This window comes from Rousettus aegyptiacus, unplaced genomic scaffold, assembly GCF_014176215.1.
Source record: "Rousettus aegyptiacus isolate mRouAeg1 unplaced genomic scaffold, mRouAeg1.p scaffold_m13_p_5, whole genome shotgun sequence".
Classification (NCBI taxonomy): domain Eukaryota; kingdom Metazoa; phylum Chordata; class Mammalia; order Chiroptera; family Pteropodidae; genus Rousettus; species Rousettus aegyptiacus.
The window spans coordinates 61,330,101-61,474,279 of record NW_023416308.1 but is presented as its reverse complement, the minus strand read 5'-3'; the positions used below and the strand labels follow the sequence as shown (position 1 = coordinate 61,474,279).

At 38.0% G+C, this 144,179-nt stretch overlaps 3 protein-coding genes, 10 non-coding genes and 1 pseudogene across 27 annotated transcripts; 4 read left to right on the top strand and 10 right to left on the bottom strand.

Moving 5' to 3' along the window:
* The first annotated feature begins 62,454 nt into the window (after positions 1–62,454).
* On the top strand, positions 62,455–112,731 carry CEP295 (centrosomal protein 295). Of its 6 annotated transcripts, XM_016158674.2 has the most exons (30): positions 62,455–62,592; positions 75,004–75,134; positions 75,890–76,090; positions 77,317–77,441; positions 78,165–78,258; positions 80,194–80,289; positions 82,322–82,462; positions 85,045–85,228; positions 85,434–85,598; positions 87,841–88,062; positions 90,349–90,438; positions 90,593–90,696; positions 92,443–92,580; positions 92,999–93,096; positions 93,363–96,750; positions 97,823–97,973; positions 98,111–98,254; positions 101,819–101,971; positions 105,269–105,372; positions 105,881–105,980; positions 106,350–106,595; positions 107,333–107,472; positions 108,185–108,365; positions 109,015–109,670; positions 110,412–110,549; positions 111,776–111,872; positions 112,041–112,208; positions 112,281–112,374; positions 112,450–112,528; positions 112,611–112,731. In XM_016158674.2, the coding sequence occupies exons 1-30, from the start codon at positions 62,457–62,459 to the stop codon at positions 112,647–112,649; spliced, it is 7,803 nt and encodes a 2,600-aa protein (XP_016014160.2). In that variant the 5' UTR covers positions 62,455–62,456; the 3' UTR covers positions 112,650–112,731. The 6 variants fall into 6 exon arrangements, with proteins under 6 accessions (XP_016014160.2, XP_016014159.2, XP_036077369.1 ...); XM_016158673.2 differs by having other exon boundaries at positions 112,450–112,731; XM_016158675.2 differs by lacking the exon at positions 62,455–62,592 and adding an exon at positions 67,615–72,043 and having other exon boundaries at positions 112,450–112,731.
* LOC118603313 lies at positions 105,496–105,575 on the top strand. The gene has a single exon (XR_004951187.1). It is a non-coding gene; the product is annotated as a small nucleolar RNA U2-19 (small nucleolar RNA).
* Positions 105,724–105,792, top strand: LOC118603312. The gene has a single exon (XR_004951186.1). It is a non-coding gene; the product is annotated as a small nucleolar RNA U2-30 (small nucleolar RNA).
* TAF1D (TATA-box binding protein associated factor, RNA polymerase I subunit D) lies at positions 112,644–122,430 on the bottom strand. Of its 7 annotated transcripts, XM_036221479.1 has the most exons (14): positions 121,381–122,318; positions 120,530–120,651; positions 119,397–119,772; positions 118,393–118,568; positions 118,054–118,114; positions 117,519–117,691; positions 116,609–116,644; positions 115,721–115,771; positions 115,494–115,528; positions 114,533–114,583; positions 114,100–114,142; positions 113,458–113,525; positions 112,988–113,030; positions 112,644–112,772 (listed from the first exon to the last, which is right to left on the bottom strand). In XM_036221479.1, exons 2-6 carry the CDS (start codon positions 120,586–120,588, stop codon positions 117,530–117,532), a joined length of 834 nt encoding a protein of 277 aa, XP_036077372.1. In that variant the 5' UTR covers positions 120,589–120,651; positions 121,381–122,318; the 3' UTR covers positions 112,644–112,772; positions 112,988–113,030; positions 113,458–113,525; positions 114,100–114,142; positions 114,533–114,583; positions 115,494–115,528; positions 115,721–115,771; positions 116,609–116,644; positions 117,519–117,529. The 7 variants fall into 7 exon arrangements, with proteins under 7 accessions (XP_036077372.1, XP_036077375.1, XP_016014174.2 ...); XM_036221482.1 differs by lacking the exon at positions 115,494–115,528; XM_016158688.2 differs by adding an exon at positions 122,359–122,430 and having other exon boundaries at positions 112,647–112,772; positions 115,721–117,691; positions 121,381–121,435.
* Positions 112,836–112,962, bottom strand: LOC118603302. Its single transcript, XR_004951177.1, has one exon. It is a non-coding gene; the product is annotated as a small nucleolar RNA SNORA25 (small nucleolar RNA).
* On the bottom strand, positions 113,289–113,410 carry LOC118603308. The gene has a single exon (XR_004951183.1). It is a non-coding gene; the product is annotated as a small nucleolar RNA SNORA32 (small nucleolar RNA).
* LOC118603300 lies at positions 113,859–113,931 on the bottom strand. The gene has a single exon (XR_004951175.1). It is a non-coding gene; the product is annotated as a small nucleolar RNA Z40 (small nucleolar RNA).
* On the bottom strand, positions 114,256–114,397 carry LOC118603303. The gene has a single exon (XR_004951178.1). It is a non-coding gene; the product is annotated as a small nucleolar RNA SNORA1 (small nucleolar RNA).
* Positions 114,660–114,797, bottom strand: LOC118603301. The gene has a single exon (XR_004951176.1). It is a non-coding gene; the product is annotated as a small nucleolar RNA SNORA8 (small nucleolar RNA).
* Positions 115,605–115,676, bottom strand: LOC118603322. The gene has a single exon (XR_004951194.1). It is a non-coding gene; the product is annotated as a small nucleolar RNA SNORD5 (small nucleolar RNA).
* Positions 115,817–115,947, bottom strand: LOC118603309. The gene has a single exon (XR_004951184.1). It is a non-coding gene; the product is annotated as a small nucleolar RNA SNORA18 (small nucleolar RNA).
* On the bottom strand, positions 116,813–116,940 carry LOC118603315. The gene has a single exon (XR_004951189.1). It is a non-coding gene; the product is annotated as a small nucleolar RNA SNORA40 (small nucleolar RNA).
* Positions 122,431–122,489: 59 nt separating the features above from the next.
* CUNH11orf54 (chromosome unknown C11orf54 homolog) lies at positions 122,490–137,809 on the top strand. 4 transcript variants are annotated; one of them, XM_016158683.2, is made up of 9 exons: positions 122,490–122,590; positions 127,052–127,130; positions 128,839–128,937; positions 131,545–131,618; positions 131,794–131,895; positions 132,815–132,991; positions 133,988–134,137; positions 135,680–135,796; positions 136,732–137,809. In XM_016158683.2, the coding sequence occupies exons 2-9, from the start codon at positions 127,076–127,078 to the stop codon at positions 136,903–136,905; spliced, it is 948 nt and encodes a 315-aa protein (XP_016014169.1). In that variant the 5' UTR covers positions 122,490–122,590; positions 127,052–127,075; the 3' UTR covers positions 136,906–137,809. The 4 variants fall into 4 exon arrangements, with proteins under 4 accessions (XP_016014169.1, XP_016014171.1, XP_016014172.1 ...); XM_016158685.2 differs by having other exon boundaries at positions 122,546–122,590; positions 127,038–127,130; XM_016158686.2 differs by lacking the exon at positions 122,490–122,590 and adding an exon at positions 125,803–125,821.
* Positions 127,231–127,349, bottom strand: LOC118603608 (annotated as a pseudogene).
* Positions 137,810–144,179: the final 6,370 nt, after the last annotated feature.

Genomic DNA, 144,179 nt, shown 5'->3' with positions numbered 1-144,179 from the left:
ACCCAAATGGAACAAGTTTCTTCTAATCTCCAGCTGGCTAAGAAACCAGTCATCCAAGCCAGTTAAAATTGTGTCTAAAATAACAGGAAATCGATTCTGAGTGAAGAGGCCTGAAGCTCAGTTATAAGAAAAGTGCACGAGTTTAAGTTTGCCGATTTGAGGACATCTGTTTTCCTTGCTCAGTGTTTGATTTTTCTTCAGAGTTTTTTGTTGTTTTTGCCTTGAAAAACAAAGTATTTTATTTTTTATTTTTTGCTTTATTCTAAGTCATCTACTTCATTTCAGCTAGTTGAGTCTGCTCCCTAAGTGACCCCAATTGCTCTTATATCCCAAGGGCAAGTCTCAAGCCTCTTTGTGTATTTCGTGGGAGCATGTGTTGGTATTTCAAGAAGTAGGTGATTCGAAGATTAGATTACAAGAATTTCTGGACAAGGATTTAGAAATCCCAGCTTCTAACACAAAATCACCTAATTCAGTGTCTGCAACATGGTAGATATTAAAATTATATCAATTCATTTTCCTTGAAATGATGCCCATCTTTAAAACTTATATGACACTGTGGCCTATAATTTGGTATTTATTTCTCTCCTTCCTTGGTTAAAAATTAAATGGCTTAAAACACGCACACACACACACACACACACACACACACGTAATTCTCTTAATTTGAATTCATGAAACAGGGACGTGACTGAAATTTATTTCTGAAAGTTTACTTATTAAGGTAAACAAAGTTGCAATAAGAATATTGAAGATCGAAAACTAAAAAAATGTGCTTAAAGAAAGCATTTTCTAAGCATCAACTTACTGCACATACAGTCGCTATGCTAATTACACATTATTGTCAGCCCTAGGCACAAAACTGGCCCTCCCAGAAACCCACCTGGCAAAATTCCTATCTGGTCTGAGTTACTATTTGTATTTAGGAGTATTAAAATTGCATTTCTTTGAAAATATTCTATAAAACAGACATTTGTCTCTCCCCAGTTAGTTTCAATAAGCAAGGTTTGTCAGAGGGACCCAGGGAAAGGAATGGAATCAGAGCAATGCCCGAATATGCACTTTATTCATTTTTCCCTTTCATTTTACAAAAGGAGAGAGATTCTTATCTTTTGATTTGCCTGATAAGTTTTGACAGCATGGACTCCTAGCTGCTCTTACAAAGATGCCAAGTCCCAGGATAGTCCTTCGTTGGAACCATTAGTCATTTGCTTTTACTCCTTCTGAGCATAGATAGCATCCTCCACAGATAATTATCCTTATAGAGATAAGACAGGCTATAGTTTAAGAATTTCTTATGTAGTTCAATCGACATAATGGGTATACTGCAGGGGAGATACATTTTAAAGTATTATTACCGGGAGAGTATTTCCCAAATCCCTATGTCCTAAGGATAGAGACAGCAATTTAGAAAGAGTAGAGCAGAAAGTCTCTATACGCGCATTTCATAAAATGGATTGTACTTCATGAATTTCAATGTGGCAGGATATTCACTCTGCTGTCCTGCCATTACCAAACAAGGTGCTTGTTATAAAAAAGAAATATGTGTGACTGCTGAGGACGTTGCTTTATTAATGACTATGTTCTGCACTCGGTAATGGAATGTTGTCGCCTGCGTGAAAGATATGCACAAACTTTCTTACTTAAATTATCTTGCTGAAGACATTCAGAATGTGCTAACTCCACAAATCTTCAAATAAAAAGCCAGTTTCACAAGCCCCCATGTTCTTAAATTTAATGTAGGAATAAGATACCAGAACCCTGACATCTATGGATGATACTTCTCCAGTGAGTTGCAAGGTATTTCTTTTTATGACTGCTCCATGCAGTTAGTTCTAATAAGTAAAAGATATGTAAAAAGCCAAGTGACTTATATTTTTAGTCTGTAAATATATGATTGGCTTCTGAGGTATTGTTAGTAGTAAAAATGGATGGAGTTAATCAGTCCAAGGATAATGTACAGGACCTCTACAGAAGAGGCAAGGATTTCCTCTTCTGGGGGCAGGAGAAGGGGTTGTATTCATGAAAAGAATACATATATCTTCTTTCTAACACTAACTGCTCCTCCTCCTGAGCTCTTGATTCCCCCCCCCCCCCCATCTAGGCTCTCTCAAGACTTTGTTCTTTTTAATATTTTTATCCTCTTCTTCTTCTATTGACTCCTCCTTCTTGGTGAATAATTATGCCCAGATCTGCCTCCTCTTGAAAACCTTTCACTTATTCTTAATGCTGGTCAAACTGCTCCACTGGCCTACCTTTTTAAACCTGCCACTCATTTCTTAAAGCCCAGAGATTTGCTTTCGCTTCTACCTCTTATTGGAAATTACACTATGCCAAAACACAATGACCTTCTAATCCTGAATTCCAGTGTGTCCTTGATCTCTTGGCCTCTCTGAAGCACTGACACTGCAGAGATTTCCTCCTTGAGACTCTATTTCCTCATCTAGCTTTGGCGACACTCCGTGATCGTGGTTCTCTGATCTCTATCTCTGAATTATCTTTCTGTCCCTTCCCTCCCCAAATCCCCCTAAATGTGGACGTAAACCAGGATTAAATCTTCTCTTTGATAGGCTCTCAGAATCCACCTATTCTCACACCCTCCACAAATACTTCTACTTGCACAACCATCAAATCTTTCTCCCTGAGCTTCTACCCAAGAGTCAGTTTAGTGTCTCTAGTGCTTATTAGAAAGTTCCATTTGCATATCCTTCCAGGACCACAAATTTAACATGTCTAAAACTGGATTTGTCAGCTTTTCTGCAGCTATTGCTTCTAACTTCTCTCTTTCTCATAAAGATACCTAGCAACCTAGACAAGATACCTTTTATCGCATTCTTCAATTTTGCCCCTTTACCCACCCAATCACCAAGTCCTGTCATTTTCAACCTCCACATCCCAAGTTCTCTGCTCATCCCCACTACTAGCAACTGTGGCAGCTTGTATGGTTCTGATTTAGTAAAGTGGAACTTAATCCATTCCCTATATTCCAGGTAAGACTTGATCAAGAGAAGAACGTGGTGGCCAAGAGAAAAAGACCCTTAGATTTCCAGCTACAGGGAGTGCAGTTGACACTGCACTCTGAAATCCGTCACCATGTTAAGTGCCCAGGCCACACTTTCTATGGGTTACTCTCAGCCAATGACCGAATATGGTAAGGATACTAAGGTAGGCTCATACCTAAGAGATGGGGCATCCCTCTAATCAACATTCCTCTTTGGCTTGAGGATTTCCTGAGGGCCTCGCTGAGCTCTCTTAGAATTGCACTAACCTACCAAACCTTCCTTTCTTCCCTCTCTCTTCCACCCAGAATCAGACCTGCATCCAGGTCTGATGGCTCTTTCAGCCTCCCTCCTACTCTGGTCCTCTCTCCATTGTTTTTTCACACTTGCTTCCCTTAAAAAGTCTCTTGCAAAGTTAATCCCATTTAGGACCTAGAGTAACACAAAGAATTTGTACAAGTTTTGGAAGGTGGAGTGATTTGCAGCCATTAGTCTCTGAAGGTCGTTGTGATTAGGAGTGGTGACAAACAGATGCAGAGGTGTGGGTGGGTTCCTTCTTATCTCAGCAGTCTTTGCTCTCCCCTGTTTGATGCTTAGCTCTCCTTCCCAACTGTTTGTCTTGATGACTAACGGTAGCCCAGGCCCGCTACAAGATGCCTGGCTACGGACCTACAGAAACAGTAACTACACAGAGGTGACAACTTTCCATAAATTTTTCTACCACCTCTCCTTTGTATTTCTACCCTGGAAGCTTCACATATCTTCCAGATTCCCCTAAATCTCCAGCTTTTCCACCCATGCCAGTGCTTCAGGAGGACTAGTTAGTGACTTTTCCTTGACCTTCCAACTCCCCCTTACTTCCATAGCTTCTCTCACAGTAGGATTCTGATTGAACCCTGACTCATTCACCAGCCCCACCAGTGCCTTCACCTTCAACACTTGAATCACTGCAGTAATGGCCTAATACTCTCTTCTATCGATGCATCTCGAGCATTGCTGGGAGACTCATCTTTATCATTATACTCAAAAGATAAAGTGTAGCTCACCATTGTCTACAGAATAAAATCTGAAATATGGTGTTGGGTGAGAGGAATGAGAAACAAAATGGATACGGTCAAGCTCCCTTCCAGCAAGCCCGGCATTTTCCAGGCAGCCTCAGATACAGTGTCCCAGGTGACCTTAGATACAGCATCCTATACAACCTGTAGATTTTGATCGATTATAGTACCTGGCCTTAGCTACTATTATTCACCTTATTATTAGAACAGCCCCACCTGTGCAGGCTGGGGAGCTGGAGCTGGGCCTGCGCCTTGCTGTGTCCTGCTATGCCTGAATAAAGCTATGGCACATATGCCCACAGCTCCTCACATATTCTTCCAGCTGCCAGCACTGCATGATCCAAGCTTTGGTACCTTGAATCTGCAGAACACATGGTCAGGATCCTCCATAAGCTAACTTTCCAGGTTTATGTTCCTCATGCCTTCTACATGAATCTTTCTCTTCTACCAAATTGATCTACTCACTTCCCTTTGATACTCCTTGTTCTATCCACTATGCCTATTCACTGACACTATGTCGCATCTTTCTGTTTTCCCAGATTTGCTTTCGATCCACTCATTCAAATTCAAAACATCCTAGAGAGAAACCAGTTGAAACCCCACCTCCTCCACAAACGCTTTTCTATCTCAGCTAGAAATGATAGCTATTTTTACTGAGAAACTTCCTAAAGTAATTAGGGCTATCTCTTGACATTTCTCTTCTATCCTATGTGTCAGAATGCTAATTCTGAAAACTTTTTCTCCATTTGACAAAAGAGAAAAGTATAATACAGAATTCCATTTTTAATCGACCTCAGTCACTAGTGAAAAGGAAATAAGTATCAGTTACTATTGAAACGCACTTTAAACCAAATAAAATGTATTATTTATATGAAATTTTATAACCCACTATCTTATAAAACGAATTGGACACCCTTTTCCTTTGTTCAGTGCTGAGGATTCAGCTCACACAGACAGTGAGATCAGCCGAACCACTTTAGGTGGGCTGGTGGAGCTGGGGATGAAGCGACAATTTGCCTGGTCAGACAATTGCTTACATATGGAGAAAATAAGTAAATATATTCAGGATTATGGGAGAGGGGAAGACACAGATAAACCCATGGTGATTGGTTGAAATTGGAAGTATCAATGCAAACTTATATATGTATAAATATAGAAATAGATGTCTCTGTGTGTGCGTGTGTGCACATGCACATAGGCATTTCGGATAGGGTTCTCTGGAAGCTAACACTAATATAACATTTGGCTTGTGGCATACTTATTATGGATCCAAACATGCGGAGGAAAACATATTGGGCAGAAGGAGACACTGAACTGCAATGCAGGCCCAAGAAAGTCTTGTCTAGCTCGACCCTGGAGCATATATGACCTGTTAGAGTTGTTCTTCATTGCACCAAAGTGACCAGTCTTTGTATTTTTCTCAGTCATAGATGTGGGTGGGCTGGCTGCCCCAGGAAAGGTGTGAGAGTGGGTAAGGCAGTTTCCTGCAACAGGTCCTTCCTTGAAGGAGGATCTGAGTGGTATATTTTCACAGTCCAGCACAATGTGTGTGTGTGTGTGTGTGTGTGTGTGTGTGTGTACAAGTTTCTGAGAAAGCTGAGAAGCAATGAAACCCTAGTGGACTGAGCACATATACTACCCAGATCTTTGTTGCTAAATACCATTGTCTGCTCAGAGACAGAGAAATACCAAGGCTTCTCAGAAAATGACTAATTCCGGCCAATGCAGGAAAAGTTAAAGATTCATTTGGAACATTTTGTGCCCTAAAGTAAAAAATTCATCCAGGAATGCTGAGACTCTGCCAAAAGAACATAGATACTATCTTAAAGAGGCTTAACCTGGCCAAATCTGCAAAATTTCAGCATCAACATAAATAATGATAGCAACAAGCTATAACCCACTGAATAAAATAGGGATCCATGAGTCTATACTAATGTAAATAATTTGGGGGAAATGGAAGGGTCTACTTTACAGCAGAATGACAATTAATAATTGTAAAGGATTGATGGAACTAAATAATCCCTATTAAGCCATCACATTGTAATAATGATTCAGGCAAGAATCATCAATGAATGCTAAAACTAGCAGGTAAAATTTCAGGAGGAGCTGGATATTTAAGAAGTCTCAAAATACTTCCCCATAAAATGCTTATTTTTATTTATTCCAAAAGATATAGAGTACTTACGATTTATCTTTACAGTGAAGAAAACTGGTTAGACCCTATCTTACCATGTGATAAAAGAATGAGGCCTCTCTTTTATCATCTCTAGTAATGGGACAAATCATCATGCACCTTCCGATGAGAAGAATGCAGCATCACTTCTGTGGCATTCCTGCCAGCAAGTATATAAACTGAATCTAAATATGAGGAAGTATGAGACAACCCAGAATGAAGGATATCCTATAAAGTAACTGGCCTGTACTTAATAAAAATCATATTGTAGCCATGAAATACAAAAAAAGACAGAGGAAGTCAGGGTATACTAGAGCCAGCTGGTATTGGCTCACCCGCTCTAGAAAATCAGTTGTATGCATCTCTTCCTATATCTGAAGTTCACTTGAAATTTGCCAGAATGAGAATATTTACACCATGAAAATTGGTGATTGCTACAAATCAGGGGCTTTTTGCCTCTCAGTGAGCCAGTTTATCAGCACACTACTGGAAATGTTCTCAGTTAAAGGAGACTAAGTGGACATGACAACTAAGTGCAACACGTGGTCCTAGGTTCGATCCTGGCACTATAAAGGGCATTAGAAGGGCTATCAGAGAAATTTGATGTGTTTTGAGAACTATATGATAGTATTTTATCAGTGTTCATTTCCTGATTTTGATGACCGTACTGTGGTTATATACGTCCTTTTTAGGATATATACATTATCCTTTTTTAAGGATCTATACATTGAAGTATTAGGGAGTAGTGAGGCATCATATCTGCAACTTGCTCTTGATAGCTCAAAAACCTTCACGTGTAAATATATATGGGAAGATTTTTAATCAAATGTTTTCAAGTCAGTCTGCGGCTCCCCTCCCCTCCTTTCCCACTAGGTCTGTTGAGAGTTTAGCACCTTTCACATTCAACAGAGTCAGAGAGAAATACTAAAGAAAGAAACAGTGGCTATATAGTAGCCCCTCTTTATCCACAGGGGATATGTTCCAAGACCCCCCAGTGGATGCCTGAAATCACGAATAGTACCCAACTCTATATGTCCTATGTTTTTTCCTATACATAAATACCTTTTCACTTAAAGGAAGCACTTTAAGGCTTCTCTTTGGCATATCTAAAGTGCCAGCATCACTACTCGTATGTTTGGAGGCCATTTTAAGTAAAGTAAGGGTTTCTTGAACACAAGACAGGGAGTGATTACAGCATGGAAACACTGGACAAGGGGACGATTCACATCTCAGACCAGACAGAGCAGGACACGCAAGGTTTTATCATGCTACTTACTCAAAACGGCACTTACTTTTAAACTGATGAAATTTTCCTGAAATTATTTTTTGAAATTTTCTGAAATTTTTCAGTAAATATTTTTGAACAGTGATTAACGGAAATGCAGATAGTGAAATTACAGCTAAGGGATGATTACGATGAGTCTTCATTTGTGATACTGTGTAACTAAATCCAATCCAAATTGGGCTGTTGTCCCTTCTTCCTGGGTCTGTGGAGAAGTAGGAATGCTTCTTTTTCATTTCTCTTTTCAGAAATGCCAAGATCCATGTATACTGCAAGCATGTTACTTCACTGCTATTGCAAGCAGTAAGTATGAGAACTTTTTGAGGAAAATATTTTTGTTCGTTTTGTTATAAGCAAAATAAATATTAAGATAGCGGTAGTGCAATGTTCTGAACCCTCATTACTAGGTATTACATATTGTTTCTCAAAATGCTTAGTCGTTAGTTTTTTTAATTAAGCATTGAATCGCTAGTAAATTATCTTAAGTAATTCAATTTAAAAATAATAAACAGGGATCACATAGAAAGCAATGGGATTTGATTTAAAATTACCCTTTCTCCTCTCCTTCTCTCCCTTCTTTTCTTCCTTTCTTCCGTTTAGTGGTTAATAAGCACTGTGTGTGTGTATAATCTTCCCAAGCAGACTCAGTGCTCCTTGAATTAGAGATTATGGTTTATGCTTTGTCCCCCCATATCTACCAGCAGTACTAGCCTTGTGCATGGGTGACTGGGCTATTCAATGAAACAACAGAGTTTACTGCTAATACTAAAAAGACAGTGAGTCTCCTGCAGACAGTAGTAATGTGAATTATCACTATAGTTGATCTCAGAGTCAGGATGGAACCAAGTCCTGACAAAGAGCGCATATTGCTCCAATGAAAATAAAGGTCTTCTCTACATCTACCATTATCGCAAAGCCATTCACAGTAGAAGGTAAGGATGCGAGGAGCTGGCTGTGAACTAATTTAGCAATATTTTTCTCTTGGGCTTTTCAGATTTGTTGAATGCTATCGACCTGACATTTTAAGGCTCCCTGCTGTGTGTTTTCTTTAGAGAAGATTAATAATGCTAATCATGAGTTTCTATGCCTGTTTATTTATTGTCAGATAAGTTTCATCTCTTCCTTAAGTTCTACAAGAAGCAAAAAGAAAGTTCAGGGCTGGTTACGTGGATTATCAACAGGGTGCTGCACTGTAATTGCAATTGTGAGAAAATGACCAGTCATCTAAGGTGACCTGGGAGGGCCTGCTGGACTTGGATCCATGCTCTCTAATTCTATCAGTACTTTTCCTAGCTATAGGCCTGAATGTGGACAACCATGTGGGCTTGGGCTTGGCCATCAAGGGTAGTATTTCCCATAAAAACAAATAAAATTCACACTAACAAATTGTGTGTGAACTATATTAAACTCATAAATATGTATGTTCAATTAAATATTTTTTCAACCTTTAAAACGAGGTAGAAAAAGAAAATAAATCTTTTCTCTGCATTTTGGTAACTCCTGGGTAATAGCATAACTGAGATAGTTTTGCAAGTAAATGAGCCTTTGTGTAAATGTTACTTAGGGAACAGGAAGAATGATTTGTGCTCTCACTTTTCTCTTTCTTAGACGTTTCCTCCTCCCCCACCAAAATATTGTACTCACATTAAGCAATAATTAATATTTTTAATTGAGGTATAATTTATATATAGTAAAACTAATTTCAAATTTTAATTATTTTAAATAAATACAATAACAAGAGGGATAAATCCAGGCATATTGAAATTTGTCATCTAAAATACCATCTTTTTATAGTCCTAATATTTCTTTTCCCTAAAAATTTATACCCATTAACTGGTAACTTTTTGCAAATACAGTGTACACTAAATTATTGCTTTATGTAAACAAGAAAGCAAAATCTGTGGAGTATAATCCTTTCGGTGCACCCTAGAGATTTAGTTTTAAATGTTTAATCAGATGTTTTACATATATTCTAAATGTGTCTAAATTTTTAAAAATTCCTCTATTAAAATTATTCCTGTCACCTTTTTGTAACCGGTTATGTTTAGTAACCATTTAAAGCAACTTTTAATTACATACTGTCGATCAAAATCTTGGCACCGTGGGCTGTGTTTTAGTCCCAGGAAAGACACCAGCCTTTAATTACCAATGTATTGTTTCATTCCACTTCCAACCTGTAACCTCATCTGGAGTAACAAGATGTTAAAAAAAAATTCTTAACATTTTACATTTTGCACTTGCGGTTTAAGTTGCACAGGACACAATGGTAATCAGACTCTATTGTTTCAATCCTAAACACAACAGTGGTGGGAGATGGGGATCCTAATGGAGAGAATTAATCATGGGCTTTTTTGATATTTTTGAAAGGGGGAGATAATCTTGCTGCAGAGTAACATCCTTTTCAGGAAGCCCAGCTTCTGGCTGTGAAGCCCATTCCCATGTGATTTCTTTCTAACAAACCAGAAAAGCTGCTTTAATCTTTAAACATGAAGCATTGTGCTTACAGTATCAAAGGTAGCCAAGTTCTCCTACTGAGGTTCAAAAGCAGATAATAATGAGAACCTGGTTGTTAATGTCAGGCTGATGTCAGTTCAGAAATCACTTTTCGTTTGATTGAGCCATTTTGTCCTCAGGACCACTTTGTTCTGTTCAGCTGAATTTCCTCCAGCCCCTAATAGTGAGCAGGATACCTAGTGCTTCCGGCGGAGGCGGGGGGGGGGGGGGGGTGTCCATCAGATGGTAGAGCCCCTGCAAAATAGACACGCTATTTCATATCCAAAGTTATATAGCCCAGGGATAGCTAAGGAGTTTCTCTCTCTATGGAGCTCCAGGCTCACTCCTCCAGCCACCCCACAGGCATTGACATTTCTCAGCCCCAAAGGGGGGAGTAAGTCCACTTTCACCAGGCAAAGCCCCCAGCATGCCAGACTTTCTTTTGCCTGAAAGAACCAGCAAGCAGCACTAGGTTTCAAAAAGATTTTTATAATTCAGTTGTGCAATTTGAGGAGCCATTATGTAAAAAGTCTCCTACTAAAAAGAGAATTAAATGAAACAGAGAAAATAACTCTCAAAATGAAATTCCGTTAGATAAAGGGAAAGCTGAGATAAAGGAAGGCCAAATTAAATATATGCCTTCACAGACTGTTATTAGCATCTAACATTTTCACACACACACACACACACACACACACACACACACACACACATCAGTGAGTTTGAGAGATTGCACAGGCGGAAGTGTGGGGTGCAACTTTAAGTTTGGGGAAATCCCAAGGCTTCTACCATCAGTCTCACACTCATCTTAATTGTTTTTTAGCAATTAACATTATTGGACCTGAACAGTCTTAGACTGCCTCTGGAGCCCAGTTCTGGACCGTGGCTGCATTCTCCAGACTTTCCAATGAGGCAGATCCTGGCACAGCTGAGGAGTCTCCTCAGTGTCCCCTTATATCGCTTCTCCTCACTGTGTATACTACTTTCCTGGGGCTGCTGTACAAAAGCACCACAAACTGGTGGCTTAAAACAACAGAAACACACTCTCTCACAGGTCTGGAGGCCAGAAGTCCAAAATCAAGGTGCCGGCAGGACTACGCTCCTTCCAAGACTCTCAGGGAGGATCCATTCCTTGCCTCTTCAGCTTCTGACGGCCGGCTGCTGGCCTCTTTGGCTTGTGGTTGCATCACTGTAATCTCTGGCTATGTGGACATCTTGTCTTCTTCTCTGTGTCAAATCTCCCTCTACCTCCCTTACAAGAGGTATCTAGTCCGCACTCAGATAATCCAGTATAAAATCCTCATCTTAAGATCCTTAATTTAACTCCATCTGCAAAGTTCTTTTTTTTTTGGGGGGGGGGCATATAAGACAATATATTTATGCTATATAAGGTAAAAGACAAAGATATCTTTGTAGGGGTTTGGGTGAGCATTACTCAGCCTACCACACTGCTAAGGTAACTGCACCCAGATTTTGCTTATAGCTTTTTCTTTGATTCAGGCTGTTTTTGCCTGGATGATGGCATTGTGACTCACTTGCTTTTTTTCCATCCTTATCCTTCCACCTTTGTATGCTTACTCTCTTAAGCAATAAGCCTTAAGACATAAGTTTCAGTTAAACTAAGGGTAACTTCTTGCAGTAGGTGGATTTAAGCCTCGGACCCATCAATATGGAACAGCCCCACTGACCACAGGACCAAACGGGATGACGCCATGGCTGATTCCAGAACTGGACATAATGATAAATTACCCCAGCCCCATCCAATCAGTAATGCCCATGACCCCAACTCTCCTAGATTCTATAACTAAGGATTTTTCTCCTATATAATCTATCCCCTCGAGACACCCAGGGAGCCAGGTTTTTAAGAGCAACAGCTTGCCTGTATCTCTGGGACTTATAACTCTCTCAAATAAACCTTTACTTTCTTTGCTGCAAAACCTGTAGGTATCTCATTGATTTAGATGCGCACAGGCAAATGGATCCCTTTGTTCTGGTAACATTACTGATTGCTAAAACATGACTTTTCTGTCACTTGCAGGCACAGCTTGGCTAAGAGAAAAAAGATGAGTAGTTCATTCCAGCTTGAGACCCTTATGGCCATCTCAGGCTGCAAGGACCCTCCCTGATTTAAACTACGAAGAGAGAATATTCAGTTTCCAGTAAGGTTGGGAGCCTCCGGAGAATAAAGTAAATTATACGAGATTTTTCAAACTACCTTAAAATTCCCCTAAGAAGGATTCGTAAAGAGCTATTTAAATTTGGTTTGTGTTTGCTTCAAACACACAAACCATGTAAACTAAAAACGTCATGAGAATTGTCTACCTTAAAGGTTCTCAGGAAACTGTACCATATCGTTTAACCATCTTCCAGATTACCTACTGTTATGAGCAAATAGTTCATTGTATAGGGCTTCGACAGCCTTTCAAGGTTGGTGGTATTTGAATGTTTAGATTTGGCCCATAAGTCTTGAATGGTTTCTAGCATGACCTTAACCTAAAATCCATTCTGAACTAAATCACCAAACTTGCTGGTGTGTGCCAACCAAATATACTGGATAATTACGCAGTATTGGACTTCACTTCATTTGGGTACACACGTTTAGCTTATCTAATCAAGAGCAGAAACGCAGCAATGCTACGTAGAAAAGTAGAAACACCAGACCTGAGCTCCAGCACTGGATCTAATGGACAATACCCAAGTAATGAGAAAAGCAATATGTGAAAAGTAAAAGCAAGGGACCAAGAAAACTTGCCAGTACGCTGGTGAGACACTGAAGGTTTTCCTTATAAACTTCAAAGCCTGCTTGTTTGGCTTGCAACCCAGCCCCACCCTGAACTGTTTAGGAGTAAAGTCAACTCTGTATTAACTCTGAATACATTCATATTGCAAAATGTCCAATAATGATGACATCCCTGAGCTGCTAATTGATAGTGAAATGCTTTAAGTTCTTTGTGACAAAAGGAAGGTACAATTAGTTATTATTAGATCATGCAATTCATTAACTTTAAAGGGCAAACAAAATCTCAACAGCGAGCGTTTCTACATATCTGTCTCCTCTGAGAAAATAGACTTGTCAGGCCACCGTTCTTTGCTATTAGCAATGTCACCTCCTCACCAGAACAGGATTTGCATATTTTGTCACAATATGAAGTTTTCCTATAAATATTGTTGGGAGCAGACATATAAGTATGCTAATTTAGATGGGATACTTTATTTAAAATATAATTTGGGCATCATATCTAATAACCAGCCCTCAAATGGAAATGCTTTTTTAAGCATCTTAAATATCATATAGTTAAAAGCAAAAAGGGAGGTCATGAGTTGGCCACTGTTAAAAACCCATTAAAGGAATGCCACATCTGTATAGAAAAAAAGTTCAAAGCTCTGAGGTTACTTTAAACAGAAATATTTAAATGGCACTTACATAATAATTTTTCTTGTATGAATTAATGATACTATCTCATTTTCTGTTCCCTAAAACATCTTCTCAATGAAAACCATGATATTTTCCTCTGAGAATCACCTACCATTAGCTACGGGCTATCTACTGCTCTAAACGGGCTCACTAAAAATTGGGGAACTGTAAATTGAAAAAGGTCTCCCCCGAAAATCTAGAAATCAAAGTATTTGATCTATGATTAGTTATCCCAATAATTAGATAGAGAGTTCACTGAAAGTGTTTATGTTGCATCTACTAAGGAATTAATTATCTTGGTTCTTTGATTGCCAGTGACAGATGCCAAAGTCCACCATTCTAAGCTAGGACACATATTGGCTTCTATAGTCATGGAAGGAGTGAGAATGGAGTTGGTCTTAGGAATACCTATATATGCCTAGATATAGTCACATATATTTTTTTATCTGTTTATATTTAGGCTATTAATCCACCTGAAATTTATTTTTGTATATGGTTTGAGGCACGGATCTAATTTTATACTTTTTCATATGAATGGCTGGTTGTTTACAACCATTCTTGAAAGAGCCCACCCCTTCTCCATCAATTCATAGTCCACTCTGTTGGTATAACCATTCTTCAGTGTGTGTAGAGGTAATCCTGGGTTCTTTGCTCTGTTCCATTTTGGCACTAATACCACAGTTTTTAATTAATGTAGCTTTAGAATAAGTTTTAATAACTACATAGCAAATTTCTTCTAAATTCTTTGAAATTCCATTGACCTTTCTGGGCCAAGTGTATTTTTAAGAAAAAGATTTTACTGGTTGAATCAAAGCTTACCATTTCAAAGAATAACATATTTGATAGAATAAGTTTAACTAAAAACCCTTTAGTAACTTTTGTCACTGAGCAGAAAGCAAGTTTGGAAAGAGTCTAAATTTTTATAAGAGACCTTCAAATAGGGAAGGGAGGCAGGGGGTCTGACTGCTGTAGTCTAGGCCAGTGAAGAGCCAAGGAGAGCTGGGGTTCTTGGGGGAAGTGGAGGTAGCAAGGCAAGGAAGCAAGCCCCATTCGTCATATTTCACAGCTTGCTGCCAGGAACCCCTGCGTTACAGAGTCTCTAAGTCTCAGTTTCCCCATGTGCATGATAAATATAACAATACTGCCCTTTCAGGGTTTTTTTCTAGAAGATAGCAATAATACACCTAACACCATTCTTAGCACACATTAAGGAGATGCTTAATAAATAGCGGTTAGAGTTTTTATAGTTCTAATTACCATCAGTTTATCTAGGGTTCATTCAGCAATACTGACAATCCCTAATTTCCTGGAATAAGTTTTTAAGCATCAGTTCAGGATGCAGTTTGCTGTTGTGGAAGATGGCTATAAACAATTCCTCCCCACCCTAACTGTGCATATGGATTCTTTCACCGAGAGGTGGAGTCGGTTTCAATCTTCCCTTGAATCTGGGCTGGCTTTGTCACTTGCTTTGGCCAACAGAATGTGACGGAAGTGACACTATGCCAGCTCCAGGCCTATCCTTTAAGAATGTAAGAGATCTGGCACTCTGAGCTCATTCAGTAAGGAAGTCCAGGCTATCCTTCTGGAAGTGCAGAGGCCCTAGAGAATGAGACTCATGTAGAGAAACAAACTACATGGAGGAGAACAGAGGTATGGGTACCTCTGAAATCAGCACCCACACCCCAGCCATGTAAAAGAGACCTTCACGGACCTTCCAGCACAGGCCATCTGCCAGCTGAATGCAGCTGCATGAGTAACCCCAGACAGCACCACATGGAGCTGAAGAGCTGCTGAGTAAACCCACAGAACTGAAGAAAATAATAACTCACTGTTGTTTTAAGACATTAATTTCGGGGGTGCTTTGTTATTTGGCAATAGATCACAGAAACAATCATAGACGTAACAGCTTAAATATGATGTTTGTATTCTCCCAAGACTACTAAGAAACCCTATTTAATCCATAAACATGATATATCTGCAATAAGAAATAATAGCAAATTTGACATACTAGCCAGAATGCCTAGAAAATTCAAGAGGACCTTGGGTATTGGCATGCAAATGAAGACAAGAACTCCTCATCAGAATCAGATAAAAATCAGAAAATTACTCAGTCTCCCTGAATTCCTATTCTTTCCCTGGAGCAATGTGTTCTTTAAAAAGGAAAGAAGAGAGAAAGAATCATTTTTAAAAATTAAAAAGAAAAAAAAGAACCTTTAGTTCCAATCACTTTCAAACTTATAACAGCTTCAGTCAAGTTTGTCAAAAAGTAATTACTTTCATAGGACTCAGAACTTCTCAGAGGCTAGAGGAAAAAAATCCCTTTCTGACAAGGACGAGGATGGAACTAGATTCTTTTCCCAAAGTTCCCTCCCTGGCTACTTTGCTGTGTCAGGGGTACCAAGAACAGGCTTCACTTAATCCAGCAGGTAGCCAGGCATGCAGGAAGCACTGAGATTCCCTCTGTGGCCTACTTTTGATTCTCTGCCATCACTGATCTCTTAGCCCCAGAGTCGTGGACAAAATCCTGGTTTCTTGGGGCTGATATACAAGTAAAAGCCTGAAAAAATCTAGTGTGGCTTCTTGTTTACATGGGGGTCACACGGAGGTAGAACCAACTGGAAAACAATTTTGACTCCAGCTTTACTAAGTAATTTATGGCAATACAGAGATATACTCTTATCGGAAAAGAAAAGCAGGGAGGTAAATTACTCTGGCTTTCTAAGCGACCTGCAGTCGTTTTGCTTATCTTCCCTCTCTATCTATTTATTTTTTTAAGCTGTTCTTTTGCCTCATTATTTCTGTATATAAATGAGGAGATTTTTATTAGTAAATGGCCCTGAAACATGACACCATTTCCAAGCGGTGGCATCCCTGTGTATGGTGTCCCTACCCATACCAGCACACCCCAACCCTTTCCTTTGTGCCCCAAATCCAATTGCAGGCTGTCGTAAAACATTAGTGAATCTTAATTACAGGGTCTAATTACAGCGATAGAAATTATTATGCAGAGAATAATTCAGTGCATGCACCAGCATACTCACGGCTTTCCATTGCATTTCAGTTTGCATTCTTGGACTCTCTTTTATTTCATGTTCTGTGGTGAAAAGCTGACAAGGTGGCGGAATCCCCTTGTAACCTCCGAAATTAAAATATATAAAATACGGCAATTTTGACATAATGAAGAGAGTATAATCTTTCCCAGACTCTAAACTCACTGATTATAGGGAGATTTGCTATGTCCAGAGCTCAATCTTCCCACAAAGAGGAAACTAGAGGAGAGAATACCAGGGTTGAGAGGTCGGGATGGGCCTCCAGGACCACATTTGGTCAGCGCATATTATGCACGGGGCTAGATATTTGAGACATATATCTTTTCACCATAATTCTCACAAGAGCCCTCTGAGGCCTCGAGTTCTGGATGGTTACTTCACCTCCACCCAGAACACTCTCCTCCCTAACCAGCCCTAGCTCCCTTCACCTGGTCTCCTCTTTTTATCCCTTAGGACTCACTCAGTTTTTACCACCTCCTCTAAGAGTGAGACTTCCCACAGCAGCCTGTGTTTAACACTACTACAGCCCCCTGTTATATGCTTTGTGGTAATTACTCACTTACTTTTCAGTCTCTAGTAGACTTCTGGAGGGAGAAATTTTGTCTTATTCATTTTTGTGTCTCTCAGACTTAGCACAATCCCTGGCATATGGTCTGTGCTTAGGAAATGTCTGAGTAAATAGCCCATAGGTATACAGTTAGTGAGGGCCAGAATTTCTGCATCAATCAGGTCCTTTTGATTCCAAAGCCTTATCACAATAGCTTCTATTCCTTGACTTTTAATTTTTTTCATGGCTTTTTATTAAGGAGTCATAGTATGCAGAACATTGTTTCAGAGAGAGAGAGAGAGAGAGAGAGGAAAACTCATTATCCAAGTTTAAATTGATGTTAGATGTCATGGGGAATCTTCTGGCATTCTTGGAGAATTGGCTTTTAGTGATTCGTTACTGGTAAGAACAAGGGTTAGCCCTTCGGCACTGTACGGAATGAGTCAGCTGTTTGTGTAGACACCTCCTTTGCAATTCTGCTTCTTTTCCAACACTTCTGTGCCCCTGGGAAGCACCAGGACTGGAAGATGGCAGTGTTTCCTGCTGCCTCTCTTCAGAGTACAAGTATTTCACAGCAAGGTATTGAAAAATACCCTGCTCAAAAATTTAATCTTGTTCCCTGTTAGAAGCTGACTTGTGTCTCTCTCCAGAATACATGTTGAAGCTTTAACCTCCAGTACCTCAGAATGTGGCCACATTTGCATATAGACTTCAAAGAGATAATTAAGTTAAACTGAGGTCATTAGGTTGGGCCTTAATCCAATTATGACTGGTGTCCTTATAAAAAGAGATCGGGACACAGGTACACACAGAGGGAAAACTATGTAAAGACACAGGGAGAAGATAACTATCTACCAGACAACAAGAAAGTCTTCCCAAGGAACCAACCCTGCTGACACCTGGTTCTCAGACTTCTGTCATCCAAAATTGTGAAAAAAAAATTTCTGTTGTCTAAGACACTCGGCTTGTGGTACTTCGTTTTATAATAGTCCTAGTAAGCTAATGTATTCTCCAAAGTAAAACCTGAACAAACTACTTTAATTTTCAAGCTCTGGCAAGGTGTTTTAAGTAGCTAAGTGGTGGTTTTTAAGCAGTAGATGGCCATAATGGGTCCAGTTTTTTCTACTCCAAGAAAGCATAGGAAAAGGAATTTAGGGAGGCTGATACAACTCTGCATAATGTAATATTCTATCTCCACAGGCAAAAGCATCTCAGTGGGCCATGTTACAATTAGAAATATGTTTCATTTTCTCAATACAAATTTAGATTGTATAGTGTGTTTGTGTATTGTTACCGCGCGAGTGTGTTGAGTGTCCTAGTAGTTATACATAGGATTGTTCGGAAGGCCGGGGAGGCTTATAAACACCTCATCTCAGCTAAGAGGTCTTGAAGGGGGACAGTTAAAGCTCATACTGAACAATTCTGCTGAATTTGAGATTAGACTGTATGACTCAGACTTTGCAAAATGACCTGATGGAATTTTTGTCTTCCTACCTTGTTCCAGGGATGTGGGGACAGATCATAGGGCCAGAAAAACTTCTAAGGGTAAGGAGCAGAATATCCATAAAGAGCGATTTTTTTTCACTTTGGAGCTTTGAAGAAGCATAACTCCAAGAGGATGTGCTGCACCTGAGGATGGAGATCTGGCTAGGAACTGGGGTGTTCTCCTGAGGGGTCTCCTGTGAAGGGCTGGACTTTGCTCTTGTTTTCCGTTGACTTAGAGGACAGTCATTTGGAGATTTTTCTTTAAGACCCTACCCCCACCTTGCCCATACCTCATTTACTATAATTCCCTTTAGTTATACTAGCTATTTGGTAAAGTCTGATATACCCACTCATTGATTTTTGGGTGAAGGTGTTGTGTATAGAAAAAGATTTGGGCAGTAGAGGGGGTGTGTAAACTGTCCACTCATCCCCCTCTGCTGATGCCCATGCAAAGGGGCAGCATCCTATTGGGAGGACTGTGCCCTGGAGGTGGGGGTGGGGGTGGGAAGGAGACAGAGACACAAACAAGAGGTGACTCACATCAGAGCTGGGAAGCAGTGAGAAAGGGTAAGCAACACAGAAATGATTCCATGACTCAGGACCATGGTTAGAGGGAGGCGGCCTTCAGGGCAGTCACAAGGGCTGGATTTGAGGCTCAGTTTATCATTTCTAACCACATGGCTTGACTTTGGGGTTACATACAAGTGTGAGTTGTGAATGTAAATAAAAAGGAATTTCCTTAATAATATGAAAGATGGCTACAACTTCCTCATAAAGTGATCACTAACTTCAATCTCTTTAGTATGATTGTTGCTTTTAATCCTGAATGGAAAGGACTAGATTTAAGGTGAATTGTTTCTCCTGCATGCCTGAAGATTCTCAGGGACAACTCTGTTTGTGTGGCACATGTCTCTCCAGGACTTGTGCAGAGGCCCTTGGGCAGTCATGAGTGGTCAATAGGGTGCACTTAGAGCCCCTCCCTTGACACCTATCTGGACTCACTAACGTAAGACACAGGAGAGCATCTGCTCCACACAACTCGGCAATCTCTGAAGCCCTGGCCCTGGTGGTTAGGGAATTCATGAAGATTTATTCTGGCTAACACTCCTCCCCAATTCTTTCTTTCCCTTTTCTCATGCAGTAAAACCTGAGGAATCTTATCTAATTCTGACCCTCGATAAACCATATCTTCTCCATACTCCACTATCAGGAAAAAAAAAAAAAAACATATCACAGGTAAACAAGATCAAGAATTTATTACTTTAATCATTTTTTTCAGGCCACAAAGGAGGGCAGAAATAATACCTTACTTTACAAAGTCTTTACTTAACAGAGTGCTTTGATATCTATTAGCTTATGGTCTTCACCACAATCCTCCAAGATAGGAAGTTCAGATATTATCTACATGCTATAATTGAGGAAACTGGGTTTCAGAGAAATTGACTCGTTAATACAGGCCATGTGATTAGAAATGATAAACTGAGCCTCAAATCCAGCCCTTGTGGACTGCACATTCCACATTCTTTAAAATCACATTAGTGAGGAAAAAAATGGCGTAGATGAGAGAGGCTCTGTTCATCTCTCTGGTGATCAAATCAAAGTTGTAACGGAAACAAGGAGCAAGGAATAATCGCCTGGGATCTAGAGGAACATGCCTTACGACTAGGAAGAAATCCAAAAAAGCACTCTGCAACGGCAGAAGGTAGGACAGGGTGAGTACGCGAGGTGTCCCAGTCTGAGCAGCTGAGTGTGATGGAGGGTGTGGCAGCAACAGTGGCAGAAGCCTCTTAAAAGGGCCACATCCCTGAGCAGATTTTCCCAGTGACGGCCCTGCTCACTCTGAGCACCAGTGCCGATTCGGCTGCACACAGGGGACACAAGGGACTTACAGGGAGACATTGTTGGAGTGAGGGCCAAGGTAAGACTCACTCTATACAGAAGTGCTGGTGGCATCCATTGTTCTCTGTTGAGCCCTCTCTATTCCCAGTGCACCAGACACAGCACCACCATAGCCGTGACGTCATCAAACTAGATAACAGAAGTCGCTCTGCCCAGAGGATTCCCTGAAACCCCGCCTCCTCCAACTCGCAGCCCTCCCAAGCCACATCCAGGTATATCCTCAGCAAGTCAGATAAGCAAGGATGCTGAGCAGCACCTGGACTCATACTGGAGGCAGCTGGCCTCAGTTTCTGGTGCGGCCTTTTGAGGCAACTATAAGCACAGCATCTGTGGATTGCTGGTTGAATCTTAACAGGTGGCCCCAGAAGGGTAGAAGCTTGGGTTAAGTTTGGCCTGCAGCTGAACCCCTCTCAGGACTGTGCCACTGGGCACCTACTTCACAAATCCACACTAATAAGACCGGGAAACTTAGAAGCTTTGCTCAGTACATAGAAACAGACACAGAAAGGCAGCCAAAATGGGAAGACAAAGAAGCAGAAGCCATATGAAAGAACAGAACAGAGATCCAGATATAATGAAGTCAAGTAATATAACAGATGCAGAGTTCAAAACACTGGTTATAAAGATGCTCAATGAAATTTCGGGAAGTGTAGAGAACTTCAACAAAGAGATTAAAAAAAACATACAAATAGAAATGGAAATTATAAAAGGGAACCAGTCTGAAATGAGGAACACATTATCTGAGATTAGAAGTATATTAAATGAAATAAACAAAGGAACAAAGTGAATAAAGAAGAGAATCAAGAGAACAGGAAAGCCAGACACTCAATTAGAATGGCAAGAGATAAGATGCCAAGACTTTAAAAATAATTTATGTGACACTGTTAAGGATCCAAATATCCATCTGATCGGTATACCTAAAGAAAATCAAGATGTTGAACAGCCGTTTGAAGAAATAATGATGGAAAACTTTCCTAATGTGCTGAAGGAAATAGACATAAAACCCCAGGAAGCTCAGAGAATCTCAAAAACCAGGGATCCAAAGAGGCCCACATCAAGACATATCATAATTAAAATTCCAAAGATTAAATACAAAGAAAGAATACTGGAAGCAGCAAGAGAAAAGCAGATAGTTACCTACAAAGGAACACCCATAAGACTGGCAGCAGATTTCTCAAAAGAAACTATGCAGGACAGAAGGTCTTGGCAAAAAATATTCAACAGGATGAAAAACCAGGATTTACAACCGATTTACTTTAACCAGCTAAGCTATCATTTAGTGTTGAAGGACAGATAAAGAGCTTCCCAGACAAAAATAAGCTAAAGGAATTTATTACCATTAAGCCAAAATTACAGGAAATGTTGGAGGGACTTCTTTAAGAAGAAAAAACCTGTATCAAAAACAGGAATAAAGAATAGTAATAACTACGTTCCTATCAATAAATACCTTAAATGAAAAAGAATTAAGTGCTCCAACCAAAAGATAGAGCGGCTGAAAGGATAAGAAAACAAGACCCCTGCGTATGAAAAGGAAGGGGACAGAAAAAGATATTGCTTTGATGGACCTAGAAGGTATTTAAGTCAGACAGAAAAAGACAAACACTATATGATTTCACTTAGATGTGGAATCTAAGGAATAAAAAGAATAAACTAACCAAAAACAGACTCATAAATATAGTGGACAATTTGGTGACAGACAGAGCAGAGGAATGATTGGGGGGCTGGGAGAATTAGTAGCTGATGGATGGTCAGGGGGATGAAGAGCATGGCATAGGGAATGCAGTTAACATTAATGCGTTGGCTAGGTGGAGAGTCAGAAGAGGGAGAGAGCAATTGGGGGGTCGTTTTGCAAACTATGAAGATGTCTAACCAATGTACCATATACTTGAAACTAACTAAAATAAAATATATATATATGTATATATAGTCTATATGTATATATGTATATATAGTCTATATATATATAGACTATATATATATATATATATATATATATATATATATATATAGTGCCTACTCTGTGCCAGGCTTCACATTGAGGGGTGTGATTTATTATCTCATTCAATTGTCCACACATTTCATTATAAGCAAAACTTCCAATCCACCTCCAAACATCTATATCCAAGGTGAGCAACATTTCAGAGAGTGTGCTAGGGTAGTACCCTATTCAGAAACTTCTCTTCTGAAGGCTTAAGGAAAAGAAAGTTTTACTAGTAGTGACTCCTGGTTTTGTAAATCTGTTCTGGGCATAAAACATTGAAGTTGAGTTTGAGTTGATGGCACACTTTAAGAATCTAGACCAGTGCTGCCCAATAAAATGTCTGATGATGACGGAAATATCCTATATATACACTGACCAGTACAGTAGTCACTAGCACATATGGCTACTGAGCTAGCACTTGAAATGTGGCTAATGTGACTGAAGAATTCAATTTTATCTAATAAGTATTGCTTTAAATTTAAACTTAAATAACCATACATGGTTAGGGCTGCCATACTGGATAGCACAAGATTCTAGATTACTAATTTGGGAGACTTGAATTCAAATTTCAAATCTGCATGACCTAACTTCTCTGAATACCAGTACCCTCAAATTGGCATTATAGGATCTACTGAACAGAGATAATGGATGTAAAGAACCCAAGAGAAGGCCTGGCACATAATAGGTGCTTTATTTATCTACTTATTTACTTAGTCATGATTGTAATCTCGTGGCTAATGTCTCTCTAATCTCTACCAGATTATAAAGTCCACAAAGGCAGGAACTCTATCTCATTTACATGTGTATCAATGGCAATTAGCACAGTATGTGTCATATGTGCTCATGTATCTCTTGAGAGGAATCGAATAAAAGATCTGAAGCTGGGCTGAAGCAAAGCCAACAAAGGGTGATTGATGCCCATCATCCCTCCTCCCCCAAAATGCGTTTTTCCTGAATTACACTTGGAGGTAACACCATCTGCCAGTGTTGAAAGATGTTACAAGAAACAGTACTATAAAATTCGTGTTAGTGTTGCTGTAAACCTGTAGCTGAGGATTTTGTTCACTACGTTAGACAGCAAGATTTTATGGGGATATTCAGAATAAATGTCTGTCTTAGAGTAGAATATAACTACTAGAGTGGTTATAGTATGTTCAATTTCATGACACTCAGCTATAATAATGTTGAGGTTTTCATGTTCAAATTGGCTACCACAGGGTGTCTGCAAAGTCTAGAAATGTGGGATAAACTTATTTTTAAACAGCTTGTTAGTTACTTTTTCAGACCATATGCTGACTAATATGGATCTGTGTCCAAAGTAAATGCACCTCAGAATATCAGATTGTTAATCTGAAAAAATACATAATAAATCCACAATTTTCTCTGTGTTTTGAAACTTTATTTTTTGCCACTCTATTGAATATTGTACTTTTTTTTTCAAATTGACAATTGGACCTACTACTTACAGTTGAAAATGTAATTAACATAATGCACAAAAAATAAGCTTACTCCACATTTCTAGACTTTGAAATCTTAGAGCCCAGCTTTGGTCAGGATTGTTTTTGTTTGTTTGTTTGTTTGTTTCTTTGTTTGTTTGTAAAGAACAGAACCCACCCAAGCTAACTAAACCAAGAAGAGGGTCTTGTTAGGAGCTGCGCCCTTGGTTTCTCAAGCCCTCAGGCTGTGAGAACCAAACCCATGATAAACAAGTCTTTCCGAGAAGCTGGCTGACCACCAAAGGTGCTGATAGTCTCCTGCTCTCCCCCCCACCTCGTACTTCCCCCTGTCCTTACCGCTCCTCACACCACCAGCTGAAGACCAATCATATTGCAACAGGTACCCTTTGCCTGCCCCCCTTTGTTCTTGCCGTATAAATATGTTTGTTATCCAAAAATAAAATTTGAGGCTTGATCAGAACACTGTCTTGCCTCCACTCTTTTCTCTCGTCCGTGTCACCCCTCTTTAGGTTGGGTTCTCCTCGGTTCTCCCACCAAATAACCGGTCCCGCTGGCGGGACAGGTGGCGCCCAACGTGGGGCCCGAGTGCAGAACCCTTACCCAGGCGGACTACGAAATAACAGAGGCTGCAGCTCGTTAAGGAGAAGTTTTTCAGAGAAGAAGTTTTTCAGGGAAGACTGCCTTTCACCGCTCATGGAAGGTCCTCGTCTTCGGCTCACCGGAGATCGCCGTCTTCGGTGAGTGTTCATCCGCCTTAGTTTAGTTTCGGCACGGACTGCTAGGATCATAAGTAACAAATTTTAAACGGAGAAAAGAGTTGAGCATAAACTCCCTCTGTCTTCTCTTGGTCCTCTTGTCTTTTCCTTTTTTTTTCAAAGGATTTGGGACTTTTCTCTCTAGCCCGCTTCTCGGCACAAGCCGTCCACCCCTGAGGTTAGAGGCTGCTTTTTCTGAGTTGGGAGAATACAGTGTGTCAGTCGACTTTAAGGCAGAAGTCGTCCACTCAGAGGGCATCCCGGTCGTAGACCTCTCCCTCCGCCCTGGAGAGAGCGGTAGGTCTGCGATTCGCCTCTTGAGAGCCGTGTTGGCGGATTATACCAACCGACTGCCCACGTCGAGACCTCTGGTATAATCCCTCCTCTGCCGCCTCTGTAAAAGAGCCTTGTCTATGCCCAAAGGCACAGCCGGCGGGACGTCCGTAGGCAACGCACCCCAGGGGGTCCGTGTTAGCGGATTGTACTAACCGGCTGCCCACGCGGGAGAGAAGTTAAGTTCCCTTCTCCTCCTTTTTGCCTTGATACCTATGTTCACTTCCTCAGTTCCTATCCCTCTTTCTTTTTAGATAAATAAAACAAAGAAAAATGGGACAAACCTTGTCCAGAGAAGCACAATTCATAAAAGACTTAAAATGCTCATTCAAGGAGCGAGGAATCCGAGTAAAAAAGAAGGATTTAGTCAAATTTTTTCTCTTCATTGATGAAGTCTGTCCCTGGTTCATAGTTAATGGACCTGAAATCCATCCAAAAAAATGGCAAAAGGTAGGCAGAGACTTAAACGATAAGTTACAAAAGGAAGGCCCTGATGCCGTCCCCGTCGCTGCTTTCTCTTATTGGGGACTAATTCGAGATATTGTAGAAACCGCCTCCGATGACCCCGAAAAACGACAACTCTTGTCAGTAACGGAGTACTGCCTTAAACCGCTGTCTCGCTCAGCATCCGTTGCTCCTCTTCCCACTGAGAAGCCCCCCTCTAGATGTCCCTCAGTCGTTATAGACATGAGCGATCCCTCTCCAACTAAAGGCATATACCCTTCTTTGCCCACAGAACATCCCCCTTCTCCTAAAAGTCCTCTTACCAATCCCTTACTGACTAAAAGACCACTCAATGACCCCTTAGATCCTGGTGATGCCGCCACCTTAGAAGATGAGGCCGTACGATATCGTAACCCAGATTGGCCTTCTACTTGCCCACCCTACAATCCACAGTTCTGTGCGCCTGTTCTGCCATTCCCCGCCTCCAACGGCAACAATCTTTCACAAACCAAAGATAAGCTTGCTGCACAGATGGCCGAGATAGAGAGCAAACTAGCCTCCTTTCAGGCTGCTTTACAAGAGACTGTCCTTACCGCCCAACGCTTGCCCATAAAACCCTCCAAAAACCCCAAACCAAAAACCCTCACCTTCCCTGTCATCACCCGATCCCAACGACCTGAATCTCCTACCTCTAACACCGCTGATCCCCCTGATGCCCCTGAAGGTGGAGAGGACACTGCTGACAATAATGATGAGGAAGAAAGCAGTGACGACGAACTCCCTCCCCCCGCCCCGGAGCGTAAAGAGTTCCATAAATTACAGTTCAAAAACTTAAAAGAACTAAATACAGCTGTCAGGACTTATGGACCTAATGCTCCTTACACCTTATCTGTCCTCGAAACACTGTCTCGAGGGGGACACCTTCTCCCTTGTGAATGGCTCCGCATAGTCCAGGCTGTCCTCACCCGTGGCCAATATCTAACTTGGCGGGCTGATTTCTGTGACCGCTGCCAGACTATAGCCGCTAATAATCTTAAAAATCCCCGCTCTCATTCTTGGACCTTTGAAAAACTTACTGGTCAGGGGACATATGCCACTGAAGAGCGACAACGAAATCTCCCTATTGGACTCCTTTCTCAGACACATAATGCCGCTCTTGGGGCCTGGAGAACTCTTCCTAGTTCTGGCACCCCCACCACACCACTCACCAAGGTTATCCAAGGTCCCCAGGAAGATTACAGTGAATTTGTCAGTCGCCTTCTAGAGGCTGCTGAGCGCGCTCTAGGAAGCGACGCCGCTAATGACAGGTTAGTCAAACAATTGGCTTTTGAAAATGCTAACGCCTCCTGCCGAGCCGTCCTCAGGGGTAAGACCCGGGACAAGACGCTCGATGAAATGCTTCGCTTGTGCCGAGACGTTGATCCATTTACTTCCAAGGTATCTCAGGCCATTCATCTAGCGGTTGGTGCTGTAATCCAGGCCAACCCTGGCCAACAAAAAAAATTGTTTCAAATGCGGTCAGCCAGGGCACTTTGCCCGTCAATGCCACGGTTCCCATGACAAACCCAGGGTTCAGGGCCCTTATAATAAAGGACCTTCTCCTCCCTCGACACCTTGCCCTGTTTGCAAAAAGGGCCGACACTGGGCTAGAGACTGCCGCTCCACCACCGACATACTCGGTAACCCCATCACTCGCCAGCAGGGAAACGGGCAGAGGGGCCAGCCCCGGGCCCCTCAGCCAATCCCTTTTCTCAGGGCCTCGGGGAACAGCCAGATAGAACATACTCAGCCCCTACCCACCCTTCCCCAAAATCAGTCCATTCCCTTTACAGGGCCACCCCAGGAAGCGCAGGACTGGACCTCTGTGCCTCCTCCGACATCATATTAGAGCCCGATAGCGGGACTCAGGTGATCCCCACAGGCGTTTTTGGGCCCCCTCCCCCTAAAACATTTTTTCTTATCCTTGGAAGGGCCTCCTCTACCTTGCAGGGCATCACCATTTTTCCCTCTATTGTTGACAGTGATTATTCCGGGGAGATAAAGATATTAGCCAGTAGCTCCAGAGGCCCACTTTATATACACCAAGGTCAACGCCTTGCTCAGGCTCTACCCCTACCCCTCGACACATCTAATCCTTCCCTAGGGCCTTCCCGAGGGGCGTCTACGCCTGGTTCCTCTGATATTTTCTGGATCCAGCAACTTTCTCGGGAACGCCCATACCACACACTCAAAATCAATGACAAAGAATTCAAGGGCATCCTTGACACGGGCGCTGATTCTACAGTGCTTGCAAAGGCCTCCTGGCCTTCTTCCTGGCCTTGCCAGCCCTCTCTTACTCATCTCCAAGGCATAGGACACTCTCAAAACACCTTACAAAGCTCTCAACTCCTCACCTGGGAAGACCCTGATGGAAACACTGGTCAGGTCCGCCCCTTTATTGTCCCCGGGCTTCCCGTGAATCTGTGGGGTCGCGACATATTGAGCCAGATGGGAGTTTTAATGTTCAGTCCCTCAGCTACCGTTACTCATCAAATGCTAAACCAAGGGTTCATCCCGGGCAAGGGCCTTGGAAAAAATAATCAGGGTATTACCGTTCCCATAGAGGCCGAACACAGGGCCCCACGGACAGGCTTAGGGTACGACATCAAAAATTTTTCGTGAGGGCCGTTGCTCCCCCTGCACTCCAGGCAGATAAAATCACGTGGAAGAGCAACCACCCTGTCTGGATCGATCAATGGCCCTTGCCCCGTCATAAACTTTCAGCGGCCACACAGTTAGTGCAGGAACAGTTAGATGTTGGCCACATTGAACCATCTACCTCCCCTTGGAACACTCCCATCTTTGTTATACAAAAGAAAGGGGGTAAATGGAGACTTCTTCAAGATCTCAGAGAAATCAATAAGACCATGGTTCCCATGGGGGCGCTCCAACCAGGGCTGCCGTCCCCCGTTGCAATACCTGCAGGATATCATAAGATAGTCATAGATCTAAAAGACTGTTTTTTCTGTATCCCTTTACATCCGGAGGACAGAAAACGTTTCGCCTTTAGCCTCCCAGTTGTTAACTGCATAGGACCCTCCCCAAGATTTCAATGGAAGGTTTTGCCTCAGGGTATGGCAAACAGTCCTACCCTTTGTCAAAAATTTGTTGCCCAGGCCATTGATCCGTTTCGCCTTACACATCCCGACCTATACATTGTCCATTATATGGATGATATTCTCCTGGCAGGCTCTGATATTGCCATCTTGCTTGAAACCAGCCATAAATTAGTTGATGCTCTTCAAGATCTAGGACTACAGATTTCCCCAGAAAAGGTCCAATTACAGCCCCCTTTCCTCTTCTTAGGTTTCGAGTTACACCCTTCTAAGGTCCTTTCACAAAAGGTTGAATTAAGGAAAGACTCTTTACAGACCCTCAATGATTTCCAACGCCTGTTAGGTGATATCAACTGGCTTCGCCCATATCTAAAGTTGACCACCGGAGATCTAAAGCCCCTCTTTGACATTCTCCGAGGAGATCCTGATCCCTCTTCTCCACGCACCCTGACGCCTGAGGCAGCCTCGGCCTTAAACTTAGTTGAAAAGGCCATTTTAAATCAAAATATCTCATATTATTCCCCTGCCTGTGCCCTGTGGCTACTAATTCTTCCCACAACCTTCACACCTACGGGTGTCCTGTGGCAAAACAAACCCCTATATTGGCTTCATCTGCCAGCTACTCCTTCTAAGATACTTCCTGTCTACCCTTCCCTTATCGCACAAATACTTAAAATGGGGCGCGAAAGCTCCCTAAAGCTTTTTAACAAAGACCCTGATATCATTGTTGTGCCCTATGAAACAGCTCAGGTCAAATGGCTACTACAAACATCAGATGAATGGGCTGTCAATTGTATTTCATTTCAAGGAAAGATAGATAATCATTACCCTGCTGACAAACTCATACAATTCCTTAAAAACCAGGCTGTAGTTTTCCCTTCCCTGACCAAGAGCCGTCCTATTCCACAAGCCCCTTCTGTTTTCACAGATGGCTCCTCTTCAGGAATTGCTGCCTTTAGTATTAATGGACAGCTTACTAAGATCAGGACCGACTACTTGTCCGCACAGCTTGTAGAACTTTTTGCAGTTGTTCAAGTCTTTAAGACTCTCCCTAATAGTCCTTTTAATTTGTTCACCGATAGTGCTTATATAAGTCAATCAGTTCCCCTTCTGGAGACCGTCCCTTTTATTCGACCCTCCACTAATGCCTCCCCCTTATTCTCAGAACTCCAAAACCTCATCCTCGCCAGATCTCATCCCTTTTTTATAGGGCACATCCGTGCTCACTCAGGTCTCCCTGGCCCCCTAAGTACTGGTAATGATCTTGTTGATAGAGCCTCTCGAGAAGTTTCCAACCTTGTTATGGCTATATCTTCTACTGACCCCATTCAACAAGCTCAACAGGCTCATCAGATACACCACCTAAATGCCCGGACTCTTCGCCTTTTATTCTCCATTACTAGGGAACAGGCACGCCAAATAGTGCGCCAATGTCAGGGGTGTCTTACTCTACTACCTGAACCCCATCTTGGCGTCAATCCTCGCGGCCTTACTCCTGGAGAACTGTGGCAAATGGATGTTACTCATTTCAGCCCTTTTGGTAAACTGAAATATATACATGTTTCTATAGATACCTTCAGTGGCTTTCTCTGTGCAACCCTACAGTCTGGAGAAGCCACCAAACATGTTATCAGTCATATGATTTCATGCCTTGCCTTTCTACCATTACCTAAAACTCTCAAGACTGATAACGGCCCAGGCTACACCAGTACTTCCTTTAAACAATTTTGTGCTCAACTAAATATCAAACATATTACAGGCATTCCGTACAACCCCCAGGGCCAGGGCATTGTTGAAAGAGCACACCAGACTTTGAAGAATATGCTTACAAAACTTCAACACTCCAAAGGTATCCTATACCCCCCACACAACAATAATAAGACCTTGCTAAATCATGCCCTTTTTGTCCTTAATTTCCTGACACTCGATAATGATGGAAAGTCTGCAGCCGACCGATTTTGGCACCCTACTACTGCAAACTCTTATGCACAAGCCCTGTGGAAAGATCCTCTGACATCAAAATGGAATGGTCCCGACCCCGTCCTTATCTGGGGCAAGGGACATGCATGTATCTATGATTCTAAAACACAAAATGCCCGATGGCTGCCTGGGAGGCTAATAAAACTCATCAACCCACCAGGGGAACTGTCCCCTGAGAAAAATGTATAAATGTGTTCTTTTCCAGGTACTTTACAAAAATGTCTCCATTCTCTGCGATATGGCTCGCCATCTTTGGGGCACTCCAAACCGTAAGCGCCTCCTCAAGCTACACACTCTACAACTTCACCTGGATCATCAGAAATCAGGCAGGAGATATTGTCAACACCTCTTCTTCCCTAGCCCCCCAACCGCAGAAAGCCTCCCTTCAAGTAGATCTTTGCCAACTGGCAGCTGGAGGGGACCCTTTATGGGGACTTGCCACAGATTTCCTTCCGCTAGTCAAGGCACCCAATAATTCGGACCATTATCACACCGTTCCAGCCTGCGATTCCCCTTGGGGTCGCACTTCTCTTTGGCTGCAACAAGGGGGATACTATGTCTGTCCCGGCGCTCATAGGCCACGAGGGTTAGATTATAAATGTGGTCTCCAGGCTGATTATTATTGTGCCTCTTGGGGCTGTGAAACCACTGGAGATGTAAGCTGGAAGCCTGCCTCTGACAAGTTCATACAAGTAGAGAGGCTTAATCCTCCCTCTCCTGAAAATGATCTAAACAACATCCCGACATCAGTCTATAAAGCCTGTAGCGACCCAGGGTGGTGCAACCCCCTCCAAATATCTATCATTAAGGCCGACCTGAATGATTGGCAAACCACCCGGAAAAGACATTGGGGCATTCGTGGCTATTTTTCAGGGAAAGATAAAGGAATGCTTTTCTCTATTGAACTTTCTAAAGAAAGTCCCAACAGAAATGCGGCTTACCTGGGACCTAACCCAGTCCTGCGCCAATCCAAAATAGAAGGCACTGCTCCAAAACCTAAACGCTCTGCTCCTAAGCTTACTGCCACACCCCAGCCCAGCCATAAAAAAACCACCCTTTTTCAGCCTACCATCCTGCCTGGGCCTCCTGATTCTTCACAACTTATAGTTGACTTGATCAATGCCTCATTAGAGGCTCTCAGAGACAAAAACAGCACAGCCCATCAAGAATGTTGGATTTGCTTCTCGCCTATCCCTCCTTTTTATGAAGGCATAGCGACCCTTGAACCTCCCCTTTTTACAAATGATAGCGGTGCTTTATTACATACTCAAGACCCCTTTACAGCCCTCACCCTAACATCTATCTCCGGCTTAGGCCTCTGCCTCATAGGACCAGCAATGCGTCCCCCGACCAGCCTAATTCCCATATGTAACCAAACCATGACAATCAATCACACATTCTCATATGTGCTTGCTGCTAGTGGCACTTATTTTGCTTGCTCCTCTGGCTTAACCCCATACGTTTTTACATCCCACTTTTTGACCTCTCGCGATTACTGTGTAGTTGTTGTTTTATTCCCCCGATTTTTTCTCCACGACCCTAATACTTTCCTTCAATTCATAGATCCAGATGCCACGTCTCGTAACAAGCGTGAGCCTCTCACTGCTATCACCCTTTCTGTCTTGTTAGGCGTCAGTGCCATAGGAGCAGGCACTGGCATTGCTTCCTTAGTCACTTCCAACAACCAATACTTACAACTTCAATCTCTTATTGACAAAGACCTTAATAACCTCAGAGAAGGAATACAAGACCTAAAAGACTCTGTAGCGTCCCTCTCAGAGGTAGTTTTGCAAAACAGAAGAGGGCTTGATCTCCTCTTCCTCAAAGAAGGGGGCCTTTGCGTGGCCCTCAGAGAAGAATGCTGTTTTTATTCTGATAAGACAGGCCTTGTGCAAAATAGCCTTGACAAGGTAAAAAAGAGTCTAGAAAATAGAAAAAGAGCTAGGGAACAACAAGAGTCTTGGTACCAAAACTGGTTCTCTGCCTCCCCTTGGCTTACCACAGTGCTCCCTAGTCTGTTAGGACCTTTCATAGGCTTGCTCTTATTGCTCACTTTTGGCCCCTGGGCGTTCAGGAGAATAACAGATTTAATCAAAAGACAGGTTGACTCGGCACTGTCAAAAGGGCCCACGGTATACTACCAACAAATCTCAATGACAGAGCCCTCGGAAGAAGTCGGCGCAGCCCTAAATTTCTCCACCTTGGCCCAAGAGGGACCTCGACCTTGGTACAGCAGGTTTGGTTGGTGGTAAATACCCCTCTCCCTACGGGGACGACATAAGGGACAGAGAAATGTCTACCTTCACCTTTGATAGACCAAGGGAAGGTATGGGCATCGAGATGGGTGCAGATGCAAAGCTACTGCAAGGGAAGACCCACTAGAGGGTCCCCTCTGTCCTTCCCTGAGAACATACCTGGTTTGCATAGAGGTTGGTATCCAAATCACAATCTAAAACCGGCTCTGCCTCTCCTCCCCAAAAGATACCAAGAGCCAACAATAGATGGGCGTATATAGCCCACGGGAGGAACCAGGTCAATGTTCCCCCACTCGGTTAAGGCCCACCTTTCTAAAATAGAAAGGGAGGAGATGTTGGGAGCTGCGCCCTTGGTTTCTCAAGCCCTCAGGCTGTGAGAACCAAACCCATGATAAACAAGTCTTTCCGAGAAGCTGGCTGACCACCAAAGGTGCTGATAGTCTCCTGCTCTCCCCCCCACCTCGTACTTCCCCCTGTCCTTACCGCTCCTCACACCACCAGCTGAAGACCAATCATATTGCAACAGGTACCCTTTGCCTGCCCCCCTTTGTTCTTGCCGTATAAATATGTTTGTTATCCAAAAATAAAATTTGAGGCTTGATCAGAACACTGTCTTGCCTCCACTCTTTTCTCTCGTCCGTGTCACCCCTCTTTAGGTTGGGTTCTCCTCGGTTCTCCCACCAAATAACCGGTCCCGCTGGCGGGACAGGGTCTCTGGAAGGAAATATCATCACACTGACACTGAGAATTGTCTCTCTCCCAGGAGAGAGAATCTGATTTACTCTGTCCAGCCAATACTTTGCCCACCGCTTACCAATTCCTGGTCCAATCACTCATGGCCGAAGAACTGGGCCTACCATAATTGACCACAAAGGAAGAGAAAAGGGAAGAAGTGGCTGAGACTAATTTGACCTTAAGTAATATCTCCTACATTTTTTATATTTTGGGAGCCCCTGTAAGCTATGCAAAATATTTTTAGGAAAAGATGGGAAAGAGAGGTGGCAGGAAGAACAAAGATGAAATTATCATCATTTACTTAACAAACATTTATTCGTGCCTACAATACAAAAGTGTCTAAGAAACAGTTCTAGTAAACCCAGTGAAAATGCAGTCTCAAAGATTGCTGATACCTGCTCCTCAGTTTCTATATTTTCAGGCCAGTATGATAAAAGCCAGTGTTCAGAGCGATGACTCAGGCACCCCAAGAACTTCTATTACACAGAAAGATGAACTTTAATGTTCAAAGAACTGCCTGAGGGCCGGAAAATGAACTTGTTTATTTGGAAATATTTTCAACTAGAGCTGGACAAAAAAAAAAAAATGCTTCAGAGTTAATTTTAAGTTAACCTTTTAATAAACAGAACACTCCATTTCCCATCTAAGTCTTTACTATAAAAGATTCATGTCAATGAGAGTAGATGAGTAAAAAAGAACTTTAAAAAAAAGAACACTATGGAGGAGTAGTACCCTTTGATGGTAGCTGATAGCTATAAACTGATTAATTGCTGCCTGCGTGAGCTGTGGGTACCTACAAAACTACGCAAAAGATATGCCAAAATAGGAAAACACAAAATTAAGCCAAATGTTTTTAGACATTCACCCAGAGAACTTTGGGAGAATCTTAGAGGGGACCACTGCATAGTAATTATGACAGCTAACACGCCAGGTACTACTAGGCATTTAGTATACAATATCATATTTAAATAAGGTACATATACACATGTATATATACATGTAAATATACACACATACATATATGTCTTCATGTCTTGTATCTAACTCTAAGAAATAGGGGTTATTATCACCCCCATTTTACATATTAGGAAACTGAATCTCAAAGAGCGAATAGAATCTTTTTGATTACCCAGCCCAATCTGTTTTTAATAACTTTTTGTGGGCTATTAAGTCAACATCTAAAGAGCAGAATATAAAGTTGAAAGTAATTAGGTAATCACTCAGTAGTTGTCCAGAGATCTAACCCAGATAATTCTGGCCCTGAGATAGATTCTGGAGGGCCTGAATTAGTCATTCATCTAAGTGGTTTTTAATTCTACAATTTAAGTCAGCAAAAACCTCCACCCCAAATCATGCAGAGAGGTGACCACCACTTATGAAAACCTTAAAATGTTTAACTGTTGAGTCTAGTTGTGGAACTCAGCCAAGAATCTTTTTAATGCAAGCACACATGTGGTGGGGTAGCATAATCGCACTGAGACAAGATCAAATCTGACAAAAGGGAAGTCATCTATTAAAAGAAATCACTCGAAGATTACAGCAGCATTGCTTGTTAAGAGAGATCATAAACTGTGGTGCAAATGTTGATGTTTTTAACATTTTTATTATTGTCATTTTAAATGAGTGGCTTAGCAGACTATTTATCTATCTGTGCTGGGGTCCCTCAACTTGCCTCTAATTAGTTGATCTTATAAAACTAGTGAAAACAGGCTATGCTGTAAAAACTAGTGCTGAGCAGCTCTGCACTGGCTTCTGAACAAAACCAACCATTAACAAATGCTGTGTTATCATTCAACGGGTATAGTGTCTTGTGGCATAGCATAAGGAATGAAGTCACCTTTGGCAAGATATAAGATTAGGTAGTTTTGGAACAACAGAAAAGGAAAAAGCACTTAACATTTTCAGTTTTGCAATCACCAATGATGGGGACACTCTGTCCCCTGTGCTCTGTTTTACCTTCTAGTTGAGCTTTTCCTCCTGGGCCTAGAGGCCTTTTCTCCAGGCTCTTAAATAAAAGGACGCATTTCTTTCATTCCTCTGTGCCTTCACTCCCAAGCATATCTACTCTTATCTCTTTCTTCTCCTAATCAAACTGTATTAGCCTAATATAGCATTATCTTGCTTTACTCCGACTGGAGCAGAAAGCAAATGACAGATGATGTGTGAGGGAGAGCAGGAGGGCAGGGCCACTGAGCAGGACGCTGCTGCCCAGGCTCCATCGGCAAGTCTTGTACGCTCCTATCTACTTCATGGTCTCAAGTTGGATACACACACCGCACCCCCCACCCGCCGTCCACCCCCAGTACGGTGCACTGTACTTGTGAGCAGTTGGTAGGGTCATAACCTGACCACCTACGCAAGCCATGAAATTCTCAAAAAAGAAAAAAATGCATAGAAGGGACCATGTAACGTTAGTTTATAATGCAGGCTTAAAAATGAGTGGGAAATTCAGAAAAGGCGTTTCATAGCCTAGAACATTTAGAATGTGAGTAAATATATATAAGGAGCTGTCGTAGTGCTTGCCCCTGGGGAGAGGAACTAGAATCTGGGCTGGGGTGGGAGGAGGACTTACTTTTACCATATTTAAATATTCTTAAACATTTTGGAATTTGTGTTTTTTCTTTAAATTAGGTTTTAAAGAATCTTAGTGTCATCTTGTTGAAGCTGAGATGTAAGTCATGATTTTTTAAAAAATGGAATCCTTGACGACTGTCTGTATGCCTCTCCTCTAGACCTCCCCGAAGTCCTCATGAATGGAGGCCCTCCACTTGCCCCTTCCCCACAGGGTCGTCTCAAGAGTAGGGGGCGTGTAGGGCTGGTGTTCTCACTGCTTTGAAGTCATGCTCATGCCTCCTCAAATAAACACTACTCCAAGGCTCTCGCCCTCCAGGTATCCAGTGCTAATAATATCTACATTTTCGAGGTTTTACTAACTTTATAGCATTCTAACCGCTCTAAATACCTAGTCTAATTTATTCTCATTTATACACATGGAAGCTGAAACAAGAGAAGTGACTACAGGCCACTGTGTGCTAATGCTGGGATTCAAATCCAGTTGTGCCTAAAGCCACACTCCTATTTTCATCACAATACTTCCTCCTCTTCCTTTCTGCATTGTGCTCTTCGATTACCTCCTGTCACTCACATGTTCACTGAAGAATTTTCCATGCAACATGGTATTTGTACCCTCTCCTTACCCTACCTTCATCTCGGAACAAGTGAAGGAACCATGAAAGGGAAAGTAGAGATGTTTAGAGGGCCACTCTGGGTAGAGGGTGGGGAGGCAGAATTAAAACAACTGGGGAAAACATAACCATCAGGAATATCTAAGCAATGTGTCATCCTCGCTCTAGTACCACATCTGCCCGCCCCCCCCCCACCCCCGCCACACACATAAACACAAACACATGTACCAAAGCCCTGATGACTGTGGATTCCACTGTTGAGAATTTTCTCTTCTTCGCGGGCTCTTATGTTTTGGCTTTTTATTTCATGTTTCATCAGGAGTATCATTGAAAGACTCACTGGAGAGGGACCAGAAAAACCTTCGTGGTGAGTGCCTGCTGAATGGCAGGAAAGAATGCTGCCTCATGCGTGAAGGCACAGTCCAGAATGGAACGGCGCATGCAACCGGCAAACAAAGGTGACCAGCAATCGGCTGAAATGAAAAAGAGGAGGAGAGCAGGGAAAGAGGAGTCTCAGGAGGACAGAGGTGGAAGGGACATTTTTTATTGTTTCTTCAAAATTTACAAAGCAATCATAGAAATAAAAAAGTTAATCATCCTTCTTTCTGCCCTCTGGCCAACCAATGGCCTGAAGGTAAATAACCGAATTACTGTCCTCTCAGCCATCCCACTAAGCCATCCCAGTGAGAAAACAAACTACGAGCAGAGCCTGTGTTCTGGAAAAAAATAGAGAATTCATCTTTGGCTTTCAAACTCAGAAGTGGTTGGCATAGCCATACTAAGGGATATACACACACACGCATATGCACACACACACACACGCACACGTGCGCGCTGCGCGCGCGTGCACACACACCCTAAATATGAAAAGTATCAAATAGTTATCCATGTCTCTTTAAGTTTCCTACAGCTTGTATCCTAGGCAGAAAAGATTTTGTTTCAAGTTCTGACAAGTGACTGGCTTAAAAGAGAAACCGGAGGATTTCAACAGCTTACTGAATAAGGCAAAACTCAAACTGTTAAAAAAGATGCATATTATTTTTATTTCTTATTTCTCCATTCTTCTATTTTTCCTCTTGTTTTTCTCCCTTTTCTCCCTTTTTTCTACTCTCCCTCCCTTTTTTCCTTCTTCACAAAAACTATTAAGACACAGAAGCCAATAACATTGCTTTAACTGGATCACAGCATTTGGGGAGTTAGAAAGAATAAATGCCGTACCTCATTAGAAGTCCAGAAAAAAAAAAATCCAAATTAAAGACCTGGGAGCAGAATACCAGGAGCTCATAACCATTGAGATGAGAAGAGCTGTGTCTTTGGGGCTGATTTTACTTAACCAGCTGGGTTGATGGCAACTTTCACTGAGACTGGCACCATAAACACAGGGCCAAGCCTGCAGCAATTCTCGATAAATGTTATTTCTCTTGGATATTTTGGCAGCACATATAAGCAAGATCTCTAACATTATGCCACTGTTTTGCAAGCCAGTGTGACACTTGTGTCAGCGACAAAGGTGGCAAAAAGAACATGGATAATTTTTAGAGATGTCATTTCTATGGGTTTAAACATCTATGTGGAAACCTCAGGAGGATAGTAAAGAACACTGCATTCAGAGTCAGGTAAAGCGAATGACACCTACTATGTGCCAAACCTGTGTGAGCAAACCTGCATTCCCTGCCCTGCAAGCCTCAAAGCTGGCTGAGGAGGTAACATAGGAAAATATATAAAGATAAATGCAACAATAAGGTTAAGGATCTATATGAAAGAATTTACTCTGCTTTAATGAGTACAGACCGCTTCCTAACAACCAATAGCTTACCCTTTCTTCCGTCTACCCAGCTATGTTCCCTTCTCATCTCTCAGCTCCCATCTATGGGCACACACCCATCCACTTCTACCAAGACAGCTGTAAAGATTCCTCTCCTCCAAGAGCTCCTAGTCTGACCCCGACCCCAGCAGCTAGTAGTGCTTTGGCCCTTTGTGGTTGCCTATTTCTGACCAGAACTATCCATTCACTCCTTAACCCTTTCCTAGACTTTCGAGACATTTGACTTTTATCTGTTCCTGTCCACTGATATCCTATTCTCATGGGTCTTTGGCTCACCCCACCCAGTAATCTGGCTAATTCCTAGGCCCCAAATGTCTCCTGCTTTACCATCCCCTTGGCCTGATGGAGTCCTAATCTATGACTTGCTGGGCGGAAGGTCAAGATCAGCATTCTTGCTTCAGTTAAGTGAGTTACATTATAATAATGGAAAAATGGAGAAAAAGTAGATTTCCTCTGACTATGATGCATTATCCCCATCTAAATAAAATTACCCAACCAGTCCTTATAAGATTTGGGCTCCAGGTCTTTGTGGCTTTAGGAGATCAACCGAGGGGTTACCATATCAAAGCGAGCTGCCCCCTTCCTAGTTATAAAACAGACTAACCCCACAGAGGAAGTCCACAAGTACTGTCACTACCTTGAAGAGCACCAAAAGGTACTGCAGCCAAACCATCTAAAAGTTCAGAAGGTACCAACATGCTGTGTCTGATCATTAAGGTCTGATTCCTGGTGTGGCTCAGGTCAGCATGAGGAAGAAGCAATGGAGGGCTAACAAAGAGGACAGCCATGCCAGCTGCCTTTCTTCTTTTTCTTCTGATCTGTACCCCAGATGTGAAAATATTGCTTCAACTCTGCTGGAGGTTGCTGAGGAAATATTGTGAGTCTCCCCCACTGGATTAAAAGCCTTGAGGATAAAGGCAGCAGCTTAGACCAGTACCTGGCACATAGTAACAGCTCGATTAATGTTTGATGAACAAATGATTAGGACTCTTTACGCCACTTTGAATCTTCCAATTAAGTATTCCTTCAATTAATACTTCTTGAATTGAATTCAAATGTCATTAACAGAGGCTAGGGAAACTTTCTGAAATATTAGCTTAGGGAACCCAAAATGTTTAACTAAAGCAATAGTTCTCCCACTTAGGCAGCATATAATCTTTGGCCAAAAACAAATTAATGTGGACCCAATCTAATTTGAACCTAAGGTTTCTTTTCTTAAGGTTGGCATCACTGAGTTGTGACCTTCGGATAATAGTCTGGTATTTAAAGGTTGGAATCGGTTTCAACCAAGGTTGAGAGCAGCCAATTGAATTCAAATGACTAAGAATTTTTCATTTGGACAAATGTGAAACATTGTTGTAAAAATTATATTGTGTTTTCTTCTAACATGGTAGGAATACTAATGGGCAGATTCTCTCTCTCTCTCTCTCTCTCTCTCTCTCTCTCTCTCTCCCCCCTCCCCTGCCCCCCCCCCACCCCAGAGTAATTCTGAAGCACTTAATTGAAATCTTGAATAACAGTAATGACATAGCAATGGCTTTTGGAAGCAGTGGAAGTGCTTAAGAATCACTTTACCTGAGAATGAAATGCATCTACCTCCTCCATGAAACCCAGACTGTGTCATATGTGCACAGGGGACCCACTGAAGATTGGTGGATCCAGGACCCAGTGCAAGGGGGAAAGTCTGCTATATTTTCCTCAAAATACAAATCTTTTCTCCCAGAGACCTTTCCAGGATCCAGGTATTAATTAAGATGTTTTTAAAATCTCCTAATGATCTCCTGGTCACAAGGCAATTCCCTTTACAACCTGGTCTAAATGATCACACCTGCTTGCCAAGACTTGGCAGCTCCCTACTGCTGTTTGACTCCAGGCAAAACTGCAAAGATGGTCTTTGTGATGCGCCCCACCCCCAGCTCAACCTTCTATACCTTCTCCTAACTCCTCTGTGCTGCCTCCCTCTGCCCAGCCTTCCTTGAGATACTCACGCCCTCAGGCACAAATTCTCAGGAAAGGCTTGACATATAAATTTAAATGACTGGGTTTCCTATTCTGAAAAATGTCCCCTCTAGAATGAAAGTCTTTATCCCCTCTAATTTTTAGGTGGAGGAATGAGAGAGATGTGAGTAGGTCGATGTGTGTGTGTGTGTGTACATGTATGTACATATCCACATGCTTAAGAAAGACCTTCCCCAGTACCTTTCAAGTTCAACAAATGTATTCTAAGCACTTTGGAAAGACAGAACGATGTGGGCCAGTGACTCGAGCTTGACTACACATTAGGATGACCTGAGGATTTTGGAACGTACCAGTGTCTTGTCCTTTTTCCAGTCCATCTGATCAGACTAGATTTATCCTCATCAGCCAGGATTTGGAACCACCAGCACAATAGAACACAGTTGAGCTTTGGGACTGGCAGATGCAGGTTTCAATTCAAGCCCTGACACTTACAAGTGGCATGATTTTGAATGAATTACTTAACTTTGGCATACTTTAGTGCTTAAATCTATAAAATGATGTAGTGACCCAATCTCTGAGGTGTAGGTCAGTCAAATGACCAACAGGGCACTTGACCCATAGTAGGGGCTCTGTGACTTTGGTTCCTTTCCCATAGTCTGCCAAGCATTGAACTAGGAGATAGAAATCACACATACGAAGAACCAAGTACCACAGCACTGTCTAGACTTGAGTAGATACCTGTCTTTTGACCAAAAAAAAAATCCCTCTAGCAGTTACCAAAACTTCCAGAGGAGTGATTTCTCACATCTGGATGCACATTAGAATCGCTCTCAGAATTTTTTTAACGCAGATGGAATTGGCTCCATCGCAAAGATTCTGACTTAATTGATGTGAGATAGGACCTGAGCATTTTTTTTTTAAAGCTTCTAATGTGAGTCCAAGATTGAAAAGATACTGTTCTAGAATAAGGACAGATAAATTATTGTAGAAAGAGCAATAAATACATGGTCAAATAATGGTTTTGCCTTCCAGCTTTGCCACTTTCAATATGAACTTGGATACATCACATAAATTCCCCAAAATTGATAATGGAAATAATATTTGTTGGCTTAAAAGATAGTCACAGGATCAAATAAGATAATGTAAGTAATGGTGCTTTTGAAACCATAAAGCACTGCACGATTTTAGCTAATCATTTTGAAGACGACAGTCTTGGGTTGAAAGCAGCATGGTTGGTCTACAACACTTCCCAAGATTGTCCAGTATCTGGGGGTGGGATGGAGAATTTGGACATGGAAATACAGAGAAATATGATGTTGACTATAACAAGATTTTGTCCACTTTCTTCAAATGGAAAAAGTTTTCTCTGGGTCAAAAATCCATAAAACTTCATTCATTGCAGCATTATTCATGGTGGCCAAGACATGGAAACAACCAAAGTATTCTTTGACCGATGATTGGATGAAGGTGATATGGTACATGTATACTATAGAATATTACTCAGCCATAAGAAAAGATGAAATATTGTCATTTGTGACAACATGGATGGATCTTAAGATTATCCTGCTAAGCGAAGTCGGTCAAACAGAAAATGTTAAGAACCATATGATTTCACTCATATGTGGGATATAAAATTGAAATCAACATATGAACAAGGCAGACAAAAACCCAAAGATGCAGACAACAACGGTTGAGTGGTTACCAGAAAAAATTGGGGAGGGAGGTAGAAAAGGGTAAAGAAGGTCAAATATATGGTGATGAAAAGATATACAGATGATGTATTATACAGAGTTATACACTTGAAACCTACATAATTTTATTAACAAATACCACCCCAATAAATTTAATTTAAAAACTCCATCAAACTTCAAGACAAGTCGAAATAGCGAATTTCTCACCATCCCAAACAACAATTTATCTAATATGTAAACAATTGATGAGACTTATTTTTGTAATAAAGTTTCTGCTTTCCAAATTTGGTTTCCTCCTACTCCTACAATACTCCCCCACTGACAGGTCCTTGAGGCAGATTGGAATAGTTCCGCATTCTAATCATGCAGGTCCTGAGTATTGAGTTTAATTTAGCTGCCTGTGTGGTAGGCTGCTGGGACATTCTCAAATCTTTAGCCCCTGGCACTCTAGGTCAGTTTGAATGTTAGCCAGGAAACGTGTTGAAATGTGAGTTACCTTATGTCCACAAATACCACTCATTACTCATATAATGTGAAAATAACAATAAATGTTGCATTTAAACACTACTTTGTGGCAGGTCTTAAATATCAAGAAAGATAAATTGGGGAAGTTTAATAAATGCTGCTCTGATTTCCCATTATTTCAATATTCAGGTACTCTTTCGTAACCACATGCTGTTCCAGAATTTTTTTTAGACAGTGGTTCTCAACCTGGGATCCATCTTCTGGGAGTTTGATAGAAATCAGAATCTCAGGCTTCACCTCAGACCTAGTGATTCAGAATCTGTGTTAGAGCCTGCATTTCCCACAGGTGATTCTTATGCACATCAAAGTCTGAGAAGACCTGTCTGACAGAATCATCTCATCAAATGCTCACAAGCCAATGTGGCAGTTATCATTTCCCCACTTCACAGATGAAGCAACTGAGACTCAGACGGGAGCAATTACATGACTAGGTCAGGACCACATAGCTAGTTATTGACAAACCGAGACCTGTCCCCGATCTGCTGATTTCAAGAGCAGAGCACTTGCCATCTCCTGATGTTGGCCTTGCAGGATTTGATTATTTTAAACTATCATGGAAGACACAGTGTCTATAATTTATTTTGCATCCTCTTCTGCACAAAGCAGTTTCTCAGGGGTTAACTGCAAGTAAAAAAGAGATGTTGTGAGAGATACACTATCCAGAAAATAAAGTCGATAAAAAATAAGATTTCCACTCATAAGGACCTTTATAAGAAAGCCAGAGAAAGTCTTCAATCTATGGATTTCTGGTAACCCTGGAAACCTGCACCTCTATAGGACAGGGATAAAAATCCTCAAAGGACTGGGATGAAGATTAGTAACATAATTAGATAGAAAGCAGATGGAACTCTTTGAGAAAGAAATCAATACCTACACAGATGCAGAATACCAATATAGAAAACATCCCTCCACCCTCACCCTTGCTGCTGAGGTGATCCCCTGCAGCAAAACACTGGCCACATCCTGGTGGGGGGCAAACATGGGGGACTTTGACTGATGATGTCACCATGCCATCTTGCACTTTTGCCCTGCCTGATCCAGACTCCAAGCGTGTGCAGGCCAGGCAGTGCCAGGAGCTGAAGGAGCAGTGCTCTATAAAGGAAAAGTCCTGGAATGGGTATGGGAATACAAACCGGCTGTGCGACCTTAGATAAGTCACAGAATGTCTCTGAATCTCAGTTTCGGCATCCATAAAATGGGAGATAACAAACCTGCCCTGCCTCTACCACAGATTTTTTTGAGCATTAACTATTTAATCCATGTGAAAGTGCTCCGGAGTTGATCATTTTGTCATCATGAAGCCTGATGACATGTATGGTGTTATAATACGAGTTTTTCCTTGGCCATGCCAGCATAGACACTGAAAATTCACACTATCTTGTTGAAAATGGTCCAGTGCTATGGAGAAGCCATCAACTTCTGGACTGTCTGAGTTGTGTGCCATGCTGGGTGCTAACAAACTGTGGAAGATGTAATAATACAGGTTGTTTGAAAGGGACCAGAAATAATCCAGAAAAGGCCCCCTACCTAAGAAGCTCCCCGAGTGGCAAGCCACATTGTCTCATATTCCACTATTACAGCAGTATTTGCTTAGTGAAAGCAATGTCCTTGGGAAGCTTCAGAATGCAAATATGCCCAGGAAAGTTTAATTTATTGACTGGTTACCAGTGTCTTTATTCTGAATTAGTCTACCCGCAGATTCCTTTAGTGCCACTCTTAAACAAACTCTCCAAACAAGGGCCCCGACTAAGGGAACTGAAAGGTAATTTTGATTGTGGATGAAAGAGAGAATGTTGGAGGCTGAGATGCTGCCTCGAGAAGCAAACCTGGGCAGAGTGCTTCAGTGGGATGCAAGAGGGCACTAGGTGCCTCCTAGGAGGGAACAGTCCAAACTAGTGAGATGAACACTGAATAAAGGAATGGTACAAGGTCCTGAACCAAACTCACTTTATACTTTTTCTCAAGGTCTAAAAGGGGAAGAATTGGATCCTGTGTTCTTTTGCCTGGTCTGACTCTCTTCTTTGGGCCAATTATTTGCCTTTTTCTCTTTGTAGCAGAGTTTAGCTTGACATTGCTCCAGGTAATGGAAAAACAAACAAAGCTAATTTAACAATCTTGACTATTGCTCATTGTAAATCATTATTTATCCCAGACAAGTAATTATCTGCAAGACTTTCCTAAATGTATCATCTTTTAATCAAAAGTCCTTTAAAGTGAGTTGGAAGGCTTTTGTTCAATATAAGTTACCAATTTTAAGAAAAACACATTCAAAGTTTTTAAAAACACCCTCTAAGTCTGTAGACATGGGAAGTGTTCTAGAACCCTTCATTGGTGTAACATACTGTCTCAGTTTCCCTATGGTGACCAGTGTCTAGAGAGCTAAAGACAGGACAATGAAGGACAACACTGATCCAAGCAAACACACAATAGATAGCTCACACTTACCTGATGAACCCTAATGAGTTCTGTCCCCCAAGTCCACACATTTGTGAACTCTTAAACAAATCAGCTCGTTCATCTTCCAGCCAGTCACTGCTCATTGGCAATCACCCTTGACCCCATCTAGATTCAAACCCCGTTGTTTCTCCAATTTTGGTGGATTCTAGCCTCACTAGTCTTCTCTTTCAGTTCTGGTTTACTCTCATCCATTGCACTTGACCTCCAAGTTTAGCTCCCAAATTTGGTCCTCAGGACCCTTTACTCATTGTTATAGATTGATTTTACTCATCACCAAATATTCTGATTCTTCTCCCTGTGAGAGAATGATAAAAACCTGCCCTGTTGAACTCTGGAGTGGTTGTGGGCTCAGCTGGGCAGAAGCGACACTAAGAACATGGTTTGAATAAGAAGAGATGAAATACTGCCATTTGCGACAACATGGATGGACCTTGAGATAATTATGCTAAGCATAAGCCAGACAGAAAAAGTTGAAAATCACATGATATCACTTATATGTGGGATATAAACCTAAAAGTAACAAATGAACAGGACAAACAAAACAGAGACGAGACTCATGGACATGGACAATGGACTAGTGGTTACTAGAGGTAAGGTGTGGGGAAAAAAGGGAGAGGTGGACAGGATAAAGGGGGTCAAATATAGGAGGGTAAGGGGAGAGCGAAATGGGTAAAGGGGATCAAATATATGGTAGCCGAAGGAAATTGGACTTTGGGTGGTACACAATAGAATATATAGATGTCAAATTATAATGTACACTTGAAAATTATATAATTGTATTAACCAATGTTAGCCCAATAAACTTAATTTAAAAAAAAAAGAAAAGAAAAGAACATAGTTTGACTACATTTTTTCCCCTCTGTCTCAATGACAGAAAAGATTCCAGGAAGCAGCAACTCCACCAGCCTGGTCCCAGCATGGAGATATGGAATGGAGTGGAAACTAACACATGTTGGACATAGGAGTGAAGAATAAATTTTTGTTGTCATACATATTGATATTTAGGAGCCTTATTTTTTTTACTGTAGCATAAGTGATTCCCACATCCTTGGATTCCTAACCCTTATAGAAACTTTAGACAGATACACAAACCGCCACACTTGATTCCAGCCCCAACACATCAGAGAGAAAACATAGATCCATCAGCCAGGGAAAAACAACATACTCATGTATTCTATAACTATTTAGCACCTGGGGAAGTGGTTTATAATGTTCTGAGCCTCTTGATTTTATCCGTCACTCTGGGTTTAAGGTCTTTTTAAAAAATCTCATCCTAGAATCCAGCATGTTATGTGAAAACAGGGTCCCCTTAGGGTAAACTAAGCATTATCATCTTAGAAGGCCATCCTGAAATCTCATGGCATGGCTCTCCTGCAGGCCTGATAAGGGGAAAATAAGCCATCTGTCTTCGTTCAGTCCATCTACTTGTCTAGAAATTACCAAACTATCCAATACTGCAGAATCGAATTTCTAAAAACCCAGCAGTAATCATTAGAGGTGTTACTTTTTATGTCAAATTTTCTTCAAGTATGGATTTTCCTTTCTTCTCTTTAGTCACTTTCTCAACCATGAAAATATGGTGTCACGTTCAAAAGACTGCCGCTCTAGGGTCTGACAAACATAGCTGAATAGGCCACGTTCCCCCACTGTGACCTTAGGAACATTTCTACCCTCCAAGGGCTTCTTGCTCTCCTTGCCTGTGAGTCTGGGATAATTACTTAGAGCCTACTGCTTGCTGTGAAGTGTGTCTGACACTGAGCACAAAGGCTTCCCCAAAACAGGGACTGCTCACTGTCGTCATATTTTTCAAGCCCCGGATTTCCTCCTTATTAATAACAGAAAAATTCCAGAGAGATATATTTTGGTGAGGCATTTCCTTAAGTTAATGCATTAAAACTGAGTATTTCGGTGTTTTTCCTCCTACCTTCTCCCTACACCTCCAGGAGACCCTGTTATCTTGAAGATAAAGGCCATGATATACTCAAGCAGCAACCAAATGGCTCAGAGTGTAATAAATGTTTAATACAGGCTGTTAAAGAAAACAATGAATGAATGGACTCAAAATGGTGAGTCTTACAAAATAATTTACTACTATTTATTGTTTCCCCTGCTCGCCCCTTAGTTCTCTCAAAGAAGGGAAAGTGAATGTGTGTGTATCACACTCTGAGGTCTTTCGGTGTGTTGCCTCTATCTATCTATCTATCTATCTATCTATCTATCTATCTATCTACCTACCTACCTATCTATCTGTCTATCATCTATCAATCTATCTATCTATTATCTATCATCATCGCCTATCTATCTATATTCAAAAATGTATTCTGTGTTAAAATTGAAGAGGAGAGCTTCCTCACCTTTGTGGCTAGTTACCATTCATAGTTCTTTAACTCAGCTATGTTCCAATGATTCTGCTGTGCCGGCTGATTTTTACTATGTTCAAGGTATACACAATTTATTAGCAGGAGTTATAGCCATCCAGTAATTTAAATTATACATGAAATCATAATAAAATTTTTAAAAGGTAGCCAACATTCCAGCCTGTGTTCAATTTTGTAGGCTGTGAAAAATAGCAAGCTTTTGGTTTGTTCTTAAATAGATTCCAATCTTTCCCCAATCTTTTCCTGTCCTCAGCGTCTGCCTGGTACTCAATTAAACCTTTGCGTCGGTACACCTGTTCAGCTATAGAAGGACTCCTTTACACTCTCTTCCAAAAATTGGGGTGGGTTCCACAGGTTTCCAGGGGCTCTGGTTCCATCTAAGGTTGGAAAAATCTTTATTACTATCAGCCATAACCTCACTTTGAAGTGCTCTGGAAACACAGGGTAGTTCTCATAAAAGTACATTCAGAAAGTATAACAAAATGCAGTGCTTGCAGATTGTGTTCTGTGACCATGACCACCCGCCTCAAAATCCCTGGGATGGGTATGTTAAAATTGTGATTTCTAAGCCCTGTCCCAGATTGGTTGATGCAGAATTTCAGGGAAGAAAGCACAGGAATCAATATTTTTAATTAGCTCCCTAGGAAAATCCGTATGCACTATCGTGAGAATTACTAGTATATCTGTTAAGAGCAAGGGTTCTAGAGCCAGATGGGACTTTGTTTGAATTCTTATTAGATACGTAACCTTAGGCAATTTACTTAACTTCCCTAGACCTTAATACCCACGTATTGTGTTAGCAAGATAAAATAAAATGAGCTTTTTCAAGCAGATCAGTGTTTCTCAAACTCCAAGTGCATACGAATCACCTGGAAGTCTTATTAAAATGCAAATTCTGATTCAGTGGGTGTGAGTTGGAGCCTGAGATTCTGGCTTTTTCTAGCAAGCTCCTTGGTAAAGCCAATGTTGCTGGTCCGCAATCCACACTGAGTAAATTGCCAGATACATAGTAAATTCTGAGTAAATGTTAGCTATTCCATTATAGGGATTGGCTAGGCAAGAACAGAAAAATAAAAAGAGTGGTCATTTTCAAAAAATCTTTATCATCCATTATAATCACCTGTAGTGCTTTGAAAAATGCAGATGGCTTGGCTCCCATCTCCAAAAATTCTGATTCAATATCTTTATGGTAGAGCCCAGGAATCTATGTTTTTTAAGTGCAGCAAGTGAGCCAGAATTGAGAACCACTGGATCTAAAGTAATAAGTGTCTTGCATGAAATTTATTTTGCAGCCACTGAGAGATTTCAAAATGTCCCCCTGGTACAAAATGTTTATTCATCAGTGCTCTAGACTAAATATTTGTCTTCCCTAAAATCCATACATTGAAATCCTAATCCCCAAGGTGAGGGTATTTGAAAGTGAGGCCTTGGGAGGCGATTGGGTCATAAAGGTGGAGTCCTCATGAATGGGATTAGGCCCCAGAGAGCCCCAGAGGGCCCCAGAGAGCCCCCTGTGAAAATACAGCCAGAAGGTGCCAGCTGTGAACCAAGATACCAAATCTGTCGGTGCCTTTATCTGGACTTCCCAGCCTCCAGACCATGAGAAATAAGTTTCTGTTGTTTATAAACCACCCAGCTTATGAAGTTTTGTTATGGCAGCCCAGACAGACTGGCACTATGACGCCAGATGTTGGAAGTGTACTCCCTGAGTAATGGCCATCAATAAAAGAAAGAGAAAACTTTGGTTTTAAAGTTTGATCTTTAAAAAGCCCCCTAAACTGCTCTAGTAATTCTTTATAGAGCTAGTCTCAGTTGCTTTTCTGTCCTTTACTGTAAGAAGGAAAAAGAGTTATTAGAGGCAAACACCATAAGAGGTCTAATTACATCACTTAATAGCTATAGAATCTTGGACATGGTACATTAACTCCATTCTCCTCAAATGCCTCATCTGTAAAATGAGGATAATATCTAACCCACCTACTTCATAAGGTTGTTGTGAGAGTCAAATGAATACTCTATAGTCTTGCTCCTCAAGGTGTGGTCCACAGGCCAGCAATATCAGCATCACCTGAGAGCTTGCTGAAACTCCAGACTCTCAGAGCTACTGAACAATAATCTGCATTTAACAAAATACACCAACCCACTCAGTGATTCCTATGCAAAATTTGAAAAACACTGTTTTATAGTACTAAAAAATTATAGAGGAAACGTTATATGATGAAATAGCTCTTTTCCTTCAAGTCCCTGCAGTCTCATTGGAAAGAAGCAAGTCTTATATATTATATATGAACAATCGGAAATGGTACAATGCCAACAAAATCAAGTGCTAAGGTACGTTCATACTTTTCCAGAACCGTGAGAAAACAACAGCAGCAACATTATTTGACGTTCTTCCTAGCTCTGATTAGACGAGTCGGTGCTCTCCAAACATTTTCATGATCAAGGAACAAATAAAGAATGATAATATTTATGCATCGCAGCAGGATAAAAGGATGGAGCTGCTTAGGACCACAGTTGATTGTCTCAGGCACAGCTTCTAAAGCCTCATTGTGCATCTTGTGAAGATGCAGATTCTGAGATGAGGCTTGAATTTCTGCTCTTCCAACAAGCTTCCAGAAGATGCCCGTGCTACTAGTCCATGGACGGTATTTCGAGGAGTAAGGATTGAGGATTCAGGCCACCCAGGGCCAGTACCAGCAGTTCTGAGGGCCAGAAAGGAATCAACATCTCAGCCACCTTCACACATCTGTGGCACGATGGATGGGAAGTGCTATCCTCACTCATATTAATTTGAGCTAACTCATAATTTATATTGGAATCATAAAGTATTGTTCCTACACCTGAGGACATCTTTAGTGCCTGATGCACATAGGGTGAGGGTGGATGGAAAGTTACTTACCTCAAGGTATAAGTATAGCACCACTTTGTAATGAGATATATGTCAGCAAATACAGCTGACAGGGGAAGGGGTGTAGCTGGTGTTTATTACATGGTTCTGCAACCTGGGAAGCCTGTTGAGGTAAACCTTTCCGATTCTCTGGAACTGAGTGGTTATGTTCATTTGCATGTCTCTCCTCGGAAGAGAATGATATAAGTACACAGCTTCCATTTAAGTCTCAGGAGCTGCGCCCAAGACAGTCGACTCTGGCCTTGAACAACCCTGTTCTCTCTCTCTCTCTGACACCTGCTTTATGCACAGTTGTTTAATAGTGTGTCAGCGCACCCTTCTGTGAACTGGTTTCACGGCATCTTGGTGTGGTCTACCATTCCTACCTCCCAGATTACTGGAACTATATGTTTGATCAGCCCGGTAGTGCTATGCCACCTCCTTCTACCTGAGTCATGATATAATACTTTGGTGGGAAATTTGTCTACAGGAAAAGAACATACTTAATAAACATTTCCAAGAAGGCCTGAGCAAGCTAAATATTCAAATATTCATTCACATAACTATAGTTTTATGGGAGAAATAAAAAACACCCAGGGAAAATGAATAAATTTGATTGCATAACATATTATTAACTTCTTTTTGGCAAAAGCATAAAAAACAAAGTTGAAAGACAAATGGAAAAATGAAAAAAATATAATCAACTTAAGAAAGATTTAATACACGATAAATCAAATCAATACGGGAAATAATCAAATATAAAAGTAGACAAAGAACATAATCTTGGGATTTGCACAAACACTGCATGTACAAAGAGTCGATAAGTCTATACATAAACATGAAAATAATCCCAAAATACAAATGAAAAGACAATATTTTGCCTATAAGATTACTGAAGATGAGAAATATTGACAAAATCCCTTTTGGCGAGTGCTGGGTCACTGTCACTGTCATGGTACACTGTTGATGGGAATATAAATTGGTTGAATGCATTGAATTTATCTTTAAAATTCAGAACCTGATAGTCAGTAATCCCACTCCTAGAAATCTACGCTAAAGAGATAATTGTACTATAAGATGAATATTCATTTATTCAACAGATCTGTACTGAGCCAGACATTGGATTAGAAGTTAGTGGTAAAACTGAGAACAAAACAAGCAAAATGCCTGCCTTCGAAGAGTATGCATTGTAGTCAGGGGAGACAAAAGACAAAGGAATAAATTGTGGGTGTGCGTGTGTGTGTGTGTGTGTGTTTATAGTGGTAGTGGTGGCGATATTGGTAAGAAAAACAAAGCGAGGTGAGGGCAATAAAAAATGGAATGTGCTGCTCCTAATAGGGTGATTAGGAAAGACCCCTCTGATAAGGAGACGTAGAAAAGAAACTTGAAAGAAGTAGAGAAGCAAGACATAGGAAAGAGCAGGTACCAAGGTGAGACCAGTGATACTAGAGCAGAATGAGGGAGGTGTAAAGTGGTAGAAGCTGAGGGGGTGGTGCTCTGAGACCAGGCAGGATCTTGTCAGCCACAGTAAGGCCATTGGGGTTTTACCATTAACGAAACAAGAAGAATTGGAGGGCTTTGAGCAGACAGCAGTGATGGTCTATGACATGAGCTTATAAAGACTCTGGCTCCTGGGTGGAGAATAGGCTAGCAGTGTGCAAAAGTGTAAGCAGGAAGAGCACTTGGGATGTGACAACAATAATCCAGATGATACACAATGGGGGAGGATGACAGCGAAGATGGTTGAAAGTGGTTGAATTATAGATATGTTTTGAAGGTAGAGCCATCCTGTCAGAGCAGACTGAGTTGTAAGAGAAATAAAGGAGTCAGGGCTGACTCTGAGGTTTTTGACTGAGAAGTTTATTTAATTGAAATGAGAAAGCCTAGAAAGAGAAGTTGGGTGAGATGAGGTCAGAGAAATTGAGGGCTTTCAACTTATCCAGTTTGAGTCGTCGGCCTGACATCTAAGCAGAGATATCAGGTGGGTACTTGGAATAGGAATCTGGAGTTCAGAAAAAGAGGTCTGGGCATGTGGAGGGTAGTTATATCTGAGATCAGATGATATCTCCTAAAGAATGAATATAGTTGGAGAAGAGAAGAGGTCAATACTGGAATGCCCCCAAAAATGGAGGTCAGGAGGATGAGGAGAACCCAGCAAAAGGAGCTGTGGGCAGTGAAAAGCAGTAGCTAATAGGGGGAAACCCCAAAAAGTGCTTTTGTGGAAGGCAAACAAAGCATTCCAAGGAAGAAAGGAAAGGCCAATGTGTCAAATGCTGCAAGAAGGAGGAAGACAGAGAACCAACTGTTGGGTTTGCCAACAAGTCACTGATGACTTTGATGAGAACAGTTTGTGTAGGGCTGTGGATGAAAGCCTGATTGAAGTGGATTCAAAAGACAGGAAGATAGAAAGTGAGACTGGCAAATATAAACATTTCTTTTAAGAATTTTAGGTGTCTAGGGAAACAGCACAGACTGTAGCTGGAGGTGGAGTGATATAGAGGAAAAATAGTTTTAAAGGTGGGAGACATTACCTGATAACTATTTGCTAAAGAAAGAGTATGGCAGAAAATAATGACGAAGAACAGGCATTTTCTAAATTAAAGGAGATGAGAAGGGATCCAATTAACAAAGTTTCCTTAAGAAAAGCAGACACAAAAAATTGTTATACAATTGTTTATAATGGTAAAAAAAAAACAAAAAAAAACACCTTGAAGTTAATGAAAAGTTTACCAATAGTAACTGGATAAATAATTTAAGAAATCTCAGTACAATAAGATAAACCAATTATTAAAATTAATAGTAAAGATTTGGTATTTATCTATGTGGTAATGTATTCACAATTAAAAAAAAGTTTTTTCTTTCTTTTTTTTTTTTTTTTTACAATGAATACATATAATTTGCTTAAAGGTATTTTCTCCACTTGAGCCACTGCTATCATATAGACAGTGCTAGCCCTGAAGTCCTCTTAGAGGCTTTGAATAGTGACTTACTTGTTCCTTAAGATTCTCTCTTTTCCCATCTACCTCTTTCTTCACAAACATCAATTCAAATTCCATCTAGCTTCTTGCTTTTTGAACAACGTATTTAAACTTAACTAGCTTGCTTCTTCACCTGTAAAATAATGATTTAAAATTTTTGCCTCAGAAGGCTTTTGTGAGGATCAAAGAAGATAACGTAGGTAAAATCCTTAGCACGGTACCTGGAATATAAACACTAGGTGTTTACTACCTGGATATGCTACCTATTTACTTCCCTAGGGTAGGCCTAGTGTGCTGTACACACCCAGAGAAAAAGATGAGGAGGAGAACCTACTCTTATCAATAGCAATGGCATTAACTTTGCTTTTTCCTATTTCTGGTGACTCTGGTCTCTTGTCTAATGCAGGGGGATTTTTGAAAGCAAGAAAAAAACTCTCATGGCTTCTCAATTGCCAGGAAACATTCCAAAATTTGACTAACCTGCCCTCTAGTGGAAGACATATAATTACCATCACTTTTCCTCCAACTGGAGTTGAAATAGAAAATGCCCATAAAGGGTAGTGTATGAGATATTTGCTTCCCCTCCCACTACTGGTCCTGTCACACCATGTAAAGATGGGAAAATGCCTGAAACTGGCCTATTGCTCACTGCCTAGGAGGAGTGGTCACCTGTGAATCCTTGACCTTGAATTCAGCCAGCCTGAGACTCAGCCAGATAACAGTCAGCAAACTGTTAGTCATAAAAGTGAGCTTAAAGGGCCTCCCGACTATTCTAAGGATACTAGCAGAAGGCAAGAGTCCCCCAAATGCTTCTGATCTCTCAAAAATTGCTATTGCATTGGGAAGTGATACCTCAAAACAGTAATTGGTGTAATAAGACTGGAAATTAGGTCTTGAAGGAAAGGAATGTAAAATGTCCTAGCCTGAAAGGTGATTCTCTTTAATACATGCATTGATATGTATTTGTGCTGGTATAAAGAACCTTATATTTTCAGTTAAAAGATCAGGGATTGAGTGCTTATGAATTTTAAATATGAGACTTAACTCACAGAAACAACATAAGGTTTTTTCTAAATTAAAGCCCAGAGTTATTTTCGAAGTCAGATCACATTATAATTATTGGAACACAGACCTGAAAGCCATCTAATGTCTAACATTCATGGTTGTATACATTCTTTTACTTGTTCATAAAATATTTATTGAGGGCTACATGATTCCACTGCTGTCCTCTACCCAGACCTGTAGGGGTGCAAGATAAATTAGACACAGTAGTTTCCTTGAAGGTAGTTTCCTTTGCTGTCTACCAGAGGATGTGGCATAGTTATAAAATAATTACAAAATGAGGTAGAAGGTGCCATTAAAGATGAGCAAAGATAATTCAAGATACAGTCTGATCACAGCTGGCTTGAAGAGAAACACAGAAAGTACAGAGTATTGTTCCTGTAAGTATTCAGTAAATATTCATTGAGAGATTGGGGCGGAGTGGAAAACAGGGAGTGAACAGAGAGGAATGGGAAGAGTACGGTGTCAGAAACGCCTGGGTAAAAACTTAGCTCTGTCACTTGAGCCGTGTAACAAACAGGCAACTTGAGGGCTCAATAAAATGATAGAGATTGAAATGCTTATGACTGCCTTGGCCTTGAAAGATGGGTAAGCTGTAGATGTGTAGAAACAAAGAGAAGGGCATTTGTATCCCACTACTTGTCAAGCACGTACTTGGCTTGACTCTCTAAGGAATCATCCTTCTGAACACGAAGCTTCCGTTTGTAAGCAATCAGTACAGCAGCTAGAAAGAGGAAAGCAGCACTAGGGGGTTGCATAACATCAGTCCCACACTAGTAAGGAGCAAGGAATCTCACACACTTTGCACATCTATGATATTATGATTCTATGCTGCAAAGTCCTTCGTCTTAAGCATGTGAACAACAGAGTCATTCCGTGTATTTCACAGGCCTTGCACTAGCTTCAAGAGGAAGTGTTATGGGTCGAATTGTGCCCCTAAGAATTCATGTGTTGAATACCACAGACTGGGTGGCATATAAACAAAGAAATTTATTTCTCACAGTTCTGGAGGCTGGGAAGTCCAAGAGCAAGGCACCAACAGATTTTGTGTCTGGTGAGCGCTTGCTTCCTGGCTCATAGATGGCTATTCTGCTATGTGTCTGCACCTGGTAGAAGGGGTGAGGGAGCTCTCTGGGGTCTCCTTTATAAGAGTACTAATCCCATCCATAAAGTCTCCACTCTCATGACCTAATAACCTCTCAAAGGCCTCACCTCCAAACACTATCACATTGGAAGTTAGGATTTAACATATAAATTTGTGGGAGAGGGACACAAATATTCAGGGTATAGCACCTCTCATTATAATTGTCTACTTGGTTATCTGGCCACGGATGAGGAAGTGATCATTTTTCTCACTAGCTATGAGCACCTTGAGAGAGGTCTCCGTGTCTTATATCTCTTTACTCTCCATGTTTCGTATAGAGCCTGGGAATAGCAGATGTTCATTAAATGCTGACTTAATGTACTAACCAGGGAGAACATTCATCTCATTAAATAATAAACAAATAGTTAACCTGTGTGACACAGGCTGTAGGAGCAATATTTTACAGGTAGGAGAGAACTAAGGGAAGAAGACTTCATGGGGGAGACAAGATGTGAACTAGAGCTGAAAGACATGGTAGGGTATGAAGAGCACATGCTACAACAGCGCCAGGAGTGACAGCAGCAGCAAACATTCATATAACACTGTATGCCAGGCTGATTCTAAGTGCTTTCCACCAGTAACTCATTTAATCCTCACTATAGCCTCATAAACAAGTACCACTATCATCCAGACCCCAGGCAGTCTGGCCTCAGGATTTGCTCTTCCCCGACTTTGCTGGGAAATAGCACAGACTCAGAGATGGGTTTACAAAGTGCTTTCAGATGCATCATTTTATTTGACTGTCACAAGGTCCTGTGAGTTTGGCATGGTGGATATTATTATTCCTATTTTACGAATAAAGAAAGTAAGGCCCCAAGCTATTAGTGACAAACTTAAACCCTGAGCTCTGCTCTTTTTAGTGCCATATTATAGAGGATTTGGAAAGCTGTTAAGAGATACTTGGAGTTGATGTGTTATGTAAAAGGGAGTCACTTTAGGTTTTAAGCAGGGCAGGAATCCTTAAAGAGGAACGTCTGGCTAAAAGATTTGTCCCATGTCGCCACTTTCTGGAATGCTGAGGGAACAAACAAGTCTAAACATACAGACATTGAAGCAAGCATAATTTATTCTGTCAGCTGTGCTTGGCAGTGTTCTAGAAGAGCAGAATTCCCTTCAATATGCCTGTTTCACCAAACTACAATAATTTAAGTAAATATTTTATACCAACCAACACAATAATACCATATGCATTATATTATCAAGACATCACTCCCTTTGAAATTGTTAAAATATCTTAGATCCCCACCTGTCTTCTTCCTGGTGCCAAAGAATTATAGCTAGAATTCCTCCATTCTGGAAACCATAGAGCGTTTACCATATGTGCTAGATTTCTGGTAGAAGACCCATCAATTGTCTCCTTAATAGTCACTGCCCTCTTCTTTCTGCTAATCCTAGCCCTCAGTTCACCAGTTATGTGAGAACCTCACTTTAGGCTCGAACAGGATGTTGGCTGGGTGTGTAAGAATGAACAGGCTAATGCATTTAGCACTTGGTCTTACAAGAGCCCATTCATATGTCTCCACTGACATTTTAAGGGCAGAATCATGTCTGTTATGCATGTTGCTGTATTCTCAATATCTGGTTAATTCTCAACCAAAAGTACCTGGCACTTAGTAGATGGTCAATGAATGAATGAATATAATGCAGCCGAAATGCTAATAAATAAATAATTAGCACCTTGTTGCGATGCTCAGTACATATACACATCCCAGGTTTCTGGGTGAGAGCTCCCATGAAAAGAAATATGATACATCGTAAAGATAACACCAACCCATCATATTCTTAGCCCCTGGACACACTCCATCAAGGAAGAAGAAAAGAACAATGGGTTCTCAGTTCTGTGCTCAATGCTTCATGTAAACTGTAGATATTCTAATCTCCATTTTATAGATGAAGATATTGAGTCTCAGAGTGACTGATTTTCTAAATTAGTAAATGACAGAGCAAGGATAAGAATACTAAATCCAGTATACTCTTTCTACCACACCTCATACCAATACCAAAAGTGGCTGAGGACTACATTAGCAAAAGGAGCCACTATCCTCATTTTCTATGGTGGCATGGTCTACTTCTGTTACTTATTCATACTATGACCTATGTACTTCCTCTTTTCTGTTCTATTATCTTGTCCTAAATTTACCTCACATGCGACTTTGTGTAGAGCAACTTTCACATGTGTACAAACTCCCTGCAGATCTAGTTCAAATGCACATTCTGGTTCAGCAGATCTGGGGTGGGGCCTGAGAGCCTGCATTCCTAACAAGCTCCCAGATAATATGGATGCTTCTGGTCCTCAACCACAATTTGAATAGTACGAGTGTAGATTACTGTTATGTTCACAGGTAAAGGGAAATAATTTTTGATATGATCTAATAGTGCCAGTTCATGCTGTATGAAAGCTGGATCAGGTCAAATGGCAGTAACAAAAAAACTGCAGTGCAGAAGTTGCCTGCCCTGAGTCTTCACTGGTGGCCAAATTGTAGTATGATCTTTTATAGCTATTTATATGCTTTTATGTAGGATATTTATAACTTTTTCTATTTGGTCTTTACAACTGCTCATTAAGACAGGATGGATATTAATATTCCTGGCACATAGAATGCCCAATAAATTTGAGGTATTTTTATCCCCACTTTATAGATAGAGACTGAGCCTCAGAGAGATTAACTGTTAATAAGGCAGATGTTCAAATTCACATCTTTTGACCATGGCTGCAAAACTCTTCCTCAACCCATCCAATTCTCTTCAACTGCTATGTACTTTTCTGGGTTGTAAATAATCTCCACTTTCTCCCTTTTTCGTTTAGGCATCTCTGTATGTAACCCAAAGTTGCTTACGGTTTAATAAATATTAATAATATTAATAACTATATTAGTGATGTGTTGAAAAAGATTTAAAATTGAAACAAAATCAATTAATTTCCTCATTCTCTCTTCTCATTTCTCACTCACCTTAAATGAACGGCCCAGATCCTCCCCACCCGTGGATGTACTCACACACTTTAAAACATATATTTATAACTTTTAAAAGCATTTCCCAGCCCATCTTTTCTCTCCTGCTGGGCACTCTTAATCTCACTCCTGGTAACAGCTCTAAATTACCCTATTGAGATATTATCACTTATTAAGCTTCTGTGGTGTTTATGCCAGAATGAGGGCAGTTGGCAGATGGTCAGATGGAAGTTTGATTACTTCTATTCTTGCAGAGATTCCTTTCTTCTGGATTCTATAGAGGAGAATTATCAAGCTCTCCCCCCCCCCCTTTAATGTCAGTCTCTCACATTGAATATGGATAAAGATTAAAGTGAACTCAGAACAGTGAAACTTTTACCATCAAAGAAACATCTTATCCTGCTCCCATCCTCAGCAGCTTCAGTTGCATTTTGAGATGAGGCAGCAAGCATCACATGGTGACCAGTCACACTCACGCCATTACTGCCTAGAGGCAACTCTTCCTCTTGCTCAATGCTTATCAACATTAGTCCTAGCGGGATAACAACACCAGAAGCTTAACGTACATACTTCTCTCTAGGCCTATAGACTACAAAAGGATCTAATTAAAAATTAAACCAAAACAGCAATAAATACATTTAAAAGGGATTTTTCCCCTCCCATAGTCTAAAATGAATGCATTAAAATGAAAGCCAAAAAGATGGCACTTATTGCACACTTTTTGCCAGGCATTGTCTTAAGAGCTCTAACCCTCACTTTTACTATGTCCCTTTTAAAGATGAGAAAACTGACCTTGTGGTAATTTCAAGAACTAGCTCAAGGTCACAGGGTTGTTAAGCCGGAAATTTAAATCCAAGCCATTGGACTCTAGGTCCGAAATCTTAACTTTTATTTTATACTATTTCCCAAGATGCCCAGATGTTTGTCTATGAGAATCTAAATATAAATCTACAGGATCTTTTAATTTGCAGAAAAAGAGAAACTTCCATTTGAAGCAGCCTAAGTACAAGGGAGGGAGGGGAACTTAATGGCTCCTATCAGTAAGTCAGGGACAGCTGGATCCATGGATTTGAACACTGTCAGAATTCTCTCTGTGTTCCTTGCTGAATGTCAGACTCTTTCTTCTAGACCAGCTTGGGGGAGTCTACATGGTAGGGAACCGCACCGGGGAAGCCCTAGTTTTATATACTAATATGAGCCCAAGGAGAAAATATTCATCCCTGTTGGCTCAGATTAGAAAAATTCACGTGAAACACGGATTGACCCAGTTTAGATTGCTTACCCATCTGTGGGTCAACCCCAGTGGCAAGGGAGGTCAATAACTATGATTTTCCTCTTCTGTACCAGAAGAGGGCAGAAAGGTGCTGGACAGAGAAAATAGAATAGCTGTTAAATTATCTAACATGAACGTAGCTCTTTAGAGTTTACAAAGTACTCTCTTGTAATTCATGCCTTTTGAGTCTCATAACCACTCTGTGAAGAGGGCAGGTCAAATATTACTAAGGAAATGGTGATAGATTATAGATGGCCACAAATTCTTTGTCACTCTCTCCATTAAGAAATAGAGTTTATTTCTCCTTCAGTTGATGCTGGACTGGCCTTGGGATACTTAATCAATAAAATATGGCAGAACTTAATATAACTACTTCTCGGCCTGACCTTTAAAAGGACTTGCAGCTTCCACTTTCTTTCTCTGGAAATGCTGACTCTTACCACACTCCCTCTTAAAACTCAGCTGGTAAGAAGTCCATCCCACATGGCGAAGCCACATGAACGTACTCCATTTAACAGCCCCAGCTGAACTTTCAGCTGACAGCCAGCATCAACTGCCACTGTAATGAGAGCCATTTTGGACACTCCGGGGTGGTTTGTTTGGCAACAATAGAGAACAAAAACAGAAACTAAGGCCTTGGCTTAATATTCTACAGCTAGAAAGTCTCAGAGTTGCAATGTTAAACCAAATGTTCTGACTTGAAGCCCACTGGGCTTCCCTAGATTCCTCATTGCCTCCTGTTAAAAACAGAATAAGCCTTAATTCAAAATGGTAGAATTTCCAATTGTAAAATTTCTGCCCCGGATGTAGATTGGGAAAATGGAACATATCATTAATTAATTCAACAAACATTTGAGAAGTTCTACATGACGGGAAACTGAACAAGATGCACTCCTGGTTCTTGAAGAATTCAGAGTCTAATCAATAGAAAGCCCATAAACAGCTCTTTTCAATAAGAACTGATAAGTGCCATAATGAGGAATGTGCTGGGTGCTTTTTGAACACATGGTAGGCACTATACATAGCCCAAGGCATGAAATAAAGGGCACTTCTTTTGTTGGGCGTGGGAACGTATCTCTGAGTCTGAGTTGAGGTTATTGAAGAATATGTTCAGAATGAGCAAATTACTCATCATAAGAAAGGTAACAGGAAGTGAAGAGGGAGGTAGGGAGGAAGAACCCTAGTATTTGGTATAAAAACATGAATTCTAGTCCTGGTTCCATCCTTCACGGTGTTCTTGGACAAGTCACTGAACCTCTCTGTAACTCAGCTTCTTTTATAGAACTGAAGTGTAGTCATACTATTTCTTCATGTACTAGACAGTTCCTTTCTCCAACTCCTTTAAGTTTTGGTGTTCCTCGGTTTGGTCCTGGGCTCATTGCTCTTCTCATTCTGTGAATTCTCCCTAAGTGATCTCGTGTACTTCTTTAACTTTGGTTATTACTCATATGGGAAGGAAGTTCAAATCTATATGCTAACCCAGTTCTGTGGGCTAACATTGTATTCATTTGCTTGCTGTACATTACTGGACACGGGCATGTGAAGTACATGTCCAGAGCTGGGCTCATTACCTTGCCCACTTCACTGACTACCACTTCTGATTTCTTTCTTGGTTGGTGGCACCATCATCAACATTGTTCCTCAAGCTAGTGGCCTGTAAGGTTAATTTCACTCTCCCTTTTCTCAACCTCACATACAATTGTTTGTTAACACTGCTAATTTTGCCTCCTAAACATTTCTGCAATTTATTCCTTTGTCTAGATATCCTATAAACAGCAAATGTATTCAAAGCTTACTTGTGTCCCACTTCAAACCTGTTCTTTCTGTGTTGCAGTAGGATGTTATCTCCATTTACTCAGTTGCCAAATACCTAGGTAACTACCAATTCCTGATGTTTGGCCTATTTGCCTCAAACCTACCCACTTCTCTCCCTTCTCCATATGATCATCTTTCACTTCCTGCAGTTGTATCCTAACTGGTTTCCCTGACTTTAGTCTTCTGTCTTAATTCCCTGTGACCTCTTCTCCACAAAGAAGCCAGATAAATTCATGTCAGTGACTTCCCTCTCCCCTATCCCCCATTTCTAATTCTGATTACTGGTTTGTTTAACTAGACCACAAAATCTAAGATAAGGGCCATAATCCATTTACCCATGTCTCTCCTACACCTAGCGCACTGTACTTGGCACAATAATAGATGCTCCATAAATACGAACCTGTACTCTTCCCCTGATTATGTTATTTATAGCAGATAAATCTTGACGCGTTCTAGGTGTGTCAGACCTCTGCAGGAACAGAAGATTGTGATATGGTTCACTGTTTTCGAGTTGGAGGTCTTTAATGAAAGCAATCAGAAACTAACCGTAGCATGATCGTAACAAACGAATTGCGCTCTCAGTACACAAAAGGATGGAAATCTCAAGGCATCTTCATTATTGTGCCTTAAGACTAAAGCCACCCTCAAAGCTACTGTATGAGTACCTTTCCCTTTCTAAACTTCTGTCTCCTGGTCTGTGAAATAAGCAGACTGAGAGAGATGTAAAACTTAAAAGCTGCGGTATGAGAAATAATGGGGCTCTACGTAGCGGGTGGCGTGTACCCGCACGCGTGCGCGAGCTTTTCCAGCGCGGCAGTCCCGGCGGCCCCGAGGGAGGCGGGACTAGGCGGGTTCCCGCGGTTTGGCCCCGCCATTGGCGGGCGGTTTGAATGACGGAAGTGACGGTGGCTCAGCGATGGCTGCCTCGTAGGCGCAGGAACGGCTGTTCGGAAGCTGATCCGCGACGACCACTGGGGCCTTCGCTGTCTGAGCTGCGGTTCCTGGCTCCTGGCTCCAGGTTCTCAGGTAAGTGGCGGACCAGCTGACTTCCCCGCGTCCCTGGACATGCACGACTGCCCGAAGCCCGGTAGCTGGGAGTGTGCTCGGAAGGAAGGGACACGGAGAGGGCGCGGCGCCGCGAATGCAGCACGGCCGTCGGTTCTGAGGCCTCGACGGGCCGCCGGCCCTGGCTCGGCTTTAAGGAGCTCCAGGGCAGGAGGTGCGGCCCGACCCAGACCCGCCACCCCGGTGCGAGAGGCTGCCCCGGGGCCTTTACGCGTGGGCCTTTGCTCCCTCTTCCCGGGTCTGGTCGCGCGGGGTCGCTGAGCTTCCAAGTCCGGGGCAGCCGGGAGGGCCCCCGCTGTACCTGCTGCTGCTGCTGCTGCTGCTGCTGCTGCTGCTAACTCTTCTCGGTGCGTCCTACCCCTTCTTCCTCCAAGGTCACTCTAGGACGTGTCTGAATTCTGGTTGATGTTTAAGACCACCGCCTGGAATCCTTTCAGGCCTGCTTGCTCTCTTTTGGTGCCTCCCACCTTTAATTTTGCAGACATTAAGTCTTGCCCCAAACTGAGCTTTTAAAACAGTGAGGGAACATTTAAATCTTTAATACGTAGAAAGCATTTGGCAGCTTCACATTCAGTAAGTGACATAACATCAGAATAACGTATTGGGGTAAGTATTATTACTCCTATTATATGGTTTAAGAAAAGGAGACCAACGTGTCTTAAGAACTTGGGCAGTGTCTTCCTGCTGTAAGTGACATTGGGTCTAAATCTAGTATTAATTTTGTGATTACAATATGCCATATGCCATTTAATCAGAACAGAATCTTGCAAGATAAGTAGTATTTTCTGTTATTGGATAGTAATAATACATAGAATTTAAAAATCCATATTGATATAAATAATTTATTAAGCAAGTGAAGAAGCAGGGGAAACTGTTCCATAAAGTAGGATTCCAGTTGATAAGTGTAGAAGAAATAATGGAAATAGAAAATACCTTTTGATAAACGCCACAGTAATTGTTTCAGACAGCAATCATTAATGAATACTAAACTTAGGGAACAGAAGTTTGATGAACATAATTTATATAGCCTCAACTACTTCTCCGCCAGATACTTACGAAGGAGAAGTAACTACTGTGGAGAAACTTGATAGATAACGCCTTAACTACCTAATCAAAATTCACATAGTCAGTGAAACAGGTTAATTTCATTTACCTCCTGATGTGATGCTCTGAGAAGGGTTGCAGTCTTGCCAAAAATGCATAACCTCATTCTAACCGCAAGAAAAGGTTAAATGCAAATTGAGGGACATTCTATAAAATAACTGTCCAGCATTTTTGAAAAATGGCAGTATCTTGAAAAGAAAGGCTGAGAAACTGTCCCACATTAGAGATGTTGAAGGAGACATGACAACCTCTGCAGCCTTGAGAATATAATTCACAGACCTTCGTCACCTGCATTATGAAGTTTATTTGCATGAACGCTTCCCATTGGCTGCTCCTAGCCAATAACAGCCTAGCAGGCCTGTTCCTGAGAAACAAGGGATTTTGGCTTAAGAACTCCTCAGAGGTCTTGCAGAATCTTCCTTAGACTGCCTGACAGTCTAAGAGGCATCAACCCAAATTCCTCCCTCGGCTCAGGGTCAGAGTTGCACAGAAGTCTGAATTGTACCCAGCTTTTATCAACTCTCCCCCTTTTTTCTCATACAGCCATTTCCCCCAATAAAATATTTGTGGGTTTAATCCCACCTTGGTACTTGCAGAGTACCACAGCAGTCAAACGCAATGAATGTATTGCCCTTGGATTGGGTCCTAGTCCAGAAAATGGATCTTAGTGGAGTCACTGATGAAATTTTAAGATTTTAACTTTTTCTGTGCCATCGTTAACTTCCTGGTTTTGAATATTGTGCTGTGGTTATGTAAGATGCTACCATTTAGAGATGTTGGAAGTTCTAAGTCTGAAATTATTTCCAAATTAAAAAAAAATATATATATAGATATATATATATACACATACACACACACACACGCACGCACACGCACACATACACACAAGAGAAAACAGTTTATCACATCTTAGGAGGTGAAAATAACAAATATATGTATATTTTCCCATAATCCTCTGGCAAATGAGGTGATGAATGCTCAAAACAATCTGAAAAAAAATTTTTACTGAGGTATAACTTAGAATAAAGTACACAAACCTAAGTATACCATTTGAAGAATTTGTACATGTGTATATACCTGTGTAACCATCACGCAGATTAAAATAGGGAACATTTCCAGCTTTCCAGCAAGCTCTTTTGTGTTCTCTCCTAGTCAGTAATCTTCAGAAAGGTGACACCTCCTGCATTTTAACTTCTCTTATCATGGATTAGTCTTGCTTGTTTTTGACCTTCATATAAATGGAATTTTATAGTATAGTGTCTCTTTTTTTTCTACTGATCCTTTATGAGACTTATCAGGAATTAGTTATAATAAACTCAGTATGAGAGAATTTTTTAAATTATTTTTTTATGGTGACATTGGCTGTACATTTTAACAGTAAGGTGCATATAAATATGCCATATATATATGTGTGTATATATATACATATATATATAAATAAAATTTTTTTATGTTGTGTGTTTACCTTCCATAGTTAAATTTCTTTCTGTCACCACATATTTGACCCCTTTTACCCTGTCTACCTCTTCCTTTCCCCCTCTTCCCTACCCTCTGGTAACCACTAGTCTATTGTCCATGTCTATGAGTCTTTGTTCTGTTCATTTGTTGCTTTTAGGTTTATATCCCACATATAAGTGATATCATGTGATTTTCAACTTTTCCTGTCTGGCTTATTTTGTTTAGCATGATTATCTCGAGGTCCATCCATGTTGTCACAAATGGCAGTATTTCATCTCTTCTTATGGCTGAGTAATATTCCATTGTATATACATACCACAGCTTCTTTAGTCAATCATCTATTGTAGGACACTTTGGTTGCTTCCATGTCCTGGCCACTGTGAATAATTCTGCTATGAACATCAATGTGCAAATATCTTTTCGGATATAAGTTTTTCAAGTCTTTGGGGTAAATACCCAGTAGAGGGATTGCTGGATCATATGGTAGATCAATTCTTAGTTTTTTGAGGAACCTCTATACTGTTTTCCATAGTGGCTATACCAATTTGCAGTCCCACCAGCAATGTATGAGGGTTCCTTTCTTTCAGTATGAAAGAATTTTTCAGACCTTCAGACGAATTAATAAAGACCCATTGTTAAGATGGAATTTAATTTTGCCGATTTTTTCTTTGTTCAGTTCTTTGCTGTTCTTCAATCCTCACTTGCAAAAAATACCAGCTTAAACAAAATTCCTCACTTTACATATTTTAGCATTTCTGAAAGTTGGAGCCATATGGAATAAGGAAACCAGATTCTTCCTTTGGCTTACCAATAGATATTGTCCCTTTAGTCAAGTCGTTTAAACCAAGAAACCTTTATTTCTTTGTGTATAAAATAAGAAAAACAGTGACCACTCGACCTACTATTACCAAAGCCTTGTGAGTATCAGCTAAGTGGGATGTACTGTAAAACATTTTCAAATACAAGCAATTATTCTATTTTGGTATATATTTGAAAACAGTAGCAATGAAATATACCTGTATAGCACTTGACATGTATTAATTCACTGAGTCATTTTTTTTTTTTTTTTTTTTTTTTTAGTCAGCACAATGAAGTGCCTGTTCAAGGCACTGTTTTTAGGTTGTGGACATAAATCCATGAATAAGACCATTCCTGCCCTCACTGAGCTTGTGTTTTGATGGAGAATTCACTGGGAAAGTATTAGTCCCCAGTAGGTGATCCCAAGTTCTATCCCCTATTTTGTCTACACTTTAATGAAAATAGTATCCTTCCATAGTATGTCTAATACTGCCTGCTATTCGTTATCTATTAAATTAATTTGAGTATTAAAATAAAACTGTAGGCTCTGTTCTTCAATTGTTAGGAGTCAAAATGTTGCAGAAACGTTGTGAAATCAGATCAGCGAGAAACCAAACACCACTCGGAGAGTTGGAGAACTCAGGTTTAGTACAGTGGCAATCCCAGAAGAGCTAGTGCTCTGAAGATCTGGGTCCCAAGTTCAGCAGCAGTTTTGCTTTTATAGGGCTTTCCTGCACCAGAGTTGCTATGGGCAGTTCTAGAGCATGAGATTTTCAGACAGGAACTTAGGCAATATATCTGTTATCTAGACAGAACAATCAAAGAGGGTAAGCCTTCAGTTGATCTAGAGATCACTCTGCTCTTCCGCCTATGCAGAAAGCAGCATGTCTACAGAAGCAGAACAAAGAGCTGATTACAAGGTTAGCCATTTGTGTGTAAAATTCCTCTTCAATCCCCCCCTTTTGATGACCTTTTAAATTCTTATAGAGCATCTGCCTCTTGATTTTCTTGGCCCAGGGGCTGGTATAAGGGTGATCCAGATGTCACCATTTGTAACTTTACGGGTTCCAGACATGAGGAAACAAATTCAACTGGACAGTTCAGGATACAGGGATCAAATAAAAGAGCTATGAAGAGCGTGAGGAGAAGACCTGCAAGTGGGAGAAGCCAGGATCCCCAATTCCATAATCTGGACCAGGACCCCCATGATTAGGGTGGACCCCTTCTAGGATAGGATGACCTCAGTGTCTTTGCAGGCAGACCCGGAAACCCCCTAACTAATTTTCCTGCCTAACTCTTTTCTAAGAACCATGAACCCCCTAACTATTAGTATGGATGTTGAGGGACAGGCGATCTCTTCTTTCGTATCTGCTTCCTGCTGAGAAGGATCATAGTCCCTGTCTACTGGGGTTTCATGGAGCTCTTTCCCTTTCTTCCTTAGGGTGGAGTCTTGGGTTTCCTGCTGAAGTGCTGCTTCAGTCCCTAGACAAGGAAAAGAAGATACAAACTGATTATTTACATCATATATCTATTAATTTTTATTACTGATTTGCCTATTAAGTGAGTAAAGGGACATAGGCTTGGTTAATATATTTCTTAAAGAGTAAAAAGACCTTTGGCCTAAAGTCCCCTCCCTTCTCAGACTCTAAGGGCCCTGTCTGGCCTAACACCATTTCTGCTAACAATGGGCAGATGACCCTTATCAATAGCCAGAGAATCTGCGTCACCAGTTTTGGGCAGTTACCAGGATTTGAGGAAGAGGGCCTTTTTCCCAAAGAAGGGACGAAGAAAACTTCACTAAGTTTACTAAAAAGATTAAGAATTCTGCAAGAGATGTTCCATATCATTTCCTAATAAAAGATTAAGAATTTTACAAGTGATGTCTTGTATCATTTCCCCACTCTTTTGATCAATCTCACATCTGTGAGACCAGTTTAAGATGAAATTGATTGCTTTGTTGCTGTAAGAAGATTCTTCCCTTTGGTTTTGGTTTTGTCTTAGGTATCCAACTGGCAATGCATCTACAGGTGGGAGGGCAATAGATGTAGCAACAAGTGATAACTCCTACAAAGATAAACAAAATGAAAATAAGAAATGCTTCCTTTAGCCCAGTGAGATTGGGCAGCCAGGAAGTTAGGGGGGAGAGATCAAGACCGAAAATTCTTTTCCTCTAATATTGGACACGACGTCATGAATTTGTTTCACTTTTTCATCAGTTAATCGTGAGTTGTCAGAGAGATTAAAACACCATAGTCCTTTAAATTCTTCACATCCATGGTTATGTCTGAGTAATAAGTAGTCTACAGCAACCCCATTTTCAAGGATAGCTTCTCTGACCTGTCCTAATTCTTCTCCCATGGCATGGATGGCCTGAGAAGTTATATTTAAGGCTTTTGCCATGGAGTGGGCTATTCTGTTGACTTCTATATTTAAAGAGTAGTCATAGCTGGTACAATAAATGGAGATAAAGCAGTATATTCAGCTAGACTAAATAAATGTAGTTCACTATTACAGCTTATAGTCAAGTGTTAGTTCCCTGCGGTTCCTAGTTGGAGACTTGTGAGGCATAAATACAGTTAGTCTTCTCATGGAACAAGGTCCCCCAGTACTGTTAGCAGTAACATAAGAATAAATAGTTCTTCCATAAATAAGAAACCATCCAGTGGGTAATTTAACATGTGCATTTGCATATTTTACAGAAGTAATGGAGCTACAGTTCAAGGTCATATTATCTGAGATGTTAAAACATTGGTTAGTACACTTAGTAAATGTTACGCATTTTTCTGCTGGTGTTATAGTAGAAATTTTTAAAGAAACCATAGCCTTATCTTTCCTATAGTTTGCACATTGATTATGCCCTAGTCTGGATGATGCCAATCAAGGCCAACCAAGATTAAGGCCCTCCAGGACTGAAAGGTTTTTTTTTTTTAATTGCCTAAGTTTACCTCGATATGATCCCTGTATTGTGGCAGTTAAATGTGTACCTTTTTGTTCTCTGCTTCCTTCTCCGCCTGGTCCCAGTTATTGGACACCTTAAAGACCTCCGGCACCAAGGTATTCTGCAGGGTTTGGGGTCCAGGCCTCAACTTTTGAAGCTTCCTTTTGAATATTGGGCACAGCTCGAGTTAGGCCATGTATAGCCAGGTGTGCCTGGCTCTCAGACTATGGGCCAATGTTAGCATATTCTCTAAAAGCCTCAGAAAACTGGTTAAGGCAACATAAAATGCAGAAATTTATTTTGATGGAGTACGGAATCCTTGTTTTCGACTCAGAAAACTCCCGTAACATCAGTTGCAGACCAGTAGTCTAAGAAATATTTAAACACAACTCTAATTTTGAAAATTTCCTTTCAAGATTTCACAAACCTACAACTTTCCTCATCCCTTCAATTTGTCTCTTCTCACTCATTCAGAAATAACCAACTTTAAGACAAATACCTTTCATTCAGCTTCCTTCAAAGTATATCATCATACTTCATACCTTCTGTTACCAAAAACGTATTTTACTTTCCATCATAATTAGAATTTCAAGTGAACTGCCATATTACATATAAACAAATAAAGATCAGAGATCATGCACATACTCATATTTCCATATCATTAGCATTTGTAACTTCCCTAAGGGTGCATAACTAGTTTCCTCAGGGAGCGATGAAATAGATGGGGTCCCAAGAGAACTCGTTTGCCCCTCACAGTCTGAGGATGAAGGGGGAGAAAATTCCTGATTACCAAGATCTCTGAGAAGGTGCTCCTTTCAGTGGGCCAGCTAATAAGTCTGGGTCTTGGTGAAGGAGCACAGAACTGAACTTTTACTGGCGTAGCAGTCCTGGCTTGTCCAGGCTTGCCATTACACCAAGCCACTGGATTAACTTGTTGGTCAATGTTTTCTGGTATATTAGCTGATTTTTGAAGCATTAAAAGACTGGGGGTTCTGCACTGAGTTGTAATATTGCTTCTAATTTAGTTAAAATATCAAGGGAGCTGGGCGGCTTGGAACTATTAAAAACTCCTGCTGAAAGATCTCATCTTCAAATTGGCAGGTCAGTGGTGGAGTAAAATGGTTGACCTTGCCTTCTCCTCCTCCTATGATAATCGTAGTTTGTGAGGATAGTTTTCCTGCAAATGCAGGGAGAACAGAATAGGTTGTCCATGTATCTAAAGGAAATTGAATTTGCTTACCCATTACGTCCAGAGTTACCCAGGGTTCTTTGGTAGTGATGATCACATTCCTGGGCAAGGGTGGCAAGGATAGCCCTGGGCCTCTTCAGTCACATAGTTCCTGGACCTGGGCTACTAGGGTGTTGGCTGGCCGCCCTTCTCTCTGGGAGTGTGGTCAGTCAACTCTCCAATGCCAGGGATTAGTACTGGTTTCTTTGCATGTGTGACAGAGGCTCAGCGGCTTTTCTGTGCAGTCCTATGCCCAACATCCTACTTTCTTGCATTTGAAGCAAGAACTCAATGTCTCCTTATTCCCTGGTCTCTTAAGGGATACTTGTCAGGTACCAAGGGCCTGGCCAATTGTGACAGCCATAGTCCTGGCTTGTCGTTTTTCCTTCTTCTGTTTTCTTTTTCCCTTTTCAAGATCTTGAATGTTATAGACCATGAAGGCGAGCTTTTGAAGCTTGCATCTGATATCAGGTGCTGACTGGCTAATAAAATGCTGGCCTAACAAAACTAACCCTGCAGGGAAAGTGGGGTCTGCATTAGTATATCTCCTAAAGGATTCTTCCAGCCAGCTATAAAAGCTGGTTGGGTTCTTGTCTTTTTCTTGAGTAAGGGTTCTAAATTTCTCATAGTTCACGGCTTTCGTATTCCTTTTTTCATTCCCCCATGAGGGCCTCTAGAAATTTGGCACATCTGGCTATTCCCTCTTGGGTATTATTCCAACCAGGATCCACTAAAGGTACTACCTCTGTTCAGGGGCATGGCCTTGGGGGTTCCTAACAAAGGCCTCATCTGCCTCCTGACAGGCCACTGTTAGAATGTGGTCCTTTTCAATAATTGTACAGCAGGTGGCTAAAATAAATTGGATGTCTTTTGCTGGCTCTTCCTTGTTCTTTCCTCAAGTCGGGCAGGCCACAAATACCTTACTCTGTCCCTGCCTATTTGCGCAGTACCGGGCACTGCAGTAGCTAATTGTAACCATGAGTCTATTTTTGGAAACTGGTCTGGATGTCCAGGGGTTCCTGACTACCCGGTACACAGCTCTAACAGTGGGAAGCTCCAGGGTCCCTTACGAAAGCCATCTTAACCCATAGGCAGGCCACTCAAGCCCATAAAGAGTACGAAATTTTCTTGGGGTCAACTCGACCTCGTAATCCTGAGAAGCCTTTCTTAAAATTTTTTCAACATACAATTTAAGAGGCTTAGAGGAACCTTCCCTCATATTTGCCTTAGGAAGCTTCCTAACAGAGGGGGAAATAGACCTTAAAATTTCAAGAAAATAATTTGACAGAGGAACCCTATGTCTAAAGGGCCATTTAGAGACAGACAGTTCTTAAGTCGAATCAGTAATTAATTGCCCCCTCCCCGCTGTGTATCCCTCCCTGTGTTGGCGATGCAAAGACAAACAAGGGTGGGTGCCACCTCCGGAGAGGAGACCATTCAGGCGCTCATCTGGCTGCATCCTAAAGGAGCTTAGGTGATGCTTGACCATAGCAGACTCAGCTTTGTGACTCGATCGGACCCTAGTCCAGTGCTGCCATAGACCATATGCCGTATACCACTGAACTGCAGATGAGCCCACTCAGACTCTCTGGCCTTTAGGGGACCTTAAGGGTGCCCAGCCGTGGAGCCACAAATTCCTACTTGACAGAGTCAAGTTGCCCAGACTGCCCATTCGCTCACTCATTCACATACCAGGTTAAAACATTGCCTCCCCCTTTGTCTTCCTGCCTGAGAAGACCCTGATGTCTTCCCCTGCTAGGAAGACCCTGACCTGTGTCTTCTAATAAGAGACTTAGGAGGTGATCAAGCTCCTCTTCTGTCCAGAGATGGGACCTGACTAGGATGCCGAGCCCTGGCGCCTTAACCTTATCCTGTGACCAGTCCTGGTGAGTTAGTCTGTTTCTCCTTCGAGTCTGGTTGGGAGCTTGGCCTCAGGAGAGTTGGAGTGCCAATCTGAACGAGAACCTGGAATACGGTCAGGTGGCATGCCTCCTCGTTCATCTCGGAGCCAGTAGCTCAAAGGACCGGTATGGTTGGAATCTTGCTGGGGCCTCCAGACATGTTGCAGAAGTGTTGTGAAATCAGACCAGTGAGAAACCAAGTACCACTTGGAGAGTTGGAGAACTCAGGTTTGTTAGGGCGGTCCCAGAAGAGCTAGCACTCTAAAGATCTGGGCCTGGAGCTCAAGGGCAGTTTTGCTCTTTATGGGCTTATCTTTGCCGTTATAGTTGGCATGAGCTGACAGGTTGATTTGTCCTCAGGCGGTTACAGACCATAGGGAGTCGCTATGGGCTACAGGCAGTTACAGAGCGTGAGATTTTCAGACAAGAACTTAGGCAATACATCTGTTATCTAGACAGAACAATCAAAGGGGAGGGTGAGCCTTTAGTTGATCGAGATCACTCTGCCCTTTGGCCTCTGCAGCAAGCCTGTCTACAGAAGCAGAACAAAGAGCTGATTACAAGGTTAGCCATTTGAGTGGAAAATTCGTCTTCATAACTAGAAAGGGCAAACTGTAAATGATGAAAAACTAGAGGAAAGTAACACCACAACAACATAAAGTTAGTCCCCATATGAAGTTGAAGGTTATAATAGTTGGGCAGGTCAGGAATGAGTGGATGGGTGAGTGGAGCAAGAATTACTAGAGAACAGTGTCTTGGAGAAGTGGGGCTTAAGTTAGCTTGAGAGAGATGTAAGTATCCAAGTACCCAGTTTGCCTGCCTGATCATTGTGAGAGGATCTGAGAAATATTGACTTGTCTCAGACAAGTCAGACCTTGGTCATATGCTGATTTTATCTAATTTTTGGAAATGGCTGTAATGGGAACGAGGAGCTATCAGAATCACCTGAGGAGGGTTTTCAAGTTACAGAAACTTATAGATCCTTGTATTCTTTCCATTTCTCCCCAGCAAACTCCCTTGAATAGGGGCACGTTAACCTAGGGAAGAGAGTGAGAACACCAGAGTATAAACAGTACCACTGGAAAAATTAGAACTGGGAATCTAAACATTTGACTCATCAAAACAACAGAATTGTTCCAAGAGGAAGTTTTTAAATGATTATTCATTTAAAATCACACCATTGTACAACCTACTGAAAGGGAGAAGATATTTGCTTATGATACATCTGATAAAGGGTTAATATCCAAAATATATAAAGATTTCATACAACTAAACAAAAACAACAAAAACAATCCAATTAAAAAAATGGACAGAAGACCTGAGTACACATTTCTCCAAAGCAAAAATACAAATGGTCAGTAGACATATGGAAAGAAGCTCAAGGTCACTAATCAGAGAAATGCAAATTAAAATCACAACTGTCAGAATGCCTATCATCATCAATAAATCAAAAAATAAGTGTTGGTGAGGACGTGGAACCCTCATACACTGTTGGTGGGATTGCAGGTTGATATAGCCACTATGGAAAACAGTCTTGAGGTTCCTCAAAAAATTAAAAATGAATCTACCTTTTGACCCAGCTATTGTGCTTCTGGGTATTTATCCAAAGAAAACAAAAACAATAATTCAGAAAGATTTATGCATCCCTATGTTCATGACAGTGCTGTTCACAATAGCCAGGATATGGAGGCAACCTAAATGCCCATCAGTGGTTGATTGGATAGAGAAGCAGTGGTTCATATACACCAGGGCCCCTCAACCACCAGGCCATGTATAGGTATCGGTCTGTGGCCTGTTAGGAGTCAAGCTGCACAGATGAGGAGCGAAGCTTCATTTGTATTTAGAGCTGCTCCTAGTGCTAGTAGCATCACCACCTCAGATCATCAGCCATTAGATTCTTATAGTACTGGTCCCTGGTGTCAAAAAGGTTGGGGACTGCTGATATATACAATGGAATATTACTCAGCAATAAAAAAAAAAAGAAAAATTCTATAATTTGCAATGACATGGATGGACCTAGAGATTATTATGCTGAGTGAAATAAGTCAGAAAGATAAATACTATATGATGTCACCTATATGCAGACTAAATTTATTCTAAGGAATAAATAGAACAACTAATAAAAAATAGACTCACAAATATAGAGGACAGTAAAGCCATAGGGGAGGAGGGTTGGGAAGCTGGGTGAAAGAGGCGAAGGGTTAAAGAAGTACAAATTAGTAGTTGATAGATGGTCACAGGGATGGGGAGCACAGCATAGGGAATACAGTTGGCAATAATATAATGGCTATGCGTAGAGCCAGAGGGTGATAAGTAATCGGGGGGATTGTTTCATAAACTATGTAAGTGTCTAACCAATATACTATATACTTGAAACATAATAAAATAAAATGCTGAAACAATCACGCTTTTAATTATTGAAGAATTTTTTACTGTTCAGGAGTTGATGTGATTTTATACAATGCAATGACACTTGGTGATCAGGTTACATACAGCAGATTGGGAGTTGAATCTAAGTATCAGAAACTCTTGCAATTACAGAAGTCTTGCTGGTTATGAAGAAGTTAACTAAGGTCTAGAGTGTTAAAATTGTACTTGTGAAAACATTTACGCTATGTTAACATCTTTTTAACCCTTTGTGCTTTTTTACATTTAAGCTAAGTGAACTCTGGAAATCCCAATCAGGAATAAGTCAGGTCTCAGATACTCTAAGTAAATAATCATCTGCTATAGGTGGGAATATAGATAGTTTCCATCCATATGAGAACCACTAATTGAAGTGCTAAATTAATAACTGATATCTATAAATTAGTTGGACTTTGTTTACCCAAATTATTTTCATGTGTATAGCCCTTTAATTGTCAAATGTGTTAATAAGTATTTTAAAAATCACTCTCATCTTTGCTACACTCTTTTAATAGACATTTTTCTTTTTTCAAATTCAGAACCTTTATATGTAAAGAGCACAGAAATGAAAAGAAAAGTAAATGCTGGCAAGTTGAGATTGAGTCCTAATGAGGAAGCTTTCATTTTAAAAGAAGATTATGAAAGAAGACGAAAACTGAGATTGCTACAGGTAAAATTTATTTGAAACAAAATTTCAATTCTTTGTCTTCCCCAAATTATTAGTATTTTTTTGTATTAGAGTGTTCGAAATAAAATGTCGCATTTAAAACCTTTTCTGGCTGTGCAAGCGCTCTTGTTCTTGCATATTAACTAGTTTTTGGAACATTTGAGAAATAAGCTGAAATGGTAAATAGATTAAGGAAGAGTTTGAGGATGGGGATTATTTGACTCAATAATTATTGGATAATAGTTTTTTAAATATTTTTTAAATTATATGTAACTGATGAAGATTAGAGCAGGAATGACTAGAGAAGACTTACTAGGAAGATTATTAGCTGCTGAAAAAATTTATTAAGAAGTAGATCTTTCAAGAAGTCTTTTTACAGTAAGTTAAGTCTTTGTGAAGCATGTTTTAGGTGCCATTATGCCTAGAATTGGGGATGATATACCACAGATATGGAATGCTAGCTCTATCCGTTCCTATCTTAGCTATAAATTTTGTCGAATCATGCTTAACCATTTTTAGCCTCTTAAATTAGGTTTTTAGAATGATAATGGCATTACCATTAGGCTTGATGGGGGAGGGAATCATTACTAATCATTTCTACACCATTTGGATTTTTTGCTTTACATAGATCTTATCTAACATAATATCAAGAGAATTGATAGACCTAAAGAGAATTTATTTAATTTCTTATTTCCAAATAGTTTTTCAAAAAACTTTAAGCTTCCTTTCATATAATCTGTTAAATATTCGTTCTTTAGGTTCGAGAACAGGAAAGGGACATTGCTTTACAGATAAGAGAAGATATAAAGCAGAGGAGAAATCAGCAATTTATTCGTTTGGCGGAGGCGTTAAGGACAGAATGGGAAGAATCACAAACTCAGAAAATAAAAAACTTGGAACAACTCTATTTGGCAAGTTTAAGAAATATGGGAGAGGGACATCAACGAGCCAAAGAAAATGTAAGTGAACACTTATTTGATTATCTCTTTGTGGTAATGATATTGGTTAAAAGTAAATTATATTTGTTAAATGCTTGCGTGATAAAAATGTTTTCTAATATAGAATTTGCTTGGGGCGGCCTGAACCTTTATTGTAAATTTAATGTAACTTAAGAAGGCCGTTAGGTTCATTTCCTAGTAAGAGTAATGTTAAGTAAAATCTGTCTACCTGCTATGTTTAAATTAACTTTATTCTCTTTCAGTCCTGATAATAAGGGTAAATAAAATAGTAACTTTCTGAATCAGAAGTTGTTATTTTAAGCATTTTGGACATATTCAGTAGGCTGGATTCAAATTTCCCATTTTGTTATCATTCCTCATACCTCTGAAACCTGTATAGTTGAATGTATAGATTTCATTTACAGATAGTGAAAATTCTTTGATGACTTTCAGAAATGCAAAGTAGAACTTAACTCTATTTAACACTGCTTTTTAGCCTTATTTTATTGTTTAGGGTGATTTATGGTTGGAAAATACAGGCATACCTCAGAGATATTGAAGTTTCATTCCAGACCACCACAATAGAGCTAGTCAGAGGAATTATTTGGTTTCCCGGTGAATATAAATGTTATATTTACACTATACTATAGTCTATTAAGTGTACAGTTGTATTATGTCTAATAAACAATGTACATACCTTCATTCAAAAATATTTTAACACTAAAAAGTGCTGACCATCATCTGAGACTGTTGGAAAAATGACTCTGATAGACTTGCTCAATTCAGGGTTGCCTCAAACCTTCAATTTATTTAAAAAAAAAAAAATGCACTATTAAGTACAAGAAAGCAAAGCACGGTGAAACGGGGTATGCCTGTGCTAGATTGCAGTTCCAGAGATAATCACACAAAATAAACAAGCTATTTCCAAAGAGGGGAAGTCCTTGATATCAAACTGCTAGTGGGGAAAAAAAAAATGTCTTTAAAGAATGCGGCAATCAAATATGTTCCTTGGGTCTCCGGTTTTAGTCTGTGTTTTTAGGAATAACCTTAAGTTCTGACATCAGATTTTTGTAGTTTTATTTGTGCCACCATTAACTTGATACTTTAGTGCAGTGTTTACTAAACTTTAGTCATTTGAATACCACCTTCATTATTTTTGCCGTGACTGAGGAACCAACCAAGGGTTGTACTGTATGTAATACTTTAATCTTGTTTAACATGACATTTTAAGAAATATATATTTTTAGGAACCTGATTTGAATGCTCTGGCAGAGCAGGCAGCAGAGAGGAGAAGAAGAGCAGAAGTGAGGCATAAAGAAGCCTTAAAAGTACAGAAAAATCAAAAAGAAATGTTAATGAAACAAAAAACCTGGTAAAGTGATAATTTTTACCATATTTTCCACCAAAACTGGTTGTCTAGAAGTAGAGGCTGCATGAATATTGTTTAAGCAGATATTAAATAAAAATCATTGTACATCTGTTGAGTTTGTTAACTTGGTTTAAAAATAATGCAGTGGGGGGAGTGGTTTGCTTAGGTGAACATAGTAACATGAGCTTTCTTTTCCAGTTTGACTTTAGCAACAATTACTAAGTTTCTATAGAAATATATGGCCAGTTCAAAGTGTATGCCAACCAGAATCTCTCTGCTTCTGAGGTAAAAAAGGAAAAAAAAAAAATCAGCATGATTTAATAACATTAAAAGAGGTGTAGACTCTTTGGAAGTCCTTAATGAGTATTTTTGCATATTTTGCATAAAAATGAAAGAGCCTGTTATCAGTCAGCAGTGGTCATTTTATTCAGTGACCCATCTTTATCAACATTGACTCTAAACTATCCTAAACTAAGGAACATGGATGTTTGTTGGGTCAGTCTTCACTATAGAACTTCACAACTTTAGATGCATCTTTTACTTGGTAAACTTTTTTTTTTTTTTTTTTTACCTATCCATTGCGTATAGACTCATTAAATGGGATACTTAGCCTGTGGGATCAGACTGGAGGATTTCTTGAGATCCTATGACTTTTATATTTTTAACCCTAAGGGTTGTACTGTATTATTGCCTGAAAGGTTAATTTATACACCTCTTGTTTTTCAGGCATATAAAAGCTCGAAAGGAAGCACTGCTTGTGGAAAAAGAGAGATCTGCCAAAATTACAAGTCTGCCACCTCCTCCTCCAACTCTTTTTGAGGTGAATTACTTTGAATATTAGAAGAACTAGGTTATAATTCAGTACAGATCAAAATATCATTTAACTTTTAAATTGTAGAAGTAACACGTGACTATATCTGGAGTATTTAAAAATAATGCTAGATATTTTATCTGTAAATACTTTATTATGTAACTCTGAGGTAAGGACTTTTTTTAAAGCACAATATTAATATTATTCCACCTATACCCAGTCTATGTTCTGTTTTCCCCAGTTGTCTCAAAATGTCTTTTTATTATTTTAAAACTTATGTTTTTGATTTTTTCAAATGGAATAGTTTGCCCCCCCCCCTTTTAAATGCCCTTTATTTATTTGAAAAAAAAATGGATTATTTACTCTATATTCACTTTCCCACATTCAGAATTTGGCCCTTGTACATAGATACCATTTTATATATAAAGAAATTAGGCTCAGATAAGTTAATAAATGTATACAAGATGACAAAGTAATGAGAGAGGTCTCTTTATGAGAGTAGAATGTGTGCTTTTGTGATTTGGAGCTTATTTTTGAAAAAAAGCCAAAGTGAAAATTATTTTGAAAAGGTATTGGTTTTCTTGTTCACATTAGCTTGTTGTGGTTTATTGAGATGACTATTTGGATATTTTTATCTAAAAGTGAAATAGAAAAGAAAACAACATACAAATACAGGGATGTCTAATGTAGTTGTATATACAAGTATATTTTATGGTGCATGATCAGCATAAATCCAGATATTTGCCTCTTAAGCCTTTCAGTTTGTCAGCCTTCCTGCTTTTATGTTAAGCCATCTGCTATGTAACATTTGATCCAACAAGATTCAAATGGAAGTGTCAGATTTCAGTCACTCCCTCAGTACTGTTTTAAAAGGCAGCATTTTATCCATGATGCCTTTTTTGATTACCTTTGTCATAATTCCTAATGTTCCTAACAAGCCAAAGTCAAAAATTTACAAAAAGGAAACAAAACAGTATCTGTGTAAGTGATTTGGCAAATATGAATTGTATGTAAATGTGTGGTTATACTTTTTCCCCAAACTTTTCATTAGGAAAAAATTTTAGATTCCGAACAGTCGTGTGTATATGTATATGCATTTGAATGTAAATTGTAGAAATGGCATTTCACCCTAAATACCTCAGCATGTTTCTTGTAAGAATAAGGATATTCTCTTATGCAACCACATATCACTCTAAGAAAATTAATTCCTTAAATCCAATTAATACACAGTCTATAATCAAATTTCTCCAGCTGTCCCTATATTGTCTTGTCTTACAGCTTTTCTTTTTTTAAACCGTGATCTAAGTCAAGGTTCACCCATTGTTTCCTCTTATTTTTATCTCTTTGGTTTCTCTTAATGTAGAACATTATCTACTCCAACCTTAGCCAAATTTATTATTTCATACTTTTTGAAGAGATGAGTTAAAGAGACTAGGCTAGTTTTTCATATTCTGTGTTTGTCTCATGGTGGTGCTTGCACAAGATACCATCATAAAGATCTGTTTTTCTCTTTTCAATTACCAGATAAAATGTGAGATGATATTTGGCACCAGGCGGGTATCTATCATCCTTCTACATTTATTCATTGGCCTACTTCTTTCTGAAAAAAGAAAAGAGAATTTTGTCTTATCAGTAGGCATGAACCACCATAACCAAATGATCAAACTTAGAATCAATAATAGGGGTGCACTTTACCAGTATGTGCCTGCCGATGTGATGCATTAAACTACACAGTATTACCCATTTACTATTCTTGCCTCAATATGATCCAGCTTTTAAACATAAATCCTAATTTAATGGAAATACAGTGCTTGATGCCATGTGAAAAAAACAAATAAGGATAGCTGATGAAGATACAAAATTATTTTTTTGCATTGGATCTAGCTTTAAATTAAAATTAACGCTTTTAACGTAATAATCTATTTTCTGTGTTCTATTTTTTAGAATATTGAAGTAAAAAGAATTTCTAATGTGAAAACAAGTAGCTCTACCTACCATCATCTTTACACTTTCGTGAGTAGAGAGATAGACACAAAGCAGGTGATTGATTTATTGTTTGTTTATGACCTTTACTTTATTGCTCTGTTCATTGAATTGAGTTATATCTTGGTTCTGTGTGTGTTGTTCCCAGATATCAAAATTTGAACAACTCTACCAATCATCACAGGGTAATAATGATAAAAAAAATCTTTTAATTATGCTTTGAATAATCATGCTGTGTCTGATATGAATGATGGTTTAATATGAATGAAAGGAGTTGGCTATTTAAATGATTATATTTTAAAATAGCAGATTTTAAAGCTATTATAATACATGCTCTTTGTGAAAAATGCAGAATTATACATACGAGCATATACTATAGGAAGAAAACCTATGACTTCTTCAATAAAAGGAAATGTGGTTAATGCATTAACAAATTTATTAGTCTTTACATCTAAACACATACACACACTTTTCAAAAATGATTTTAACAAGTACTTAATATTTCATCATAGAATTTATTTGACCATTTTTCTATTGTTCCATTTTTCTTTAAACAATGCAAACATCATAATCTTGTACATTTTTGTCTACAACTCTGTATGTTTAGAATAGAATCCCAGAAGAGAAATTATGTGTTCCAAACTGTATAATATTTGATACAGATAATTGATATGGATCATTGAATTGCCTTTTAAAATCATTAGCAAAATATGAGAATGGCTATCTTATTGTGCCCTTATCTGTATGGACTGTTATGATTTAAAAATTATTGCCAGTCTTAAGAATGACAGATATCTTTTTGTTATTAGAATTCCTTTTTACTGATGAGTCTTAATTTTTTTTTCATGTCGGATATGTTTGGTTACTAGGAAAATAAATGTTCTCAATATAGCATTCATTTGGAGTTTAAAATGCAACGAATACACACTTTTGTTGACTGCTTGATAGCAGATGTTAAAATCAATGTTTTGTTAAGACCTAAGATAAGTGTCATTGTCATAGAAGTAACATCTAAGAAAAAGAATAAATCTTGAGGTTTGTTTAAAATCGTAAATTATCATTACAACTTCAGTATTATAATAGAGGAATAATAACTTCAGTCTGTTGCTAACTTGCTGTTATGGTTACTAATACTGCATTTTTGTAGTATTAAATAGATGTTTCCTTTCAACTAAGATTGATGAAGAAAGACCTAAATAACCTTTGTTCTGCCTGGTATATTTAGATTTGCATAAATATTTATTGGCTCAAAGGGGAAATAATATTTCTCATAAAGTTTTTGGCCAGTGCACTTTTTCTTAATATATTGTCAGTTTCTTTACCTATTTACTTCACTATTTGAATGTTTTAAATAATTTTACATTTATACTTAATAGTTTTCATGGTCATTAATTATTGCACAACCTGACCAGTGGATTTCAATATATAAAATACATAAGATTTTTACTTAAAGTTACATTTGGGATGTTTACCTACCTTTGAAAGTGAATGTTCAGATGTAATCGTAAATCCAAGTTGTGTTCCTCTCCCGCTTTCGGTATTACTATTGTTATTTTGAGATGTGGCTGAAAGTACAATCACATAATTATTGGTTATGCACAAGTTCTAGGAAACTAGAAATTTTATTAAAGTGGGTGTTTTGGTGATTCGGCCTTCCCGATGCTGAAGCCAAGCAACAGTTATTGGGCTAAGAACCAAAGACAAATCTCACTGCTTCTCTAAATGACTTATATGACCTGTGATATTTGTAGTTTCTTAACTTCTAGCTTCGTGAGTATTTATATTACCTTTCAACATTGTCAGTTTTATGGAATTTCTCTATTAACAAAAAACAAGAAATGCATTTGGATGAATATAGTGTAATTTGGTTTGAAAAGAGCAACTTGAGTAGTGTAGTGAACAAACTACACTAGCAGTTTGATCCTTTTCGTAGATGCATGCTGTTGATAATTGTGGGCATTTAAAAATATGACTCTTTCTAGTTTAATTTTAGATAAGTAGAAAAACATGATCTTAAATTTGTTTCGTTCTTTGGTTATTGCTTTGTTTCACGCTTTTAAATTGTCTAAAATGTTTGATTCACTGCTAGCCAGATCCTCATTTGGCTGCTGAAGAAGAAGCTAAAAGATTGGAAGAAGTACAAAAACAAGCAGTGAAAGAGAGAATGGAACAGAATGAAAAGGCACACATACGGGGTTTCCAAGCAATGAAAAAGATTCAGTTGGCTCAAGTAAGACTTAAATTCTGGCTGTGACCAATAATGATAGTAGCACTGTAGAACTAGGGAATAAATGGACTCATGGTATAGAAGTATGTATGAAGAAAGTGACAGTATAGTCTCTGAGTCATGATTTCAGGTCTTCCAACTATCTTTTATCTCCTATTTCAAATTCAAGTTGGGTGAAGCTATTCTTATTTAGAGTATGTTACTGTTCTAAAACTTTTACTAATGATGAATTTATTAAGTTTAATATTTTAATCGGTTCAAAAATAGCCTGAGAAGAAGTTAATCACTTTTCTAATTATTTGTGCTCTGCAAATTTTAGGGTTCAGTTCATTAAATATTTATTGAGCAAAGCACTTGTTGGCTTTGCAGAGTGTTGATTCAAAGGTAGAGTCATGACTGTTGTCAAGGAGTCTTGAAAAAGTGACTTGCAGAGCTGCAAAATACATGTAATGAAAACTGGCTTCATAGTTTTAGTTTCACTTCGTCATGCTTATTCAATGAGCATTTATTCCTGAAACAGCATAAAAATGATTCATCTTTTTAGAAGTCCGATCTTATGTTCTGAATTTGACTAACACATTTGGATATTTTAAATACTCGTATCTGAGGAATGAGTTTTTAAGTACTTCTGGATAGGAATTAAATGTCTATCTTATTAAAGTTCATTTGTTTAGTTTGAACTGAATTATGACCTCCCCTTAAACTTTTAGCTTTGATGAACAGGGAATAAATCATGGCTTAAGTAACTGAATGTCTGAATTATTACCAGTAATGCTCATCTAAAGCTTAAGCTCGTAGGAAAAAAATGAGAAAGCATCATAAACTTATTACGTTCTTCCCATAAATCACTAGTGTTTAATGGTTAAAAGAGTGTACGCACAATCTGCCTGGATTTTTCTCCCTTCTTTACTACTTTGCTGTTTGATTTCAGGCAGGTTACCTAACATCTCTGATCTCTGTTTCATCATCTATTTTGTGAGGATTAAATGAATTTAGTAAAGCCCCTAGAATTGTGCCTGGAATTTCATAAGCTTACAGTACATGTCAGTGGTGGTGGTAGTTATTATTTTAAATAATTCAAATAGAAAAATATGCTAAGATTTCAGTGAGCCAGAAATAGTATACTTATTCAAATAACTTTTAAGTTAATTTAATGAGATGATTTGATCTTAAAAGAAATTAAGTAAATTTGTTCATGATTTGATTCGTTTTCAGGGCATGGCAAAAAAAAATCTCCAAATGAGAAAATATTTAAAACTTTACATAAGAATAAGTAGTATGTATATGTTATCATTTGACAAACACTTTATTTTACAGGCTGTCCACCTTTTTGTAGACTTAGTGTCTCTTATACAAGAATGGTCATCAAAACCATGCAATCTCATTATTATTAGAGCATTTCCTTTCCCCTGTCTGAATCTTTTGCTATATACCCCATTGTGCCCTGGGGACTTATTTCTTGCTAAATGTCACTAGTATTTGGCCTCTACCTGCTTTTCAACTTTTATCTTTTTTCTTTAACTACTCTTGCCATCTATGCCCTATCTATAGTGAACAGTGTACTTTCTCTGCCTACTTCATTCCTTTATCTCCATACCTTTGTACTTGTTATTATTTCTTTATTGGACTCCTCCTTTACCCACTTTATCTGGCTAAATCATACCAAGGGATGAGAGGTCTTCCTTTATGGCCCCTCCCTATCCTTCACCACCAAAATTCAGTTAGATAGCCTTACTAAAACAGTTGCTTAAACTTTTGTATTAGCCAGTTTTTTTAAGCCAGTGGTCCCCAACAGGAACTGGTGTTCCTATGAGAATCTAATGCCTGGTGATCTGAGGTGGAGCCGAGGTGGTGATGCTACCTGCAAATGCAGATGAAGCTTTGCTTGTTTGTTTGCTGTTCACCTCCTGCTGTGCAGCCCAGTTCCTAACAGGCCACTGACTGGGTACCAGTCTGCAGCTTGGAGGTTGGGGACCCTAGATTTAAGCTTAAAGAGATACTTACAGATCCCCTTTAATCACAGTGATTCCTAAGCGTGTGAAGTAACAAATATCATTTGTTAAGCCATAGTCACTCTAGGTCTTACTGCTTACCTGAGACTGGCATGTGCTGCTGCCTATGTGGAGAATTGGCACAAAGTACATTGCAGGAGCCATGGCAACCTTCCCAAGAGAGAACTGTAATTGGCAGATACTTTTGAAGCTTTGTGGCCTAATCAGCACTACCACCTTATAGTACTTACTAACAGGATACTAATTACCTATTTGTTGGTCTGTAGGCTAGGGACGAGATTGTGTCCCTAGTATCTATTGTGGTATTTGGCATTCAGTAAATTTTTTTTTGAACGACTAAGTTAATTAATGGCTTTTGTGACAGAATAAATGGGAAGGGAGAGGAGAGGAGGGGGAGGGAAAGGGAGGAGAGAAGAGGAGAGAGGAGGAGAGAGGAGGAGAGAGGAGTGGAGGAGAGAGGAAGGAGCTCCAGGCCTTTGTTCCTCAGGTTTCTCCACTTTCCCCTCACAATTACTGCTGCTATGCAAAATTCGTGACTCAGCTGTTGTTAATTAATTCTTTTTATTCTTGAAGAATCAAGAGAAACTAATGAAAGAACTCAAACAGCTACAGCAAGAGGATCTGGCACGCAGGAGACAGACTGTAGCACAGATGCCATCACAACTACTTGAACTTCCATACAAACGCAGTGAAATGAAAGAAGATTGGCAGAGAGAGCTAGAATTTGCCTTTGAAGACATGTACAATGCAGACAGGAGTAAGAAATTTTCAGTAAACTTTTAACAATGCTTTTAGATGTTTTGGTGGGAAAATAAATTTGTATTGATGGAGCAATTTTTATTTTGAAATGAGTTCTCCTTATGAGGACTTTATGTTTTAAACTCAGAAACTGTGATGGCCTTTAAAATTTTATGCTCAAGGTTTTTTGGAATGAAAACATGTCTCTCTATTTCTCTGTTGAGAGGTGAAAGGAAACCTGATTTTGCACCTTGAACCAGAGCCTTTGCCCACTGTGACTGATCAAATCGAAGATGAACTGGACCTTTCAATGGAACAAGAAAATTTAGATGCAACCGAAAACCTTCCAGTGACAGAAGCTGAAAGAACATGTTTTAGTGAAGCAGATGGTAAAAACTTCTTCTGAGCTGACTATTAAAATATTTTGTAGAAAAAAAATGCTAATCATTTGCCAACAGTTAGAAAATTCAGGTTCAATTTAAGTGCAAACAGTGACTAATACTACTGGGAGTGATGGAAGGAAAAAACAGTGTTTTCAGATTTCCATTTTGAAATATCCTTTTCATATACGTAAGAGGAAAGTTCTTTTATTCATATGTACATATACTCTGGAGATATTTAGGTTATTTAGTTTAGGTGATTCATTCATTTGAAAGGTCAGCATTTTTTAGACTTCCATCAAATCACTAGAGAGCCTTCTGTGTTAATTACTGCTAGGCAATTCGTGTGTAATGATAAATAGCACAAACTTAGATGTCTCTTTTAAACTTTGTTCCTTTCTCCACATTCTGAACTTTTTCACTAGACTGTCTCACAGATACTTAAAATTCAATGTCTGACAATAAGTTTCTCATCTTCTCTTGTCTGCTGAAACCTTCCTGTCTTCCTCATCATAGTAGATGATACCACAGTTTGCAGTTATCCAAGCCAGACCAATGAAAGTTTTCTCTAACACTTCCCTCTCTTCTACTCTACATCACCTTAGAGACCAAAATGAAGTCCTCTTCATTTTGACCTCATTTTACTCCCATACCTACTAGTATTGCCTTTGTTCAAAACCACTCAGGCTTTCTTATCATTTTCCCCTATACTGTGGATAGGTAGCCCTTCACGGTTCCAACTTTATGTGGATCTCCTATTACTCCTTGGGTGAGGGCTCTACGCTTCATCCCTGCCCCTGTGCCTGCACTGCTGTTCAAACGAAGTGTCAGGTTATTGTGGTTTGGCATAAACTTCAGCAGATGGTTTCAGGGCTCACTTGCCTACCAGAATTCCAACTTATACTTCATTTCTGACCTCTGCAAATCTTTTATTTTCTTACCAGCTCAGCTGTGCCTTTAAGAAGATATTTGATTACTTTATCCACCTTTTTTAGTTTTCTTCATTGGGAATATCATTCAGATCTCTAGTTTGTCAGAATTACGAGTCCTGCCTTATCGAAAGGGACAGTTATTCTTCAGCTCCTGCTGATCCCATTTGAGATTGCTGGCTTGGTGTTGCCAACTCTTTTGATGTTTCAAAACTTATTAAATAAGATAATAGGAATCCCATTGTTTTTAAATACTTATTTTTAAATATTGGCAATGTAATTTATTTCTTAAAACTGAATGAGTCACAGGCTAATTAATGGTAAGTGAAAGAAGCCAGGCAGAAAAGAACACCTAAGTATAATTCCATATTTACATGAAATTAAAAGGAAAAAAACATACAAAGCTTGTCTGGTTTCAAGGTTAGAATAGTGGTTATCTTGGGGTATATTGACTGGCAAGGGGCACGAAGGAGTTATCGAGGTGCTAGAAGTGTTCCACATAATGATCTGAATGGTGTTACTTTGATTCATGTGAAACTCATGAGCTGTACACTTAGGTTTTGTGCCATTACTGTTTATAAGTTTAAAGAAAAATGTGGGTCAAGCAAAACTGCAGTGTACCAGTTTTCAACCTCTATAGGTTTCTTGAGTTTTACTCCTCAATTCAGTCAGAGGACTATGTATCTGCAATACAGTTTTGTCCCATAAGAGAATTGTTGATACTATACTGAGTTTTGGCATTGTATCATAATGGAAGGATGTTTTGAGGAAACAACTAAGAATTTTTTTTAACTGTAGAGTTCTCTTTGTGATGTTAAGTGGGAGAAGTTTTTCTGGATAGTACCAGAAATAACTTGGGAGCACTTGATTTGCTTTTAAAATTATAACTAGTAACGTTTTCCTCTGTAGCTTACTAAGAAGTACAGAGCCATATTTGGGACTCTTCTCTAGCATAGAGTATAGAACCGTACAGCACATATTTTGAATGCTAATCTTATCTTCAAATTAGATGTATCCATTCTGTCATGATGTAGCAAGCAGAATTAGCATGATAAATTTTTAAGCTTGAAATTGGTGTTGGGAAGTAGTTGAATTTTGGTGCTTTTATTTAAATTTAAGTTGAAAAAATTTATTCCTGGTTATAAAATTGTGATTGGGGGTGAATTAGCATTGTATATAGTGTTAAATTATAAATGGGGAGAAAAATAAAGTCATGCTTCTGTTTTAACTGGTGGTTGTAGTGATAACTAAGTAAAAAGATTGAATAATTTGCCTGGTATGTAATAGGTGCTAAATAAGTTGTATTTTTTTTTTTCTTCCAGTCTCCTTGGCAATGAAGACCCACCAGCCCCCTTCAAAAATTCTTTTTAAAAAATTATTAAATAAGATCCGAAGCCAAAAATCTCTCTGGACAATTAAATCCATGTCTGAGGATGAAAGTGAGGCGACTACGACTGTTAGTGAAGCTGAGAGTAAAGCACCAACAGTTAAATCAGGAACGACTGCTGTCGACGAGAGAACATTATCCTCTGCTCAGGAAGAAGGTGCTTCTCTAATATTCTCACGTTGTAGTCCATTAACCCTTTCTAAGTTATTCAAAAGTATCTTCATTTCTGAAAAATCAAATAGAAGTCAAAAGCAAGATAACATTTTAAAGCCCATCATGCTACTACTTAAAGCAATAAGTGTTAAAAACTTGGGTGAATCTCCTTCTAGACCTTTTTCAATGTAGTAATAGTATTCATATATATTAATTTCAGAGTAATTGATGAACTAAAAATTAACCAATTTCCTGTTGAGACATTTAGGCCTTTTCTAATGCAATGAGCATTTTTTTTTAGCAAAGTCCTTGCCCACATTTTTAATTTTGAAAGAATTCTTGAAGGAGATGAACATGTTAACAACTTTTGAGTACTCAATTGTGTGTTTATTCTTAGAGTTTTATCATCTGGAATTTTTGAGAAATGTGGTTGGATTTGTGTGGAAATGTTTTGCTACCAGGCTTCTAAAAGAAGTGACTTATAGTTTGTATTTTGGATTTCATCTTAGGTATGACAGAAAGCCTTCTGGAAACAACTCTTTGCTTGACCTCTTGACCCCACCCTCTGTTGGTATCCTACGTCACTGGCTCCTCCTTCAGGGTTTGCTTTGCTGCTTATCCTCATCTCTACAACCACCCGTCATTGCCTCCAGAGCTTGTTTCCCAAATCTCTTCGTATCAATGCTCCCAGGTTTTGATCTGTAATGTCATGACTTTATATTACCATCTATATACTGATGAATTCCAAGGGTGTTTTTCTAGGCTTGGCCTCTCGTTTGAACTCCACTCGTTTAAAAGTCTATTTGACAGCTTCCCTTGTGTATCTAATCACATCTTAAACTTTTCTAAAACTGAACTCTTGATAGCTCCTTCCACCCTGTACCTGCCTTTCCTACGGTCTTTCACATTTCAGTAAGTGGTAGTAAAATTCTCTTGCTCAAGCCAAAAACCTTGTTAATCCTGTTCTCTTATATCCTACATCTACAAAATATTATCTAAGGTTCAGCCATTTCTCATTGCCTACCTTCCTAGTTTAAGCGACGTTCATTCTTTAGTGCAGATTTTTGCAGCAGCCTCCTAACAAGTCTTCTGTTTTCAGTTTTGCACATTCTATAGTCTGTTCCCAAAGTCATCCTGTTAAAACATATTTCAGCCTATGTCATTCCTATGGAGGAAGCCCTCCAACAACTGCCCGTGTCACTCAGTAAAAGCCAAAGTGCTCACAGTGGCATCAACGCCACATGACACCCCTCCCATACCACTTCTCATCCTCATTCTTTCTCTGACTTCATTTTCTACCACACTTTTCATCCCCACTGTGTTGTAGGCACTGGCCTCCCTATTCCTCTAACAGACCAAACATGACTCACATGGTCTTTGCGATTGCTGGTTTCACTCACTTCCTTCATGTATTAGCTAAGATATCACTTTCTTAGGCCTTCTCTAATCACTCTGTATAAAATGGCAAGCTTCCCTCCCCACACCCCTCACTCCCTATCCCCTTTACCCTGCTTTTTCTCCATAGCTCTTATAAACATCTGATAGACCATAAATTTATTTCTTATTTGCTTCTTGACACCTACCGCTTTCTTTCCACCCTGAGCACCCTCCAATCCTGGAACATAACGTTCATGAGGATGGGTACTAGATTTTGCTCATTGCTATATCCCAAGGGCCTAGATGAATACCTTATACATTAAAGGTTTTCAGTTAATTTGAATTGCTTGAAGAGCTTAAAGTAGGAGAGGTAAGTTAGGAAGTTAGGCATACATATGATAATTAAAGCTGTAGGCGTGTAAGAACTCTTAGGGGAAAGAAGTGAGAAGAGGGCTTAAGACCATTTGAGGGACTCCAGCATTTAGTACATGGCAAGAGAAGGGGCAAATAGTGAAGAGAGTTAAAAGGAATGACCATCAAAGGAAATAAAAGGGGCTCTTTCATTCAGTTCATAACCAGGTTATTTCGAAGAGGGCCTTGTGTAAGTAGGCCTTCTCTATCCTCATCTTGCTCCATTCTACCCGTGTCTTTTGATGCTTTGCTGTTACGTTTGAAACTGTCAACATTGCTTTTTAATGGGTTCTCATTTTCACAATTTTAGACATCCATCGGTTTTATATTAGGCTTGAATTTAATGTATAAAATATATGGTTATCTGGATGGTGACTGTATCTTAATTAAGTTAGACATTCAGGTGGACCAAGATTGAATTGTTAATCTGAATGCAGATTTTGGTTACTTTGTTTATAGTTAGGCTTGACAGTGATAATATGTTCATAATTATCTATTACAGTTGAAAGTGATATGTTAACAGTTGACTCTGGACCACTTACTAGTGAGGATAAACCACTTTCATGTGATAGAGACTCCAAAAAGGAACAAGGTACTTCTTTTCATCACATCCTCAAATTGAACTTATTTGATTCTTCGTTTTTTTTTCCTAATAAAATTTCATGTAGTGAATGAATAAAAGGTGTAATAGTAGTGTCAGAATTCTGAATTATTGAAATGAATTTTTGTTTTGGGGATTCTCTTAGAAATAAAAGAGACTCAGCCTATCACAACTGTAGCTCAGAGTTCAGTACTACTTCATCCTCAAGAAGAAGCAGCCAAAATTAGAATGGCAGCAAGGCAGAAACAGGTAATTTGAAATTTTTATTTTTAAAGGTTACTTTCTTCCCTAAGGTACTATACTTTTGTTTGACCAGTGACCTCTGTCTTACTGTCTGGCTGCTTTTGATACCACTTCTTCTATCTTGTCTTACACATTTAGCTGATAGAAGGCACTTCATTTTCACTTATACTACTCATTCGACCCTTATGGCATTCTGCTTTGTATTTTATATTTTTGTATGTACCTTATCCTCCCGATAAAATTCGTAAGTTTTTTTAAAAATTGAATTCATTCTACATAGTTTATGGTACAATGCCTCATACATAGTAAGTGCTCAATAAATATTTATTGAATAATTGAGTCCCTGTCATAATGTTGGACACTCACCTGGGCTTTATAATTACAATTTTTTTAAAAAAAATAGTATTTCAGAAGAAAAATTTAAATTCTACCTCTTTAACTATAATTTGCATCCCATTTACTTTAATAAAAGAATTTTTAAATACAAATTACCTTAAAAGCGGCTAATTAGTACCAAACCAGTCAGTTTATAGTTATAGTTTTTCCAAAAATACATCTGGGGAGGGCAAATTCTATGAGCCAGTATTCTTCTCAAATAAATGTTTTCTAATAATATTCCAAAGCAGTATTGTCCATTAGAACTTTCTGTGGTAATGGAGGTATTCCATATCTGTGTCCAATATGGCAGCCGCTAGTTACATGGGCTTTCGACTACTAAAACTATGACTAGGGGAACTGAGGAATTGAATTTTAAATTGTATTTAATTTGGGCTAATTTAAATTTTAATAGTCACACATAGCTAGTGACTTGTACTGATAATGCAGTTCTAGAGGTACTACAGAACTGTAAACAGTCTAAATTCAGTGGCTCCTGTGAGTGAGGGAAAGTAAGGAGGCGGAAGATAAGAACTCAGCTACAGCTTCGTTAATTATTAACTTATTGCCCGATTAGAAATAGTGTCAGATTGAGGCATTTTTTATTTTGGAAGCAAGATCATTCTTCATTACCTCTTGTAGAAGTATTCCTCTTAATGAAACTTCACATAAATTCCTTTTTCTACTTATTTATTATCATGCTTGTATTAGGAGCTGTACTAGGTACTAGATTTAGCAAGCGAGACAGACCAGTTCCTGTACTCATGAAACGTAGTCACTCTGACACATGTTCTTATCATTTGGATCAGTGCGCATTGGTATAATATTAGAGTGTGAGTATCATCCCTCTGCCAGTGTCTGACCATCTGTTTCTTGCCTGTCAGAAAAGATAGGGAATGTTGCTCATTGTATCATCATTTGGCTTTCTCCTTTATGGGTATGCCTAAGAAATCAAAGTGTTTGGGGGAGGTTTTATTATTTAATTTCTTTAGTCAGTCTTACTGAGAATGGAGTGAAATTAAAGATGTGAACACAGAATTTGGCTGAGCTTCATTTACTACTTCTCTGGAGGTGGGTCTTCAGTGATGATCAAGATTTCACTATACTCCCAGGAAATATAAATAGTTAATGTGTTTATTTTTTCTTTCCTTTCTGCCTCTTTTTTAATTCTCTCCCTTTTTCTCCTTTCCCCGCTTTCCCATCTCTCAATCCCTTCCCTCCGGCAGTGGTATAACAGAAATTAAAAATCTCTGCTTTCTTCTCAGATAATTGGTACTCTTTGTGATAAGACCTATTTCTTTTCAATGTAATGCTTACTATAAACTTTGATTTTGTGTGAGTTTGTTGTTAATAGATCAATTGTTTTTTGTTACTTAGATAATGGAAATAGAAGAGCAGAAGCAAAAGCAGTTGGTGTTACTTGAACAAATTGAACAACAGAAGTTAAGATTAGAAACTGATTGCTTCAGGGCTCATCTGGAAGAAGCAAAAAGAAAAAAAGCTCAACAGACTGGGGTAAGATGTGGGAAATCTCATCCCTAATAGATCATTGAGGGATAAAAAGAAACTATGAGCAATCTTACCATTCAGAAAAATAAAATGCATTTCTAATTCTTACTTCGTAACTTTTTTTCTTTTAATAATGTGTATATATAAATAAGTTTATATAAACTTAATCTTTCATCTTTCAGCTTCTAGAGAGTGCCAGTATATGTGATGATGATTTATATGTAAGGGGAATGTTGAGTTCTTGGACTTGGCACTAAAAGAGAATGGTAGATTACTTTGTTTTATAATAATGGAAGTGCCGGTCTTTTTTATTAAAAAAAGAAGCTATATGGAATTTTACCATTATAGAACTTCAGTTCATATTAAATACTTGAGTACTTGTTTCTGGATTTGCCTTTTACTTAGCAGCTTTGTCTATTGTTAGGTTGGCACTGCTCCAGGATCATGCTCCATCAGTACTGATGAAGAAAGTCATAGGCGGATGATTCGTAACTATCAACATCAGCTTTTACAGCAAAACAGGTATTAGCTAGGGTGCTATTCATCTGTTATAGTGTGTGGCTGCATCCTCAGGATTTATTACTTTGTTTATATGAAGATCTAATCAGGATTCCCTTCGAATTATTACAGATTTCCGAAAGGGCAATGTGAATGTTGTTCCTTTTCCACCATGATTATGGCTAGCCTTAGATTGCTCTTAAATTTAAAGTATAGATAATTAAGAATGTGGAACATTTTTTTAATCAAAAGAGAATAATAATGTTTGTTTTTGTGTTTATTTTTGGTAGGCTTCACAGAAAGTCTGTTGAAACAGCCAGGAAACGATTACTCGAGTATCAGACTATGTTAAAAGGGAAATATCCATCCATGACAGCCACATCATTGAGATCTGATTCTGTTACATCAGGCCCACCACTGAAATCTGAGAGACTCACTGTTAGATCAGACCTTTGGGGCCAAGGCCAGAGACCTAAGTTGAGTCCTAATGAATATCATCAACGTATACAGCCCATACAGATCCCCAAATCAGAACCAGATTATTTTCAGTTTCCACGACAGAAAGGCATTCCACAAAGACAGGTAGAAACAACAAAAACTGATGTTTTAGCCGACCAATGTTTAGAATCACAAGAACAGCCAAAGCAATTTTCTCAGACTGAAACCCAACGGAGAGACTATAAATCAGTCCCTAAAGAGTCTCATATACTTCCAGGGGCTCTATCATATGATAGGCTTCCAATATTACGGCATTCTAGTGAAATAGCTGACACATCTAGGGCAACAACTTTTCAAACTTTAGACTCCCAGCAGATTGTTTCAGAGAACAATGAAAATATATCTTCTAAGCTAACCGAACCTTCATTCCTACCACCACTGGTACCTGAGCATTCTTTCCGTAATGTGCCTGCTAAAGTTGAATCTGGAGAAACCCAGGAAACCTTTTCAACCATGAACAAAAGTGCAGTTTCTGTAAGCCATTCTGTAATCAGCCAAATGCAGGGTAAGTCTTTGCCATCCTCAGAGAACATCACGTCCCAGAAGGGTAACTTGAAGGCTCTCCAAGAACAGTTAGACCTACAGAAGGAAGTTCTTCGATCAAGACAAGAAGCTCAGGAACAGTTCTTTTTGTGTAAACAGAAAGAATTAGAAAGGCAAACTGGTGTCTCCACATTGCTTCCACTGGTACCTCTGGATTCATTTGCTTCACTGCCTTTTGCCAAAGTTGAATCAGAGAGAATCCAGAAACCTTCTCCAACTAAGAATGATACTGCAGTTTCCTCGGGTCATCCTGGGATCCCACAACTTCAGGATAGGCTTTTGCATTTTTCACAGCCTATCTTATCACAGCGAGATAATTCTAAATTTCTTCAGCAACAGCTAAATATTCAGAGGGACAACCTTCAGGCTAGGCGAGAAGCCCAGGAAGTGTTATATGTACATACACAGGGTGAACTGAATGGAAAAGTGCAGTCCGAACAGACCGAGCCCCCTTCTCTCCCATCTCAGGTAGCTCAGCATGTATTTACTTCACTACTTTCTGCTGGTACTCAATCTGGAAAAATCCAGAAGCAGTATTCATCTAAGAGTGAAGAGGGCCTTCTCTCAAGTCAGTCTGAAATCCCAAAATCTCAGGATAGCTCTTTGAGTTTCATACCTTTGCATGATAATTCGAAGTTGCTCCAAGAACAGCTGGCTGCACAGAGGGAAACTTTTCAGCCTGGGCATGAAGCCCGGGTGGAATTACTTTTACATAAACAAAGGGGTTTGGGAGACAATAAGTCTGGGCAGATGAGTTCTTCATTCCCACCAATGGGTGCTCGCCATTCAGTTGCTTTGCAAGCTTCTGCTAAAACTGAGCCTGGATTTCAGAACCTTTATTTGTCTGAGAAGAAGAATACTATTTCCTCAAGTCACTCGGTAATCCCAACATTTCAGAATGAGAGTCTCAGTTTTCCACTGCATAGCCTGCCACAGCAAGGAAATCTGACAGCTCTCCAAGAGCAGTCGCACATACAGAGGGTAATACTTGGTGCCAAACAAGAAACCCAGGAATTTGTACACAAACAAAGTGAATTAGAAAAAGGAATTTCTTCTGAACAGACCGGTACTTCTTTATCCCTATCCCAAGTAACTGAATCTGAAAGATGCCAGGAATTTATGTCAATCAAGAGTGACAGTACAGTCTCCTTGAGCCATTCTAAGTTCCCAAGATTTCAGGAAAGAGTTATGAGATTCGCACAAGGTAATTTGGAGGAACATCAAGAGGAGCTAGACACAGAGAAGGAGAACGTTCATTTTAGCCAGAAAACCCATGGAAATGTATCTTCTGAACAAACTGGTTCCTCCCCATTCATCCCCCGGTTAGGACAGCTTTCACTTACTTCATTACCTTCGGAATCTGCTATAACCCAGGAACCTCTTTCAACAGAGAGTGATGGTAAAACTCCTTCAAGCCATTTTCAGATCCCACAATTGCAGGATAGGCTTTGGAGACTATCACAACTTATCCAGCCTCAACAAGATAACTTGAGGGCACTTCAAGAACAATTAGCTACACAGAGGGAAGCCATCATTCAACCTAGACAGGAAGCCCAGGAAGAATTACTTTTACATAAACAGAGTGAGTGGAATGAAGGAATATCTCCTGATCAGATTGGCACCTCTTTCTTACCCCTAAGTAGACAACATTCATTTGCTTCACTACCTCTCGCTAAATCTGATAGAATCCATGAACCTTGCCCAACTGAGATCGATAATACAGCTTCTTCAAGTCATTCCAAGATACCAAGATTGCCTGATAGGCTTTTGAGTTTATCACAGCCAGTTTTATCTCAAGGTATATTGCCCAGACAAAATAAATTTGAGGAAAATTTATCTTCTGAGCATTTTATCCAACCTCACCAAGGTGATCTGAAGGTACTTCAACAGCAGTTAGATATGCAAAGGAAAGCCATTCGGTGTAGACAGGAAGTCCAAGAAAAATTGCTTTTGCAAAGACTAAGTAAGTTGGAGAAAAGGGTATCATCTGATCCGACAAGCTCCTCTTCATTCTTATCCCAGGTAGCACTGCCTGTTGCTGACTCTGAAAGAGTCTCAAACTCTTTTCCAACAAGAAGTAACAATATTGTTCCCTCAAGTCATCCTGAGATCCCCAGATCACAAGATAGGTTTTTGAGTTTATCACAGCCTATTCTGCTTCAACAAGATCATTTAACAGCACAATTGGATTTACCAAGGGAGGTAATGCATTCTGATGAGAAGACCCAGGGAGAACTGTTTTTAAACAAAAATAAGTTGACTGAAAGTGAATCTTCTGAGTACGCTATTCCCTTTTTGTTTCTACCCAAGGAAAGAGAGCCTTTATTTATTCCACTACCATTTGCTGAAGTAAAATCTAAAGACATTGGTGAATTGGATTCATTCAAGAATGAACATACAGTTCCTTCAGGCAATTCTGTGGTCCCAAAATTTCAAGATAGACTTTTGGGTTTTACACAGCCTATCTTAGCTCAGCAAGATAACTTGGGACTTGAGAAGCAGTTGGATCTACAAAAAGAAATTCTGCGTTATAACCAAAAAGCCCAAGAAGAACTGCTAGTAAAGAGACAAACAGCACTGCAGCAGCAGATACAGAAACACCAAGAGACTTTGAAGGATTTCTTTAAAGATGGCCAGGTACGTATCAAATGGGTAAATAAGAATTAAACAATGGAATTAACCTGGCTCAGACAAGCCAAATTTTGTTTGTTTGTTTGTTTTTGTTTTTAATTTTAGGCCTAAATAAGTTCTTAGTTATTGAGAATAAGTCATTTGATCTGAACTGTTTTAATTTTCTACCTTAAGGTGGACATCAAAACATAAAAATTAAACTACCTCATGTGGTGTTTATGAGGTTAATAGTTATTTGAAGCCCAACTAATTTCAGCCAGTAGTTTGATTCAACCAAATGCAAACACTCTTAAAAATGTAGATTTTCATATGAAGTTTTGTTATAAAGGGTTTCGAGCTTACCATAAGAAGATTAAATTGTAAAATAATCGGTTAGCAGAATTAATCTTATGCAAATAGCAGACCTTGTGCTTTCTGTATAGCACTTTTTGACATTTGTATATGAATCAAAATTAGTATTATCTTTTTCCTTAAGTGACAATGTTAATGCTGTTGTATAATTGGGATGATTTTAGGCTGATGGACAGCTGGACCTGCTACCTGTTACTGAATTATTGAGAAGACTCTGGCACTCAGAGATATTCATAGTTCCTTTATATGGGAGATGAGTATATTCTCATAAATACGAATGTGTCCTTTTTTTTTTTTTTTTTTACTTTAAAAGCCATTTCCTAAAGTTATGATTTAGCTTAAATAGAATTCTATAAATCCTTTGATGTTCAGGAGAAGCTTGAGTCAAGTTAATGAGAACTGGAGTTCTAGGGATTTACTGGTCATTTGAAGGAAAAGCAGTGGGAAAAGAAAAGCAGATGGGGGATACTCAAGTAAAATCTCTTGTTGAAAGGTACAGTGGAAGCTAAGTTTTTAGGTCAAAGGCTGTGAGTAGTTGTACTTTCCAATGGTAATTTATCACTCTTTTAATATTAGAAGCATTTTTTATTTTTATCTGTTGATAAAAATAGCGTGGTCAATGGAACTATTTATTTGGTTGCAGTTCTAACTTAAGAGGGAGATAAGAATCTAATCACATGATCTCTCATCCTTTGTCATCCTCACCCTCATCTGTCCACTGTTTCAGACAAGTAAGTCCACACTTGAAAATGATTTAAAAACCCAGATGCTCAGGGAGTGGCTTCCTCATCTCCAAGACCAAGACATTAGTCCTGCAGATAAAAGCAATTCTGATGATAATCAGCTGCTTTCAGAAGATAGTAGTACCCAACAAAGTGGTAAGATAATTGGATTTTATTGTAATTATTCAGCTGATTATTTTTTGCTTTCACTTCCTGCAACTTGCTGGTTGAAAAGAAGTTTATAGTATATTAATAGGTTTGTATCCTTCCTAACTTTGTCATTAACTTGATAGGTGAGCATCTGAACAAAGAACTGGATAGGAGAGCCTCAAAGCCACCTGTAGCAAAAGTTAAATGTGGATTGGACTTGAACCAACATGAACTTAGTGCTATACAAGAGGTAGACTCACCAGCAAGTGGCAGACCTTCTATACTAGGTAAACAGATGGTTTGTGAAATATGGTTTTTAATGGTTTGCCAGTTGTCTACATCTTTGTAGAAATTAAGATGCTAATTTTTGTTATTGTTGAAGAATTTGGCTTTGAGTACTTGTGAAAGTAAAAAAAATGATTTACATGAACTATACAAAATTTGGACTTAGAAAAATGTGGCAATAGATAACTAGTTTTTTGTTTATGGGGGAGACTCATTTACTATAGACAAAAATTCTTTGACATCCCTTATTCTGACACTCTAGTTTCCATCTGCTTCCTTTCACATCTGCCTTTTAAACCAGTTTCTTTAGGATAGAGTTTAGTTTCTTTTTCTTTTCCCATCTTGCTTTCCTACTTCGGTACTTTTGTTGTTCTTATATCTTTTATAGGATAAGTATTATGCTTAAAATCCTGGCTTTAAGGACAGTTAGGTATATTTTTCACTATACTTCTTGCTAGATCCAGTTATCTAGAAAGATTCCTCCTTAAGATCTCTATTTGAATTTCATAATAATTTTTAGATTTCAGATTTACCAAATAATTTTCTTGATCAAATTTATTGAAGCAAATCCTTTTTAAAGAGGAAATTAGCTTTGTCAGTACAAAGGTACATAGGAGTGTAATGTTAATATTAGCTATTTTGGTCTTCAGCCATAAAACATTTTATCTTTGTTTCTGGCTGAAAGAATTAAAGAAGGTAGAAATTGAGAGTAATTTTTAAGAGTCATTCCCCTTTCTGCTTTCTTATTATGTCTTGTGGAACTTAAAACAGAGTAATGATTTTATTTATTACTAGACTTTAGAAGCTTTTCTCATGTTTTGTATTGTTTGTCAAACCACAGCTTCAGGAATTGATTGGTGCTTTTCCTAATTCAGAATGAACACTGGAAAATTCTCATCATTGATTCTTATAATTTAATGAATTACGTTTGAGGTTGCAGAATATCACCTGTCTAAAGGGAAAGCCACATACTATTTCTTGACCTCCACTTCATTACTTTTTAGCCTTCTTTTTCTTGTGAATAGTACCCCAACATAAGTTTTGAGATTTCTCTTGTCTACCTGTCCAACACCCTGTAAGTCACCAGTTCTTCTCAGTTCTACTTGGTCAGCTCGGGAATCTGTCCTCTTCTTTCCATTCCCACTACTACTCATTTAATTCAGGCGGTCATTTCTTTCATGAGTGGCTCCTACATCTCCCAGTGTCTCCCTGGTTCCAGTCTAGCTTTGCTCTAATTTGTTTTCCTATAGTATACTAAGAGTTATCGCCCTTCATTTCTCCATATTTAAAAACTCTTCAGTAGTTTCTTTTTGATATGAGGAATAAGTCCAAATTAAGTCTAAGTCTCTAGCTTCACCTCCCAGGCCCTTCATGATCTCGCTCCTCCCTTCAGGGTTGGCTTCAGTGCCACTTGTCTGGTAAACATTTCCTGAATTGTCAGATATCTCTCTCATGTGCTCTTTAGGAGCTTTTATTATAGCCTTTATCATAGCACTTCGGGTAATACTTTTAATCAAAATATTACAGGCAAATAGTTTTAAAAGATAATTAGTGCTAAAGGTTATAGCATGAAACATTTCTTCCTGGTTTACCCACCTCCTTACCCCTTAATCCTACTCACCAGAAGCAGTCACTTTTCAAGTCTTTTAGGTGTTTCTTCTTGTTTTACCTCTATAGTTGGTAGTGGATTTTAGCAAAATTAAGCTAAATTATCATCATGCTGATGTATAAATATTTTTCCCTGTTGAGACAATTAATATTCTACGATTATATTTCCTATGTTTCCTCTTTTTCATTTGCTTAAAGCTTATGTTGAATGTCTGTCTTTCCACACTAATCTGTTAAATATCTCTAATATAATTTGAGGTCACACCATTTTCTCTGTTTGTAGAATACCTTTTAGTTGAAAGTTGGACAACTTATGTCATATATTTTTAATAAGAGTAGTATTGTCCCCAAAAGGGAGGAGAAAGAGTCTTAACTCTTTTTATGTACCAAAGCACAGATGTACATAGAAAGATATACAGTATATCTATACTGTATAAAATTTCATGGAGTTAGGAGTAAATTAAAAGGAAAAAAAAAAAACTCTAAAAAATGCTCCTTAGCTGGGTGATGATGATAAAAAGTAATGTTGAAAAACACTAATCTATATTGATCTCCCAATTTTCTTAATTATAGTACATTTCATTTTCTTTTGGTTTTACTTCCTGGGAGAATTTCCTTAACCTCTGACTTTTCTTAGGAACTTTCATTTTGACTGTCAAATTGTAGTTTTAAAAAGCTTGTTCTTTTTCCTGATTTTTTTCCCTTTTTCATAGCATTCTGCTATTTTCATGGATACAAGATATCACTTACTTTGAATTTTTATAGTTTGTTTATTCAGGTTCCTGTATTTTCTGTTTGTCTGAATTATTTTGTTCCTTTTTTTTAGATATTTTAGAGGCTTTCTCTAATAGCTTGCATATTAGAGTGGGACACTAAAAGGCTAATTGGAGATTCTGTAGGTGGGGGCCTTACATGTTGCTGGATTTCATTGGAAAAGGTGGCTTTTTATTGGGGACTCTCTACTTAATATCTGTGGTTCTCTTCCTTAAAGCAGGTTACAATTTAGTTTCTTAAAATCCTCCAAGCTTGATACACATCCGACTGCTGCTGTCATGCAGCCAGACCTAGGGGATCTGGGTTGAGGATGCACAATTTCTTTTAATAGGCCTGATTTTTTTTTAATGGCCTTCTGTCTCTTCCTTCCACCCTTGCGCATTTCGATGCCTGATCCCCCTGAATTCAGAGCATATCAGACTCAGTTTCTCTGGAGAATAAACCTTTAGTCTACTCTGAGGATGATGTTAAGGGACAGATGACTGGGAGGAATCTGTTCCAAGTACATAGTTTTAAACATTCTCCCTGATATACACCTTCCTTTTGCAATACCTAGTGCCTTTAATACCAAGTTTTTTAGGGTCCTGCAGTAAATGAGCTTCTACTTTTGAGAATCTTCTACCCCTTTGTTTGCTTGTTATTTTTGTATCAAAGTACGGCATTCAGAGAAGTGCGTAAATCATCAGTGTTTACTTCAATGATTATCACTGTAATAACCATCCCCATATAATAATCACTGCCTTGGTCAAGAAGTGGAATGTTGGAGACTCCATAAACTCGTCCCTTGTCCCTTCCCAGTTACTGTTTGCTCAGTTCTCCTCAGAGTAAACCCCCATCTTGATTTCTTATACCACAGATTAGCCATGGCTATTTTCGAACTTTATGTTATGAATGCGTATTATGTCTTATAACGGTGAGTAAATTCTTCAGGCATTTTTCCTATGATTAGTCAATACTGAAGCATTATCTGGTATTAAGACATAGGTATATCATTAAAAAAGTAAAATTGAAATAAAATAATTTAAAAGCCTGTGTGAAAGAAAAGCAGTTATCATTTTCTTACTACATATATCAAGTCTTTCAGAGTTTAGATTTTTGCCCCATAATCTAAATTGCCATTTTAGTTTTGGTTAGCGCTCGAAACTTAAGTGGAAATCTAATGAGTCCATTTTTTCCCCTACCAGGTAAATCAGATTTTTATCAGGACAGAGACCCCCTGCGGGTCTCTGTAAGTCGAGAACAAAATTTCCTTGAGCCCTCACTGGACCACGATCCACTTGGTTGTCCTCACCCAATTGACCAGGAGAAGGTCTGTGGTGATGACTCTGATGAAGCAGGTGAGAGATAAAGAAATTGAAAGTGGAATTGCTGTGCGCAAGGGTATGTGGACAGAAGATATTTACTGTAGTGTTATATGTGATGAAAACGGGTGAATCACTTTAGTGACCGTCGGGAATGGAAGCATTATGGTGTGCCCCATGCTGTGCAGTTCTGCATGGTGTGGAATGAGTGGGTGGAGTCTGCATTCCTGCACTGAAAATTGTCTGGATGATAATCACCAAAGTGTTGGTACGAGTTTACCTTTGTTGGAGACTAGGTTTTACTTTCTATTTTATATGTTCACATATTACAGATTTTTTCTTTTACAAGAAGCATGTATTTCTGTACAGAAAAAATTGAATGAGGGGAGTGAAGTTTATTTAAAGAATAATTTCACTTTTCAGTTGTTTCATTAAGTACATGCTGGTAGGAAGTATATGAAGGTATGAGGTTTTTATAGTTGTCAACCTCTACAAATTTTGCATTTAAGCCTATTCATAACAATTCACATTTCAATACTATTAAATATTATCTTTAAAAAGTTCTATGTATGGCTTTCTAGATGAGCTATTTTATGTTTACTTTTAAACATTTGGGAAAAAAAGTTATAAGGACAAAACTTTAAATCTCTTAATTCTGCCACCCAAAGACAAGCAATGCTAATTTTCTAGCTTTCGAATTGATGCATGTATACCACAAGCTGTTTTACATGTATTATCTTTACCTACAGAGCATAGTTCTTGTACTATGTAACTACTTTTAAGTAGTTACCTTTTCTAACCAGATTTCTTTTTATTTTAGCTGTCACATGTACTTGAATGATTATCTTAGTTTTATCTATATAGTTCAATAGAATGAAAGGTGAGAGAGACTTATTCTCTTTTTGAAGGTTTACAGAGAAATTAACTTTCACATTTTTATTTAAATTGGAGATTGAAATAACTGCAACAGATATAATTTCCAGTGAATTGCAGTTTTCGACATTTTAAAGTAAAACTGCTATATCATTCTTTTAGATTTAGCCAGCAGCTACTTGTATTTCCTTTTTATTCTAGCTGTTGATGTCCTCTAGCCAGACTACCCGGAACACAGCTGTAGTTGAGCAAAGCTGGGCAATTTTGACTTGTGGTGAGGTAGAATGCCATGACAGGGACCCATAAGGTGTTTCAATAAGTGGGTATTAGAAAGAACTTATTGTAATATTTGGGCTTGTATTAGGTGATTGGGGGAAGATTCAAGGAAATGGGGCTTTGCTTATTAGTATTGGAGATTATCAGGGAATAGGGTAATTCTGTTTTGGGATACCTAAAAAATACTTATTTAGGAGGTAGAAATAATGGAATGAGGCTAATTAAAGCTGTAATAAAGAAGCAGCAGTCACTCCCGTTAGTCAGGATAAGGAGATTCTTGGTCATTTTTGTGATCTCAATAGTCATGATTTTGTCTATGTTCAGAAATGAGTACGAGGTAGTCTATTTTTTTCTTGATCCATCATCATGGTCACAGAGTGGCCTTTTCTGATATTGGTGTTTTGTGAAATCATTAATGTTTAATGGGAGAACACCAAGACCCAGCTGATCTTGCCAGATCAGCTCCTGGCTCAGGGGCTGCTTTCCTCCTCTCATAATCATCCCCAGATTTATACTGTTTTTATCATAGAAGGGAGGGTCTTGGTTTTGTTACTTCTCCATTCCCACCCTAGCACTTTGTCCGGGTCCTCATCAGCTCACCTTTATATCTTAATAGCTGTTAGATGGTGTCACTAACTTGAAGCTCTGCATCCCTTGCTTTTGTAGGAAAGCAGGAAATGTTGCCTTCCACTTAGCATGGAAAGATTGCTTTATTTAAGGCATTGCTTTCATGATGTTACTTTCTGTTTTTAGGAAGCTCCTAATAGGTCTCTACTGTCAACGAACCGTTTCCAAACCAATGACAGTTATTTCTCTTCCAACTACTTTCAGGGACCTACCTATTCATTAAATTCTTCAGTATCTTAAATAACTCTGACTCTACTCTTTTCTCCAATTTTGTTTTTCTCTTTCTACCACTACTCAAATGCTACCCTGTTTACTCATCTCTCCTCTGGGGTTATCTTGGTGTATAACAGAGTAGTATATAATTGTGAGTGTGAATTAAAAAAACCCAGATGAATTTATGATGTCCCAACCAGCTTTGAAATGAGATACTTAAGAAAAAATAACTCACCATAAAATTTTACCATCGTCTTAAAATTCTAGTGTGTTATAGAAGCCACCAAATAACAGTTAAATGGTTCAATCAGTTATGTCATAGTAATATATTTTTAAATGAACTAGACCCAGGAGAGAATAAAAATTGTATTTAAAAATAAATTGTATTTTAAAATTAATTAATTGTATTTTACTATATTTGGTATTAGCCTTATTCCTACTTTATTGTCCATAATATAGATATTTTATAAGTAAATATGTATATACACACACAGATGCAGATATACGTGTGTGTGTGTGTGTGTGTGTGCGCGCGCGTGTGTGTGTATGTGGCTGTGTCCTGGGTTACCTTTTAGAAAACATATCCTACACAAACATTTAAGAAACATACTTTTAATGTGCATGATCTCTTAATAACATGGTGATAATGAGACAGAAATTTTCCATTTATATTTAGTGGAGCAGTTTTAATTTTTAGAGCCATAGATAATCATATGCCTTGGCCAACATTTTCATAAATGTTGGCTGCTGGACATAAGAGAAAAATTAACTCAGAATACCTTAATTATTAATAGTGAGACAAAATTTAATTTTATATGTATTTTAGTATCTCGAATATAATTAGAAATGATAGTTCATAATAAAAGCAATGCATGCTCATTGTGATTTTAGAAAGCATTAAAAGTTAAAAAGAAAATTCCTCCTTGTCCTACTGTTCATAAGCAACCACTGGTTGCACTATGATGTTTTTCTTTCCTGTCCTTTTTATGTTTTTCTCAACTTTGAGATCATACTGTATTTATGATTGAATATTCTTGCTTATTCACTTAAAATGATGACAGACTATTTCACATCACATTGGCTCTTTTCAAAAGGGTTTTATTCATAAAATAACAATGACACCTACAGTTTTCCAAGAAAAAAAAAGTATATTGTGCTTACTGGTAAATGTTTGAATAATAAAATGAATGATCTTTTTGTTCATTTTTTTCTTTTTGGTCTAAGATAAGGAAACTCTAAAAGAAAAATATGAAAGAAAATTGTAGGAAAGCAGGAAATGATGCTTTCTAAAGGTGCCAAGATTTTGATTTGTCATGATCCAAACCTTTTTTCTCCTCATTTCAGTCAAGGTCAAGGAGGCTGTGGTTGAGAATATTGCAGTGTTAAGTTATGCTGTGGAGGAAGAACAACATACATATCTGAGTCCAGCTGTGAAGCTAGATAGTCAGGTTAGTAATGTCTTAATGTGCACTGCATTGTTAGAGTTATTTGGCTTTATATTCTCTTTTGTTTTGTTCATAGAAATGAACATTTGTTAAATGTCAGTGTTCTCTGAGATCTGCTCCTAAGTGGATCAATGATGAAAATAGCCAAATCTGAGCATCAGAAGACCTTCCAGTCTACCTGATGCATGATCTCTATAGTTCTGAGAAGCAAAAGTATAAACAATAAGGGTGTGTGTGTGTGTGTGTGTGTGTGTGTGTGTGTAAAAGTAACAGTGGGTAAGCGAGGACTTGCTGATGAATGAATGAGATTTGGGGCTTGGGGAGTTATGTGTGTATGAAAGGCTAATTAGTTCTGAGCAATGATGAAAAGGTGTTACTCCTGATCTTATAAATATGAAGGTTTCTACACTTGATCTGAGCTCAGAATTCGTAACTGCCAATATTGGTGATTTGAGTTTTTCTCTAGACATTACTTCCTTCATTATGGTCTATTGTTCCCTTTAATTTTTAGGCTGACACACAAGAGATTTATCATGAGCCATTATCTTCAGTAACTGTTTCTACTGGGAGCTTGAGTTATGAAAACACAGATTTGAGCTTTACAGATCCAGGTAATGTCAAAACATTTGTGAATAAATTGAGAGCATCCGTTCAGTTGCAATACAATGGTGAGAGCAAACATTGCTTTTGACATTGTGCTGAGAGGAATTGTTTCTTTAAATCTCCAAAGTAAAGTTTGGACAGTATATTCTAAACATAGGAAGTCACAGGCCTGCAAACCCTTGAAGATGCTCTATAGATCACCAACACTTTGAAAAGCATCTGCTAATGTCACATTTTCCCATTCAGTGGGAAGCTATCTGAGCAAATATCTTGGTTGCAGTGATCCCTGATAAATGTGTATCGTTATGCCTCTCTACCAAAATTTGCCTCTAAGGAAGTACCCAGCCACTAAAATTTTCATTGAACTCAATTTTCAGAATCATTTTCAGAGTATGTGGACCATAAGGAACAAGAATCTACCACCGGCAAAGAAGAAGAAACAATTATTTTAAGTTCTATAGTTCCTCAATCACAAGTTATTTACCAAAGGCAGGCCTCCTGGCACGTTCATAAACCTATGTTGCCTGCAGTGGAAAAATGTACATCTGGTCAAGCGCATGTTCAGCAGATGATAGACAAGTACATAAATGAAGCAAATTTGATGACTCAAAAAGACTTGCAGGGTAAAATTATTTTGAACAAATACTTTCATATAAACTGTTTTTATCTTTAGTTTTAAGTAGTGATTGTTTGAGCTCCATGTTTTTATGACCTGCTGCAGCACAGTTATGCTATGGAAAACAGTGAGGGCATTTAGTGAGAGAGAGAGGATTTGGAACGAGTTAGACAGGACATGTAGAAGGGTGTAGCAGATCTTCCATTACAGTTGCAAAATTAAATAACAGCCTGAGGCAGTACGTATTGCCAACATTGAGAACAAGAGCTCAGACATCACCCAGACCTGGATTTGACTCCTACTTTGACCATTTTACTAGCTGTGTGATATTGTGTGGCCCATAGTAACACTGAATACAGTAAAAGCTCAGTACTAAGTAAAAGCTGTGTACGGTGAGCTTTTTTTAAAAAATCATTGACCTGAAGTGAGCTAGATGAGAATAACAAAGCTTATAACAAAGTAGTGATTATAATGGCCTCTCAATCCTAATTAATTGCGTAAGACTAGGCCTTGTAGAAATGGAGACATATTTGTCAAAGGTTCTGGTCACTAAGAGTATCCCTATTTTTTGTATGTTAAAAATAATGGTACAACTTAATCTGAAAACATCTGCCGATAATGAAAAAAAATGGAAGCAGTTTTGTTGGAGTTACTTAAAAGTAAGCTTTTATGAATATTTCTTAGTACTACTTTTCTTGGCTTTATTTTAAAAATAAATTTATTTTTTTCTCAAACTTCCAACAGTTGACCTTGACTTTCCAGAACTGGAACACATTTTTCCAAACTTGCATCATCAGCTGTTTAAACCCTTAGAACCACATCCAGATTTTGATTTGTCATCATTATCCTCCGGGATTTCTCAAGGGAGCAGAGACTTTTACCAGGTATACTAAAGTATATACTTCATTGCAGTGAATTTTCAAAAACAGTTTGTCAGATTTTCTTCTGTTAGAACAGAACAATGGTTGTTTGCCTCGGCTGCCACTTGGAATCATGTGGTAAGCTTTTAAAAATCCCAATACTCAGGCTGCACCCCGGACCAATTAAAACAGAATCCCTAGGAGTGCTCAGATTTCAGGATTTGTTTTTAAAGCTCCCCAAGTGATTCTAATTTAGAACCAAGATTGAAAATAGCTGCATTAGTATTTTGTCCTGTTAGCCTTATCTCCATCTAGTGAGTATGACTCATAAAAGCCTTGAGAATATTTTTAGTTTGTTTTTAGTATTTTTGTTTGCTTTTTACTTTAATGGAATTCAGCCTTGAAATGTTCAGGTAAATATAATTAAAGTCTCTTTCTATCCAGAGGAGGAGGTAAGATTCAAACCTAGGTCTTTCTACCTGTACATCCTGACACCCCAAGCTGCTGCACATAGTTTTGTTTTCAGAAAATGACCTCATCATGTTCTACACTCAATCTAGTTAATTCCGTAGTCTCTTTCATATTGACTGAAATGGAAGAATTGGGTTTGAATAAGCAAATTAGTGTGATAGTGAAGTGGCAATTAAGGAAGAGTACTATCAAAGAACATAAGGATTATTGACTCAACTTGTAATAAATAACCAGTATTTCAGCATTTCCCTGTTCTTTCCTTCAGAGCTCAGACTCCTCATGTGAAAGCCACCATGCAACTATGTCATCCAAAAGTACAGTTTCTTTTACAGCACTGAGGAGGACCAGCCTGCATTCTCCTCTTAACATATGCCTGAATCAGCAACCTGACCCTAACTTGGCTCACACTGCAGCTCCCAGTTTTCCCATAGAAAATATTATTGACGGTATGTATGATAAAGTTGGAAAATGTTAAAACCCTTGGTTTAAAACTCTTGGTTGCTTGGAAATTGTGCCTAGCAGCTCTTGGTTTGTCTCTATTCCTGTCCATATTCCGGTCCCCAGTGTTACAAGTTCTATTTCTTTATGTATTTGTTTAAATAGTAATATATGCTGAGTTTGTATTTTCAGTCATGAACATCAATGATAAAATAAAAAAAAAAGTCCTGCCTCTTACTCACCTTCCATACCTCAGCCCTTACAGTTAACAGTTTAATTATCTTTCTGAAACTTTGTATAAATTTTATGCGCGCGCGCACGCACACACACACACACTATACATGAGATACCCATTCATGTTTTAACCTAACTCCTGTTATTATAACAAAATCAATATTTGCTTCTCTTGCAGGGGAAGATGTCCTCATAGCCATATTTTTTAAATAAATATTAGAAAATACATTGTGTGAGTAGTGGAGTTATTTGAAAATGACTGACCATCCTTTAGCTTTCTCTTCGTGTTTACAAACATGAGCTTCCTCTCCTAAAATTGTAGGCAGTAATCTTTGCAGCTTACTCAGACTATTAGGGACTATATCTGTATTTAAGTTTTATAACATACGGTGATTAACTGATTTCTTAAACTTCTTAATGCAGGATCTGATCAATCTTTTAAACAACTTCTGCCAGAATTTTCTTCCCTGGAGGGGAGCCAGCATGCTGATCTACCAAGTATTTTTAGCATTGAAGCAAGAGATTCTTCCCAAGGCATGGACAATCAGAACTACTCCTCTGAACAGACTGAACTACTACAAAATAAGAAAAAAAGTGTTCATTTCCAGCTCTCTGTAGGAAATTTTCCAGATTCAGCTTCCGGTTTATCTGATGAGGCTAATGTATTTCATCAGTTAAATCTACAGCATAGTCCTCCGCGTAGTTCTACCTCTAGTGCTGCATGCTCAATGAAAGACCAACTAGAAGACAGGCAAGAAAGACTGGCCTTTGGAGAACTATTAGAAAGAGGGGTTGATCCATTGTTACAAAGTCAAGAACTCATTGACAATAATGAAAGCTGTGAGGTTTTAAATACAAATCCATCTGTAGAAGAAACTGACTCACAGCTATGTGTAAGAACAGTGGAAATGGGAACTTCAATTCAGACACCATATTCATTAACTCTTCAGAATGAAGAATATTTTGAGAACTCAACTAAAGCAGAAACTCCAAAAATCACACAAAACCTCTCTCGGCTATCACAGTCAGAGTTGTTAAGTTCTGGTTCATTTTCACTACAGAGCTCTATTCCAGTCTGGGTAAGTCAAATCTGTTGTATAAATAACATTTAAATTCATTTCCTGGAAATAATTTTGAAACAAAATTCAAGATAAACAAAGCTACTTGTTAATATACCTGAGATAGTCTCATAATTGGAAATCTTCAAATTTGGGGATCTCTGAATTTTATGAAATATTTTTCCTCCCAATTTTTATCCCTTCAGCTTCCCTGAGGTATGGTGGCTGGTGTATGCTTCAGCACTCTGTGTTGAACTTCATTGCACTGTGTCAACTTAAATGTTCTAGGTTTCAACTTCAGTCACCTGAATATAGTATTTTCCTTCCACAGATAAGCATGTTGTAAGAGGTTGAAAATAAAGGCTACATGTAGACCACGGATATGATTTGATTGCTTTTGGATTTTTTTTTTTCAACTTATTTTGTAGTCTTTCAAAAAATCTTGTTCAGTGTTTACAAGATGGTATTTCCCTTAGTCTGGCAGCAGTTGCCTACATTTGGCTGCAATCCAATAGCTGCTGCTCCTTTTAGATAAGATGCACCCTCTGATTTTGCACAGCCCAGTTAATCTGTACTTACCTGTCCAGCCTTGTGAGCATTTGAGTTTGTAATCCTTGCAGATATTTTCAGACAAATGTTATTTTACCCATCCCCAGTATTTCTGAAAGTAGGGGTGTACTATCTTGGTCTGTTCTATAATGCACAGTATTTCGTTTTGAATGTTTAAGGCTATTTAGCTTCCTTTTTAATTTTACTGCACAGGAGACAGAGTCTGGCCATGGTATAATGGAAGAACCAGAGCTTACATTATTAAGCGCCAGTGATGTCAGTATTGCTGAAGTGGATTTTGCAAACTTAACCCTTGGAGAAAGGAAAGAGAATGAGGCAGAAAGTTTTCAGGTAATACACCTCATTTAAACAGGAACCCATAGCTGAGAATTGGGAAACAATGGCATTATTTTCTTCCATGGTAATTGTTTGTGAACTAATTTACTTTCCCATATTAGTTTGCAGTTTATTGCTCAAGTATAAACTACAAAGTGAACAGGAGTCTTAATGTGCTCACAGCCAAAACTGAGAGCTGACAGCAAGTTTCTCAAAACCCCAATAACGTTAAATAGCATGTAGTAGTCCTAAATATGTATATTTCTGATATAATTTCATTCAGACTTAAGTTGAAACTCTTGCCTTCATTCTCCAACGAAAGATACTTTGTTCCAAAGCTGAGGCAGCACAGGTGCTCTAGAACAGCGGTCCCCAAACTTTTTGGCACCAGGGACCGGTGCTCCTATGAGAATCTAATGCCTTATGAGGTGGAGTTGAAGTGGTGATGCTAGTGCTGGGAAGCAGCCGCAAACACAAATCAAGTTTTGCTAGCTTGCCTGCCCCTCGCCTCCTATTGTGCGACCAGCTTCCTAATAGGCCACGAACTAGTACTGTGCTCTAGAAAATGGATAAGGAAATCCAGACCAGAGGTAGAGTGTTGTTCCTATGAAAGTTTTTTCACTTTTAAGTCGTGATGTGAAAATAAGAATGTATTCCAAGTTATATTGACTGCACGTTCCTGTACTGTTTGTCCACTACAAGCAAACCATATGATTTCTCACCTGGCTCATAATTCTGATTCTTATAAGGCAGTCATAAAGAGAACTCTACGATTAATGTAATCTTAATATAGTAAGGATTCCAGGTTAATAGATGAATTTGTTTTATGTAATTTTTGTGGCCTAAAGCCAAATTAGAATGGACTGCACCTCTGGTAATTATCTATTACTGACAATGGTATTGAGGCAACAGAAAAATAGTGAGGATATAGTAGAGGCAATAGGATGGCAAAGTAGGACGGGTTTAGAGCTAGCCATTTTTTCTAGTATTGCTGGTAACCTACGGCATTTTAAGAAATAAAACCATTTATTAAATACTTTCCCTTCCCAGAAAATTCATTCCTAAAGCTATTGAGACAGATATGAGGGGAGCACAAAGCAGTGAACAGGTGAGAACTGGAGCCAAGTCAATTGGACATAGCATCTTTTTGTCCACCTTAGGGAACGAGGGTTTAGATAAAACCTGTTTAAGTACGATGAGGTGAAAAGTGGTAAATTCATCTATGACTTTTTTGTGATTAGGTGAGTGAATTTCTGCCTCTTGTATCAGAAACAGAAACCTCAGATTATCCAGCTGTATCAGAGCATTCTGTGGAGAAGCCAGCTACATTATCAGCAGGTATGCCCTGAGCATGTGAAATGGTTAGTGAATTCAGGGACTCTGGGAATTCCCTACTCAATTTCACAGCCTCCACTTTTTTAGGTGGGAAGTAGGAATCTCAATTCTTGCATACTGCTGAAGTAAAAAATTTCAGTAAGAAAAATGGTTCCAAATTTTTTTTAACAGGAACCATTCCAAAGTTTATACCTGTGCCAGGAAGCTTACAAGAAGCATTTGTAAAGAGAAAAAAATCATTTATAGAGAGATCCTCCCAGAGGCAGAAGGAAATAAAGAATAAAATTCGTGTCTCTGAAAATTCTCCAAGCAAAATAGTTAAGGGGAAACCTTCTACAGGTATGTTCTAAAAAACTTTGTATCATTTTCCAGAAATAGAATCTCCCAAATCAAATTTGTCCATCTACTCAGGTTCATCTGTGAGTTGCCTAAAAGGTGTGACTAGAGTGTTACTTCCCCAAGACAGAAAGACTGCACAAGCCCTCATGCACCAAAGAGCTCTAAGGTGTGTATATATGCATAGTAATAAAATTCACATTTCTGAAATATTTGTCTTTAATTCCATATAAATGTCTTACAGATTATACAATCAGTTAGATGAGAAAGCAAAGCAAGATGCTTATGCCCAAAACAGAGCAAGGGCAAAAGAATTTCATAAGGTAAGCAGGGGCCCCATACAACTTTTCATGTCAAAGGTATAATACAACTGTTAACTGCTAACTATTCTTATTTCTTCCACAGAAAACACTAGAGAAACTTCGAGCCAAAAATATATGCTGAGTTTGTACGAAAAGTATAAAGGTTTTATTATGTGTAATATAGATAGGTACAAATTATTTAAAATAAATTTTTATTTAAGGAATTCCCCATTCTTCTGCCTCAGTTCTTCTTGAGTCTCAATCCCTAAGAAAGAGAGTAGGCATTGGTTAAACTTGGGAGACATTTATTTACTTTCCCACATCTAAATCTTATATCTCCTCAGGAAAACATAGCACTATCAAGTGACTATTACATCCTACGGAGAACTTCAATCTTTGGTCACAGCGTTAAGAGCTCCTGGTTTTTGTCCTGTAAGCTCTCTTTGAAATGACCCATAAATTATTCTAATGTGTACATACCTTTAAAAAATAAGTTTTTCTTAATCCAGTTGTCATGTCAGTCCTGCATAACAGGAATAGAGATGATCATATGATCACAAACTATCTGGTCATTAGCAACCCAAAAGAAATTAACTATACAAAGGACAGCTGCATGACTCTAAATCTAGGCATTCATTATTCAATATAATAACCACTTGGTATGGCTACTGTTGAAATCTTGCTGATTACCAATGGCTATTAGGAATCACATACAGCTGTTATATATTATATATATTGGACAGTGCTGATCTAGACAATGGAAATAAAACAAGGGTTAATAAGATGTTCCCAATAGGCTGAATGCTCACAGCGTAGCAGAAAGAAAACCCAGTGGGAAAAATGTTTTGTGGTCATGTCCACGGCAAATGAGAAACTGCATTCTAAAAGCCTTGGTAATGACCATTATACTCTGACAAATAATTTGGTGTGATAAGAAAAAGACAAATTACTTGCCACAATTCTTTTAGTTAGGTTTCTTTGATCTCCACTTCAATATAGATATACTTCAAAAACTCGCCTATGGAGAAAGATTTTAAAGTTCATATTGGACTAAATTATTCAAAATGAGGTTGATTAGGTCCCAAAGTATACCGAAACCCGGTTCTACTAGCATATATTAAAAATTCCAGAGTCAAAGCTGTAAATGGTTGGGATAAGCACATTTTCAATCCAGTTAATTTAAATGTTGGGGAGAAACATTTTGAAATAAGCCTTAATCCATTTCCATTCATAACTGAACCTATATGAAATATTCCCTTATCTTTAACTACAAAGGCAGCTATTCGGAAACACTTGTTTCAAGGAACTTTTATCTTAGTGCTTTCATGTTTTAAAATGTAGCATATATTTTAGATGTTCAGAAAGGCTATTTTCATTCAGCTCATTCAGAGCAGTTGAACATTTTGCCCATCATCATAACATCATGCTGGTGAACAGCACGAACACATGGTGGCATATTTAACATCTAATCTTTTTTGTGATCATAAACCACCAGAAAGGGCTGCTGTAAGAATTAATTAAATGCAAGGACATTTAATGTTTTATAAGGGAGAAGTTTAATCTAGGAATGAGGGAATAAATTAAAATGTTACCTGTAGTCTCTGGGACCCAAACTCTTCAGTTTACTCCAGGGCCCTAAGAAGTTAAAATTATAAATACATTGCTATTTTGGCAAATTATCTAAACTATATTATTCCTTAACTGTTTCTAAGTATTATATCCAGCTTTTACTCATTGAGCCTAGCAAAGAATGTTACAGGTCTCATTGTCATCACTGCAATAAACTTACTGTGATGGAAGCATAACCTGTGTCTCAATATAGCCACATTAATTATTTCTGGACACTATGAAGAACAGTGCCTAGTGCCCATTTTCATCTAGAATGAGGCTTTTAAGAAGTTTCTCTCAAGCTTACATGTACACTATGCAAAACAAAAGGCTTCTACATCTGTATAGAAGTTTCTGCTGACATGCTAGCAATAAAGGAAAGAAGCTCCAAGAAGCAACAGAAATAGAAAGCCTTACATGATTAGGGTCACAGTAGATGGATATGCTTAGTTCTCATTTTCAGACACCCTAAAAAAAAGACAAGCATTAGCTCCTACTGAATGAAGATTATGTCAAACTGAACAGTAGAAGAAAACTATAGGAATACTGTATCAATAAAAATACCAGGTTTAACATGCATGAAGACAAGAAAACCAACGATGCCAGATACTGAATTTATATCGCACTGTCCTTTGAACACCCAGCAGGAAAAAACTGCTGAATGCAGATACCATGCAGTGCAATTGTGCCTGAACTGTAAACACCTCTATCTACTTCAAGTATGCAATGCTATGATCTGAGAAAACTTACTTTCACAAATCTCTAAAAATTTTAAGTTCATTTTGACATAATTTGACCTTTAATTCCTGTCATTTCAGTGAGGCAACCACATTAACTGCATTATACACTATAAACCTAGTCATGTTTTTTCTCTTTGCACTAGAAATGAAGGTCACAGTTGCTCAAAATTTTAATTCCTTTGCTACTTTAATGTATCCAAGTATACATTATTAGGATAAACCATATCATATTGTCAGCTTAATAAAAGTGCAAAATGGCACTTTTATTTGGTAGCCCTAGGCACAGTCTTTTTTTCCTATTCTGTATATAATTATTATTGAAAATACTCTTGCTAAAATCTTGACAATTCTGTTTTATACCTAAATAATTACTAGTCACAACAATAATGGAATCCTGTACAAAAGGTCCTCACATAACATCCTTTAGTTCAATTCTTTAACGACAATGAGATACCATGGGAACTTATCTCTTATTTATATCAATCAGCCTATGGTAAAACTGGCTTCCTTATACATCTACCTAAAGTTATAGAACCTATTAATAATGTTAAGTGAGGACTTAATGGTACTCAATTTACATTTTTTTCAGGACTTTGAATCCTTAATAAATTTCAATAGACATTAAATATTACACTTACCTCTAAACATAATTAAGTTCAAATCATATTCACTCCTACAGAAAAAATACCAAGTTAAAAGACTGACAAGTGTGTGATTAAAAACTAAAACCTATGAAGAGCTTTATTCAGCTCTGTCAGAATTAAGTTTTAGTTCATATCTGTATCACTCAGCAGTTGAACAGTTAAATTCATCATCTGAACTGCAGTGGCACCACAAGATTACACTGTCACCAATTAAAACTTACCTAAGCTATCACACCCTAGAATAGTACAGGATCATTGGTATATATCAATACCTAAAATTAAAAAAAAAATTAACTATTACACCTTTCAGTTTTAGCAGCTGTCATGTAGTTCCTTCCCACAGATCTAACACATAGTTCTGTGAGGAAAGGAAAGCACATATTTACTCTATGAGGCGTTTCCAACGATGTAGGTCTACAGAAAAAGCCCCATCGGGATAGACCTCAATCATTATTTACACATGGAAGACAATTATTAGAACTGTGATCTGCTCCAGCCTTTTTAATGAGTTCAAATTGTGCAAAGTCAAACATTCTATTTAAAATAATCATTCATAAATTAATCAGAAAGACTAATAATACTGCTTAGAGTATACTGACAACAAAAACGAAAAGTGCCAAGTTACTATAAATATTTCAAAAGATTTCCATGTATAAATTGAAGCCTTGATTTTTATGAACTTTAATACCACAATACTGCAATGTTTTGTCTATGAAATTCCAAAAGGTACAGCAATAATTTTAGATTAACTGAATTTTTGCCTACTTAAGAATCTTATGTCCTATGTAGTCATTTCTAACATTACAATATTAGATCTACCTCAATATGTATTAGGTATTAAAAATATTATATATGCTCGAGTAGGGATATCCAAGATTCTGGTTATTACTATAGCCTAACTTAGTTTTGAGACCCTGTCTTGCAAGTAAAGTGAAGCTGACATAGTATCACTATAAAATATGCGACTAAGATTAATTTTGTGGTATCTCATAAACTAATTAAAAGTTGGCAAGATGTCTTTTAATAATGAAAACTCTGGAAGTTTAGATTATAATTTGCTACATTTAAACAAATCTGATCAAAAAAGTCACCTAAAGTTTAAGACATACCTTTAAGTCCAGGCATTGCGTTCTCAAAATAAAACCCTAATAAAAGAAGAAGCCATCTTGTTTCATCAACATTAAAATTAGAGTACTAATCCAATGTAGCTGAGATTTCCCTTATATCCTATGCTTTCCAATGATCAACTCCACAGTTCTGGAACCAAGCTTTATGTTTACTTATACCCTTTCACTTGAATTTGTTTTAGGTATCATGTTCCTTCTTATATGTATCAAAACTCATACTGAATGATGAGTTCTGGGTTGCAAAAGAGGATTTATTTTTCGCACCTGTCTATAAGTCTTTGTCCACAAATTAAACAAAACCACACACAAGTGCTATCCTAAAATGCAGCATATATAGTGAAATAATCAATATACAGTGGTGACAAATGATAGTTGAAATATTACATGCACTTAAGAAATCTGTTAAATTCTTATTACAGTACTAAACATTTGACAATAAAGGTCACCTGTCTGAAAAAAAAAAAAAGTGATAAAAATATAGTAGGAGGTTTCAGAGATCCTAAGAAGGTGGTTGGTTGTCAGTCATTAATGATTGCTGTACAATTCTTTTTAGGAATATAATCTCTACTTTGATTCAATGCTCAAATGATGTGTTTAAGCTTTCTTGCCCTGAAATAAAATAAGTACAGGCAAAAACAGTAGGACCCCATTTATTAGCAAGTGATTATTTCTATGAAAGCCTCATGTTTTTGTACATACATAATTTTACCATTTAAAAAATTTTTTTCTTGTTCGGATAATTTTTATTCTTTAGCAGTTTTTGTCACAATATGTTCAAAGGCTCTTTATTTTCTCCTTCAGTGTTTTTTATTTTTTTTTAAATCACTGCACTGACATATATAGGCACATTATCTTTACTTTCCTTCTGTAAAGTTTTTTTCTCTATTTTTACCTGTTTGACATTCATATTCCTATCTCCTTTTCAGGCCATTCTGTCTTCTGTCCAATGTTTTTTAATTTTGATACTCTCTTTTTCAACAAAGCGGCTTCTTTATTATGTTCTTGGTCTAAATATACATTCATCTTCTTTGGTAATTCAGAATTTATTATGAAAGAATTATCCTCCTGCATAAAAATATGAAGATTAAGCAATAACTAAAACTTTATTCCTTCAGTAATTACACATAACTGAGCTCTCGGTTACTTTAAATAACCTGGAGACTACATCTAGCTACATTTTAAACACTCAAGTTAACTTCTTTATTTTCTCATGATATTCTAGTAGTAATACTACATATTAAAACTTAACACTATTTTAAAGTCCATGTTCTCATCAACTATGAAATCATGATCCTTGCATTTCCTGCACTAAAAGCATTTAACCTTTCAAAAATTAAAGACTTTAAGAATAACTAATGGATAAAAAAATTTCTCCTGCATCAACTGCCGCCCTTCCAAAATTATCTAAGATAAAAAAAGTCACTTACCACCAATTTAATATCACATTCATCATCCTGGTCAAGATTTGTTGCAATCTCATCCTCTCCTCTGTAACATTAAATATACCATCAGTCAGATGACAGAATCTATAACCCAATTAGTATACTGTCATGACATACTACTGAATTATGTTGTCATGACACCCCAAAATGAATGTCATGTACTAAACAGAGCTCAACTGTAATAACCCATAAGGCCTATTGATTCTGTGCTCACATCAATTAAGTCTAAGTATAAAAAAGCTGATAGCATAATATGAAGCAATTAAAAGTTAAAAACATCTGTTAAGATCTATGACTAAAATTAATTCACATGATTAAACTTACACTGACTCTTCAATAGGAGAGATAGATCCATCATCATCCAAGAATTTATATCTACGACTATCAAGGTCTTCTTTTTCTAAATCTTCACCAACATTCATCTGTTTCAAGGATTCCTTCAGGTGGTATTCATACTTCAGTTTTTCAAGGTAGTTGAAAAATCCTCTTGCCACTGCTTGCTATATGTCAAAAACACCACAATTTTAGGTCATGGCTTTATAAAGTAAAATTTTCTCCACTCAGCAGGTGTCTGTGTTCCAAAATGGCAAGGATCCCCTTACCAAGAACTCTTGGTGATCTTGATTTAACTTTTGCCATAAATGGCTCACAGGTAACATTAATATATGTGTAATGCTGGCTGTAAAAAAGAATTCACTGCTACCTAGCTAGTTAGCAAACTTAAGTTGGTACCAAGAAAAATGAAGCACAAATTTTGTGTTGTTTGGAAATTACTAAAGACACTTAAATGCAGAGAGAAATTTCTAATGTTTTATAATCACATTAAAACAAAAAGCTAATGAGTACTAATCCCTTCAAGTAAATCAGATTCTATATCAAAGGATTATAAATTCACTACAAACATTAATTTGGATATTTGAGAGCATACTGACAAATATCAGGGTATTTACTAGGCAATTCTGTTAGAAACTGAATACTCAGTATCTGTAAGGTAATGACATCTACACCAAATTCACTGAACATGAAAGGCAGGTGTGGGTTTGATCTAGATTACAACTGAGAATCATTTGGGTTTTAGGGATGTTAAAAACCTGAGGATGAGATCAAGAAATTTTATCTAAACAGCCTTGGAGCACTTCACATACAGATATAGTCACTGAATATATCAGTGAAGATTCCTCCCATAAGCCCAAATGAAGTTTAGGGTGAAGGATGGGGTGGTTTTTGAGTGGCAACAAGTCAGGTACAGCTAAATTCTATAAATGACCAACAAATCATGTTAGGCACTTCAACTATGGTATATCCATATATATTAAAAACTGACTCACCTCAAAAGTTAAAATTTTTCTCCAAGGTAATGGTTTTCTTCCATTCTCTGATTCTAAAAATGGGAACCCAGGCCGTCTATCTTTAAATTGTTCATTTATTTGTGACTTTTTAGTGTTTTTCTTTCCTTTTGGTCTTCCCCTGGGTCTTCCTGTTGGCTTATACTTTCTCTTTTTACGTTTCTTTTTCTTCAATCTTTCAAAAATAGCTTTTAAAGTCAATGGTCTTGGTTCAAAAGATGAGTCACTAGATGAATCTCTCGCTTGAACTCTTTCAGGCGAATGAACAAATTTTCTAATAGGGTTTCTTTGCCTCTTTTCAGGTGAGTAAGGAACACACTGAGTTTTAAATAAGCTGCTACCAGAGGAAGAGTTATCACTAGGGGAAAAAAAAGGGGGGGAAACAATAGCATCCTCTTACTGTAACAGAATGCTGTTTACCAGTACTTTTATTTCACCAAAGCAGGAAAACAAGCTAAGAATAATTTTTAAAAAGATAGGCTCAGTACTAGTTCACCACTTAGTTCTGACCACTCTACCCAAGATAGCCAAAAATGCCATTGTGTTCACCAAATATTAATCTTCCGAAGTAAATACAAGTTCCATACAGGTAGTCTTATTCACTGCTAGAGGCTCCCCTTTATACAAAGCTACCTCTAAATAAAACAAGAGTTGCCTAGTAGACATTTTGTGTGAATATATTAGAAATGCTGGTTTGATTTCCCAGTGAAATTAATGGATGAGGTAAGGATACCTTCATCACATGCATAAACCAGCATCCTTGATAATGGAATATCAGAACAAGCTGATTTTTAAGCAAGATGCCCCACTGATGTCCATTTTCTTGTTATGAAATTAGGGTGATTTAGTTAGGAAAAGGTATCAAGTTGGCCCAGAGAATATACTCGTTTCTTCAGGTTAAGTAAATTCCACTGTTAACTGTACAAGCAGGTAAACTTTAAAGGTCTGTAAAACAGGTTTTTCTTTTCCTCCCCCATTCTTGGAAAATACTTTGAAAACTCATCTACAATGATTGATACTTTCCTGGTAATTTAAATACAGTAAACATTATCATGGAATCCAGTGTTTCCCCGTAAAAGACTGGTGGTTGCTGTTGATATAAAAAATGCACTTACCTTTGATTTTCGATTTCCATAGCTGAATCAGATGCTGTTACATAGTGGAGAGAATCCATTCCTGATTTGTATTCTTCAGGTCCCTCTTAAAATTATTTTGTCACTTTTCTTTAACCAAATTTCTGCAATACAAAAGACACTAAATATGTAATTTCTCTGAACAAATACCAGCATAGCTAGTATCCAAGTAATATAAAATTTGATGTAGTCAGAGTAACCCATAATATGTAAAATCAAAGCAAAATCATTTTCATGTAGGAACTACTTCAGATATACTCCAAAATCTAGAAATTTTATTCAAATTGTCTTTCAGTTGTGCCTCTAAAGCTATCCAATGAAACAAGTCTAGAAAAGTAGTCATTCTTAAGAGAAATATCAAATATCTTTCCATTAAGAGTAAAATATAATTTCATTAGCCAAATTGTAATGGGCAATTACTAATGTACAGTTAATGGCCCAAAAAACCATTTTTCAAGAGCAAATGGGAACCCTTAGAAAAAACTTTTACATACAAAGCCAGGAGGCAGGGTGTGGCCTCAGTGTACCCAGAAAAAAAAATCACAATTTTCTATCTAAACCTAACTCACCATTTTACACTCCCGGCCTGGGGTTTTTATTTATGGTCTCTTCCCACTCATACTGATTCATCAAAATTACTGCGAAACTCCTTTTTATGGCATATTACTCTTTGCCTTTATGGGTATTAAAAGTCATGAATTCTCAAAATTTTCAATGAAAGTCTAACAGAATGTAACAACAGTGCCCTTTGTCTTCCTTTTAAAAAATCTCCTTTGAAGATTTTACAGTTGTTTGGGCAAAATGATTTTTAAAAAGATGCCACCTTAACTTACTGTTGAATCTCCGTTATCAGGGCTCCATCACCGTTCCACTTTTGTATTGTTCATACTTGGGAATGACAAACAAGTAAAGATGAAACGAAATCTTAGAATAGCAAAATATTTCAAATACAAGAAATCAATGCGGTCATACAGTTTCTAGATTTGCAAAATGTCCAATAGATCCACGAAGTAATTTCATGGTTCTACTGTGTTTAAATGCAAAATCTAAGTCATGGAATAAATGCTCAAAAACGAAATGCAACAAAATTGAATCCATTTGCTGCTGGTATTCCTGAAGTTAGATTTTTTGATTAGAACATTATCAGAATCAAGTCGAGTTAACTCAAAAACCACTTTTGAAAACTTTGGAAAGCATTCCTACCACAAATGTCGCTTCCTATTCTGGGATTCTGTGATGAGGCCACATGGACGGGTAGTGCTCTTAACCAGCGCTCACTGCTAACAATACCTCTCAACCACCACGTGTGACCTTGGGGCAAGTGTCTCCAAAAAGCACCTAAGCTTTCCATGCATGGAAAAGGCGTAATTGTTACCTGGCACTTATCAACTCAAAAAACCTGTACTTGTCTATATAAATTTCAATATCTACAACCCAGACACAGTGGATCACGCACACACTATAATCGCATTTATGTGGACCGCAATCCAATGTCTCGACACCAAGCCCACAACAACCGTGAGCCCTCCATCCTTAAGGGCCTGAATTCCTCGGCTCGATCCTCCCAAGAAGGCCCGGGGAAAAGCTAGACGAGCAACCCCTCCCTGACGCACTGGGCCCGGGCGGCATGCCCTCTTTCTCATCCAGGGTGAAAGGCGGCTAGCACCAACAAGCGTCGGCTCAGTGCCGGGCTCAACTGCGTACTCGCTGCCGCTTACCCAGGCCTAGGAAGTATGTAACCTGCACGCTCGCAACCTCCCAACCTCCCAACCTCCCAACCTCTGCGCTCCCACACGCCGAGAACAGCCTACCTCTATCACTGGGCGGAAGAAAAGGACAGGCCAAACGCACTACACAGCTAATAGTGGGGCCGAAATCTCGCGATAACAACTCAGGAAAGAAAGGGAGCGGGGAAGGCGGTGCTATCTTGATCGCCGCGAAGGGAGGAGCGACTAAAAGTGGGCGGAGTCTGAATTTCTTAACACAGAGGAGGCGAGGTCGACAGGGCAAAGGACTCAGGTGCAGGCTTCCCTAACCGATTAGGTAAGTAGAATAGCCAAGAAAATGTATGCAAAAGACAAAAAGAAATTGTGGGATCGAGTGAACGGAATAGATGTGAACTGCGGTGAAACACCCGCTCAGCCTGATTTGTTTCCGGTGGTCTCTCACTAAGTTGAGGCGGGGGCGGGCGTGTTTTGTCATAGTATGTCTACTTTTGTCTTCCGAAATCTCTTCTGTGGGAGGAGGGAGGTAGATGAGGTAAAAGGGGTCAAATATGTGGTGACAGAAAGAAATCTAACAATAGGAGGTGAATACACAATGCAATAATATACATGCCTTACTGTTAAATTGTACACCTGAAACTTACTGAATTTCATTAACCGGTCACCAGAAAAAAATTAAAAAAAAAAAAATCTCTTCTGTGTTAAATTGTAAAAGGATCATGCTTTAACCGTCACTCAAAAAATGTAACTTTTATGTAAGCCAATGTTACTTCTTTGGACACTCAATTCCTCTCTCCATATTTGGGCTTATGTTATCTAACTCTTTCACTCCAAACCGAAGGTCAGCCTTTCAGAAGTTCATTAATATATCGTGATATAAAATTTTTTCTGTCCCCCCCCCCCGCACCCTCCCATAGGTCCCTGAACAGTAATTGAGTGTTTAGATGGAACTGTTTAAACTAGTTTAGTTTTAGTGGGTTTCTTCCCCAAAGTAGTTACAAAAAGGAATGAGCTGGTTTGATTTGTCCACTTTCATACCTCTTATATTATATGATAAACTAGTAAAGCTGTCTAATCTTAGTTTATAGTTAATGTCATCTCAGGATTGGACATAGAAGTTTTCTGTTTTCTTCAATTTTGCTTTAAATATTGAACAATTCTATGCATAAAATGTCTAATCCTGTGGGCATTTTCGTCTATGAAATATCATAAGCTCCAGGCATCATATGTCTTATTCAGTGCCATGTTCATGGCTTCACAAATACTTTATGTTATATGGATGTAGTTAGGAATGGTGGTCATCGTGTGTATTGTGCCTCTCCTCTCATTCCTTGCTCCAGTCCTACTGGTCTTAAACAAAAGTTCAAATATAAAATTAAGATTTTCAAGATAGTAACAGCAGAGCATTAAACCAAGTTCTATTTTGAGCATATGGCCTTGAGTAACTACACTAGTTGCACACCCATGAAGCCAGGCCTATCCCAGAGCCTCGAGTCTGGTGTATTGTAAATATTCCATAAATAATTAAGGCTAAACTAGTGCCAATTGTTTGCTAAGTACTTTGAAATGTTAATAAAAAGAAACAACTGGACAGAATGGAGTCACTTTTGCTAAGCCCAGTCACCAAATCAAAACTTAATAACTAACCTAATTGCAGTTTCACCCTCACCCAGGAGTAGAATTTTAAGCCAAACAGTTCAGAATATCTTGATTAAAACTAGTGAGGTAATCTACTTGATAAAACCCCTGCCATTTCCTAGCTTAAAAAAAGATGACCTGGCCTAAAAAGAATCTTTTCTTTTACTAATAATTTGCTTGACATATCCTTCTTCCTATAAAAACCTTCCATGGGATGGCCCATCTACTTACTGGATGGGATGCTGCCTAATTAACGAATCACTTAATAAAGCTAATTAGATCCTCACATTTACTTGGTTGATTTTTGTTCTTTAACAGAAGACAAATATGAGAAACAATCTTATCTTCAGAGATCACAGTCTAGGGGAAAAAGCAAAGCAAACATGATCACAGGTGCTGTAAGATTGCTCTACAAATTCTTCCCTAATGTGAAATGAGATGTCTCATTCCTTCACAAGTGAATCCACATTGAATGTGATGAGTTCTGGCTTTATGCTGGGCTAGATGTGGTTTGAATTCTTTTTCTGCCACTTAATGGTGTTCTCAAGTCAATAATGTATTCTCTATAGCTGATTTCCTCTTTTATGAAATGAGGATAATATCTATGTTGTTGTGAGAGGCTTGAGAGAATGTCTCTAAAGTGCCTGAACGTAGTGTCTGCTACGTAATATGCAATTAATAGTTATCAGCTTGGTTGCCATAGTTGGTTATCCCTTTAGGTGTTCTTTCTGCAGCTATGCCTATCCAACTGCCTCCTCTTTCTATTTTTCCCTTCTCTGTACCCCACTACTGGGCAACTGATTCCCAGCAATGGAATCTGAAGGGTAAATATTGTGTGCCCAAAGCTGTCCTCTTGGGACCACTCTGAGTTTATAGTGGAACCTTTATAATCCTGTTCTCTCATTACTCCAGCCTCCTCCCTCCCACTTAAACACACTTATACATACACTACCTACCACACTGCCTTCTGGGCTGCTGGCCTGCCTGGAGTTCTATATATCTAAACCAATTATTCAGGCTATAGCCTCCCAGGGTTAGATTTTGTTTCTATTTTGGTGGGGAAAGAAAAAAAAAAAAATGACCTTCTTTTAAAGATAGCAAATGGTATAAAATTAGGATTGTATTTGAATGTAAACTTGAATCTTTATTATTTCTAATGTAAACAGACATACCTGGAGTGCTTTTATTATCCTTATTATAAATGAATCTGGTATTCATTGAGCAAATTTTACCATGTTCTTCATTAGTACTTGCTGGTTTGTGAACAAAAATATAAGATGTTAACACTTGGAAAATCTAGGTGTAGAGTGTACAGAAATTATTCGTATGTATTTTCTGTCCATCTGAAATTTCAAAAAAAAAAAGTTAAAATGTCTAATTCCTGAACAATGATAGATTATTCAATTAAAAAATGTTTGAGATAACTGAATTATGATTATATAGGACTTAAGGCCTATTATCAACAGTTTATATTTTATTTGGGAAACCAGATTATCAAATACCAACTTGATATGTATAAAGTACCAAAGTAAATGTCAGGTCCTAAATGTATGCAATAGCATGGTTGTGGGGGATGTATTGTTTGAAATTATCCTCAAAACTAAAAACCCAGTTTCTAGGAAACCTGTGAATCTTTGGAAAAGTTAAAAAGAAACTTTTTTTGAAAGAATTTTTTCATCGTATACTAAGTAGCCATGTACCAAAGACTTCAGATTAATGAAGTTTTTCATTAACAATTTTAATAAGAACTCCAGCAGAGCTCTTAGAGACACCCTCAGGAGTTTTGCTTTTATTCCTCTTTGCAAATGGCCCAGAGGAGGATTCCCTGCCCTTCGCATTACTTTTTTTTTTTTTTTCTCTTTGTCTTCATTTTATCTCCCTCTGCTTGTGCACGCTGTCCTGTGAACATAAGGCAAGATACTAATTTCTGTGTGTACATGCCTACTTATTGTAAAATATACTTAGCATACATTTTTTAAATATCAAATTATAATTGTTTAGGTTATCAGAATAATTGAACATTAAAGCTGCTTACCAGGAAAATATGTTTATTTGTAAATGAAAGTAATTTGGATTGTTAAACCTAATCATATAGAAGTTTCCATTTCTCTTAGTAATTTAAATTTTCTTTTGTTAAGTCTAAGAAACATTTAATTGTCAGCCTAAATGTCAAATACAGACTAGAATACACAAATCATTTATTATAAAAGTACCTGAGTGTCCTATACTGTTAACTGCTTTTTGCCTCAGTATATTCCTTAGACCAATCATTAGAAAATTCCATGTTCGGTTCAGATATAATACTAATGGACTATGTGGCCTCTTGGTTTGCAATTTCCTGTTGTCTATTTTAAATGTCAACTATTTAAAATATCAGTATTAGACAAATACCATATGAACATAAGTGGAATCTGAAGAACAAAATAAACAAAATAAAATGAAAACATACTCCAAGATACAGAGAACAAACTGATGGTTGCCAGATGGGAGAGGGGTTTGGGAGCTGGGTGAAAAAGGAGAAAAGATTAAGAAGTATAAATTAGCAATTACAAAATAGACACAGAGATATGAAGTACAGCATAGGGAATATAACAATAACATTGTAATAACTATGTATAGTGCCAGGTGGGTACTAATCAGGGGGATCACTTCAAAATTGTATAACTGTGTAACCACTATGCTACACACTTGAAACCCTGAAATTAATATGTAATAATATCGAATGTCAACTGTAATTGAATAAAAAAATAAAAAATTTAAAAAGGAACAAAATAGGATTTAAATATGCCCATTTAAAATCAATTTCATTTATAAGCATAGGTGTAAAATTACTAATAAAATTTTAATGAATTGAAAAAATAAAAACAAAAAAATAAGGCTTAAGTATTAAAAGAGATTACCTAGGCATTTTCTCACCTGAAATGTTAAATACTATAAATTGTGGTTGCTTTTCTGTGAAGACAGAAACCAATGCCCTTTTGCCTTCTCTTTCTTTTTTTTCTGCTTACACCGTAAGAACTTTAATCCCTTTAGCCTTCTTTGGATATGAACTCTAATGTTCATCTCCATAGCAACAACTGTTCACGTTTTGTGCACGTCGAACTCCTGTAATAATTAACCTACAGTAGCTTTATTTGTACAGTCTTGCACCTAAAGAAGAAAGAAAATGGCCTGTGCTGAGTATTCTTTTCATGTGCCAAGTCTAGAGGAGCTTGCTGGAGGTAAATATGATGCTAATTTTGAGTTATTTATTTACTTATTAATTATTTTATAGATTGCAGGGACCGTGTCAGCTTATATTCCCTTATTTTTTATTTTTTACGCCTTCAGCACCTGGTCTTCCTACGTGGTCTCCCATCCAAATACTAACCAGGCCCAACCCTGCTTAGCTTCCAAGGTCAGACAGGCTCGGGCTTGTTCAGGATGGCATGGCCATAGACTAACTTTGAATTTTTTTATTTATTCTAAGGAAAAAACTGAAAAATAAATATATGCTAAGAAATCATTTGTGTAATAGTACTAACTTTACAGAATGAAAATATAGGAATCCAAGATTTAAATCATGCGTGATGCCAGGGTGCACAATTTTGCTTTATTGTTAACCGGTTACGATATTTTTAAATATATAATCTACTGTGGTGTATTTATCATATTCCCATATACATTTTCCCTTTCTCTTGATATGCTAGACTGCCAGTGAACTTGCTTATATTTCTCTGTATATTTTTATGTATTTCACCTTGTTCAAACAAGAATTTAAGGTAGCTTCACAAGACTAATTAGGAGGGGAAATTAAAAAAAGAAGAAAAATAGGAAGATGAAGCCAGGAATAGTACTAACTCAAACTATATAGCCTATCAGAATACTAACATTTGTATGAAAGCCTTTAGATTCTATTTCTGATAGTAACTATAAAACCTTCCCTTACTTCTCAAAGTGTATCTGTCCTGGTAGTTCGTCTGTCTTCCTGATAATGCTTAAGTCAAGAAGTGTACTCATGTCTTGGTTATGACTCTTTTACAACCTTCCCATTTTTTCCTAAATTGAATGGCAGCTCATAAACAATTTGTATTGCTACTTATTCTTTTCTTGGATTTTTTTTTATCAGTCATTCTATATTCCCTGATAATGACAGGACAGCTAAAACTAGATTTTGGATAATTTCATGTTTTTAGATATCCTACAAGACAAACTAATAGTTGACACTACTGTCAGAGAATTTTTATAAGAACTTTTATCCTTAAAAATATGTTGCTCTTAGATTTATAACTTTGAGACATGTTTGCTTTTTCACTTTTTTATTGTTATATCGATAGTAAAGTAGGATAATCTCAAGTGTACAGCTTGATGAATGTTAACGTATTTATACACACGTCACTGTCATCCAGATAAAGTATAAAATATTTCCAGCATCCTAGAAGGCTCCTTCATGCACTTTCCCAGTCAATATCTATACTGCGAGAGGTAGCCACTGTTCCGACTTCTGTCACCTTAGATTAGAATAGCTGCCTGTTTTTGAAATACATAGAAGTGAAATCATATAGTATATACTCTTTTGCTCAACATTTTGTCTGTAAGGTTAAAGGAAGTTGTTGCATGTAATCAATTACTTTCTATCACTTTAAATATTTACATTTAAATAGGTATTTGTAATCCTCTCCCCAAAAGAAAGGTAGTTTTCACTGAGTGCAGTGTTTATCTTTAGTGGTTTATAATTACAATGATATAAATACTAATATTTATGTGTCTTAGTCTATATATCTTGTGATTCTGTGTCTAATGTCAAATTATATTAATAACACCAGTTCCCTCTCTTTTAATTACAAAAGTTTAGGTTGGAAATATGAAACAGAAATGTTGAGGGAAGATTTGCTATGTACTGACAGATTTTTACCTGATGTTAAATAACCGTTTTTCCTGTTTAATTAGTTCTGCAGAAGGGGCTAAAGGATAACTTTGCTGACGTCCAGGTCTCTGTAGTTGATTGCCCTGATTTGACAAAGGAGCCATTTACCTTTCCTGTAAAAGGTAAGCAATTTTTGCAGTTGGCTTTTGTTTTTCAGTTCTAATCTTTTTCTGAAACCAGAATTATTTTTAAGGACTATATTAAATTATCTACAAATAAAGAATATTGTCCCAACTCTTAAGTTAAATTGTACTTAATTTCTGTGTTCACTGTTTTCTTATATTGGTCAAATGTCATTTTTGTATCCTTGTGGGAAAAATATTGTGCAATAGACTAGAAGCCTTGATATTACATGAGTTTTGTTTTGTAATTGCTCAAGTGATTGTTATGTAAACTTATTTTATGTTTTTACTTATTCAAGATGTGAAGGGATCTAAAAGCCTTGTATTTGAATCATCTATTAAATGCTTATATCTTTTCAACAATTTGCCACGTGATCATCCAGGCAATGTTTAGAGTGAAAGGAATAATTAATTATTAAAGGGAAATTAATATTGGTTGAGTAAATATAATTTGTCAAACAGTATGATACCTATATTTGATGTCTTATTTTTTAAAATAACATTGCAAGGTAAATAGCCCCTGTTTATAGATATGAAAACTGAAACTCAGAGAGGCTAAGTAAGTTTAGTGTGTGAATCATGAAGATACAAATCTAGGTCTGCTTCTAAAGTCCAAAATTTGTAGATAAACACTCACACTCATTCACTCTTTTATTATATAATTGACATCTTTGTTAAAGAGTAGTTTTACATGAAAGTTCTAGGTTCTAGTTCTTTCTCTGTCACTCATTTTATTGCCCTGGGTAAGCTAATCAATGTACCTGGGCTTCACGGGGATGGGGAGGGGTTAGATGTTCTTTTGGTGGTCTTTCCAGTTTAAAGCCTTTGATTTTAACTAGACCTCTAAATTCTAGAAATTTCGTGTACCAGATGGCAGTTCCTCTTCACACCTTGAAAGCATTTAGCAAATGCTTTTTTATAACCATGTTTCTTCCAATTATAAGAGTAACATACTCTCCCTAATTAAAAATAATTCAGTGGTTACAATAAAATAAAAATCAGAAAACAGAGGGTACAAGGAAACAGAAAAAATGTGAACGCTTATTTCTGTCATACAAAGGGTTATACTTTGAAAAAGAGTTTTCTGGTCAATAATTTTTGAGTCTTTAAATTGAAATACTAGGGAAACCAGAATGTATATGTATATATGTATGACCTTTCATAAACATAGTTAGGCACTTCTACATAAACTGGTCTTGCTCAAATGCCCAGTGACCCGCTGTATTTACTAGTATTACCTGATCTCTACATATTTCGTACTGTTTGGCCATTGCTGCCTGACATCCTAACTCTCCCCTTGGTTCTCCTGTCTTTCTTCTTTTGCCTCTTCTTCCTTGGTGCCGTTCCTCTCTGTTTTTTCTCCCTTCATTTTTCCTGATTTCTTTCTTTCTATTGGGCTCTTAAATTTTGATGTTTTTCAGAATTCTTTCCTCAGCCGCCTCTTATTCTGTACAATCTCTCTGGGTTTTTCCACCTACTCCTGAGGTTTTAATTACTATTTGGATGCAACAAATTTGAAATCTGTATACCTCACCTAGATCTCTTTTTTTCTTAGCTATAGATCAGGAATTCCAGCTATCTGCAGGACATCTCCACCCATATATGCTAAGGATAACAAGGTCAACATGTCTAAAATTTAACTCTACTTCACCATAGTTGCTATTCTTTCGTTGTTCTTTTTCTTAATTTCCTCTTCTCCATCTCTACAAGTCACCATTTTTAGCTCATTACTTGTCTTTTTCCCAGACTACTCAAATAGTCTTCCAGTGGTTTCTTTAAATTCCAGTGTTACTGTCACTTATGAGAAAGTCTTATCTATGTGTAATTTCTACTGATCCAATATAAAACATTTTCAAAATCCCTAATTATAAATAGGACCTAAAAGAATTTTGTACATCTACCCTCTGCATAGCTGAAGAAATAGAGCAATTATATCTACTTTGCTGTGTAATGATGTTAGTATGAAACTGACAAGACTACTTTTTCTCAAACAAAAGGTAATTATTTTCCACTCTACATTAAAAATAATGCCCTCTCCCAAATTGTGTCTAGCTGTGCCTGTGATATTAATTAAAAATGTAAGTGAAAAGTTCCTCGCATCTGAAGTTACCTTTAATTACTTGTTAGTTTTATAAAAAAAAAAAAAAACCTTAGGAAAAAACAACTTTGACAAGAGGATTTCCCAATACGGATTTCTAAAAAAACCAATGTTATATTCTACCACAGCGAAGTATTTTAACTTAAAATACAATTTTGGCTAAACTCCTCTACACCCCCAAAGAAACAGATTTTTAAAGAAATAATTATAGACTAGAAATTATAGAAACCTCATCCAATCCAAACTTTGGCCCCAATTCTAGCCCTTGCCCTATCATCAACTTCCTATTATCTTTATGCTACCAACTGTATCAAATCGTGCTTGGCTATGACAGTATCAGTCACAGGTAGTTAGAATAGGACATGGATCCTAGCTACTTACATCTTCCAACCCCTATTATTTGTAAAACTATGAGAACAGAAGTTATATACTCTTAATAAGTGTCTTCTGGCATTTTATAGTACTTAAGTTAGATGTTTACCTATTTTTAAGATGGCTTTTTTTTTTAGGCATCTGTGGGAAAACTAGAATTGCAGAAATAGGAGGCGTGCCTTACTTATTGCCTGTTGTAAATAAAAAAAAAGTAAGTGTACTTTTACTTTTCACATTCACATGAAGATTGTAGAGATTGGGTTGATTCCTCCTCTTATTATCAGATCTACTGACCAGTGTGGCAAGAAAGTGTTATTGGACTTAGTAATAAAAAGTAAACCAAGTAATTTATATGTTATGATTTAAATATTTTTCCTTTTATATAGGTTTATGATCTAAATAAGATTGCAAAAGAAATCAAGCTTCCAGGAGCCTTTATTCTTGGAGCGGGAGCAGGCCCATTTCAGACTCTTGGGTTCAATGCTGAGGTCAGCACATGTATAATTATTTTACTTTATTTTATTGATTTCATATTTAATTTGCCTTTTTCCTTTTATTTCCCTATCAGAATCCTACTTTCTGAATGAATTCTAAGTAGTTGATGTCATGTCTCTCTGGATTTGATACTGTTTGATACAAATTTGAACTATGGCAACTGTAATGGAGCACTAACCTCTATTTTCCAGTATTTTTTAGGGCATACACTCAGTCTTAGATGATTCTCAGGTCCTACTGTGGTCTACTGAGGACCTTGAACAAACTGTGAAAATTTTTAATCCTTATACATCAGAGGATTTTTAGCTTCTCCATAAATCTTTGCCTTTGATACAAGGGCAGCTTTCAATCAGAAGATGAATGGAATATTTAATGATCTAATCAAATCCCACCCCTTTCACACCAAACAGTGGGAACTTACCCCAGGAGTATAATGATTATTTACAGAAGATAATATCTATTACTGTGTATGTCAATATAATTCCAACATAAAAATATCACTGTTTCTTCACATCTCATGAATAAAGAATGAATGACCTCCTTGGTCTTCCAATTCTCTCAACCACCTTTATAGAAGTGACTGTTAGTCAATAACCATACAAGTTATTTTGCAGAATCATTAATATAATTTGCCTAGGATTCAAGATAGAAAAAAGTTTAAAATTAGACATTTTAAAGCAAATTTTACAATGTTATAGAAAACTATAAGAAATACTGTAAACAATATTTTCAATTTTTTGATATTTGTAAACCTTCAACATTTTTCAAATCGAAAATTATTTCGTATTTCGTGTTTTCTTATGTCTTTAAATAAAATTGTCTTAAAGTCTAATAAAGTTCTGTCACATTATTCAAAATATTCTGTTTGCATAGAAATACTAGGATTGACTAATTATCTTATTTACTTTTCAGTTTATGCCAATTGTTCAAACAGAAAGTGAACACAAATCTCCTGTGAATGGAAGTTACTTTGCCCGTGTTAACCCTGCAGATGGAGGATGCCTACTAGAGAAATACAGTGAGAAATATCGTGATTTTGGGTTTGCATTACTGGCTAATCTTTTTGCCAGTGAGGGCCAACATGGAAAGGTGATTTTGTTCATAAAAACATAGGGTTCTTCAAAAGTACTCAGCTAAAATTTTGAACTTTTATTGCCACAAATGTAGTTTTCTAAAGAAAATCCAAAGTACCTAAGTCAAAGCTCTTTAAATAACCCAGTTATGAAAGATACAGGCAGAGTGAAGGTAACATTTAAAACTAAAGTTAAGTCTAATGTTTAGCAATACTCTTTTTTTCTGAGGAACTAAAAGATAACAGGATATTCATGTGGAGAATGACTTAAACAGATGAACCATGTAGCTAATATAATATCTACCTATATGGTTAGTGTATTTGCAATTTGTTCATTCCTGACTGATCAGAAATTAATTGAACTAGATAGAAATGATGTCAGCAAAAAAATTATAGCAAGAAGGAGGTAAGAAACATTAATGCCTCACTTCAGATTTACTTCCTATTAGTACCCAAAAAGATGATTTCAGTTTTAGCAGTTGTGAGAACTTTCAGATTTTATAAAGTAGGCTACTTTGAGAAATGAGGTAGTAAAATAAAAATACCTGATAAACTCGAGGTAACCTGAGTTCATAATTTTAAAGTGAGAAAATGTAATAATTTTCACCTCCCCTGCAGTTAAGTAACCCAGTTATGAAAGATTCAGAAAGTACTAAAGTCTCATTTAAAACTGAGGTTAAGAATAATACTCAGTAAGCAATACCCTTTAAGCTAGGGAATTCTCAGCCTTTGACCACCTTGACATATAATAAGAATCTCTAGAGTTCAGTGTAGGATTTAGCTATAACTCTCAGTCCATAAATAAGACTTATTACAGAACATCATATAAACTCATATATATATATTATTGATCAAGACTTACAGAAGATTCAGGTACTTCACCTATTTGGGGTCGCTAAGCAAACTAGTGAATATTTGTTTGATGGCATTAGATTGTATGTTTCACTTTGGTAGTTATTTACATTAAATTTTGCAACTTAGAACAACAGTATGCATATTAATGTCCTCTATAGGTCATTGAGGTGAAAGCCAAAAGAAGAACTGGAAAACTTAACTTCGTGACTTGTATGAGACAGACTCTTGAAAAACATTATGGAGATAAGGCTGTAGGGATGGGAGGTACTTTCATAATTCAGAAGGGAAAAGTGAAGACGCACGTTATGGTAAGGGATTGTGGGTGTGTGAATGCATGCATGTGTGGGTGTGTTCATATTTTTAAGGCCCTATGGATTTTTTTTTTAATATGCATTGAGAATTCTACTTTTAAAGACAACCTGAACAAATCCTTTTACTAGATTGTATTACTTTAAAATTTAAATGACAAACAGTACTATAAATTATATTATGCAATAACATCTAGAGTCTTTTTCATGTTAATATATTAGAACTTTCAACTTTCCTTGTTTTTAGGATCAAGATCAATGTGAGCATTAAACATGCTAAAAGGATTATTATTTTATTGCCAGAATCCCATACATAGACTTTACTATTAGGATAGTTGTGGTTTGGGTAAAAGAACTCATGAAAATTATAATCTATGGGCTAAATATAACAAGTTTATAAGATATTAAGGATGGAATACTATATAAAGACAGGCCCAGGGCATTCCTTTAAAATAATTTTTGGTGGGTGAATGAATGCATAGTAAAAGTGATTACAACTTAATTTCCTTTTTTTTTAATCAATAAAGTCATTAGAAAATTTATTGTTTTAATATTTTTTCATGCTGATTATTTTAAATCGCAAGCCAAGTGATCCTGCAAAGAAATACATTTGTGAAACTAATTATTTTTCCAAATGATTTATAACAAAATTATAAATTTATTTGTAACTATGAAATTATAGGATTGTACAACCACTATGGAAAACAGTATGAAAGGTCCTCAAAAAATTTAAATAAATAGCTACCATATGATCCAGCAATTCTACTTCTGGGTATATATCCAAAGGAAATGAAATCAATATCCTGAAGAGATACCTGCACTCCTATGTTTACTGCAGTGCTATTCACAATAGCCAAGTTATGGAAACGAACTAAGTGTCCATCAATGGATTAATAAAGAAATTGTGATTACCTATCTATCCATGTACCTATCTATCTGTGATATAGATATATACAGATTTATTCAGGCTTAAAAAAGAAGGAAATCCTGACATTTGCAATAACGTGGATGAACTTATACTAAGTGAAATAAGTCAGGCACAGAAAGATGAATATTGTCTGATACCAGCTTTTATAATCTAAAAAAAGTCCAAATTAGAGATACAGAGTAGAGTGGTGGTTGTCAGGGATTTGGAAGTAATAGTAAGAGAAATGGAGAGATGTTGGTCAAAAGGTACCAACTTTCAGTTATGCGTAAGTTCTAGAAATCTAATGTACATCATGGTAATTATAGTTAATAAATTATTGTGTACTTGAATAAGTATAGGAGGACATTTAAGATTATAATGAAGGCATAGTCACAGGAAAACTGGCTACAAAGAATAAAAATATAGTAATAGACATTTCTTTTGTTTATTCATGCATGTTTTAGTGTATACACATTGATTGGTGATCCTTTTGAAAACTAGAGTGTATAACTTCTTTTGATGCCAAAAATAGTCAATGGAATATATAAGAAGGCTTAAAGTTTTTAACTTAATATAAAATTTTAATTCTCAAATATATTCAGTATGTTCATCTGTTCGATGATCTTTTATTGTAGCCTGCAGAATTTTCTTCCTGCCCATTGAACTCTGAGGAAGAGGTGAATAAATGGTTGAATTTTTATGAGATGAAGGCTCCTTTGATTTGTCTGCCAGTTTTTGTCTCCAAAGACCCAGTAAGTCTATGTCTACCTTTTATATTGCAGTATATCACAATGATAATGCTCAATATTTAGAATATTCTTTTACAACCAGGCACTTTTTGTGTTAAGAATTAGGATAGTCTCTAGAATTATTCTGAGTAGTAAGAGAGCAGGCAGCTAATGACCCTATGAGTCAGGCAGAGCAGATTTTAACTTTGAAGAAATGAAGACCCAGGCATTTTAAATAATACCAAAAGTCATGTTACTAAATAGTAGAATCGCAACAAGATTCAGGCTTACCATTTTATTACCTGTTCATTATATTCTAATATTATACATTAGAAAAAATATTATAATACAGACCAATTCAAAGCAAATATCTACTAAAATCCTGGCCAGTGATATCTTTTGATCCAATGATCGATTACATGTCTAGGAATTTATCCTTGAAAATTTGCATAAGTGTATAAAATGATTGTTAAAAGATTACTCATGGTAGCATTGCCATAGTAGCAGAAGAATTCAAATAATCTAAATGTTAGTTGGAAAGTGGTATGTACATACAGCAGAATACCATATAGGTATAAAAGAATAAAGAAGTTCTTTTATGATCCGATATACAAAGATCTCAAAGCTATATTGTTAAATGAAAAGCAAAATGCAGCGCAGGATGTACAGAGTGCTACCATTTGAGTAAAAAAACAAAAAGTCAATCTTTCTGGAAGGATATAGATGAAACTTACATTGGTTGCCTGCAAGGAAAGGAAGTGAGTCAGGTAAAGGCAGGAGATGGAAAGGTATATTTTACTGAATATATCCTTTTGCATCCTTTGAATTTTGTATCTTGTGAATGTATTACCTACTTAAACAATAAAATATAAAAGCTAACATAAAAAAAGATCTCCTGTCCCAATAAATTGTATCCAGAATAACTTGAATATTAACAGATAGCTCGTGTGTCATCCTAGGGATTTGATTTGCGATTGGAGCACACTCACTTTTTCAGTCATCATGGAGAAGGTGGACACTACCATTATGACACTACCCCAGATATAGTAGAATATCTGGGCTACTTCTCACCTGCAGAGCTTCTTTATCGCATTGATCCACCAGAAGAGACCCATTCATATGGACGAGATTAAATCAACTGATCGGTATTTAGAAAAAGAAGTGATTAACAGAAGTTAATTAAATGATTAACTCATTAATTGATACAAATATAAAATTCAATAGAAATGATCTTACTACTTACTACTTACTACTTTTTTTGGCCTTTGAAATGAAAGGTATGCTGACATTACTCTCTGTTATTTCATAGATCTGGAAACGTTTCTTGGGAACAAAGATATATAATGGAGATGTTCTTCATTATTTTTTTATTCTAAAAATCAGTCATATTTATACCTTAAATATAAACATGATCTGGAATCATGAGATTGGTTATTTTTACTAACAATAATAATTTACACTTAACATTATTGAATTTTTCAAATTAGTCTCAACTGCTAATTGGGTATTTCTGGGTATTAGAAAAATCAGTGTTGGAAATTTTGATAGTTGTTGACTCTTTGTATTGAATTTTAAAAATCTATTTTAGGAGTCAGAGTACACTTTTTTCATGGAATAAGGTGGTCAGAGGGAGCAACTTTACCCCTTTTGGTGAAGTTGAACCATACTCAGAGTTTGCAATTTGCCTTGTACAAACATTAGCAACTAGACAGTTAGCCATGATTCTTCTTTTGTTTGGATTGCCAACTGGAAGCAGTTTGTACCTTATTAGTTATTTGGAAGAAGAGAAAGGGAAAATAAACAGCATCAAAATACAACACTGAAGTAAGTATAATTTATAAGTGAGGCTGTTGTTACACATGATCACTGTCCTTTGTGAAATATAAAATTATACTGTTACTTATTATAATGGTTGAAATTTTCTTCAGTGTTCTATAATAATTATTAGCAAGAAATCAACTCTAATCTTATTAATGCCAACAATGTGCAGATTTAGGAGCTCTTCGGTACTAAGCACATAATAAATCAAAAAATATTTTTTGATTGTCTTCTCTGGATGTAAGCTATAACATATCCTTTGAGTATAAATTTTAAAATATTTTTAAATAAGTACTACTAGTTTGTAGCAAAAAAATGAATAAAATTTTAAAATTCACAATATGATATTGTCTCTTTTTAATATTTACCTCCAGACAAAAATAATATTAGTATTCACTTAACAAATATGTATTGAACACATACCCTGCTCTTTGAAATGTATGCTCTATGAGGGCAAGAGCTTTGATCACCAGTATAGCACTAGTGCCTTCAACAGTGTCTGGCCAAAGTAGGCACTCAATAAATATTGGTTGAATGAATGAATGGGTGGATGATTATACCAGATACTTGACTAGATGCTGGGATCTATCATTCAATCATTTATATAGTAGGGAAGACAAATAATAAGCAAATATATAATAATGTCAGGTGGTAGTAAGTGCTATGAAGAAAATAAAGCATTGGATGAACTGTAAAGGTAGATGCTATTTTGTGGCTATCCTATGCCAAGACAGAATGGACTCCCCACACAAAATTTGATTCAAATGTCAAGACTGATGAGGTCCGTGGGGGTTTTCTGGTGGTTAGGGGGTACAGCCAGGGTGATGGTTCTGCATGCAGTTTGATTTTCCCACAGGTGTTGAAGGAAGGAGCACCCAGACTTTCTAATCAGCTTGCCCAGATGTGGGGCAGAAGGGGAAGAAAGGGTAAGGCTTAGCTGTCAGAAGTCAAACATCAAAAATGGAATCGGACTCTATATATAGGGACATTTTATATGGGGAAATCAGGGAAAGCTTCTGATAAAGAGATACTTGAGCAAAGACCTGAAAGAAATGAGAAGTGAGACATTAAGTTATTTGGAAAAACATCCTTCCTGGCAGATTCAAAGGCCCAGGGGCAGAAGAGAACTTGGTATGTTCAAGAAACAGCAAGGAGGCCACTGAACACAATAGGATTCTCCGAGAAGCAATTTTTAAAATTATATATATATGTATATCTATTCACAGAATTATGTTAATGCCATATACACTTTGAAATTAGAAATGTGAGGATGCCCAGTATCATTAATTATTGGAATTTCAACCAAAAAATAGGACAGGACAGAGAAGAGGTGTAACTACCAAAAAGGAAGAAAAAAATAAGCTTTTTAGCAGAAAACGTGATTGACTTCTTAGAAAACAAAAGAGAATGTATAGTGAAATTATTACACTGAGTTCAAACGTTTCTAAATATAAAATCAGTATATAATGGGTTGTATTTCTGCAAACTAACAAGAACATTAAAAATGTAAATGTGAAAAAAATCAATTACAATGTTATCAAAACTACATAGCAATACTTTTATTTAACAAAAATTATGTGTAACCTTCATGGATAAAATTATAAACCTGTTGTAAACTTAAAGAAGTTCAAAAAATAGTTATAACTAGGAAGATGCAACCTCATTAAAATATCAATTCTCAAAACTATAAATTCAGTTCAATACCCACCTAATCCTACTAAAGCTTTTCATAGAACCTCACCAGTTAATTCTAAAATATATGCGATAGCAAAAGGCCAAGATAAGCAAAGACAATTTTCAAGACAACTAGGTTAGGGATATTTGATATATAGATATAAAAATATATAAACTTATTAAAAGATCATGTTTTTGGCACAGTGATGGACAATCAAACCGATAGAACAGAAAACCAAGGCCAGAAACAGATCCTCACATATGTAGATACTTCCATGAGGAAAGGAAAATGTATTCAAATAGTGCTGCCACAACCAATTTTCAATATAGAAAAATAAAATTAGATTGGACTCAATACTAGATGAATTAAAGACTTAAATGTGAATATTAAAATTTTTAAAGTTTTAAAGTATGAGAGGTTATCTTTATGACAGGAGCGTAGAAGGATTTCTTAAAGAACATAAGACACAAACTATTAAAGACAGATAAATCTGATCTGACAACATCAAAATGTAAAATTTTTCTTGGTCAAACTATACCTCAAAAAGGAAGAAAGCAGACCACAGTTTGGGAGAACATATTTTCAAAACATAGCTGATGAAATTCAGCTCGTATTCAGAATGCATTAAGAAAATCTCCAAATCAATAAGGAAAAGACAAACACCCAATAGAAAAATAAAAATTATGAGCTGGCATTTAGCGGAAAAGGAAAAACCAATGGCCAGTGTTAAATGTTAAGATTTCTATTTCCAGCAATAGTGGATTAGATAATTCAGACAGATTGTCACTAAAGACAATTTTAAAAGCTGGAAAAAATATAAATTTACCTCCTTGAAGGTACTAGTAAAGAGTTAGCAAGATAATGAAAGACTACTTGGCTAATCAGTATCTAGGAGAGAATGGAAGCCCAGCGTAGGTCCACGAATCCCCAGAAAACAGATGCTTAAAGTATGAATGATTACTGTTTTAAACCCGTGACCCACGGTGCTCTATTTCACAGAAATAAGTGACTGATTTAAAAATAAACACATGGAAATAAGTCATGGTTATTGCTCGGAGAAGAGAGGGAAATGTGAACGAGGAGTACAAAGGCGCTTTAATTGTATCAGTAATATTTCCTAATGGTGTCATTACACAGATAGTTATTGGTAACTTCTTTTTAACTCTTAAATATAAAGTTAAGGACATAGTACCATGAATCTCCTTGAAGTATGTTCTTTGGTACTTAATTTTTCATGTATTTTCTGAAAATATCTTTGTACTAAAGAATTATGGTGATTTAGTAATTAATGTACAATTATTTTTAAGTTAACTTTCTCTTTTGTTTTCTTGACTTGGTTAGAATTCTTTTCTGATATATTGACATCCCATTCCTCTATATACTACTTTTTTCCTAAGGAGTTATGCTTTGTATGTTCAGTGACCTCCATTTGTGATAACGTGAGAAGATGTGGACAGTAACAGGAGGGATGACTGTGTTGGGTGAAAATATCCTATTTGCCTTTGGAAAGTATGAGAAAGTGTCATTGAGAATATCTTATGTGATGTTTTCCTATAAAATGTATTGGAATACCTATGTATTAAGTAAAATTGGATCTTGATATACCGACTTCCTTGTCTTAGATACTAATGAATTCCTGAAGCATATTATGAATGAAATGACAAGACAGTTTTTCAAGTACTCACCCTGGTACAGTGACAAGAAAAATCAACAGAAGTATAGGTAAAGGACTAAGAGGATTTGGCTCTGAAAAAAAAATATGAATAGGCAGAGGGTTCTGCATTCAGTAAGCGAGAAAAGTGAAGGTGGAACTAATTGCAAAGTAAAGCCAACAGATGGGCTGAATTACTAAGGATCACAGCCCTTGGGGGAAGTGAGCTGTCCTCCTACATAAAGGCTTGCCTGCTGAATTCACACCTGAGGTCTCTAGAAGTTGCCTTAAGGACCTAAGCTGAGAACTTCTGCTGTATTACTTCTAGAGTTTACATTATCTTTCAAAACCTAAAATGAGCACACAATCTGACAACTAAAAGGGCAATTATGTGACTGAAATAATCAAATATTAAAAACTGAGTTTTCCACAGAAAATCTGGTAGATTCATTGATCGAATCTACGGTTACTGTTCCTAAAACTCCTGCCTTTGGCCCCATTTCTCTGATGCGTCCTGTTTTTCTCACGTGTATTAAATACAGCAAAGAAAACTGACTTTTTTAAGTCTGGAATAATGCTTGGGATTAGTTGCATTCATAAACCTAATATTAGCCACGACAGTAGATGGCTAAAAGAAGACTCCCCTTTGTTTTTTATTTTAGAACTTCCAGCTTCCTTTTCAGTTATCTGTGAAGCCTCTGTGTGGTCTGTTTTATTAAAAAAACAATTTACTGAGCATCATCAATGTGTCAGGCACTATGACTATACAAAGATGAATAAGACATGGTCCCTGCCCTGGAGAAGCTTGGTCTAGTGGGAACATTGACTGACATGAACAAATAATTAAAATAAAATAGGGTAAGTCCTATTAGCATTACTCAATAAGGTACTGTATATTAAAGGAACCTATATATCACAAACAAAAATATACTAAAGAACACATGAACTTCTGGTACTGGCCAAGATGGAATAAACTGACAACAGCCTATTTCTACCACAATTACAAAATATAAAACTTTGGATAAAATACAAAAAGCAACTTCCAGAACACTCTTGAAAATTAAACTGTAGCCACCAGGCTGAAGAAGGAAGTCAAAACTTGAAGAATAAACAATATGATGAATTTCCTGATTTTTCTTCTTTTATATCCTGAATTTGACCCAAGGCAGCCTAGGTCACAGAACTAAGCAACAGGCATGGGACAGTAAGAATTCTCAAGAGACAGTCCTTTCAGGCCAAACTAGAAAAGGGAGCCTTAGCAAGCCACTGTGTTAAAGTCCCCATTTTTTCCTGTTTTCTCTCTTTCTCTCCGCCCAGAGGCCAAACACCTAAAACACTAAGAAAAACCAGAAAAATGATTACAGAGCAATCAGGAAATGGGCCTCTACTGGTCCTGTTTTTCTCTTTTCCCTTGGCGTTTCGCCTGGAGGGTGGCCCAGTTGTGAGGAAATGTATTGCAGGATGGGATTTGAGGGCTAAAATAAAAACATATTTGTGGCCAGAGGAAGCAGGAAAATGGGTGTTGTTTATAGTATTCCTTCATTAGACTTATAATGTCTGTAAGAATTTTGAATGTGTATCCCAAATTATCTTACACTCTGTTCTGTTCTTTGTTTTGTTTTGGATCCTTCCATTGACCTGTCTCTGAGTTCACTAATCCTGTTCTGTACTATGTCAAACTTCTTAGCAGACCTATCCTATTGGTTGTTAATTTCAGCCTTTTTTACCCAGTCTAGAATGTACATGTTTTACAGATTGAAATTTTCTGTTCAAACGCCCCGTCTGTTCATCCATTTTGTCTATTTCTATTCCTTTAACACATTAATCAATTATTTTAAAGTTCTTGCCTACCTTGATCATCCATGAATATGTCTTTATTGTTTTTGTTTCTGATCATCAGTCACTCTTTCTGCCTCCTTACTTATCTTCTACTACTACTACTAGCACTATTATATGATGAAGATTGTGTGTTCTAGATAACTTCCACCTTTTTTTTGTTAGGCAGATAAGACACTGATTACCTCAGTGTAATCAGAGATTAAGCTGGATTGGGATTGGGTTGCATTTTAAAATTTAAATGACTCAAGACACCTCTGTTTAGAGCCTTTTAATCCATGTGTCTCTTCTGGGGTTTTGAGAGCCTGGCAGATCTGTTTCCTTAGAGGGTTTGCTTCTTTACTTTGGAAGATTTACACTCCATGAATCCTAAAATCTGACAAATATTTTTCGTGAAACACTTCTCTCTAAGCAGGACTTAGTCTCATATGTATCTGAGTCAGCAGAAGACTTCATTTAGATCTTTAAAACATTTGGGACTTATTTTTTTTTATGGCATGAGCAGGGGAATGCAACTGGATTATTTCCATATATGGCAGATTGCTGGCCCTGCTCCTCCCTTTATTCATTACTCTTACCATGTAACTGCAGTTTCTGCAACTAAGAAAGTTGAGTGAATACCCTCTTCCACCCTTGACTTCTGGGCTTGGCTATAGGACTTGTGGATGTTAGACATGTGATACAGGCAAGGCTTACCTCTTGTACTGCTACCATCACCATAAAAAGAACATAACCTGACCAGCCTGCTACTACAAGTAGAATGAGAGACACATGGTAGAGTCATCTAAATGACCTGTAAACGTATAACTTGAAGTAAAACCAACCAGTGGAGCCCGGTTTAGATCAGCTGGCTCTCAGGTGTAAGCAAGCCCGAGATGACCCAGCCAAACTGCAGACGTATAAGCACCTACAATTAAATGAGAAATATGTTTAAAATACTTAGCACAGTGACTAGCACAAATAAAACCTATGATAAATATTAAATTTAAAATATAAAGTGTTAAAACTTTTTACAAACGTATGCATAAAAAGTACAGTAGTTCTCAAACATGATTATGCAACAGAATCACTGGAACTTGTCAAAAATAACTCACCTCCCAATATACTCCGCCACTTTGTTTAGGTAGAGACTGACACAAGTGTATCCTTTTTTTCCTAAATACCTTTGGAAAGTAGTTCAAAAACAAAGATATCTTGATCGGAACAAAATTTGTAGATTCATAATATGTTTTATATATAATTCCTTAAATAAGTTTAGTAATAGAAATAATCCAGATGACTACTTTTTGAAAATATCACCATTTGAAAAGCGAAGGTTTTAAAGCAATACTTTCTGGGGACTCTGAGACTGAAGTTATACCATTGCTTCTTAATCTTTTACATATTACGTATTCTCACTCAGGCGTAAAATAAACATTTATTAAGCG

Excerpts from the sequence above, each read along its gene's own strand:
- CEP295 (XM_016158673.2), top strand. The coding sequence starts at position 62,457 with ATGACGGAAGTGACGGTGGCTCAGCGATGGCTGCCTCGTAGGCGCAGG. Across the intron at positions 107,473-108,184 it reads GGAGCAGAGACTTTTACCAG|AGCTCAGACTCCTCATGTGA; the intron begins GTATACTAAAGT and ends TCTTTCCTTCAG. Across the intron at positions 111,873-112,040 it reads GCCAGCTACATTATCAGCAG|GAACCATTCCAAAGTTTATA; the intron begins GTATGCCCTGAG and ends TTTTTTTAACAG.
- TAF1D (XM_016158688.2), bottom strand. The coding sequence starts at position 120,588 with ATGGATTCTCTCCACTATGTAACAGCATCTGATTCAGCTATGGAAATC. Across the intron at positions 118,569-119,396 it reads GAAAAATTTTAACTTTTGAG|CAAGCAGTGGCAAGAGGATT; the intron begins GTGAGTCAGTTT and ends TTTGACATATAG. Across the intron at positions 117,692-118,053 it reads AATGTGATATTAAATTGGTG|GAGGATAATTCTTTCATAAT; the intron begins GTAAGTGACTTT and ends ATTTTTATGCAG.
- CUNH11orf54 (XM_016158683.2), top strand. The coding sequence starts at position 127,076 with ATGGCCTGTGCTGAGTATTCTTTTCATGTGCCAAGTCTAGAGGAGCTT. Across the intron at positions 131,896-132,814 it reads CTCTTGGGTTCAATGCTGAG|TTTATGCCAATTGTTCAAAC; the intron begins GTCAGCACATGT and ends TTTACTTTTCAG. Across the intron at positions 132,992-133,987 it reads GTGAGGGCCAACATGGAAAG|GTCATTGAGGTGAAAGCCAA; the intron begins GTGATTTTGTTC and ends TGTCCTCTATAG.